Source organism: Rhodamnia argentea, chromosome 8, assembly GCF_020921035.1.
Source record: "Rhodamnia argentea isolate NSW1041297 chromosome 8, ASM2092103v1, whole genome shotgun sequence".
NCBI lineage: Eukaryota > Viridiplantae > Streptophyta > Magnoliopsida > Myrtales > Myrtaceae > Rhodamnia > Rhodamnia argentea.
The window spans coordinates 1,437,942-1,558,854 of record NC_063157.1 but is presented as its reverse complement, the minus strand read 5'-3'; the positions used below and the strand labels follow the sequence as shown (position 1 = coordinate 1,558,854).

General features: G+C 41.1%; 18 protein-coding genes and 1 long non-coding RNA gene across 37 annotated transcripts in view; 12 read left to right on the top strand and 7 right to left on the bottom strand.

Moving 5' to 3' along the window:
* Nucleotides 1–5,478: 5,478 nt before the first annotated feature.
* On the bottom strand, nucleotides 5,479–7,191 carry LOC115737907 (60S ribosomal protein L37-3). Its single transcript, XM_030670317.2, has 4 exons — nucleotides 7,061–7,191; nucleotides 6,800–6,935; nucleotides 5,831–5,932; nucleotides 5,479–5,711 (listed from the first exon to the last, which is right to left on the bottom strand). The coding sequence occupies exons 1-4, from the start codon at nucleotides 7,061–7,063 to the stop codon at nucleotides 5,665–5,667; spliced, it is 288 nt and encodes a 95-aa protein (XP_030526177.1). The 5' UTR covers nucleotides 7,064–7,191; the 3' UTR covers nucleotides 5,479–5,664.
* Nucleotides 7,192–7,375: 184 nt separating this feature from the next.
* Nucleotides 7,376–12,973, top strand: LOC115737903 (ATP-dependent DNA helicase DDX11). The gene is made up of 9 exons (XM_030670313.2): nucleotides 7,376–7,682; nucleotides 8,297–8,983; nucleotides 9,061–9,149; nucleotides 9,475–9,825; nucleotides 10,179–10,478; nucleotides 10,574–10,819; nucleotides 10,904–11,125; nucleotides 11,388–11,955; nucleotides 12,374–12,973. The coding sequence occupies exons 1-9, from the start codon at nucleotides 7,487–7,489 to the stop codon at nucleotides 12,595–12,597; spliced, it is 2,883 nt and encodes a 960-aa protein (XP_030526173.1). The 5' UTR covers nucleotides 7,376–7,486; the 3' UTR covers nucleotides 12,598–12,973.
* Nucleotides 12,974–15,236: 2,263 nt separating this feature from the next.
* Nucleotides 15,237–16,326, top strand: LOC115737906. Its single transcript, XM_030670316.2, has one exon. It carries the CDS (start codon nucleotides 15,433–15,435, stop codon nucleotides 16,099–16,101), a length of 669 nt encoding a protein of 222 aa, XP_030526176.1. The 5' UTR covers nucleotides 15,237–15,432; the 3' UTR covers nucleotides 16,102–16,326.
* Nucleotides 16,327–16,969: 643 nt separating this feature from the next.
* LOC115737905 (kinesin-like protein KIN-13B) lies at nucleotides 16,970–22,946 on the bottom strand. The gene is made up of 12 exons (XM_030670315.2): nucleotides 22,379–22,946; nucleotides 21,496–21,714; nucleotides 20,965–21,156; nucleotides 20,657–20,758; nucleotides 20,267–20,344; nucleotides 20,078–20,159; nucleotides 19,537–19,696; nucleotides 19,145–19,447; nucleotides 18,455–18,673; nucleotides 18,004–18,367; nucleotides 17,858–17,923; nucleotides 16,970–17,503 (listed from the first exon to the last, which is right to left on the bottom strand). Exons 1-12 carry the CDS (start codon nucleotides 22,541–22,543, stop codon nucleotides 17,324–17,326), a joined length of 2,130 nt encoding a protein of 709 aa, XP_030526175.1. The 5' UTR covers nucleotides 22,544–22,946; the 3' UTR covers nucleotides 16,970–17,323.
* Nucleotides 22,947–32,277: 9,331 nt separating this feature from the next.
* Nucleotides 32,278–34,119, bottom strand: LOC115737983 (mitochondrial arginine transporter BAC2-like). Its single transcript, XM_030670448.2, has 2 exons — nucleotides 33,440–34,119; nucleotides 32,278–33,194 (listed from the first exon to the last, which is right to left on the bottom strand). Exons 1-2 carry the CDS (start codon nucleotides 33,671–33,673, stop codon nucleotides 32,481–32,483), a joined length of 948 nt encoding a protein of 315 aa, XP_030526308.1. The 5' UTR covers nucleotides 33,674–34,119; the 3' UTR covers nucleotides 32,278–32,480.
* Nucleotides 34,120–35,809: 1,690 nt separating this feature from the next.
* LOC115737896 (lysine-specific demethylase 2A-like) lies at nucleotides 35,810–37,834 on the top strand. Its single transcript, XM_030670306.2, has 2 exons — nucleotides 35,810–36,247; nucleotides 37,422–37,834. Exons 1-2 carry the CDS (start codon nucleotides 35,960–35,962, stop codon nucleotides 37,605–37,607), a joined length of 474 nt encoding a protein of 157 aa, XP_030526166.1. The 5' UTR covers nucleotides 35,810–35,959; the 3' UTR covers nucleotides 37,608–37,834.
* Nucleotides 37,835–41,452: 3,618 nt separating this feature from the next.
* LOC125316418 lies at nucleotides 41,453–56,911 on the bottom strand. Its single transcript, XR_007199643.1, has 3 exons — nucleotides 56,792–56,911; nucleotides 55,998–55,999; nucleotides 41,453–41,631 (listed from the first exon to the last, which is right to left on the bottom strand). It is a non-coding gene; the product is annotated as an uncharacterized LOC125316418 (long non-coding RNA).
* On the top strand, nucleotides 45,631–50,700 carry LOC115737884 (pentatricopeptide repeat-containing protein At1g05670, mitochondrial). 4 transcript variants are annotated; one of them, XM_048284732.1, is made up of 5 exons: nucleotides 45,631–45,773; nucleotides 46,703–49,152; nucleotides 49,316–49,413; nucleotides 50,266–50,507; nucleotides 50,617–50,700. In XM_048284732.1, exon 2 carries the CDS (start codon nucleotides 46,815–46,817, stop codon nucleotides 49,062–49,064), a length of 2,250 nt encoding a protein of 749 aa, XP_048140689.1. In that variant the 5' UTR covers nucleotides 45,631–45,773; nucleotides 46,703–46,814; the 3' UTR covers nucleotides 49,065–49,152; nucleotides 49,316–49,413; nucleotides 50,266–50,507; nucleotides 50,617–50,700. The 4 variants fall into 4 exon arrangements, with proteins under 4 accessions (XP_048140689.1, XP_048140688.1, XP_030526146.1 ...); XM_048284731.1 differs by having other exon boundaries at nucleotides 50,240–50,507; nucleotides 50,624–50,700; XM_030670286.2 differs by having other exon boundaries at nucleotides 50,240–50,507.
* On the top strand, nucleotides 51,231–54,278 carry LOC115737890 (methyltransferase-like protein 22). 5 transcript variants are annotated; one of them, XM_030670295.2, is made up of 9 exons: nucleotides 51,231–51,455; nucleotides 51,538–51,609; nucleotides 51,916–51,989; nucleotides 52,071–52,173; nucleotides 52,724–52,774; nucleotides 53,036–53,189; nucleotides 53,339–53,477; nucleotides 53,674–53,779; nucleotides 53,930–54,278. In XM_030670295.2, the coding sequence occupies exons 1-9, from the start codon at nucleotides 51,299–51,301 to the stop codon at nucleotides 54,127–54,129; spliced, it is 1,056 nt and encodes a 351-aa protein (XP_030526155.1). In that variant the 5' UTR covers nucleotides 51,231–51,298; the 3' UTR covers nucleotides 54,130–54,278. The 5 variants fall into 5 exon arrangements, with proteins under 5 accessions (XP_030526155.1, XP_030526153.1, XP_030526159.1 ...); XM_030670293.2 differs by having other exon boundaries at nucleotides 53,921–54,278; XM_030670299.2 differs by lacking the exons at nucleotides 51,916–51,989; nucleotides 52,071–52,173 and adding an exon at nucleotides 52,023–52,070 and having other exon boundaries at nucleotides 51,553–51,609; nucleotides 53,921–54,278.
* LOC115737883 (heat shock 70 kDa protein 14-like) lies at nucleotides 56,002–62,059 on the top strand. 2 transcript variants are annotated; one of them, XM_030670284.2, is made up of 10 exons: nucleotides 56,002–56,117; nucleotides 56,825–58,031; nucleotides 58,569–58,796; nucleotides 58,893–58,988; nucleotides 59,072–59,287; nucleotides 59,847–60,041; nucleotides 60,132–60,278; nucleotides 60,349–60,498; nucleotides 60,587–60,717; nucleotides 61,514–62,059. In XM_030670284.2, exons 2-10 carry the CDS (start codon nucleotides 56,862–56,864, stop codon nucleotides 61,728–61,730), a joined length of 2,550 nt encoding a protein of 849 aa, XP_030526144.1. In that variant the 5' UTR covers nucleotides 56,002–56,117; nucleotides 56,825–56,861; the 3' UTR covers nucleotides 61,731–62,059. The 2 variants fall into 2 exon arrangements, with proteins under 2 accessions (XP_030526144.1, XP_030526143.1); XM_030670283.2 differs by having other exon boundaries at nucleotides 56,032–56,115; nucleotides 56,792–58,031.
* A 3,167-nt stretch (nucleotides 62,060–65,226) lies between these two features.
* Nucleotides 65,227–69,007, top strand: LOC115737885 (protein ALTERED PHOSPHATE STARVATION RESPONSE 1). The gene is made up of 4 exons (XM_030670288.2): nucleotides 65,227–66,342; nucleotides 66,568–66,743; nucleotides 67,074–67,297; nucleotides 68,043–69,007. The coding sequence occupies exons 1-4, from the start codon at nucleotides 65,394–65,396 to the stop codon at nucleotides 68,839–68,841; spliced, it is 2,148 nt and encodes a 715-aa protein (XP_030526148.1). The 5' UTR covers nucleotides 65,227–65,393; the 3' UTR covers nucleotides 68,842–69,007.
* A 741-nt stretch (nucleotides 69,008–69,748) lies between these two features.
* Nucleotides 69,749–72,757, bottom strand: LOC115737895 (ras-related protein RHN1-like). Its single transcript, XM_030670304.2, has 7 exons — nucleotides 72,474–72,757; nucleotides 71,950–72,027; nucleotides 71,697–71,864; nucleotides 71,260–71,308; nucleotides 70,637–70,710; nucleotides 70,386–70,479; nucleotides 69,749–70,042 (listed from the first exon to the last, which is right to left on the bottom strand). The coding sequence occupies exons 1-7, from the start codon at nucleotides 72,510–72,512 to the stop codon at nucleotides 69,942–69,944; spliced, it is 603 nt and encodes a 200-aa protein (XP_030526164.1). The 5' UTR covers nucleotides 72,513–72,757; the 3' UTR covers nucleotides 69,749–69,941.
* Nucleotides 72,758–76,189: 3,432 nt separating this feature from the next.
* On the top strand, nucleotides 76,190–78,042 carry LOC115737893. The gene is made up of 3 exons (XM_030670303.2): nucleotides 76,190–76,833; nucleotides 77,368–77,439; nucleotides 77,671–78,042. The coding sequence occupies exons 1-3, from the start codon at nucleotides 76,252–76,254 to the stop codon at nucleotides 77,692–77,694; spliced, it is 678 nt and encodes a 225-aa protein (XP_030526163.1). The 5' UTR covers nucleotides 76,190–76,251; the 3' UTR covers nucleotides 77,695–78,042.
* Nucleotides 78,043–80,879: 2,837 nt separating this feature from the next.
* Nucleotides 80,880–87,016, top strand: LOC115737882 (heat shock 70 kDa protein 14-like). 3 transcript variants are annotated; one of them, XM_030670281.2, is made up of 11 exons: nucleotides 80,897–81,036; nucleotides 81,727–81,729; nucleotides 81,912–83,149; nucleotides 83,716–83,943; nucleotides 84,044–84,139; nucleotides 84,223–84,444; nucleotides 84,827–85,021; nucleotides 85,108–85,254; nucleotides 85,325–85,474; nucleotides 85,562–85,692; nucleotides 86,487–87,016. In XM_030670281.2, exons 3-11 carry the CDS (start codon nucleotides 81,980–81,982, stop codon nucleotides 86,707–86,709), a joined length of 2,562 nt encoding a protein of 853 aa, XP_030526141.1. In that variant the 5' UTR covers nucleotides 80,897–81,036; nucleotides 81,727–81,729; nucleotides 81,912–81,979; the 3' UTR covers nucleotides 86,710–87,016. The 3 variants fall into 3 exon arrangements, with proteins under 3 accessions (XP_030526140.1, XP_030526139.1, XP_030526141.1); XM_030670280.2 differs by lacking the exon at nucleotides 81,727–81,729 and having other exon boundaries at nucleotides 80,880–81,009; XM_030670279.2 differs by lacking the exon at nucleotides 81,727–81,729 and having other exon boundaries at nucleotides 80,883–81,036.
* A 3,417-nt stretch (nucleotides 87,017–90,433) lies between these two features.
* On the top strand, nucleotides 90,434–94,105 carry LOC115737887 (pentatricopeptide repeat-containing protein At3g16010). 3 transcript variants are annotated; one of them, XR_004015074.2, is made up of 3 exons: nucleotides 90,434–90,697; nucleotides 91,031–92,965; nucleotides 93,081–94,105. XR_004015074.2 is itself a non-coding variant. In XM_030670290.2 (2 exons), exons 1-2 carry the CDS (start codon nucleotides 90,592–90,594, stop codon nucleotides 92,875–92,877), a joined length of 1,953 nt encoding a protein of 650 aa, XP_030526150.1. In that variant the 5' UTR covers nucleotides 90,434–90,591; the 3' UTR covers nucleotides 92,878–94,105. The 3 variants fall into 3 exon arrangements, 1 of the variants encoding a protein (XP_030526150.1); XR_004015075.2 differs by having other exon boundaries at nucleotides 93,076–94,105; XM_030670290.2 differs by having other exon boundaries at nucleotides 91,031–94,105.
* Nucleotides 94,106–95,466: 1,361 nt separating this feature from the next.
* Nucleotides 95,467–97,743, bottom strand: LOC115737889 (trihelix transcription factor ASIL2-like). 2 transcript variants are annotated; one of them, XM_030670291.2, is made up of 2 exons: nucleotides 97,525–97,743; nucleotides 95,467–97,073 (listed from the first exon to the last, which is right to left on the bottom strand). In XM_030670291.2, exon 2 carries the CDS (start codon nucleotides 96,927–96,929, stop codon nucleotides 95,715–95,717), a length of 1,215 nt encoding a protein of 404 aa, XP_030526151.1. In that variant the 5' UTR covers nucleotides 96,930–97,073; nucleotides 97,525–97,743; the 3' UTR covers nucleotides 95,467–95,714. The 2 variants fall into 2 exon arrangements, with proteins under 2 accessions (XP_030526151.1, XP_030526152.1); XM_030670292.2 differs by lacking the exon at nucleotides 97,525–97,743 and adding an exon at nucleotides 97,344–97,428.
* A 1,137-nt stretch (nucleotides 97,744–98,880) lies between these two features.
* On the top strand, nucleotides 98,881–102,097 carry LOC115737897 (protein SYS1 homolog). 2 transcript variants are annotated; one of them, XM_048284734.1, is made up of 3 exons: nucleotides 98,881–99,500; nucleotides 101,067–101,282; nucleotides 101,591–102,097. In XM_048284734.1, exons 1-3 carry the CDS (start codon nucleotides 99,277–99,279, stop codon nucleotides 101,703–101,705), a joined length of 555 nt encoding a protein of 184 aa, XP_048140691.1. In that variant the 5' UTR covers nucleotides 98,881–99,276; the 3' UTR covers nucleotides 101,706–102,097. The 2 variants fall into 2 exon arrangements, with proteins under 2 accessions (XP_048140691.1, XP_030526167.1); XM_030670307.2 differs by having other exon boundaries at nucleotides 101,067–101,293.
* An 853-nt stretch (nucleotides 102,098–102,950) lies between these two features.
* LOC115737886 (probable sulfate transporter 3.4) lies at nucleotides 102,951–107,810 on the bottom strand. The gene is made up of 13 exons (XM_030670289.2): nucleotides 107,380–107,810; nucleotides 106,754–106,802; nucleotides 106,425–106,632; nucleotides 106,070–106,241; nucleotides 105,588–105,653; nucleotides 105,370–105,483; nucleotides 105,139–105,255; nucleotides 104,906–105,032; nucleotides 104,360–104,646; nucleotides 104,002–104,192; nucleotides 103,730–103,815; nucleotides 103,262–103,338; nucleotides 102,951–103,155 (listed from the first exon to the last, which is right to left on the bottom strand). The coding sequence occupies exons 1-13, from the start codon at nucleotides 107,722–107,724 to the stop codon at nucleotides 103,012–103,014; spliced, it is 1,983 nt and encodes a 660-aa protein (XP_030526149.1). The 5' UTR covers nucleotides 107,725–107,810; the 3' UTR covers nucleotides 102,951–103,011.
* An 11,755-nt stretch (nucleotides 107,811–119,565) lies between these two features.
* The window catches only part of LOC115737892 (coatomer subunit beta'-3-like), a 14,004-nt gene continuing 12,656 nt past the window's right edge, over nucleotides 119,566–120,913 (top strand). For all 5 annotated transcript variants that reach the window (XR_007199641.1, XR_007199642.1, XM_030670302.2 and 2 more), the window contains exons 1-6: nucleotides 119,566–119,625; nucleotides 119,781–119,801; nucleotides 119,954–120,015; nucleotides 120,171–120,225; nucleotides 120,347–120,383; nucleotides 120,499–120,824. Coding sequence is in view for 3 of the 5 variants with exons in the window: in XM_030670302.2 (XP_030526162.1) it covers nucleotides 119,623–119,625; nucleotides 119,781–119,801; nucleotides 119,954–120,015; nucleotides 120,171–120,225; nucleotides 120,347–120,383; nucleotides 120,499–120,824 (504 nt within the window). In the remaining 2 variants the exon portion in view is untranslated. The remainder of the gene's footprint in view (nucleotides 119,626–119,780; nucleotides 119,802–119,953; nucleotides 120,016–120,170; nucleotides 120,226–120,346; nucleotides 120,384–120,498; nucleotides 120,825–120,913) is intronic.

Genomic DNA, 120,913 nt, shown 5'->3' with positions numbered 1-120,913 from the left:
AAAAACTTTATTCATATTCAAATCATCGGGTTGAATAAAAAGTATATTATTGTGATTTTTCTATTTTTAGTAAGTATCAAAACTTGAAAATTAGGTTAACGAAAAAAAAAAAAAATCCTCCGACCATGGTAAGCATTACAAGGAGGAATGCGCGTTCTCTGTTCCATTAAAATAAAAAATAAAACATATAAATTTCGAAGAAAGTTAAATTCACAATTTTCATCCGATATTTTTACATATATATAGAATGTTATCAATCGGGGATTCTTCACGTTCTTGCACGTTTATGTGACCTCCACGAACCTAATAATGATCGAAATTTTGGGGGCGGCACAAGGAAAATGTCGGGCCCAAAAAAAAAAGAAAAAGAAAAAGTAGAATTGACGCACCCACGGGAAAAAGGGAGAAAATATTGGGTACCCAGGGGGTGCCATCTCATTTTTACCCATATCCATTCAACGAAGGACACGTGTCTCGTGGGCCCACAATTCAATTTTGGCAAGTGAGGCAATCGCCACGTGTCACATAATGAATGGTGAGCTGGACCACGTCAGACTTACCAGGTCTGTACGCAAAATTTTCTCGGAAAGAGGTGGCCGGTCTGATGTCTAGAATGGAATGGACAGTGGATGGGACCACGTCCACGTGGAGGCACAGACTCCCGGTCTCTGACAACGCGTCCGATTTGAATCCCAATGCGCCAAAAAGTAAAAAAAAAAAAAAAAGAGCGAGTCTCATTCTTCTATCGCGTGGAAAAATTTTCTGTTTTTTTGGATATTTCATTTCAGCAACCAGACAAAAAAATCATGCCAGCTTGACTTTTTTTTTCAATCAAAAGAAAGATTTTCATTTCATATTAAGAAGAAAAACGTCACTTCAAAATAAAAATAAAATTTCTATAAAAAAAAGTGAATTTGAAAAGTGAATCAACTTGGTACCGGCCTGTACAGAAATTCGTTCATTCTTCGAGAACGGATCGGTCGTCGGATGGCCGGTGACCGATTGCTAAATTTGACATCATTATTATCAATAAGCGCACACCGAGAAATCCCTTTCCGGTAGCTATGGATTTGTCAAAAGGTGGTCCACGCCTAAGTTCGGTATCCCCAACACCATCACCGTATAAAGATAAGAATAACACAAATAAGTTGAAAAAGTATAGAAAACGCATCGTCAATCCCAAATCTATATGCAAATCGAGATAGAAGAACACTCAAATTTAGGTCTAACCCTAGAACAGGAGAGAATAATTGCAAAAGGACACCCGTTGATCACAAAATCATTTTCGGATAAGCAGATTTATCTCTTGATTTGAGGGGAAGAAAACAAAGTGGGATGTCCTAAAAGACAATATCTTTTCTTCTTTTTCTATGAAAATTTCTAGATGTCCAAAATAATGTATATTTTTTTTAAGTTTCATAAGTTGCGAAAATTAATGTACAACTTTATATGCCGATATTCATTTATTGCAAGAAATCTCGAGTATTAAACGTTAGGTTAAGAAGACTGATTTTAATCGTCGTTAAGAAAATAAAATATCAAATAAAAACAATACATGAATCATAGACACATTATTAAGTGTCCTTGTTAAATGATCTGCTTAACTTTGCATGGACTCGTCGATTGAAACTTATTGTATAGTTCCGAATTACCTCACCCGAATTTATACCTATATGGTTAAAATGAAATTATGCCAATAGTTAAAAAGTGGGATTGATTTCTATTTTGCGATTGTAATGAATGCAAGAGAGCGTTACGATTGATGCAAAAATATTTTTTGTGCAACCTAGTAGATTTATTAACATCTCAATTAAAAAAAATTCAGTGAGGTTCAATCCCTTTTCTCCGTGGCTGCAACACCACGTGTCAGCTGCTCCTCATGCATTATCTTGATTAGTAACCCCAAAAGAACTACATTAGAGCTAAAGGGTGGGAGAATCTTATCATACCTTGACGTTAAATTCGTTCACATGCACACCACAAATACTCGACAAATGTGACTTTCTATAAATTGAAGCCTTGTTCCTTCTCAACTCTGATTTAGAATAGTGAATCCAAACACAATATGTCAGTATTTGAATTTGTTGTAATGGGTAATATTTTCAGGTGCTTTTTGATTTTCGGCTTCATTTTCATTCTCAGTCGTTTTCGACTGTTGGAAAAGACAAAATGTAATCCCACACTTAGCATATCATAATATGAGTGGACCCCATAAAAAATTGTCTAAAAAGTCATAAATCTATAATACCATGGCCAATGTAGTCCTAAACATTTTTAATCTGGCTAATTTAGTTATAAACATCTTGATGATTTGTCAATTTAGGCTGAAAATTACAATTTTGTAATTTTTTATTAATTGTTTATTGATTTTTTTTAAATTGGTGTTCCTTTTTTTTCTGTTGGAAATATTTAACACTTTCTATAGGTGAGGGATTGTCTGTGAGAGCAACCTTAGCCGGCCTTGCTTGTGGCCGGCAACTAGCAAAGGGAAAATAAGAAAAAAAGAAAAGAAAAAAAAAAGTTCAGAAAAATTATAAAAAAATATCCAAGTCATGAGCAACCTGCAATCAAAATTTGCAAATTGTCAATATGTTTAAAACTAATCGGTAAAATTGAAAAGTTAGAATTGGGTTATTCGTCATACAATATATCTTAGATTTTTTGGTGGCTAGCGTCATTTCCACTCCATTATTGGCTTATGACACTCCCTTTTACATTGAATTGACTACATTATCCCTAACGGGTCTCATTCTTGATTTAAATTTTCCTTTCTTGCCATTTTTTTCTTCCTTTTCTTTTGTTTCCATTTTGCTAGAGATGAAACTATCATACTCCTCTCAAACAACATTTATCGAGGTTAAATTTAGGGTCCATTATTGATTTAAGATTAATGCTTGCCTTCTTTTTTGGTATTTTGTTTTTCTTTCTCCATTTGGACCTAATTATTGTGTTTTTGACAAAAAAAATCTAATTATTTTCTTAATGAGTTGTATATAAATTTTTTGCTTGGTAGAATGGAAGGAATTAGGAAAAGAAAGACCCGCGGGACCCCTGACACCGTAGTTCATAATCACGTGCTCTAATCCTTTGAGCTACAGGTCTCGCCCCTTGCAATTTTATAATTTTTTTTTTCTAAGTTCTTTACCAACATTAGGAGGCTCATTACTTCAATTCAATTGGTGCCTGTTGAAGAAAGAGTCGGCGACTCATAGGCAGTATGCACTTTTAAAAAAGATTAGGTTCGAAATTTTTGGAAGAATTCCATTCTTTTTTGAATTTTTTTCCTCCATCTTTTTCATTCTTGTTTTTTCTATAACCTACCACCTTCCTTGTTTAATTATATGATGACCTATCATTTGACCGCATAATGAAAACTAAGAATCTTTGAGTAAATTGTGTACAATGCATACATAAACCACAATATTCAATCTTTGACTAAATTCTAAGTACATCTGTACAAAAAGCCGAAGTCAAAAAATTCACAATCATGAGAATAATCTAAGAAAAAGAAGTAAACAATTTGTAGATAAAATTGACATTTCTTTATTATAATATAGGACTAGTGCTTGCACATATTACAATAATGAAGAATAAGTAAAAAAAAAAAAACGACAAAGAAGGAGGAAACATTGAAATGTAATGTATGTGGAAGAATCGACAAATAAAAGTTGTTTGGAAGGGTTGATGGTATTTTTTCTTTTAGTAGAAGAAAAGAAAGAAGAAAAAAGGTAAGAAATTGTTATGGCTATAACGAAATTAAAATTGAAAAGATAATGAAATATGGTAAATCGATATATTGATGAGTGTAATGGAATATTTGTATTGTGAAATTAATGCGAGTGATGACAAAAATAAATGCATTTTTATAGATTAACTAGATAATAAAACACAATAAATTAAAGGAAGAGAAGGGTATTTGGGTAAGTTAAAAAATAAAAAAGGAGTTTATTAGCCAAAATGGGGGTGGAAATAACGCCAACCTTTTCTTTTTTACCATTATAATATATTTGACTATGGGCTCTCAATGGATAAGTTTTATATAAAAGGAAAAATTTCAAATAAGAACATGAAATGTCCTCATTTTTTTCAAATAAGAGTCTGAATCATTTTTTCAAATAAGGGTACATTATTTCAAATAAAGACACAAAATGCTCTCATTGTTTTGAATAAGGACATGATAAAAATACCCTTGACAAGACCCTTTCTTTGAAATAATCAAAGTGCTTCAAGCTCTTATTTGATAAAATGAAAGAACTTGATGCTTTTTTTTTTTAATTTCCCCAATATAAAATGCTATTATTCTAGCATAGTATAGAGTAGGACCAAGTGTATTTAAACATTTGGACTCGTGGTTGAGCTAAGTGCTTACCATGTTTTCCAGTGTACTTATATCCCAATTGCACTCGGGACTAAAGCATATGTTTCATCCCGTCTCCACGATCAGGTCTCTAGAGAGATCGATCAAACATGTGCTCCCGCACCTAAGAATCTAAGATGGGTCTTAAGAACACTATCATAGTTCAAGAGGGTAATGACCAAGCAAATGTGTGCTCCAAAATGTGAACAAACCAAGCTGTTGTCCAGTCATCGAAGAACGAGTCTCGCACTAATCGAACCCGTGTTTTCGCAACGAGTTACAAGTACAGGTCAACAAAGATCGAGTCTTGCACTAATAGAACCTGTGTTTTCGCAACGAGTTACAAGTACAGGATATGCACCTGGAGAGCCCAAATGAGTACGCTGTACACAACTATAGAGTAATGGATAATTTGATAATAACGCATTGCAACAAACGCTAGCCTCTTATCAAACACAAGTATAACCACTATTAAAGTTGATTCTGCATAGGCAACCAGGGTAGACAGCTAAGGGCGTTCTGGAGCACAAAACCTGATTCTGCACAGGCCACGTCGGTAAAAAGCTAAGGTCGGGCATGACAACACTTTTGGGGCACAAAACTGTTGCGCAACTTTAATTTTCTACCAAATTCACTTTTCTACTTCAGAAGCCACTTGAAAAAGTATAAAAGATGAACTCCTAAGAGATCAAGGTCAGGAATACCTCTCAAATTTATCTTTCTTTCAGTCACACAACACGATCAACCTCCTAGCAAAACCTAATACCCTCCAAGTGCAACCTGCAGTGTATATCATACAGAGGGCAACACCCAAGCAACACATGGATCTATTGTGGTTAATGTATTATTAGTGGCACTTGCCCTAAACCCAAATCCAAAACGCCATATTTCCCAAAATTATGCACATTTACTAATGACAATCTGAACCAGAGTGCGCATTCACAAATACCGGATGGGATCTGTTAAATGAGAGGCAGCCCACTTACTGATTTAAATGTGACAAATCTTGCAAAACCCAGCCTCGGGTTAAATTGTCTCTGGCATTTTCATTTCAAAATCCTATTCATTTGGACAAGAAGACAAAAATGATAATAAGAACTTCAACTGAAGAAACACAGAACTGAGTTCTAGAACAACAGTAGGCTTAATCTATGCTCATTCAAAATTGTAAACAATGCCACAGTAGATGAAACAAAAACAAAGCAAACTAAAGGGGCAACTGTATATGCCAAAAGTTTCCTGCGTCCAGATATCAATGACCAAAAACTTCAAAATAACATGATTATGCCCCAAAACAAACATAACAATTAAGCAGAAGCAGCTGCTGCGTGCTTCCTTGGCGCAGCTTCAGTACCTGCATCATAACCATTAGCTCCATAAATCAGCAAATAAGCCGAAAATTCCATCACCAAGTACAAAAAAATAACATTATCTGCAAAGACCATCAAATAACGTAAAAGCGAAGCCCATTACCTTCTCTGAATCCACTCTTGAACCTGCGAGGAACATTGCGGAGATACCTCATTCTACCAGTTCCAGTGGTCTTCCTTCTGATTGCCTTCACACTCCAGTTATCTAAAAAGAGTAATTTAATACAACTCAATGTGAGAAAATGGCAATTACCATATGCTGTCACAAGCAAACAACAAGCGACCTCATCACTGGCACACAACGTCAATGGCGCAAAGAGAAAGCAAAAGCAGGGACACAGAGCAAACACCAGAACCTAACCTACATTAAAGAATTTCTACATGACGGCACATTTCAGTTTAGGATTTCCTTTCCAGAGAACCATCTTTAGAGCACAATCTCTCATTTATTTGTGCAAAACCCAGCTGGAAATTATCTCCTTTTGTTCTTCACTGACCCGGAAAAGAGAGAATACATTGAGGAAAAGCAAGATTTCTTCATCGTGAACTCAGAGATGAGACTAGAATCACAATGACGCAACACAATTGACTAAGATACTCTCAGTTAACCACATTGCAAAAAAAAAAAAAAAAAAACTAGTAAGTCATACTTCTAATATTTTTCCTTTCGGTACATGAACACTGATGTTTGATATCACCGACCAAATCAACTTCTCATACACACCTACAAACTCTTGACAAAGAATTCATCTTTCACTCAACCCCCACCAAATTTTCCTCCACCATTACAAGCACACTACAATAATCCTATATGCAAGAAGAATCAGACGATTTGCACAACGGATCGACTCAACCACTGAACTGATTCTGTCATTGGTACTTAACATAGAACCTCCCTCCCTCCTTGACTCACCGTACATCGATAAGCAACTAATCAAGATCAGATACAGCTCAAGCTCTACGCGAACTGATGGAGCTCAACATGAGGAACAGTAAGATGCAAACACGGATCACAAGCGCACGCCATTCGCTCTGATCAATACTAAAGAGACAGAATACAACATATACGTACACTTCCTCTTGCGGGCGGAGGGGAAGCCGCAGGCACCGCAACGGCTCTTCTGGAGGTGGAAGCTGCGTCGTCCACACCTCACGCACAGCGTGTGCGTCTTGTTCCTCCTCTTACCAAAGCTCCCCGTTCCCTTACCCTGTAACGACGAGCATTTGCAACATTTCCTTTCTCAGCGAGTCACCATTAGGCGAGATAGATCTCACTCTACGAACAAGCTAGAGAGTAAGAGAGAGGAGAAATGGAAGAACGAGAAGATCTTACCATTGCGCGGAGGAGGAGGAAGGAGAAACCCTAATCTGTCTGGTGAAAGAATGCGAGCGGCGGGTGAAGAAGGTTTTATATCTCGAGATCGTCAAGCGAAAGTGGAGGTCTTTAGGGTTTGCATCGGTCACGTTATTTTGGGCTTGAGCTTGGCCCATTGTATGCTACAAAAAATGGGCCTAAAACTGGGCCATGCTTAAGCCCATTTGTGATGTACATGAATGTTGGGCTTGAGGTTGGCCCATTGTACCGTTTGCAGGCCTTCTCTCACTGTGGCGGGAAGACGACGTCTCTCTCCAAAAACCCCTCCAAAGCGCGCGCGATTGTGTCACCGTCCCTGGGGATATCGGGTTCCAGGTCCAGCCACAGGATCGAACACAAGAAGTGCCACACCGTCGCCGTTGTGAACTGTTTTATTCAGGATCGATGAGTTCGCCGGCAGCGGAGGCTGAACAGCCGGTGGAGGTGGAGGAGATGCGAAAGGAGGGAGTGGGAGGAGGAGGAGGAGATTGGAAGTTTCCGGCATTCCCGTACGAGCCATACTCGATTCAGGTCGATTTCATGAACGCGCTCTACTCTTCCCTCGAGCGAGGCGGCATCTCCATGTTCGAAAGCCCCACGGGTATCTCTCTCTTCCTCCTCATTTTGTGATCATCAACTTCAAGTGTACGTACTTGCGGTTGTTTGGGCGAGCCATTCGAATTGGAACTGGCGCGGTATTTACTCATGTCGCCAATGTTTTGTTGCAAGCCAGGGCATAATTTGTTGTTTGGGCGAGAAATTTGTGCTGGAGTTGTGCTTACTGTGCTCATTTTCGATTTTGTGACTGCGATAGACCTCGTGATGAACTGATTATTTTGTGAAATGTTGTTTCACTTACCTCATACCTCTGGCATCAATAGGAAAGGAATGCTGATTCTTGGCCAATTCTCATGTAGTTTGCCTGGACGCATTTCCAATGTTCACGCATTTCGTGCGCACGAAATGTAATATCTGAAAGCACGTTCAAGATCTTATTTTTACCCTTTTTTATGAACTTTTTCTTTCATCTGGTTTAAATTAATCTGCAGCTTGTTTGGTTAGACCATGGACTTATGTTCTTTTGATGGGTGTGTTTCAGGAATCTACTTGCCTGTCTGTGATGGTAGTGATACTTCTGGGTCTATTACTGTCTTCTCTAACTTCATTTTGCGCTAATGGTTCTGCGTCGCTGATAAGAATTTTTGGTGCTTATAGGAACTGGTAAAACCTTAAGCATCATTTGTAGTGCCTTGCAGTGGCTAGTTGATCGGAAAGAACAGCAGAAGATCAAAGTTACAGTTGGATCTGATTCAAATGGTGCGCAGTCCGTGTCTAATCCTGGTTCAGACGATGAACCCGATTGGATGAGAAATTTTGTCAACAATAAGGAAAACCAAGGAGAGGACAAGAAGAAGGAGAAGTTTGGAGTGGGATTTGGCAAAAATAGTGGAAGACGGAACAGAGAAAGTAACAGAGACTTACTTTCCAGAGATGATAAGAGAGGGAATGGGGAAAGCTATGGAGAGTTTATCTCTAAGAGTGCCGAGAAGGAAAGATCTCTGACCATGAAGAAGTGTGAGAATATGCAGAGTAAGGAAGTTGCAGTGGAATCAGACGATGAAGAGTTTCTGTTGGAGGAATACGAAAGTGAAGAGGGAGAGAGCGTTAGTGGTGGAAGATCAAAGAGAAAGGTTGGTGGGGTTTCTATTAGTTCCTCAAGTGATGAGGGTGAAGTGGCAAAAGGTTCTGATAATGAGGAGGAAGAGGGTCTCAAGATTTACTTTTGTAGTCGGACGCATTCTCAGCTCTCACAGTTTGTTAAAGAGCTAAGAAAGACTGCTTTTGCAGATGAGATTAGCGCTGTGTGCTTAGGCTCCAGGAAGAACTTCTGCATCAATGAAGGTACTTGGTATTATATTTTCCGGAATAGACCATTTTGTGCTTTGTACTGTATGCTTATTTGACGGAGGGTCTTTCAGGGGTTTTAAAACTCACGAACTCTACTCGTATCAATGAACGGTGCCTGGAGCTTCAACAGAAAAAGAAAAATGATGTCTCCAAAATCAAGGTAGCATATGTTTGTAGCTTATTGTCCTTTTCTTTTTCTTGTATTGGCTTTTTTGGATCTAGCTCATCCGTCAAATTAGCTACATTGTTCCAATAGAAGCTAGAAAAAGTACGCGTATCTTTCTGCTAAGCTTTGAATCTCTGCATCACCTTTCCAAAAGCTACATTTGTCAAAGGCCAGAATTTGTTTGACCATAGATTCCCCTGGTTTAAGAGCCATCACCACTTATGTTGCGTGTTCTTTTCTTTTTCAGCTGTTATTTCAACGTAGTATAAACTACTCCAGTGCTCTGAGCCGCAACATTGCTTGTTTTATCAAATTTCAGAACTTAGGCGCAGGAAGAATGAGGCGGACAAAGGCAGTTTCTGGATGTCCAATGCTTAGGAAACACAAACTACAGAGGGAATTCAAGGAACAGTTGTCTCAACAAGGGGCCTTAGACATTGAAGAACTAGTTAACCTTGGAATTTCTCTGGGGACTTGTCCATACTATGGTGCCAGAAGCATGGTCCCAGCTGCTGATCTGGTGGTTCTTCCATATCAGTCTCTTCTATCAAAATCTTCTCGAGAGTCCCTTGGACTAACCTTGAAGAATAATGTCGTTATTATAGACGAGGCTCACAATTTGGCTGATTCACTCATCAGCATGTATGATGCAAAAATGACCTTGTCACAGGTGAGTGAATCAAGAACCTTGGCTGTTACTGCACAAGTTCAGTTACTCAACATGGGTTCTAGTTCCACATACAGGTCGTGACTAAAAGTTGATTGTTTCTACATAGATTTTGATTTTACTTATCAACCTTAGGGCAACAATCAACCTTGCTTTGTTAGTGATAGGTTGACGAACGTCCTTGCTCATCCGGGTGCATATGTGGAGATCAGCAACTTGCATATGCACACATAGATTAGACATCTAATACCGAAGCCAAAACTATCTTAATGGATTTCTTTTTGTGGGAAACTTTTCATGGTTATTCTTTTACCTGCTTAGCAACTTAATTTACTCAGTTTATTTGTCTTTTACAGCTGGAGGATGTGCATTGCCATCTAGAGATGTATCTAGAAAGATTCTTCAATCTCTTGGGACCTGGCAATCGAAGATATATTCAAACACTGATGGTCATAACTCGGGCTTTCTTGGGAGCTCTAAATGAGATGAATAGAGATAATTTGCATACATCTGAAAATGGAGACAATCTTTCTGCAGGAAAAATTACCATTGCTTCTTCTATGGCCATCAATGATTTTCTATTCACTTTAAATATAGACAACATAAATTTTGTTAAGTTGCAGCATTATTTGAAGGAAAGCAATATCATTCACAAGGTGAAAAGTTGTCCCTAGCTTATTGTTTTACTTTCCTGGTACCATTCTTTGTCCTTGTTCTCCAATAGATTTTTCTCGTACTTGATTGAACCTAGGTCTGTGGGTATGGGAATAAAATGGCAACTCCGCGAGCAAGCTCCACCTTCGATGATACTGAGTCTTGTGGAGAGGATATGAGCACTTTATCCAATTTCCGAGCATTTGCAGATATGTTGCTATCTCTTACCAATAAAAACACTGATGGAAGGATAATTGTCTCGAAGGCTAAAACAACACTCTCTGGGCGACAAGGGGGATATATCAAATATGTGATGCTCACTGGAGAGAAGATATTTTCTGAGGTCTGCTATAAATTGCTCGCCTCAAATTGCTAATTTTCCTGGTGAACATTTTGATGCCACAAGCTAAACTTATTACCTTTGAAGATTGCAGATCAGGCCCATGCTGTCATATTGGCTGGAGGTACTTTGCAACCTATAGAAGAAACAAGAGAACGCCTGTTTCCATGGTTATCCTTGGAGATGTTGAACTTCTTTTGTTGCAGTCATATTGTTCCTCCAGAAAGCATTTTACCAGTTGCGGTCTCTCAGGGCCCTTCTGGTCAGGTTTTGGATTTCAGCTACCGCACAAGAAGCTCCTTGGCCATGGTAAGTATACTTCATCCTTTCTATCAGTCATTCACAATGAAACTGGTTTCATGTGCTAGTGATCTAGGTATCTCCGTCCATCAGTTGAAGGAGGTACTGTTATCGTACTCCTGTTTCCCAATAAATCAGTGATATTTGAACTTTGTCCCAAGCTGGCAAAAATATCATGGTGTGTATTTGCAGTTATCTGACTGCTTAGTTCCTGGAAGGTGCTCTTAGTGGCCACTGTTTAAAAATGTGTTGATGACTTCTAAATTTTCAGATAGAGGAGCTGGGGCTATTACTCTGCAATTTGGTATCTGTAGTTCCTGAAGGAATTGTCGTGTTCTTCTCTTCATTTGAATATGAAGAGCAGGTGTATAATGCATGGAAGGGTTCTGGCATTCTTGACAGGATACGGAAGAAAAAGTGCGTGTTTAGGGAGCCTAGGAAGAACGCAGATGTAGAATTGGTTCTCAAAAAATACAAGGAGAGTATTAATAACATAGCTCAGTGCAATTCAATAGATGCAGCTTCTCAAAATGGTGCACTATTCTTAGCCGTAGTTGGTGGAAAGGTATCAGAGGGCATAAACTTCAGTGATGGGATGGGCCGATGCATTGTTATGGTTGGAATGCCTTACCCTAACCCATCCGACGTAGAATTGATGGAGAGGGTGAAACATATTGAGGGTCTAGGAGATGGCAATTCTATTTCAAATCTCAGCCTGTCCGGCGATGAGCTTTACATGGGAGATGTTCAAGCTGGATTCAACATTCTGAGAAGCTGTGGGCACAGAGGAAAGGAGTACTATGAAAATCTTTGTTTCAAAGCTGTAAATCAATCCATTGGTATGTTCTAACTCCTCTCGGTTGTTCTGAAAATTGCTCAATCGCTGAACTACACTGATGTCTAAGTGAGCTTCATGGTCCTTTTTTGTATATCTAGATTGAAGAAGTTTTATAGACTACACTCTTCATTTAACACCAAAGATATTATATTGGTAATATAGATACTTAGATAATGTTCATCTTCATTCTAATGCTTATCGGGAAGTTCTGCTTTATGTCTAAGAATCTATGTCATGGACCACATAAGATGATTCTGCTTGCATTCGCTGGTCCTCGATGAAGTTGGACTGTTTCGCATCGCCCTCTTTAGCAAATATTTTTGAGGAATCATACCAATCTCCCGGTTTTTACTTGGTGCTGGAAAAAGCAAACCATTCTATCCAGAACTGACTCTACTTCTTTGTTCACTGTCCTTTAGGTAGAGCCATCCGACATGCAGATGACTATGCAGCAATTTTGTTGGTTGACAAACGATATGTGTCGGATCCCTCAAAAAGAAGTAAACCATGCCCAACTGACAAGCTCCCAAAATGGATCGAGGACAGACTTGTCCCAAGGACAAACAACTATGGCGAAGTTCATCGGTTGCTACATCAGTTTTTCAAGTTCAACAAGAGAAGAGGTGGTCATAAAACTAAATGAGATGCTGCCGTCTCTGACTTTTTCAAATGCTGCCCGAACTTAATAGAGTGTACATAGCATATACTCCGGATATCTTGTGCCTGCTGGGTTTTGGCTGCTACAACATGATTATGCCAGCAACTTTGGGAATTCTCGTTTGATGCAATTGATGGAAAGAAAATCACAGAGACAATGCATCTCTCATGCTGATTATAGTGAGATGATAACTCATTTTGTTAAATAGAGTGGTAGAGAAGCTTTTTATTTCTCCTCTCAAAACACAATGCCATTGTAGTCAAGGAGCTACTGATCTAGTGTAAGGAACCTTACAATCCCAGTGTGATTTACTACCGAGGATTGAGATTGTCTAATATATCATTAAGGCCAGTTCATGCAATGTTTGGTCGCTCTTGAAAGGGATTTATCGGAACCGAATCAGATGATCACACGGAGAATCGAGAAAAATTGAAAGACGCACGAGATTACCCAGGTTCACCCCAAGATTAGGGCTACGTCCCGCAAAGAGATTTTCACTATATTTTTCGGTTTACAGCCAATTCGCATAATACAATAATAAAACCGAGCAAAATATATATGCCCAAAAACGGGCTAAAAAACCTAAATCTCTTAATCCCAACCATACGGGCCAGCTTAAATAAAAGCCCAAACCCGTAGAGGTTTCGGGGGCGCCGCCCCCGAACCCCCGTCCGCCGACCGGGCAATGGAACCCCCGTCGGGAGGCGCCGCTCCCGAACCCCCGCCCATCGACCGGGCAATGGGACACCCGTGTCGGGGGCGTTGCCCCCGAATCCCCGCATCCCGCGCGTAGGGGTCATATGTCGTTGGGTAACACTTCGGTTTCCCTAAGCTCACGTGGGCGTACCCGGTGTGAGAAACAAGGGTCCCCGAAGTATTCGCCAACTCCAACAGCTCTGCCTCGTTCTTAATTTGCACTTCAATTTGCGCAGAAAAATATGGCCCCACCAAATCGTTCTCTTTGGCCATCATGTCAACTTCCTCCCCAGAGCCATGTAATGCTAGAGATAATAGGCTAATGACTCTAGTGGATTGACTTCTGCGGCTACGAAGCTTGTCAGAGTTTGTGTTTTCATTATTTATCGCATATATACCTACCTTACTTCACTTATTTTGCTTATCATCTGACGTCAAAGAGATGAATGTAAACGTGATTTATTTATTTATTTATCGGGGGCACGTGCATTCTCCGAAGCTGTAGACTGGGAAGGAAAGGTAATAATAGCGGGTGAAATTGCTGCAGAATAAATAAAGGCTTGCTCTCTTTGGTTGCAGTAATCAGTTAGCTCAGTGTTTGGTCTGGGCTTTCTGGCTTCCTCATTAAAGGCTAGCATTAATGGCCATTCACCACGACACCATTGGCCTTTTTTTTTTTATTTTTGCGCAAGACCAAGATGTGCCATGTGATCCCAGAAAGCTTGATTCAAGCTTGAACTTCGTCCGGGGCCGTTGGATGATATGGCATTCGCATAAAGCTATCCCATATAACTGTAATTGATAAATTTGGTCTACACAACCCAGGTCTGGCTAGCAAAATAATTACCCAGTGGAAATGGTTTAAGGTACAAGCTTGATCACTTGACATGATTGCATGCACTTTCGTGTCTAACTTGCAAAGAAGAGGTCTCAAGAGCATTGCTTACATAATTCTGCAGCATGTCACAAGGACATACTAGCCCGTGTGAAGTTGGTAGAGAACTTTTAGCATGGCAACTGGTGGAAAAGTGACCCTTAAGGCAGGATATTAGTAATGGGTTTATACTAAAATCAACTAGGATTGGTCCCAACTAGGGTTCATGGACCTTCATTACGATAAAATGCAGTAATTTTCACATTCCTTGCCTATCGCTTGGATGGTAGCAACTAAGAAATAGTGCCAATTCTTACCACCAAAGCCCAAGAGGTTCTTGGTTTGGAACTTATCACCACCTCCTCATGATTGTCCAGCCTGAAGGAGGAAGAACATAAATTATATCCAGCAACTGAGATTTCCACATTGACCTGATGATTATCTCATGTTATGTGCTGTTTTGTAGATGAAAGATCAAAACTTTATCTTGGGGGCATTCCATTGCTCGACTGGTAAGAGTAACTCAATAACTTCAAGGCTGTCCCTCGGGCCAAGTTCCATATCAGCAAAAGATAGGCCTATTTAATTCTTGATGATGACCATTCAGTGAGTAGGTTTTTGGGTCCAAAAATGGATCCCAGCACTGAAGTGCTTGAATATATTCATGTATGTATGCATTTAAGATATAGACAATGCTTTTGCATAATTAGCTTTACCAACCCTCTTGCCTTTATCTTTGCATCTTAATCAATGCCACTGAACTTTAGACAAACCAGCAGTCAAAAACAAAAGATGCTATGATTACTGCTGGAGACCTCCCAAGCCTCTTTAACACTAAATGTATTGTATCCTTTTGCTAAAATATAGTATAATATCCATAACATTTACTAAAGCAATCTTCTGCTTTGTGGCCTGTACTGATTAGGCCTTTAAGCCTTCATAAATTTGGTACTGTGATCTCTGATCAAATTGATCAGACGGTCACCAGCAATTTAAGAAGGGGCATTTTTTAGACACAGAGAATGAGAAAGCAAACAGACAAATTCTTGTGTGGGGACAAAACAGAGAGCCCAGAAAACGAAAGATCTCTTAAAACCTCCTATTGCCTCTGTCTCCAGCCTCCAGGTAACCCTGAGAAAATTTCATCTGTCATCAGCTCTCCTCTCTGCTTTCCCCCTTATCACTATACTCATCTAGAACACTGGAAAAAAAACAGGAGCAACAAAGAAGCCCACTAGTTTTGTGTAGAAATGTTGCTAAGAGACTCCATTGAGAAAACCAAAAACTTCTTCAACAAGGCCCTCGTGAATCTCAAGTCTTTCATCTTTGGAGGCTACCAAAAGCTTCCCAAACCACCCTCTTTCCACCCATTTTCATGTGGTAGCAGCAGACAGGATGACCCCCAGATAGAAAAGTTCTATGCTGATTTCTGCAATGAGTGGGAGTGTGATCTTGACAAGGGCAGGAGCAGAACTCAGAAGGATGCCAAAGAGCAGGTGAAGGACGGTGAAGATCCATGCAGTGACACAGCTATGAAGCATGTGAACCACCAGAGTCCTGTCAAGAATAAGCAACAAGAAGTGGAAGGGGAGAGAGGGAAGACAGAGAAGAAGAAGAAGAAGAAAGTGGGTAGTTCCAAGTCTGTGAAAATAGAGGAGACAGATGGAGTGAATGCAGGAGGGTTAGTGTTGGCAAAGAGAATGAAAGAGTTGGAGATGATGGACATGAGCGACATGGATCATGTGCTGGACATAGAGGAGGCACTGCACTATTACTCGCGCCTCAAGAGCCCTGTCTATGTGGAGATAGTTGACAAGTTCTTCATGGACATGTACTCTGATTTCTCTCCCACTCCACAGCAGCACCCTCTCAGCACAACCACCAAATCCAAAAAGAGACTTAGGTCTGTCAGGTTTTAGATTGGTTCGTTATATCATGATTGGCCCTTTTCTTTCTTGTGCATGGGATTTTGATTTAGCCTTCTCTTTTCTTTCTGGGTTTTATCTTGTCATTTGGATGTGCGATTTGCGCGACCCAGGCAATTTGGATTGTCTTCTGGCACTTTTAGATCTTTACTCATTCCAAATCATATTGCTTCTGTCTGTCATCTACACTAGAAAAAGAAGTTTCTCCCTTGTGGCCTATGCGATCTTCAGGTTTCCAAGGCATCTTTGGAATTTCAGACAATCATGGTTAAAAGTGTGGTAAATACTAAATTTGGTTGGTAAATCTTGCACAAAAAGGTAGGTTTAGAAAACACATGATAGTAGAAAGTGAATTTTGCATAGAGCCTAGTCCCTTTTCGACGTGATTAGTAACTTGTAATGCAAAACGATGAACTTAATATGAAATTGAAGAGTTCGTTCTCGAGCAGAGGCTGTCAAACGGGTTCCATGCACTAAAACCATCCATTTCTCGAACTGCTGAGCACATCATTTTCAGCATTGCAAATTGGGCTACCTCGACTGCATAAATCGGGTAGGATAATCAATAGAATCAGCTATAAATCCATTGGCTCATTCCGCTTCAAGACAAGAAAACAAAGGCATCGCTTCATGAGGATCAAACAGATGAACCAGACATCTGATAACAAGCGCACTATAATTTCGTCTGATCTCATTGCACCACACATAAGCTTGTTGAGGTTTTGTTATACGCATTCCCGACGCTTGACGTTTACTGCGACAAGCCTTCACGGTTTTTAAGGAATTAAATGAATGCTAAACAAGCCATATCATTGGCATTATATTGCGAATACCCCTCGAATCAATTTGCAAATGCTACAAGAAAAAAATCATTTCATAAACAAATAAGAGAACTGATAATCTTTACAGAGCAGGCCAACCGCAAGTACATTAGGACATGCTCAAACTCCCTGTAAATCAGAGATGCAGAATTATCAAATGCTTGACCCTCAAAGATGCTCCAACATCAAATCCGGTTGAAGAACATCAGAGATACAGAAATCCAGTCCGGGCAGCAATGAGCTGCAGCAGAGACCAATAAAAGAAAAGGTCTCCCGACTTCCTACCCACGTTGTGAGTATTGACCAAACATTGGACGACGAAACCATTAGTCGAGCCAATATCCTGCCTTATATACCTTCGAAGGAACAATGGACTGGGTGGTTTCCACTGGAAACTAGTAACCAGATGAAGAAACTAAGACATTGTGATCCTTTAAGCGCTTTTGAAAATGGGCCAAGCGGGTTTGCAGTTGACGGATGCCCGCAGCCTTCTGAGCAAGGATGGCATTCAATTTGGTAATGTAATCATCTAGCTGATTACCAGGTTGGTCTGCTTCAACTAGTAAGTCCATCTCCTGAAAAAATGATAACAATCAATGGTCATTCATTTGATATATTAAATTATCCATGCATTCTCATACTTAATATAAATTGGAGGGTACATGCTCCACATATCTAGCAAGAATAAACAACAGTGAAGGCATGATAAGGAAAATCAGATGGTGGAAGTTCAGACATATTTCCAAATGACCATATGACAATATTGTGCCTTCCAATAATGAATTAAAGGCGTTAAAACATCTGGCTACATCACAAACTCCATCTTTGCACTAGCTACTCCATGCTGAAAGTGCAACAAACAAATGCGGTGAGTATCAATCTCAGCATTCACTGAGCTAGCAGAAATTGCTAAATCAATCAAATAATACCTCTCTGACAATATTCATTGTGTCTTCCACTTGTTTTCGGTGAGCGTTTACCAGATCTTCCTCTTCCTGAAAGCATGTACAGAAGCTTTTGAACCAGCCAAACTGCTGAAACGAGTAGCCAAGCAGAACTGTCACAATGCACTTACCTGTAAAAGAGTATCTAAATCATCACTGAAATGAGAGTTATTGGCATCTGATCTCTGCTGGTCCTTCCACTTTGTCTGGGAGAAATTAAATTTCTGTAATTTTTCTTCTGAAGCAGCACGATTCAAAGACTCGAGTTTCCCACTGTTCCTCTTCCACTGTGCTCTCTCTGGCTCATAAAATTCTTCCGACACATCATAATTATCTCCTCCTATTTGTTCTGGCCAAGAAGTGGTTATATCTTCCTCAAAGTTGGAAGCATTTGATGCAACGGATGACAAAGGTAAGGTAGTTGATTCTTTTAGATTTGTAGTTGAAGATAGTATATCCTTCTTAGGATTGTTTCCTTTTGAGAGGCTCTTCACCCTGAAGAACCATTTGTAGGAAGCTATAATCGATTGAAAACAACAACATAACCTTTACAAGCCACAATTCTCTGCCCAGATATTTTACCTGTCAGCATATCTTAAGGTATTGAGAGTATGCTCACAAGAACCGGAACTTGGAGAAATGCACGATATCATGACAGTGCGAGAATTGCCAACAAAGGAATCCCTGAGAACTTCGGTTAATTTGCTGCCTCTGAAAGGAATGTGACCCTGGTCATTGTCCAGAGCTCTAATGCATTCCTTGAGAGCAAGTAGGCTCTTATTGATCTCTGCACCTTCCATTCTGCTCATACATTTAAAGCCGTCAATACAACATCGAAGTGAAACTAAATTCTCTAATACAACTATCACATCAGAAAAAGTTATCCCCAGATTGGCAGATGGATAGTGTTATAAACAGGCGGGTTTTTTTTTTTTTTTTAAATCTCAAAGCAGCATGGACAAGAATATAACTTAAGCATTTTTCCATTGGTGACAGTAAATCACTTCAACGAGTACTAAAAATAACCTATATAGCTCATGAGCAGAGTCGATTCCACAGGAAACAGAAATTACAGATCAAACACATACAACATATCGACCTAAATATGTCGAAGTCAACCAGTCGCCATTCCCATTGGATTTGGTTCTTTGAATGTAACTTCAGATTGTTAGCTAGCACCTCTAACAAAAAAGTCCACGCTTAATGACTTGATAATAATCGTCTAAAGGAGAGGACATCTTAACATGTAGCTTGAAACCGAGGGTATATTACCTTGTCTGTTTGTCATTGTCGGTAGTATCGGCACCACGTTCGCTTCCTGCGAGATCAATGAAGGAGAGCTTGCCCACAACACGGGGAGGCTTTGACTCACTGCCATCAATTGACCTCTTGATGGCAAGCTGAAGTATGGCATGTGATCGGGACGACTCTTCATTGGCACCAGTTGTGCCGGTACTTCTAGTTGCACTTCCTTTCTCAATCAGTTCTTTAATTGTCTCCACATCAGATACTCTATACTCCTGTAAACCTACAATGCATACTTGCTGCTTGCCATCCTCTCTCATGCAGAGTTTCCTGCAAATGTAAAACCAGAGCTTTCAAACTCTAGCATATTTTCATCCAGAAATACTAGATAAATAATCAGAAGAACTGATGCAGCTTACTTCCGGTCGCTCAGAAGATCAAATAGTTTTCCTCCGTATATTTCAAAGAAGCTGACAAATAGTTGAAAGCCTTGGTTGCGGTAAGTGTGGTTCATCAACCTCAAGAGATCACGCGATGCTTTGAGGGGCAATGGTTTCATAGTGTAAGTTTTTCCGCTTCCTGAAGAAAATATTAAATGAACAAGATACAGTGAGAATTACACGAATAACACTCAGGTGTCATCTACAATTGAGGATTATTATTCGAAACACGTGAATTTCACAAGTATATCAAATCAGTATATCTTTTATCTACAGTTGAGTTATATCCATATTCTAGAGGCAAGCATGCTCTTAATGACAACAACTAGTGAAATGCACATTCTCTCAGCAAATAAACAAAGGATGCAACACATGACAATAATTCTGATGAACAGATAGGTGATTTAGATAACTGTACATGGTGAAATGCAGAAAGTAGTGATTTCTTGAATGGAACGTAGCATGTGATGAAATTCCGAAACATGACCAAGTCCATTAAGATGCCCAAATCACAGTTTACCTGTCTGTCCATATGCAAAGCAAGTAGCCTTCGTTCGTTGAAAAATTATAGGAACTATAGGCTCCACAGTCTCATGGTAAACCTGCATAAGCAAAATAGAAAACCCGAGAGCATAAGTGAAAGATCACAATTTAAGAAGCACTTTCATCTGTATCTCTTGGCAGTACTTCGACAATGTCCTGTACTCACTTCATCATTTGACACCTCCTCATTTAGTACAGCATCAAAAACAAATTCATGTTTTTCCACGTACTCGGTCAAGTCAACCTGAACGGACAATCCAGTAAGATCAGTTCTCAGCAATATGACAGCTGTGTTTCAGTCAAAAGCTCAAAATGAAGAAGAATATACACATGAAAAGATGAATGACAACAGAACCCCCCACCCCCCCCAAAAAAAAAAAAAAACCGGGGAAAAGAGAAGAAACAAAAAAGAAAAGGAATCACCATCACCCGCTTATATTTTCATTGAAGATGGAAACTTCAATTACAATGTGTTCATGATTTGTACATGTAAGATTACTTGTGTATCTATTTTTTTTGTGTCAAACCTGTGTATCTAATAACAAGTAACAATCACCTTGAGTTTAGTCTCATGGACGGTAAGGTCATTAGAATGTGTGTCTATTATGTCTTCTTCATTTTTAGCCAATTCCTTCTTGTTAAGTGGCCGCTTTCGCACCTGCGTGTAGGAAAGAAATCTTATAAGCACTGGAGCCAAAGAGAGTTACTGAGATTGGAAAAGGAACAGTTTTCTAGCCTAGAAAAGCAAATATAAACATTGTCAATTCAAAATAAGCCATCAGCTAGCGAATATTGACAGGTGTTACACAATGATTGGGCTCCAAATAGATGAAACATATGAAATGAAAGGAGTTGAAGACAGACCACAACTTTGATCTTTGCAACAGAACTAGTTTTATCCTTGTCTGCAGCAAAACTTTTCAACAGGTTATTCTCGGGCGGGGCACGAGCTCTACCAGCCTGTTTGTTGTTTCGCATGTATGGTTCAGAATCATCAAAGCTTCTACCACGGGCATGATATATAGAAGGGCCATCCTGGAGGCTAGAAACTGGCATCTGTTCCAATGATAAACACCCAAAATAGTTGTTGAATTGAAATGATAGTCTTCCCAGTATAATCTCCTAGTTCAAAAAATTTTACATCATTACGGCACCACATTTGAGATAAATGGATTGGTATTTCATACGGGTTGGACGTGAAAGCAACCATTCTTATTTCAATAGTGAAGGAATTTCTGACAGTACGATGTAAAAGCAGGTTACAAGCAGATATCTTAGTAAAGAGTACCTTGAACTTATTGTAATGACTAATGATGCAAGATGTAACTAAAGTTTAAACCAAACATCAAAGCGCTCAATAAATTGCAACATTTCTTCAGAAGATGAAAAGCCCACCTCAGGAAGAAGTTCGGTATCAAAAGAGTGTAGATCTAAGAGCCCAGGACTGAACTCGCTTGGGGAATCTTCCCCATTCTTTCTCTGGCTTGATGACCTTGAATTTGTGGGAGGTGTTGAAGGCTCCACGTAGAACTCATTCCCCCCATTATAGCCCCTCTGGGTATTCCGATACATTCGTGATCCCTGGCCACCACCACCACCGTAGTAACCGAAGTCCTAATCAAGTTGCAAAGTAAAAGGCATGAATAATCTAAGTCCACAGAATTTCATGCGATCCTCTAACTAAAAAGAGCTCTTCCAAGACCAGAAGCTGCAAACGCCCTTGCCTTCCCAGATAAGGCATTCGGTAAATCTCCACAAAGAACAAAAAAATGAATATTTTCTTCTTCACCATTCCACTAGCATTTTGGGGAACGCTCCCAGATTTAATTCGAAAATCAATCATTCATCAAGGACAGAAGAAAACAAAATCGTTGTGCCTCTAAATGCCTCTTGAAAGACCTTGATTTTTCGATAACTCCGCTCTTAATTTTTCCCTTTTCTTACAAGAACCTGCACCACTAGAAGCTCCCTCGTTCGTGGTAATATCACATTCCATACAATATACACACGCATAATACATACAGATATTTTAAACAGTGAAGGTAGCTCCATATTTTTAAATCCATAAGCATCCTCAAGAAACAGCTGCCAAGTCACAAACTAGAGCCAGATCTATCTAGATCCAAAGACTTGAGGTCATTGCAATCGTCCTGTATCCTCTACCACGATAAATTCATTTCGGACTTCCCTCTCTCATTTTCTTCATTTTCAACAGGAGCATTCGATCCGGCAAGCCAAACGGAGACGAAATCGATAAGGAACTCCAACAGGGGAGTACCTGAAGAGGAGGACCCAACGGATTCGACGACTGCAGGTGCTGGAGACCCGCAGATTGAAGCCACCTCCCATTGGACGAGCCCTCGAAGAAGTTGTCGGAGTACTGCCGCTGATGGTGCACCGCCGTCGCACCAGATCTCTGCACCTGCCTCCCCATTGTACTCATCTCCCTCTCCCTCTGCGACAAAATCTATAAAAAATTACCTCAGCTCAACACCCTCAATCCCCACCACGAAATGCACTCGCCAGCAACAGGAATCACCAGCTCGCTGTCCCTCAAATCCGATCGGAACAGCTCACTCGCCGTCTCCCTCCCTTACTACGAGCAATCAAAAATGGGAAAAAAATGCAGGTCTAGACGGAGAAAATGAGAGCGAGGGAGAGAGAGTCAAATGCAGTGAAAGATCTCTTTCCCATGAAAGGAGTCGTTATCGCAGCTCTCTCCTTTTCCTTTTACGAGGACCGACGAGTCCACCATTGAAGTGAACAGTATGAGAAAGAGGTAGATAGAGAGAGACCGACGAGAGAATGAGTAAAAACGACGACTTGGTAAGATGCCTTCGCTTCAGTTTTTCGAATTTTGAAGTTAGTGAGAGACAGAGAGTGGGGGACAAGGCTGGCACGTGTGGCTCGGGGCACGTGCGACGACTGTTGTTGTTGTTTGATCGGTTGGGAAGAGAGCGTGAGTCTGATGGAGAGGTGGTGCGACGGCGTTTTTGCGGTGGTCCCTCGCATTTCGCGTGGCGTCTTTTGAAATCTTTTGAATGGGGGGGGGGCTAAAGACGGAATAAGACATACGGCCACCCTCCCACGTGGTGGGGACGAGTACGACGCGTCGTTTTGATGTGCATGTGTTTTTTCGGTTTGAATTGTTCTTTATTTTTAAATTGTTCCGACGATAAATTGGGCAGTGCGCGTTTTTCGTGGGCCGGGCGTTCGTTTTATGTTGTTAATGGGTTTTTGGGCCCATAGTTGCGGATTCAAATGGCGTGGTTTGGAGGGAGCGGGGCCAGGCTGACACGTGTCGCTATTAACAAGAGCCTCTAATGACTTGATCTCAGCCGTTAGATAAAACAGAATTCGTAAATCGGTGGTTGAGGTTCGCTCTAGATCGCGTCTAGACATGAATTTGATCTCTAAATACGGCAACCGGCAAGATCGATGATGCTAATGCTCAATCAATACATGACAAGTAGGGTATAGGGACATGTCTTTGAATAATTACTTCACTCTAATTATGCATGGTCAATCTATCTCGGAGGTACAAAGAATTGAAGCAAACGTTATGGTCTTCGAAGTATAAATTTAGTTCAACCAAAAAAAAAAAAGGAAGTACAATTTCAGATTCGACCGAAAAAGAGCAAAATAGTTTCAAATGTATTGGAGATAGACACATGCATGTACGTGAATATGGGTATGTGTATATGTGCAATGGCAATGGACTGTTCGTTCTTAATAATGTAAAATGCTTTAGCTGTTGGAGTTGGCGAATACTTCGGGGACCATTGTTTCTCACACCAGGCACGTTCACGTGAGCTTAGGGAAACCAAAGTATGATCCAACAACATGTAACCCCTGCGCATGGGATGCGAGGGTTCGGGGGCAGCGCGCCCGACACGGGTGTCCCGCTGCCCGGTCCGCAGGCCGGGGTTCCGCTCCTCGGTGAGCAGACAGTTGCCCCGCTCGCGGGTGTGCGGGCGAGGGTTGAGGGGCGGCGCGCCCGAAACTTCAACGAGTTTGGGCTTTTGTCTAAGTTAGCCCATTTGTTGAGAGATTAAAGGGGTTTCGGATAGATTAGGTTTTTGGCCCGTTTAGGGCATATTAATATTTGCTCGTTTTTGCCGATCATGTAACGAGTTGTGCGGCCGTAAACCTAAAACTATAGTGAAATCTCTTTGCAAGATGTAGCTCTATTCAGGGTGAACCCGGGTAGAACCGTGCGTCGTCTATTTTTCTTCTATTATCTGTGCGATCATTCCCAATCGCTTTGCGATACATCCCTTCATTAACCAGATTCGATATGCAAATCTTCACAGAATACTATGATATGCCGATTGCTTAAGCTTGATTTGTCGGCTACTAGCCTTTGCTGCAAATATGAGATTCAAGATTATGTGATACACATTAGAGCTTTCTTGACAAAGAAGTGTTCCAATTCATTGAGAACACTATTTTTTGGAGTGATCTTTAGGTTTCTCTATGTGTAGGGTTTTGGGAAAAATTACTAAAAAAAAGTCTTAAATCTATTGTAATTGTGCAAATTCAGTCCTAAACCTTTTTTTTTTTTTGTCAATTCAGTTCTAAACCTTTTGCATTTGTGCTAATTCAGTCTATTTAGCCAACCAGCGCGGACGTGTGCGCTCTCGCCTAGAGCCTGCAAGGGCTGCGATGCCTTCGCCCCATGTTGGTGAGGGCATCTCGGCCCTCGCCTATGGTCGGTGAGGTTTGGCCGGTGACACTCGCCAGCCCCAAGCGCCCGGGGAAGGAAAAACAAAAAAAAATGAAAATATATAATTTTAAAAAAAATATTAAAATAGTAGTGTAAAAATGTCTACATCGGTGCCGACAACACTACGTCAATGCCGACCAGCTAAATGGATCGAATTGGCACAAATGAAAAAAATTTAGGTCTGAATTAAAATAAATACAAAAGGTTTATGACTGAATTGATATAGTTATGATATGTTTAGGATTTTTTTGGTAATTATCTTAGTTATAATAGTTTTTGGAGTTATGAAGCAAGATTACGATTTTGATCAAGAAGATGAGGGATAGAAATCCAGAAGCCAGATGAATCAGACAGTTGCTCGAGGATTGGTTTCTACAAAGGCGTAGGATTGTTTGCATTTTATAGGATCTGGATAAGAGTTTCAAATTGGTGAAAAGATACGACGTTCCACGACTTGGGCCCCTTTCTATTTAATTTTAAATTTAAAAATGCATCTATGTTCTGGTTAAGCACCATAGATTTATATCCCGTAACTAGGGACCATCGAATGAGTGGGTCGGATCGAAAATAGTCCGAATCCAAATCGATTAATATAACCATTTTTCCCCATATATATATACAATAAGAATTTAGTGACCCATACTCAACCCAACCTACATTACTACATGAATGTTAAAAAAGCAAAAACTTTTCTGTTATGGCAATAGGTGTGAAAGATAAAACATTTAATACTTTTCCCAAATAAGATTTTCGATTTGTTTGCAACTTTTTCTTTATTGCAAAATTTTCGAGTTTCACAATGAAATACCCTCCATCTCTTAAAATCAATAGGTCAACCGATAATGACATGTACAACTATATACCAATTTTCGCAGTTTTCTAAAACTTGAGATGTCATAAATTTCTTGCTATTATTCTATTTCAGAAAGGGAAGAGTAGAAGATAAAATTTGAACATAAGTGGCCTAACCGAAGATGAACTGAACGTGGGTTGGGCTTTAGATCCATTAAATATTCACATTTCATTGGACTTTATTACTAAAATCCATACCAAACCATTTAGCAAAGCTTAGCTAACTCATACATGATCAAAGTCTAGAAGTCGCCACTAACCTATTAATAGCTGGTCGGGAGCCTGAGAACGAAGTGAGAGTACATTCGCCGAAAAATGTAATCAGAAATCGGAATATAAGGATTAATAAATGGACTTTCGATCCTTTTTGACAACACTACACGTGAGACAAGCAACATAGGCGACAGAAAACAACGCCCACGCCAAAACAACCAAGGTGGATTCCCCTTAGTTCGTAGTAGCGGGACAAGCAATCAGTTATGTCGATCTTCCGACAGTGAAAGGATGGACTAGGGAAGCAAGTTGAACAAGTTGAAGAAGACAACCGGTTTCCATCATAATTCTCGTTCTCGAATTGAAGAAATTTCTCAACTGCTCGCACGATCTTCTCCGCCTTCCGAAAGGCATGCTCCTGGTTGAAGATCTCCGACCTCACAAATACGCCGTAGCAGCCCATTCTTGTTGAACTTTATTTGTAAAACAAAAACTGTCTTTTCAATCCCACATAGGATAGAAAGAAGAATGCAAGTCTCTTTATTAGTTATAAGGCCACAATAGTCTTTTAGAATAAAGAAATTGGCAAGTGGACTATACCCCACTATACCCGCGTACGGGTGAGCGTGTGACTGTGCTATTTTGACGCGATTATTAAACCTTAATTTTTTTTATTATTTCGAAATCAATTATTTTATAATTATATTCTATATTTTTAATTATGACTATTCGGATATGAACAGTTGCATCCGATCGGCGGTTGTCACTTTTGAACGGTTGTGTCCGAATGACCGTTATCACACATGAACGGTCATGTCCAAATTGCAATGTTTTGGACATGAATAGGTGCATTCGTACATGGGCAGTTTGGACATCAAGAGGTGTGTTCTATTAGTATTATTTAAAGGATAATTCTGTACAATTTTAGTTGTTAACTTTTATTCTTTCGTTTTCCTTCAAAAAAGAGACAACCAATTTTAATTGTTTCGTGGAGATTTACTGGAATTGCTATCCAAGATTCTCATCGTGACTTTGTTGTATCTTGAAAGGAATTTGCCAAAAACCTATAACAACTTTATTAGACAAATTGATCTTAAAAGAGAGTGATTACACGCCTCAAAGTTTGACTACATTTTTACTTCATTCCATTATATTTTCCAACAATTCTCACTTATACATCTCTAAGTATCTGATATAACTACTGAGGCAAGGGTTCTAAACTTTTCATATAACTAAACAACACTATCGTTTTGATAATTATATCGTGTAGCTATTTCGTGATAATTTTTCTAGTATTATTTTAATTCTAAAAAAATCGACGTAACTTTCTAATGGGCATGGGTAACTTTTCACTTTGAGCAGTAGCAACTGCTTATAGGTAATTTTTTTTTTACAAGTGAGAAGACCGATAATAGACGTCCAACACTAAGGGCATGCCTAAAAAGCCTTCGAGCTCGAGCGCTCTCAAAGTGTTGCTCACTTTGCTTGGGTTGTTCTTCAACTATGTGGAACTTACATCTTCTTTGTAATGAAATTCACTGTGAATTTCATTACTAGGATATTGGCAATTACTTATTACTTTAAGTAACTTCGTTTGCCACTTATCTCACGATGAGAATAGCTCAAGTTGTAATTCTCCAGGCATTCTTTGTAACTGCTAAGTCGAGGGTTCTAAATTTTTCGTACTAGTAAATGACAATTCTGTGTTAATACTCGTATTAGGCAACTACTTCGTCATGAATAAAAACTTCTCTCATATTATTTTCATTCTAAAAACCCGACGAAACTTTCTCACGGACGTAGCAACTTTTCATTTTGGATAGTAACCACTAAAATTATACGAATTTTCTTTTCGATAAGTGAGAAGACTGAAGACGGACGTCCTACACTAACTATCCCTAAAAGGTCTCGAGTTATCGCCAGTACTTGCATATGATCAATTGAGCACATGATGGCATCTATAAGAAATCTCAGCAAATTTATGTGATAGATAAACAATGTTCCTTATAGAAGACAAAGTGCATTACGCTCTCCGTATATCCAGTGTATCCTACAAGAGTGAGTCTAAAACTGCATTTGTAAAGCAAAATTGAGTATTAAGACTACGTTCTATGCATGTAAATTTCGTATTGTTCATGCCCGAGGATTTTAAGCGTATCACTCGTGTACAAAGATTTTAAGTTGGTGACTAAAATCAGAGTTGGGTGAAACAGCAAGTAACATTAACTAGCCAAGCTTTTAATGCGAACCACAGCTCAGTTCAAAAGTTTACAATCAACAGCAAATCATCCAAATCATCTAAATTGTCAATCCTAGCAGAAACAACAAAATAAAATTGAAAACATAGAGTTAAGTTTATTTAGATGATGGTTGGGATTAGGATTGGATGGTCGAGCGGGATCATCAGACTGGGAAGGATCGAAGGGAATACGAATCGGCTGATAGCACTCCAACCTGAGGACGTGTGACATTCGGAAATTTTCATATTTGATAACAATATTTAGGTTATAGAATTAAACATTATTTAGCTTATAATTCGGCTTGACATGTGGAAATAGTTGTTGGATTGTTAGTCTTACGAGGTACGAAAAACATGTGTGCTTTCTGTCGATCTAGACCTGACTCTATCAACCACTTATTTTTTGGATGCTCTATTACGGGCTCTCTCGCATTATATTGGGCTACGAAATGCGACATAGCTTGGCAGAACCTTCATTGGGATGACTTCATTCGTTGGGCTATGCAAGCTTTTGGAGACCGTTCTTTTCACCATCGCATTACTAGGTTTTCTCTCGGTGCCCTATGTCATATCATTTGGACCGAAAGGAACAATATCCTCTTTCGAGACAAGCCTCTTTTTGTGCCGGCTATTATCAAACACCTTGTCAAAGTTGTGAGAGACAAGAGTATCTCTCTTGGGCATGTTCAAGACCACCCTCGTAATAGGCGACTCCAAAGAAATTGGGGGCTCCCATCCTCTATCTTTGAAGACCGCCCCGATGCTGTTTAGTGTATTTTCCTTATGTTTTTTGGCTGCTGTCTTGGCTGGTATCTATGACCCGTTAGATAGTCTTTGTCTTGGTTGGCCGCTGTTTTGGCCGTTCCCTCTTACATAGCCATCTCTTTGGCTTCTTTGGTATATGCGCTTTCAGTTTGTGTATCTTGATAGACCGCTACACCTTTGCACCCATTAAGACACGCCCTTGTGTACTAATGGGTACGAGGTTTTTGTGTTCGGTCTCTTCCTTGTAAATGGCGCTTTGAAAAGTTATATACATTCTTACCTTACCAAAAAAAAAAAAAAAATCGCGGTCGTCTTTGATTTGATTAAATTAATAAATGGTAACGTGTCTGTGGATGGTGTAGGTTAACGGTCAATAATTTGGCGTCATCTTAGTTGTTGATGAGGAAAATTTGATCGTAGTACTCCCCCTTCTCCACCAAAACCACCATGCAACCTTATCGTGACTCTCCCGAATGGGCGTCAAGAAAAGACGAAGCTTAGAGATAATGCCAAAGATGGACCGGCGATCTTCAATGCCCGAGTTCTCTCAAATCTTTACCCTGCAAGACATGGGAGATTTCACTTTAGTTCGATTAATTATATGAGAATTTTACGTGAGGAGTTGCCACTTGCTTATTAGAGTCGCCTAGAAAAAACCAAATGAGGTATGGGAGCACACTTCACTTCTCACACGGTGGACGATTACTTTCTGGGAAGCTTCTTCGGCTGATCACAATGTTCCCCCGACGAGCCCATGCAAAAGGTTTGGTTAAGATATGCCGGACGCTTTCCTATTCTGACTTTCTCGGAGCCTCCGATAGCCTCTAGTTTGATCAGGGAAACCACAGAAAATGAATCTTTGTGATGATAAATGACCTACTTAACTCAGTGGTGCTATTTCCGGCATCATGTCCATAGTTAGCGCATTCATCCTAGTTAGAAGCTCCAGCATTTGGACTCATTTCCATAATTCTTTTAGTTGCTTTGATAGGTGCAATTGCTGTTGCTCCCACCTACCCACTCATCAATCACGGTGTTCAGCTGACTTGCGTTGATAGAGCCGAGACCAAATACGCCGTCGGTCTGCTTTCGTTAATGTTGAAGGTTTGTGTAGGCTACCTCGCCGAAGCAAAAGAGAAACAAGAGATAAGAAAAGTGGATTTCCTCGATGAGACCGACTTTTTAGGCGTGGTCAATGAGGAAACTTTCATCAACAAGTGTGCGCTCTCGATTCTATTCACTTGTGGCTATAGAAATCTTGCTGAGGACGTAGAGGAGGGTGAGTGAAGCGCTCGTTGCCCCGGATGCGGGGGGGATTGTGCACACACTGAAGATCGTCAAATCGTTGTTCGGAAAGAGTAGGGCTCTAGTCGACATGGACGAGGCCGAGCTCTTCTTACACACGTAGGCCGCTCCACTAGATCTCGTGGTGGAGACCAAGCGACATGGGAGGCTTCTCTTCGTGCCCTTCGTGATCGGAGGAGGGATTGTGACCATGGCCGATGCGGTGCTCATGATGCGCTCGGATTACAATGATGTCCTCATTAGCATGGAGATCTTCAAGGGGGAGAGCATGCTGCAGACAAAATTATCCAAACTCTTAAACAAGCGGGGCCTTAGACAGTTAAACCGATGAGGTCTTATGTTCAACTCTCAACGACCACGCTTCGGGGACTTACCCGGTAGCATTGTCATACCCTCACCATTCCTATCCGATAGTATTGGCATACCATCATCATTCCGAGAAATAGTCCATTACACATGAGAAACTTTGGTTATAAAAAAAAAAATAATCGGATTCTAATCGGACAAAATATGGTGACCGTCCAATCGTTTGGATATGGAAATTTGCAATCCCGACTCTTTTTCTTTTAAATCGGACCGTATTTTTAAGCAATTGGGTCACGAGCTTTCCCTAAGCGTGAAAATGAGGTCGATGGGATGTTGGATGGAAAGTTACGACCGGGTCAATTGGGTCACGAGCTTTTCGTCACCCAACACTATTTCTATTACATTGACCAGCATATTTGGAACAATCCGGGCTTTCCTTAGGGTCAAAAATCAAATTAATAGGACGTGGACCGAAATGCCATGTCCAATCAAAGTTTGATCATTTTTTTTCGTTTAGGCCACTCCATGGAAGCTGAGGAGATGTTAACGCTATGAGCAGTCGATTTCATCAACAAGATCAAGCTTTTCAGTGTTGCCAATGAAGATAGTTTCATTGACAAGCGTGAGTTTGAGATTCCGGTCGTCTGCGATGTAGAGACTGCGGCGAGTGAAGGAAGGTGCTACCATGGTCCGGATTCAGGAGGATTCGGTTGAGATCCGGTAACATCACTATTTGGAGAGATTGAGGCTTTGAGAGACATGGACGAGGAGGAGCTCCTCCCCGTACGGGGAGAAGATAGCCATTCCGCCTGATCTCGTGGTGGAGAGCGAACATGAGGGGAGACTTCCGATCGTGCACGTCGCGGAGCTGATGATGTGAGTAGGCTACTTCCCCTCAGCTGTCCTCGTCAAGTTTTTTCTTCTTTGCCACGAAGAGGAAATGAAAGTACTTTTGTGGAGTATCTCTTCTAGTTCAATGAGTTTCTGAGAAAGAGTGCCATCCTGAAGTATTCAAATGGGACCGAAGAATGGGTTGGGATGTGCCCCAAAACAAGGAAGTTTAAGCATCGGTCTGGGCCCGTCAAGAGTTTTTGTTCGGCCCGAATTCAATAAATTCGCGAGCCATTACATTTTTAAAATAATCGCATTGTCTGAAGTTTAGATCGCGAGCTTTTCGTTAACGAAAAAATCGAGTCAATCGAAGATCGGATCAAAAGTTACACCCAATCAAAGTTGCGCCCGAGCCTTTTTGTAGAGGGCACATTTCCCTGGGTGTCGCACATGGGTTGCCTCTAGTCCCTCAGCGTTGAATGCAGGCCTGGTGTGGCCGTTTTATCTTGATCTCTCCTATGGGTTAACCCATGAATGTGTTAAAATCCAACACAGTTGCCCAGAAATTTGATGAGGAAGATGTGCGCGAAAGCCTCGGCATAAGCTGCTAGGAGTGAGTCTTGTTCACGCTTACTATCAAATCATCAATTGACGATTAATTTTGTGATTCTCGCAAACTGTTTAAAGCATGCATAGTCCATTTTGCGTATGCCTAGCGTATGAAATCGAACCCGCATTTCGACGTCTCTAGTTAACATATATACTTGTACTATATCAGTCCGTTGGAGGTTGCAAATTGACTGCAAAAATTCTCGAAAGCTGCATATGATTTGAAAGTAACTGCATTGGCTCATGGTGATGAGCATGTTCCTATTGCTGGGCTGACATAGAAGTGCACCAGAAAATGCTTGTCACTGTGTTAGTGATGCTTGCTGCTTCTGTGCTCTTCTGATACTTTTTAAATGTGGAAAAGGTATTATAGCGATAATTCTGAGAAGTTCATCCACTAAGAGAGTGATCTACAGCATTCCTATGAAAGTAATCCTGTACAATCATGTTGGATTCATCCCTTTATACATGTGTAAGTAACACTTGCTAGCAGCTAGATAGCCTCTAGTGATGGCCAACGATGCAAAGCATCCACTAGTTTTCCCAGATTGCACTCTCTCTTTGAATGCTGATGCTACTCTCGTTGTTGAAGAAGCACCTGAGAGCGAGTTCGTAAGCAGTGAAAATTGCGCCATTCACGAAGAAAGCTCTGGCGACAGCAGTTCCTAGCCCTCGCCAGAGCACGCTGTATCCTTCCTCTTTCACACTTCTACACAGACAATCGACTATCCCGCTGTATTGCACAGGCGAGAGGTGGGATTGAGCTTGCAGCCTCGTCTTCACGACGTCTAAGGGATAGCAACAGATCCAACTCGCAACTCCTGCTAGGCCTCCCGCTGTAATCATCGTCCTAAAGCTCTCTCCACCCTCTTTTCTGCAGCCAGGGTGGAGCTTCTCTCTCGTATACTCGTACGTCCAGAAGTAGACACCATGGGATGGGGCATCTCGAAGCACGGTGATGGTCAAGCCTCGGTACATGCCTCTTAATCCTTCTCTTTGAAATATGCTTTTCGCAACACTCATCGGCCCATTATGGCGGTTATATAGCTTATGGGAATTAGCATAGGTTCTGTCCTGCAACTGAAGTCGGATCTTAACCAGTTCAATGGGGGTTAGCATCAGACTTTGCAGGGCACCGGTGCCGACGCCTCCTAAAGCAACTCCTCTGTAGGAAGGAGGGTCTTGGGAAGACCCAGATGCATCGAAAGCTCGGGACAGGATAGCGTAGGATTGAAAAGCCATGGCATTCTGCAGAATTCATGGATAAGTCAAGTTTCAGTCGTCTTAATATCAGTAAAAACCGCAAGTCTTTATCAGGCAAAAAACGGCACCTATGTCATCACAAGGAATTGAGGATTCGCTTCGCGTACATCTCAAGAAATGTTAAATCAAGGGACCGAAGTCTATATAGGTTTGATTCGCTGGAAGAAGGAACTTTGACATATTTGTCTATGAGATAAGAAGTGAGAGAGAGATTTCAGACAAGAGATGACCTGAAAAGTGACAGTAGCCAAGGGTGCACCCATGCCTCTATAGAGAGCACCCGGTCCCTCATTGCCGACGATGCTGCGGAGGATGCTGAAGGCAGAGCCGGACCTCGACTGCTGCTGCCGAATCCGGAGTGTATCGAGCGGATAACCGGATAAAATACCCGCAGCCCCGCCGAATCCACCCGCCACAAATTCTCTACCCCAATTGCTCGCAAGGAACTCCGGCCAGAAATCCATTATCTTCTGCTTATTTCCAGCGCCAACACTCCTCGGATAGATCCCAAAGGAACAAGAAGAATCCCTCGTGCCAAAACCTTACCAGCTTATATTATTTTCCTTCTCCAAGCCAAAACTCGCAACCTTGTTCCTGTTTTCACCAACTAGAATTACTTCTCTGGTTGCAATGCCGGAAAAACAAAGGAAGATCGACTCGGGGATCGATCGAAGAGCACTCTGATAAAAACAACTGATTCTCAGGCTGTTTCCTGAATCAAGCGATTCTCATAATCCTCATCAAGATAGCCAATCGACGATGGAAAAGCACCCCTTTCTCTCTCTCTCTCTCTCTCTCTCTAGTATTAAATGGGTGGTGGTTCTTCTTCTCTGTTTCTCCCTCTTTCCTTTGTTTGCGAGCGGTGCGGTGGTGATTGCAGAGGGAAAAGAGAACGAAACTCAAGGCCTGCGGGAAGATGGTCCGAAACCAAAGCAGACCCTTTTATACGGGGAAACGACCAACGTCCACACCAGTCAATGAGGTAACCACGTGGACCACAAGGGTGCACTACACGTGGCGGGCCGGTAGATAGGTCGCAAGCCGGAATATCCATGTCCCCGGTACATGTAAGCCTGCTCTAACTCCACCGTCGGATGACTTGTGTCCCACTAAAACCCATACGAATCCGCGGTCGAGATGGAAAGATCTCACGTAGCCGGGCGCGTATGATAATATATCGATTGCGTGGTGCTTGAGGCCTAGTGGTTTTTAAAACCTGCTTTTCACTTCAACCAATCCGAGTTCTTTTCGGTGTGCAGCTGAGTCGGTATCGCAAGAACGGATTTTTGGGAAAAGAAAATTGAAAAGAAAAGGACTCCCAGAAAGTCAAGGTAGATAGCAAAAATTAAAAAAAAAAATCAACTTATATTATATGATAATCAGCCAAATTTTTTTATAATTTAAAATTTTATTTTTTTGGTTCCTTTTTTTTTTTTAATCTTGAAGACCCTCATTTAGACCCTCGCCTATTTTGGGTGAGGGCTGCCTCACTCGCTGAGGACAAGGGCTTGCGAGCCCTCGCCAGCCAAAATGAAAAGAAACGACAAAATATATAAAAAAAAGTAAAAGTAAATAACAAAGAAGTAATAAAAATGTAAAAGATTAATAAAAAATGTCCACATGGGCGTCGTATGTGTCATGTAGGATGTTTAATGTCCACGCCACCGATTTCCGACCAAAATTGGTCGAATATACTAAATTTTCATAAATGCAAAATTTTTAATAATAAATTGATCAAATTAAAAAGTTTATGACTAAATCAGTATTTATATAATAGGTTTAAGAATTTTTTATAATTTTCCCGTTTGGACAGACGTGATTCTGATCAGGTGGAGTATGGTTTTCCTTTTTCTTTTGCTCTTCATTATATAACAAATGCTATGAAATTTGGATGTTTATACTTGGTGGAGGAATCACATCCCGTCCTAATCTCCTCAGGCTGAGGAGGGAGGAGCTTTTTGCCTCTTCGATTGTGGACGACACTCCATCATCCACTGATGACGTCAGGTGGACCGACGTGAATATTCATTGTCGCTCATGTTTGCCTCTCAATTATTTCCAACTGCGTTTCGATTGTGAAATTGAACCATTGGATTAGTCCGAACACTCGCATCACTTTCGAAAATTCAGTGCGAGCACATCATAACATCCATCAGAATGCGAACCTTCACTCGTGAAGCCCGAACGAGCGGTCACTCGAAATAGTAACGATTTAAGCCAACAAAAACCCCCCTCGGGTGACGGTTGGTCACAGGTAATGACTCGCTCGAATGTATACGAAGAATGACCGTAGCGCTCCCGTCTTAAACTTTCTAAACGATGCCGAGATGATAAATATTACCAGATCTCTCGTTTTTCATCGTACAAATTTATTATTTACAATATCATACCATTAAACTCGCGGAAACTGAGGAGTGATGGAAAAACATGCAAATTAAAATTGGAGCACGTGAACCCAAAATGCCAATTTCTTTATTGGGCCTGCTTTATTGGGATTTGGCTTTTAAGGCCCAAAAGATTCGGCCCGTTTTCTTTATCGTCTCTTCAAAATTCACCCAAAGGGCCAAGCGAGAAACGAAGAAGGTTGTTGAAGTAGAGAGGACTCATCGTTTAAGAAGAGGCGGTTGGTGGTGGATAATCGCTGCCCCGAGCCACGACGAAGAGGAAACCTCGGGACTCGACTCGCCTCGCCTGTAGCCGAATCCCGCAGCGACACCGGGGGGGATTTCGCGATTCGCGAGCTGGCTCTGATGGCGTCGCCGTCGCCGTCGCTGAATCTGTTTCTAGCGTCGCGTCTGACGATTCCTTCTCTAGCTCCGTCTCCCCCGCCGCCGTCGCTGGAAAGAGCTCAACCTTCCAGCTCGGCTAGTTGTAGGCGGAGTTGTGCCGTTCGGAGCTCTCTCCCCATGGCCGCCCTGAGATTTCCGGGTGGAGCGACGGTCTCGGTCCTCGGTAATCGGAGGTCGCAGAGTCAGATTGTGAGGATGGCTCCGGAGGAAGAGAAGATGACTCGCCGCTCTCCTCTCGATTTTCCGATTGTGAGTCCGCCTTCTCGTTCTTCGTTCTTTGATTTGAGTGTGAATTGATGTGAACCTAGGTAATTTCGGTGCTTGCTCTGGAGATTTCAAAGTTGCTGGTATTTCGTTTTGCGATTGGTAATTAGCTTTGTGGCTAATTTTCTCTAGATGCAGTGTGAATGAATCGCTTTAGGAAAACCACAAATTCCCCTGACTGAATTTGGTGATGTCGAATTCATCCTCGACTTTGCCCACCATACACTACTCAATCCATAGATTTTGGCTATGAGTAGGTGAATAAAACCACAAATTCACCTGACTGAATAGCGTAGTGTGGAATTCATCTATCACTTTGCCCTCCATACACTAATCATCCTTGAAGCTTATGGATACCACTTCTCTTTGAGTTTGGACGAATTTAATGTTTAATTTGGTGAGTGAACGAGTGATTTCAAAGGTTTTAGAATAGAAGTACAGGATCTATTCAAAGGTGGACCTATGTAATCTCGCCCAAAGTCTTTTACCACTCGGTTTCTGTTTAACATTGTCCAAGTGCTTGAGGAAATGTACCGGTACAATGCAGCAGATTGAGCTAGAGCTTAATCTGAAATTTTGGATCGGGCTATGAATAAAACAGTGGAGATATTTCTGTATGGCAATTTTTGTTTCCTCTACGAGAGACTCAGCTTACCATGTTAATGGCATAATTCGTTGAAATTAGCCTCTGCTTACACTTCTCGCTTTTGCTCTCTGTATTCTTAGCTCAATGTTCCAGCATATTGGCTTATGTTTGATTGTTGTCTGCACACACATCGGATCTTAATGGATAGCCCAAGTTCAAGCTCTAACCTCTGGGGTATGGTCTGAACATACATTTTCATCGCCTTGCAAGGTTATTGACCACTGGGCACCAATAGACTAGTTAATGTTTGATTGAATTGCGAGTATGTAGATAGTTGTACCACCACTCAGACAGTGTAGCTAGAAATAACGTGATGTGGGAATCGGGAGAGCACAACACTAACAGATACAGCATCATTACCCTTTTGTTCTTGAGCATAATCATTGAACTTGTAATCCGTCGGTTCCTTCCTCGTTTGACAAATGATGTCACGGCTAACTCTTGACTGCAATGACAGCATGAATCCGAACTTCAGCTCATCTCTTGCACATGTATATGTTTTTGTCACGATAGGAATGGGAGAGACCAAAGCCAGGACGGAGACCAGACATATTCCCGCAGTTCAGCCCAATGAAAACACCGTTGCCACCTCCGTTGCCAGCAGATCCCCCTGAAGAAGATGAGGAGGAGGAAGAGAAGAAAGAGGAGGAAGAAGAAGACCCTGAAAAGGAGGAAACAGAGAAACCAGAAAGTCAATGAGGAGGGTAAGGAGGCTCATGCGCATCTTTTGCAACTACTTTGGAGGTTTCGAGTTTGCTACTAGGTGTCGCTGATCCTGCTGATTTTGTGGTGGATGTTGGAATAGTTGGTAGGGTGAGCGAAAGCTCGAGCTTTCTTTTTTGCCAGAGGCATAAATCATTTGGTCAAGTATGCGAAATCACTGCTCGTGTTGTGACTCGGATATGGAAACTTATGTGACTAAACTTCACATGGTTTTAGTTATTCATACTTCGTAGTTTTGTATAAACGGAAATAATCCGGCTGAGGATTTAGGGTGGGAGCGTGCACCATTTTCCTTTGCGTCTTTGTTAACTCGAGAAGATCTAGGGATGGAGGGAACTGCCCCAAGAGTCGGTGTTCACATGGTATACTGTTCGCAATGAAGAAAGAGTTTCCTATTTGTCTGCTGCGCAAAATGAAATTCCATATTTGGAAAGACACGTTAAATGAATAATAACCAAACCCATGCGCCTCAAAGAACTTACATTACTTACACATCTTGATTCGGTGCAGCCTATTATGAACCGATGGACAATTTGTTTGAGAAAGTAAGATCATCGCTCCGTACAATTTCATATTGAAAAGGGAAGTAATACACAATGTACCCTCTTTCCCCTATCAACAGCCAGGAGTCCATCGAAAAATTCTTGAGCCCACGAGAGCTGGTACGAGAGCTGGTACCTCTATCATTGAAAAAGACGAACGTTTCGCCTCATAATCCAAGTTTCTTGATGATCCTTCCAAGGAATGGCGAGTTTAGTGCTTGTAACTTGTAATTTAGCTAAAAAGGAGCAAGGCAATAATAATCCTAAATTGGGGTACCATCATCTAAATTCCTGGGCCAGCTAATAATCTGTGAAATCTGTTGCTTTTCATTTGCCATATCTCAGAGCAATTATCGGAGACCGGCATTTCATTGGGGACAGCAACCACAACTGATGATGACGACAATTAATCGCCATGCTAAGAACGGAAAGTAGTTCGACTCAATAATCAGCAGTTGCCCGCTAAAACATGATCAGAAATCAACACCAGGCCGATAATTAAGGAAAAACAGTGGAACTGACACAGAGCTTCAAGCGACTTGATTAGTCTCCATTAAAACACAAGCACAAAGACAAGTAGAACGACATGGGACGCTCAAACTTGACCTAAACAAGTTTCCATACAGATGTAATCACAGTGCCAAATCTAATGGCCTGTATTCCAATCAGTGTTTGGAGACAACCCCTCACTTCTTGCCACTCTTCTTGAGTCCAGATCCTCCAAAGGATCCCTTCTGCGTAGCCTTAGCTTTAAGCTCCTTCAACGCCTACATTAGAGTCAAGATCGCCACAAGTTCAATTTGCATCATCGCAAGAGTACCAATGACTCAGCTTTCTATCTTAATTTACCAGAATCATATCTTACCTTCTCTTCATCCTTCTTCTTTTGAAGATAGGCCAAATCACTCTGCAGACAGACAACTTTGTCTCATTTTATATGGCACGTAAAACAAGCAACGAGATGAAACGGGGCACTAGGATAATCAACAGTCATGAGGCGAATACCGAACATTTACGAGTAACCGAGAAGTAGAACGTAACAAACATTCTAGCTCGTGGGACGGAATCAGGCTTATCCTCAGGCACAAACTGAACAGAAATGCTCATGCTTGGAGCTCACCAAATATGTGTTATACCAGAATACTTCGACATTCCATGATGTGAAATTCAAAATACTAACACTGCAAAGTGAAAAGCACCCAGCAGACATGCAAAAACTAAAAATTTTGTTTCTGCAATAGAATTGAAAATAGACTCATAAGGGGTGAAAGTAATCCAGCTAATGCATCATCTTATGATTAGAGAAAGAAAACCCTCGCTTAAATAAGCATGTACATAATATTTTTGACGATCACCAAACACATCAACAGAGCTTCTTCCAGCGTGATTATGCTAATTAATATTCCAGTTTCGCCCAATCTCCAAACACATCCATATTTTCTTCCAATCATATCTAAAGCTACTGATCATAACTCTCACCACAGAAAACAACAACCGATCAAAACCTAGCCATCCCAAACCAACATGAGTGGATCTCGGCATTCCAATCGACACAAAGCATGAACAACTCATACCTCGTCGTACTCCTTCTTGTCTGCCTTCGGTTGCTTCAAAGGCTTCGCCTTGCCACCTAACAACGGAACGACATCAATTAATTTCGTCGGCGAAAACACACAACAGAGACACGACGATGCGTGAGGATTTCGATCGATTCCGATCGAGCCTAATTGGATCACGGACGATAGGGAAGGAGACATACCTTGCTTGGAAGACATGGTTGTGAATCTAGGGTTAGGGTTCGATGTCCGATTCAGAGGACCCGACGAATCGAAGGAGCACCCGGAAGTAGACCAGACCCCAACACAATTATTGCACGACTCCCTGGGGGCGAGACGCGAGGCGTATATATAGGAGAAACGCTTCCACACGCGGGAAGCGTGCCATCGATCCTGGCCATCAGTTTGTTTATTTATTGGGCCTTAATTTTGTTGGGCCCTTTGACCAGAAGTTTGTAGGGCCCATATAACATGGGCCGTCTACTCTCAAGGCCCAATTATGGACGAAAGCGCTGCGCCGGCCGCATCGAGCCTCGAGACATGCTTGGCGCACACGTGATTAAAAAGATGTCGTATGCGTTTCTAAGAGCGGTCGGGCCCGACCGATCCTCGCCGGAAGGGTCCGGCTGGAGAACAACATGCTCAATGTTGCACCGTTTGCGCTGCGCTCGTCGATAGGCGCTTATGTAGGATGCCACAGAAATTAGGATTTCTACACCCCGTTTGATTTGTCACATATACGATCCTTCTCCTCACTTTATATTTTTCACTACATCTCCTGTCACATAACATGGTAATACTCGATATTGCCGGCCCTTGTTGGAGTGTTATACTTCCAATTCTTAAAATATATACCGTAAACTACTTACAAGCATTTAGAATGGTGGAGTTAATTCCCTAAAAAAAACCCTCAACTTTAGATCCGGTTTCAATTCACTTTGAAACTTGCTTTCATCTCATAAAAATATCCCTAACTTTCGTTCTAATTCAAATCAACCCGCGGATCCAAAAGCCGGTGCTGATTATTTTTTAATACTATTGACATCGGGAGGTTGCTATTGTTTCTTGTAAAGCGAGGGTGTTGATAAAAATGTAGGTTCTGATAATGAATTTCTAACCGGTTCTCTTGTCGATAATTTTGAGTAAATTAGTTGCAATTCTTTGACATGTGAGCAAATTTGGAACCGGAGTGAAAGATGAGGACTTTTTTATGAGATAAAAAAAAAAGTTAGGGATACTATTGAGATTGGATCTAAATATTGGTTTTTGTTTCAAGAACTAGGCCTAGAATGGTAGTCACAGATGCCTTTGACCATGGAAATGAGGAAATATTGTCAACAAGTTCCTAAATCTATTGCATTTTTGTCAACTCGGTTTTAAACTTTTCAATTTTGCGCAAAAAAAAAAAAAATACAAAAAGTTTAGGACCGAATTGGCAAAAGTGCAATAGAAGTGAGATTTTTTCTAACAATTTTCCCTGAAAATGATGCCCGCCACTCTTCTCGCTCCATCTCAATTTTAATACGAATTGCCAAAGAGAAAGAGGATTCTTTACTCCAGCGCTTTTATCATCTTCAGTAAGTAAAGTAGGGGAGATGTCCATTGACCTTTCATAGCGCAAGTAAGTCTCTAGCTAATTCGTCGCATTAGTGACGTCATTAATACGACTAACTATAGAGAAAATTTAGCTCGACCGTCCACGGAAGCTGAAGGAGGAGGAGAGGGAAGGGTAGGTTTGAAAATCAGGTGAGGATCGACAGTTACCTCCGTCGTTTCCCGGTCTTGTGGGCATCTGCAACTACCTCGCTCTTCCTCTTCCTCTTCCTCTTCTTCAACTCTCTCTGTTGGCAAGTTCGCAGACCGCCTCAGACATGATCCCTCCTCCCTCCTCCCTCCTCCCTCCTCCCTTCTTCCCCGCCGCAGCAATCATGGTAACTCGGCATTCTCTCCTTCCTCCGTTATCTCCCCGCTCCGATCTTCAGAAGCCGACCCCGTGGGCTGCTGGTCGGTTTTTGCTTAGTTCCGTTTTGATTCGTGTTTTTTTTTCTTTTCAGTCGCTGGTGCCGTTGATGATGCGGTCGCTGCTGAGGCTGGTGACGTCGCTGGCGGCGCAGCCGGCAACCACCGTGACGACGCTGCTGTACTACAGCGACCTCCTGCCTCGCCACCTCAACCTGGAGCGCCTGGTCCGGCGCGACCTCCTCGACCGAGACAACTACCTCTTCCATTTCCTCGTTAATCTCCTCCGCTGCTTCTGGTACTCCCCAATCAACTCCGTCCTCCCTATTGTCCTCATTTTCCATTATTTTTCTGCCTTCTCCTGTCTTCCCTCCTTTGGATCACGTATTACTGTTCGTTTCCCAATTCGGTTTGATTTTCAAGTTCATCGCGCACGATCGCTGACCCGAGAAACATAAGAATCAGCAACTCGATCCGGGTCCTAATTCCATAGAATTTGCACCGAAGCACCAGGTGCGAACTCGCCGCCTAGGATAGGCCGTGTCGAAGAGCAGTTTACCTGTTAATCCTAACTAGGAGTCTCGTTATGTACGTTGGATTTGCGGGGTGGATGCGAAATTTTGTGCAGCTCGACTCTAGAAATCCGGTTCCTTTTCGAGGATATCGATTTTGCATTGGATTGCCGGCGACATTTCTTTTGTTTGCTTCATGAGTTATGCAATGTCCAGAGGAAAATGACTGGTGTTCTTGATCTTGCGTTGCAGAATTTTCCTAGATCCTTCCCCTGGCAGTTTAACCAGCTCGGAGAGTTCACACGGTGCATCGCCTGATTAACTTTGGTACCGGAGAACGGCTTTGCATGACGACGGCGAGAGGCCATGCTAGACGCGCTAGTAGAAGAAGTCCAGGACAGAAACCACACAATCATCAGCTGACGATTTGTACCAGGAGAGATCACATCTTTGTTTCTAATTTTGACCTCCATTTTTGTTAGGATTGCCATCTTCGATTTGAATGCTCGCGAGAGCTCGAATGTCGACATCCTCGAGTAGAATCGATGGTCATTTTCCCCCTTTTGGCATACGTCCACGCTTTTCTTTCATGGGGCCGTGTGACCATATCGCAATTTCATACATAGAAATCGCTTGTAGCGCATGAAGATTTCATTAGATGAAGAACGTCTAAATGCAAATTTTCGGCAAAGGCAAGTGGTTCGGCTTTTCGGAAAGCCTTTGCCAGCACTATATGTCACGATCCATGAATACATTGCACAAGGCTAGGGTCCACTAGGGAAGCATTGTGCCTTTAAATGTGAGGTTGAACATGATGTTGAGCTCTTTCTCGAACGTCCCAGCAACAGGTCAAGCAAAAAATAAAAATTGTGAAAGGAAATACGTTAGAATTTGATGAATTGAAAACATCGGATATCAGCTTTAGTAAATGCAAAAAATCAAGTCAATCAAATATTGGCCAAGAAATTTATTTCGAGTCAAAGTTTTGACTGGCTTTGCGTAAAAAAAATCACATGACTATAATTTTTTCAAAATTTTTCCCAATGTGACCAATTGAAAACATCGGTCATGGGCTTTTCGTAGGTGCAAAAATCGAGTTAATAAGATGTCGGGCGAAAAAGTTATATTCATAGATGCAAAAATATATAATCATCTTTCTCCTCCACCGCAACCACGATGCCACCTTCATTGTGATCCTCCCGAGTGGGCATTGGAAAATATCGAGCAAAAACTTAAACTAGTGGAATGTTATTTGCAATTTGCATAAGTCGTGGCATGTTAATATGGTTTTCTTTGTTTTATTTGGGCGGCAATCATATTTTACATAGGTTCATTTAGGCTCTCTTTGTTTCGTGAAAAATAATTTTTTTTTAAAAATATTTTTCAATATTAGTCAAGAAAACGTTTTCTATCAATGAAAAACACATTTAAAAAATAGAAAAAATGGTTTATTTTTTTCGAAAAGAAGAAATTATTTTCTCTCCTTTTTTTTTTTGGCCCAGACCAAGCATATTCTTTTTTGTGCAATCCTTTTAATTATTTTTACTTTTTTTATGTTTCTTTTATCTTTTTCTTATAAATCAATTTTTTTATTTTTTATTTTCTTCTCTTTTTTTTTTCCTTATTCTTCGACTGGCCACAGGTGAGCTGAAGGCCGGCGACCGACCGAAGAAGAATGGAAAAGAAAAAAAAAGAAAAAGAGTTAAAAAGAAATTTTTGAAAAGAATAGTAAAAATGTAAAATAAAAATAAAAAGGAGTGTACGGAGGATACGAAACGGTAGAAAACATTTTTTGATTTATTTTCAAATTTCAGACGAAGACGAAAAAATATTGTCATTTTTCTGAAAAATGTTTTTCAGAAATGACTTATTTTTGTTGAAACAAATGGAGTCTAGGAAACAAAATTGAAAGATAATTATTTTTTTGTCGAATAATCAATTTAAATTGAACTTTTATTTAACTCATATTTTCATTTTGATTTTTTTTTAAGAGATATCAAAACAAATCTTTTGAAGGGCTGAAAAGTGAAAACCATTTTTCCTTTTTCTCTTTTTTGATCGAAATGAAAAGGGAAAAAGCCACAAAAAATCCTAAATTATGCCCGTTATGACCTATGAAGCACCGACACGCCAAACCTCTCGGCGTGTCGGTGTCGGATACGTGTCGGACACGGACACGCGTCCGATACGGTCCGACACGCGTTCGACACGCGGTCAACGCGGGTCGGAGGTCCGACACGTAGTCAACGTCGGCGACACGCCGGGGACACGCGAGTCCGTGAGGAAAGATGGCGGGGAAAAGCAGATCCGAAGGGCAGAGAACGGTGGGGGAAGGGGGAGTAGCGTTTCGGGCCATGAGAGAGATGAGGGAGGGAGCCGGTGACGCGAGCGCCTAAGCAGAGAACGGCCTTCGTGTGCGCCGGAGCAGAGAGAGCGAACGAGCCGGAGGACAGAACCAGTAGCACAAATCATGGTGGTCGATGCCGTAGTTGGCTTCGCGAGACAGAGAGGACTGATAGAGAGAAAGGGGGGTAGATTTTTTCAGGAAGTAAAGAGGCAGAGGGGGTGCAGTAGAGAGGAGAGAGAGGCTTTCGGTGAACGTGAAAGTTTGAAAACAGAAAAGAAGGGGAAAGGTGTCAGAGATTTTTTAAAAAGTAAAGAGAGAAGGGGAGGAGACGTGAGAGAGGAGGGGAAGTGTGCAGATAACAGGATTTTTATTTATTTATTTATTTATTTTCTAGGCTGGTTAGGATCAAATTACTGGAGTATTCATGGTGTGAGCTTTCTTTGATTATAAGAACTCTTTTGATAAATTTTCTATTTTATAAAAAATTATAAAAATAATAATATATCATACATATATAAAAATATATTTAATATACAACGTGTCCCCAACGTGTCGAAAATCTCTATATTTTAGAAATGACGTGTCGGAGTGTCGTGTCGTGTCGTGTCCCGTGTCCCGTGTCGGTGTCGGTGCTACTTAGGTTATGACACATTTATCTCAAACTTTTTTTTATGACACAAAAAATCCTAAACTTGTATCCATGTGACACATTTACCTCAAACTTATACCCATGCGACACCTTTACTCCAAACTTTTTGTCGTGACACTAAAAATCTCAAATTTATAGGCATATGACACATTTATCCCAAATTTTGAGGTAAATGAGTCACATGAATACAAATTTAGGATTTTTGATGTCATAAAAAAATAGTTTATGGATAAATATGTCACATGGATATAAGTTTAAGGTTTTCGGTGTCATAAGAAAAAGTTTGAGGTAAATGTGTCACACGAGTAAAATTTTGAGGTTTTTGGTGCCATAAAAATAAGTTTAAGATAAATGTGTCACAATTGGCATAATTTATGATTTTTCGTGGTTTTTTCCCAAATGAAAACCATTTAAAAACCGCAATGAAAAATAGTTTTTATAGGCGAACCAACCCAGACCTCCTCCTCTTTTGTTTCCGAACCGGCGACAGCCGCGAAGACAAAGCACTGTTGAGCGGCATGCTTGGAGACGTCGAACTCTGGTTCCCGTTTCTGCAGTCGGCGAGACGAGATACACGGTAAGCTCGCTGTCTTCCTCATGGGTTTCGATCTTCTTCATTTGCTCTTTCTCATTTTGTTTTTAGCTTTTTGTCCGCTTCATCTATGGCAACGCCTCGCCGATGGCTTGGCCTTGTTCGACTGAAAGTTCTCACTTTGTTGTGAGCAGGAGTAGGAGGGATCTCTCCCAATGAATACTTTGAAAATGTGGATATTGGGTTATATCGTGTTTCTCTGATGGGCCTGGGAATTTGCTGTTCTTGTGCTTGACAATGCAATGCCCTTTTTTTTTTTTTTGGTAAGGAGCAATGCCCTTTTTTTTTTTTGGTTTAATCTGATAATTCTATGGATGTGTATGCCTTGTTGTTTGACTTGAGCTGCAAGATAATTATCCTTGATACTATGCCTCACAGAGCTTTTGAGCATCCGAATATAAGTGTAAGGTGAAGCTTTAGAAAGGCTGCATTTTGTGCTCAACGTGTTTGTTATAATGACCATGCCAAATGGACGGGACCCGCTCCTTCACCGGATCTTTCTATGTATCCGTGGATGGAAGTTTGCTCTGTGATAGGGATGACTAGTTTGATTGAACAATGTGCATCACAGTTTGTTCATTATTTATCTTTGTTGGTTTTGATTTCAGCATGTCTTATAAAGGTGGCTTTGCATCTAATAGTACATGCTAGACTGATATTTTAGTTGTTTGGCTCTCAAGCACACGATTGACTTGATTGTATTCATGGCTATATCTGTTTGTGACCTCTGTCTCAATACATGATAGCATCAGATGTGTTTGCTGTCAAGATGTTGATAGGCAGCTCCTTATAATGTAAACTTTGACATCATTTTCATCAAGGAGATAAACGGGTGATAGAATACTGATAATTCTTCTGTTTCTGATAATTTTGGCTTTTCAAAGGCATTTGCTCATATGGCTTTCCTTCTACAGATGATGGAGAGATGATGAGGCCTTGTCATTATGATGCTTCCATATGGAGGAGAACATCCTCTCCTCCAAGAGAGGTTCTCCATGTTTGTCTTGATTGATATTTATTGGAGGCATGAAGAGGGTTGTCACTAATGTCTCAGGCCATTTGTTTAACACCTGTTGCCATCAGCTTCACCGGGAATATTCAAGTATCTTATTGTTGTTCTTCCCTTGTAGATGTTTGAGCTTAAGACATTTCTCCTCAGGATCAACTGCTGCCAGACCTTTTCCTGATTATTCGTCAAAAAAGCCTACCATCAAAGACTCCGAGCTTGTTTATCATATTTCCACCACAATAAAATTACGCCGCACTGAGCCCCTTCACCTTATACTTAAGCCTTATGAGTCCAAGTTTAGGCCTGACCATCTGATTTGGGTTCTCATGAACATTAAGAATGACTACAAGCTGGTTTTGGACTTCTTTGATTGGGCATGCCTTCGAAGAGAACCAACACTACAAGCTCGTTGCATAGTTGTTCAAGTAGCTATGGCTTCTGGGGATCTAAAAACAGCTCATGATCTTATTGGCGATGTTTTTTTAAAGCCCAATCCAGAGACCAGTATATGGTTTATTCGTTTTGGTGAGCAGTTAATATATACATACAAAGACTGGGGATCTAATCCCCGTGTGTTCGACATATCCTTCCAAGTTCTTGTTGAAGCCGGTTTTTTTGCCGAAGCAAGAAAATTCTTCCACAAGTTGTTGAATTTCGGGGTAGTCATCTCTGTTGATTCTTGTAATTTATACCTCACTCGGCTTTCTCATAACGTGGACAGCCCTCAAATTTTGATGAAGGCATTCAACGAGCTTGGTGATCTTGGTATTAGTTGGAATACCGAATCATTTAATATCTTAATACATTCACTTTGTCGATTTCAAAAAATAAAAGAAGCTCACAGTCTACTCTGGCAAATGGAGTTGAGAGGCCGGTCGCCGGATGTTGTAAGCTACAGCTCTATAATTAATGGTTATTGCCATGTTGGCGAACTTCAGATTGTGTTGAAGCTCATAGAGGAAATGCAAATAAGAGGCTTGAAGCCGAACCATTTTACCTACAGCAGTATAATTGTTCTTCTATGTAAGTCCGCAAAAATAGCAGAAGCTGAACTGGTCTGTCAGGATATGATAAACAATGGAATGTATCCTGATAGTGTTGTTTATACAACTCTTATAGACGGATTCTGCAAGTTAGGAAATTTTGTTGCTGCTTTTAGTCTGTTTGGTGAAATGCAAAGTCGGGGAGTTGCCCCTGATTTTGTGACATATACTGCTCTTATTTGTGGGTTTTGCCAAAGTGGAAAATTGATGGAAGCAGATAAACTATTTGATGAGATGATTGAGGGTGGCTTTAAACCAGATGAAGTTACCTACACCGCACTTATTGATGGTTATGGCAAGGCTGGTGAGGTTGCAAAGGCATTTTCTCTTCACAACCAGATGGTAAAGATAGGGCTTACCCCAAACATAGTTACGTATACTGCCCTGGCTGACGGCCTTTGTAAACGTGGAGACATGGATTCAGCAAATGAGCTTCTTCATGAGATGCAGAGGAAAGGCCTTCAACTGAATCTTTGCACTTACAATGCCATTCTTAATGGTCACTGTAAAGCAGGAAATATTGATCTAGCTGTGAGACTCATGGAAGATATGGAGTGTGCTGGGATTCATCCAGATACCATTACCTACACAACTTTAATGGATACCTATTGTAAACTCGGGGAGATGGCGAAAGCTCATGAACTCCTTCGGCAAATGTTAGCTAAGGGTCTTCAACCAACTGTTGTTACATTCAGTGTGCTGATGAATGGATTCTGTAATTCAGGTATGCTTGTGGATGGCGAACAACTACTAAAATGGATGCTGGAAAAGGGTCTTAATCCAAATGCTGCCGTTTACAATTCTCTGATGAAACAGTATTGCATTAGAAATAACATACGTGCCACCACCGAGATCTATCGGGACATGTGTGCGAGAGGAGTCATGCCTGATGGTAACACTTATAACATATTGGTACGGGGCCATTCTAAAGTGAGGAATATGAAAGAAGCATGGTTTTTGCATCGTGAAATGATTGGGAAGGGATTTATACCAAGTGCTCCTTCATACAATGCACTTATTAAGGGACTTTTAAAAAAGAAGAAATTTTCTGAGGCCAGGCAACTATTTGAAGAGATGAGAGCACAGGGGCTGGTTATAGACAGAGAGATCTACAATGCCTTTGTGGACATGATGTATGATGAAGGAAAAATAGGAAATATGCTTAATCTTTGTGACGAGGTGATAGAGAAATCTCTTTTGGATGTGGAAAAGAGTGGGAACTAATAATGTTGAGTACTTGCTGTTTCCATGTCATTCGGCAAATTCCAATTTGGTTTTGATTGAGTTGCAGGGTTGATTCCAACCTAAGCAGGTAAAATCCTTGTCAGTCAATGTTGTGCGACGAATGGGAACTTGGATGTAATTCATAAGAGATTTAAATGATAGGAGATGCATATATAGGTTTCCTCCTTAATTTGTTTTCAGTTGTGATGATTGAATGTTTTTGTCTTTGCCTTTTTTGTGAAACTCTAAAGTTTTGGAGAGAAGTCCTTCAAGAGGGGCTATTTAAAGCTGGCACTTGAATCCTTGATGTCTTGGCAATTCAGCAAGTATGATTTGCAGATCATAAAAGGTGAGCCATTTGTCTTCATAGTTATATGGCTGATTAATTCAACAGGAACATGATGCAGAGCAACTAGATAGATTATTCCATTGTTTCGCTTAGTAAGACGTGGTAGTTGCTTATATTGATCTTATGCGTTGGTTGGCTCATAGTTAGGCAAGTTAAAAACATTTTATAGATAACTACATTTCAACTTGTTCAATTCTCAGAGATCGTGGTCTTGATAGTACCTGGGTAGAGCCACAAATATGAGTACTTGGTCTAGTATTGTTCGCGCAGTCTGAGTGAGAGCTTCCTATGGCATAGTTTGGCATTTTTAACTTTCAATCTGCCTTCCCTGAGACAGATGCCTCCAAAGATCAAGGGAGGAATTTTTTCACATCACTTCTTCCTGCAGTACCTACACATTATCAATTGTCCCCGCCTTAGATTTGGTACAAGAATCGTAGTCCTGATTTCTTTCACAGTGACAGAAAATGTCATCCCCTTTGAGTGACCTGTAGTTGTTGATGTATGTCAATTCCTTTTTTCCCCAACAACAATGAAAAAGCAATTCCACAGTTTCCTTCAAATGCTAGGTAACTCCGTTTTTGTTTGTCCATCTTTCAGTTGTGCATTTAATGTTCTTGCACAAGTTTTTCTGTGCATATGGATACTGTTAAGTAACTTCAGCAATACATTGCTTCATCGTGTGTTTTTCATTTCCCCCCCTTGATTATTTGCACAATGCCCCATCTTGGGGATCTATTGCAATGTCAATCTCCTCTGTGTATAGTATGAGAGTTCTCCAAATATACTTCCATCTTGTGACACGATACTTCTCTATGGATTGTAGTTGGATAAATTTATTCCCATGATCAGCTGTGGAGACCTATTGCTCTCACTACCTCTGAGGCGGCTTCCAAACTCCCGTTACTACCTCTTGAGGCAGCTTCAAATACCAAGATTGAATCAACGGGTATCTGCCTCAAGAGCGAGCTGCCATCTCCTGTGGACCCACCAGCAATAATGCTTGCTGTCACAAACTCAAATGCTTTAATATTCTTGGCAGCCTGAGGAGAGAATCATCATACAGGCCTGAAAGCTTTGCCTGTCGAGTGGCGGTATGTTGTCTCCCAAATATGGGTTTTTCGCTGTTGATACCTGTACTGATATTACTGCATGAATAATTTTACCGATCGCTTTCTCTTTTCTCGTGATATTTTCATCTAGATCTTAGGGAGGAGGCCACTTGCCAGCTCTTCCTGGTTTGGGACTGCCATTGTCACGGCAGGAAGGTCGATCATCTAGTTTACCCTGCAACTGCGAATTTTTTCACGAAACGCTGTCGTGCCGATGATGTGTTTTACAACTCGATGAAAGAAAGTATTAAGTCGCATTACCATGCTTTTCAAATGCTTTCTTTGCCCGACTTTCAGTGCTGATGGATTGTTCCACAAATTGTTGATGACGGAGGCTCGGCGCGCATGGTGATCTTCAAGGGGTAAAAGGATTTCTGGCTGTTTTAGGTGGCCGTAAATGTGTTGATCTTGACAAGATGAGAGTTCTGTTGCTTGTACTTTGCATGATGGGGAAAAAATATGTATAAAGCAACGAAGTATATATTTCCATTTCCAAAACGTAGAAATAAATCTTGGCTGTTTCCCGTTAGCTTAAAATAGACACGAAACCCGAATTGTGCGAACATGGGAATTTGAATGCTGAAGCGGCCCGGCCCGACGAAGGCCTGGTAATGTGGTAGAGCCCGCCCGGCCCGAGCTCGTTGGTGGTCTGACTCCTTACAAATAGTGGAAGAGACAACGAAGCTGGCGGTTCGGATCCGACAACTTTCGTCGTCTTCGTCTCGCGAATCATACGTTTGATTCTTTGTCGCTGTTGGTTTGGTAAGCAGCTCATGGAGCATGCGACCGATTCTTCAGCTTCGGCCGCTGTCGAAGGAGAGGAGGAAGAAGAGGAGGTGGAGGAGGAAGTGATGAGTGAAGTGCACATCGGTTGCCCTCCTCGCTCCTCTGGGCCCCACCTCTCGAGTTTCACCATCTCCGTTCCGCCTGGTAATGTTCCTGAATCCCACACCCTCCTTTCGTTCCCAACAAGCTGATTCGCAGAAAATCGTGTTGTGAGTTTTGAGCAGAGTGGATGAATTTGCAGAACACCGAGGAGCCGTAGTCGACCAGGACGGTGATCTCGTTGTAGCAAGGCGAGACAGTGAGTGTTTTTTTTTTTGTTGTCTCCTTCTACACCAATTTCTAAACTATTCATGCATTGTAGCTTGCTTGGAATTCGCAAGCAATCCTAACTAGTCAGTCATGAGAATTCCTCTGGGCTATTAAACCAATTCTGGCCTGGGCTTGCTGATTTCTTACGCATGATGCAAAGCTTCTCCCCGGGGGGGAAGGATGTCAAAACAACTCGTGTAGGGTTGTATAATCACATCAGTATCACCAGCATGGTGTGCATTTGAATCCTCTTTTCCAACGAAATGGTGATAACCAGACATTTCCCAACATGCAGAACCATCTTCACATTGTTTTAGTGTGATCATACAGCATAATATCACATCTTCTATACCGAATGTCGGGTTGCAGGTATTAGTTGTTTTCATAAATCTTCTCTTTCAGTATCCTGTGAACTGCTTAACAATAGAAGACTTTGGTCCTTTTGTTCAGGTGTGGAAAGCTGAGCTAGCATTATCTGATTTTGTGTTGCATGCCATGTCCACTTCTTCTGAGTTTGATAGAGTCGTTGTGTTGGAGCTTGGTGCCGGAACAGGTATGTTGGTTATCTGCTGCTTGCTTGAATATGTCAAGTGATACCGTTCCAAAAAAAACTGAACTTACTTCACAGATTGCTTAGTTTCCTCAAGTGGTGAAGTACCATGAGGAAGTGTCCTAATATTTTAGAGCATATGAGGAGATTGACTGTCATGGGTGTCTTCTTCTTGTGAGCTTAATTTCTTAGGTGTAATACGAATTGCCACATATCGAATGGTCAGGATTACCTTTACCTATCACTGTCATTGCATATACATACATCCACACATCCACTATTTGAACAAAAAGGGATAGATAATCAATTCAATGTAGCATTTCTGTCTTTTCGAAACTTTGGCTTAGTCCTTTAAAAGTGCTTCCAGTTAAATTCCCAGGTGAGCAGTCTAGAGGTGTAAGGATTACTGTTGAAACTTGTCTTCCAGAGAATCTATCCGTTTTCCATGGGTGTTCACATCTAGTACTGCTTTAATTCTTCATGGACGTCATTTCATGTGCTAAAGTTTCTTGGCATTACTTTTATGACAGTCTTTTTCTCAACTTTGTGCCAGGGTTGGTTGGCATACTGCTCTCTCGTGTAGCTAAGACAGTATTTCTCACAGGTTGGAATATTGGACTCGAATCTAACCATATTTATTTTCATTCGGCACATACAACCATGGGTTGCTGGCAGCTTTTCTCTTTGAAATATATATAGGTTAAGCGTGCAGCTCCTTGGCTGATTCCTTTGAGGGCGGTCTTGAGATATTAATATAGTCCCTTTTGACTCCCCATGTCATACGTCAATATCATAAGGCGATCTGGTGTATTGGCAAGTCATTCTCTCTTTTTACTCTAAGAATCATTTCTTTGAGTGTTACCAGATCATGGAGATGAAATCCTTAACAATTGTGCGAAGAATGCCGAGCTCAACGATGGAGTTCTAAACTACAAGGCTACAGTTCATGTACGTGAGCTAAATTGGGTGAATTATTGGCCTCCTAATGTATGCACAGAAGTTTCTGAATCACAAGCGAGGTAAGCATGATCTTTAGTTGATAACTAAAAGCTTTCAGTAATTGACACCAGCATATACAGACATGCACGGACTTGTTTGTACTTTTAATTGATGCTGTGCAACAATTGTAGACTTAACTCACTGGTTGAGTAATGCGGTAACCTTTTAGGTACTCTTGGACATCCTCTGAAGTGGAAGAAGCTGAAAGCTCTTCTTTGATTTTAGCTGCTGATGTCATCTACAGTGATGATCTAACCGATGCATTGTTCTGTACCTTACAAAGACTAATGTCACGAGGATCAGAAAAGGTATTTACATTTATGTGACTTAACTTAATGACGACATTGATCTGGAGGGGAAGTGGTAATCTCTTTTCTCCTCAAGTTGTTGGTAGGCAGGGTTTGATGTGGAACTTCTCTTGGTCTTAAGTCAAATCAAATGGTTATTAAATTTTTTGCTTGCAAAATGGTTAGGAAATTTAAGACGCTACTTCCTCCTTTTCAGGTACTATACTTGGCTTTGGAAAAGCGTTATAACTTCAGCCTCGATGATCTAGATGTGGTTGCGAATGGTTACTCCCACTTCTTAAGTTATGTCAGAATTGAAGGTGGTAAGCATCTCATACATGTGGATGGGCTGACTGATATGTCGAAAGTAACTGGAAACTGTCTCAGCATTGTTTCTTTGCTCTGACTTTTGCGTTGTTCGACGTTCTTTTTGGTGAGAAATGGACTGTTTCCTGTTTTGCTAGATGTTGCAGGCTGCGAGGTCAATGAACGCAAGTCATTGCCCAGTTTTGTTGGCAAATGCGTTGATCTCACTAAAGTTCCACAGTACGTTTCGCACTATGACCGAGGAAGTGACGTCGAGATATGGAAGATCAGGTACAACAGAGGAGGAAACCATCAAGCCCGAACCTTCCATCGAGCCAGCGATGCCATTTCTATAAGAAACCAGTAGCTATTCAACTTCTGATCTTACCAGTTTTGCCATAGAGAAAAGGTCCAGAGAGCTTCAGTCATCCAAATTCACAATGTCGGGTTCATCTTCTTTTTCTCTGATTCGCTCCAAATTTCCGGCTGTGTCGTCCTTAGCTTCCTGATCCGCACCTACGTTGGCAGATCGTTCCGGAAGAAATGCCGTCATAGGCATTCCCCTTGAACATGGAGCAACAATTTTTTGGAGAATCTAGGGGTCACCTTCATCAGCCAAAGTCCAAGAAAACTAAGACACAAATCAGAAAGTAAATACACTTGCACGAGTCATATACTTTTGATTTGAACAGCATATACGAGGAAGATGTTTAACTTTGGCCCCGTTTGATTGAAGAAAGAAAGCTCCGTGCGAGCTCTCTTTTGATTTCAACTTGCACTTTTGAGCTCACCATCATCAAGAAAAGGTAGTGTGATCATGCATGTTAGCCATGAGATTATCCAAGGGAGAGACCATCTCGGACGTGATGATCATGCGCACTCGTCGGTGGGTGACCTGTCTGCGGCGGCGACTGTAGTGGTGATTGCTGGGTCTATAGTGGTTGGTCACATGAGACCATCTTAATAGAGAAAGAGTACTAGTAGACTGGGATTTGATCTCCTGTGAGGCAGTTGGGTCCATCAAAAATGACTATAGGCAACAAATCACGATTGTGATCGCAACGCCAACAACACGAGCGCAACAAAATAGATAAAATAGGCGCATCGCTCGCCGACACCGTGATGGCGGTTGGGGGAGGAGTGCGACAATTACGCGCTGTGGTCGCAAGTGATGACAATAGCAGCATTCTGTTGGGCACATTTAGGGCATGCAAGGTTGGAGCTTGATTTATAAATCATTTTCTCTTGTTCAAAGAGAGAGAAAAAATGTTAATATCGTGAAAAATTCTAAATTGATATATCTGTGATAAATTTATTCAAAATTATTTTTTTACCATAAAAAATCTTAAATTGGTACACATGTGATAAATTATCCGAAATTATATTTTATCATAAAAAACTTCAAACTGGTATATCTATGATAAATTTATTCAAAATTATTTATTCTTATCACAAAAAAATCTAAATTGTGACACTTGTGACAAATTTGCCCTCCATTATTTCGGTTAAATTGGATTAATATCACGAAAAAACTCTAAATTAATACACTTATAACAAATAGAGAATAAAAATCCTAAATTGATACACCAGTCAATTGTCATGTATTATCTAACTCGGTAATTTGATATTAAAATCTAACGAAAACTAGATGAGAGTAAATTTGTCACAAATATACCGGTTTGGAGTAAATTTATCATAGATGTATCGGTTTGGGGTTTTTGGTGATAAAAAAATAGTTTGGTGTAAACTTGTCATAGGTTTACCGGTTTGAGATTTTACATGATAAAAAAAATGGCTCGGGATAAATTTGTCGCAGGTACATCGATTTGAGATTTTTTGTGATCAAAAAAATAATTTAGAATAAATTTGTCACATATATACCAATTTGGGGGATTTTTGTGGTATTAATTTTTTTTTTTAAAAAGGAGAAGTCCGTGCCGGTAATTTTTTATGGTGTCGATGTCAAGTTTATGTTTGCAAAATCTATTATCGTAAGTGAACATCTCAAAATATGGAAAAAAAAAAGATGAAGAAGAAGAAGAAGAAGAAGAGCAGGAATGGTTTTGAATTTCGAATAAAAGTAGAGGGATTGCTTGTGCATTTCCACCAAAAATAGAGTTGATATTTAGCAAATGAAATAAATAGGAAAAATTACAGAATAAGAAACTAGAAGAGGCGAGCTAGCTAGTTCGAGCAGCACGGGAAATTCCACGCAAGCCCCTCCCCCGTCGTCACGTCTCCGTGTTCCCTCGACATAAAAAGCCCACCACCTGCTTTGGAGAATTCCAGACCCTCCTCACCACCGTCGCGACCCTTCTCCGCTCTTCCGATCGCTCCCCCCCTCCTCCGTCGTCAAGGTGAGATTGCTAATGCCGCTCTTCTATCTCGACGCGACGTCGTTTCTCGGAGCTCGGGGTTTGCGCTCTCCGCTCCCGTCTTGCTTTTCGGCAGATCTGTAATCTTTCATCCTTCTGCGCGCGCGTTCTCCTCATGATTCTCTTTGTTGTTGCTTAGTTTGGGCTCGGATTCTCTCCGCTCCCTTCTACACGTTGCCTTGTTTCTGCATTGAGTGCTTGTGGTTGTGGATTCAGTGAATGTTTGGGGGAATTCATTCCTGATTCGTGGGGGCCTTGCGTGGGTTGTGGGAAAAGAACTGGTTGTGTTTGGCGTTTCGGTAGCTCCGCGTTATTTGGATTTACTTTGTGACTCTGATTTGGTAAGGCGGCTCGGTGGGTTTATCTAAGTGTTGCAGATTTGTGCTGATTGAGATTCTTGAGGCCATGGGAAGTTTATGCCAGTTACTTGTCCTGCGTGGTTGACTTTTAGATGTTTTGAATTTTTTTTTAAATGTGTAATTCGACCAGGTGGGTTGTTTCTCGACTCTTGGCTTGTCTATGTGAAGTTGTTTGACTTTGTCCGATAATTTGTGCTTGAGTTTTGCATATCGGATACTGCACTATCCGTCTTGATGGTCTGCTGTTCAATTTTATACTTGTTTAACAGATCAATTCGCTTCTGTTAACATTTACCAGGCAATCAACACTTTTTACTGCACCCATTCGGCCTATTTATCGCCTGAATTAGTCTGCCAAGCTAAAGATGAGTGTGGTTGGTTTTGACTTTGGGAACGAGAGTTGCCTTGTCGCTGTTGCAAGGCAAAGGGGGATCGATGTTGTGCTCAATGACGAGTCCAAACGTGAGACTCCTGCAATTGTTTGCTTTGGTGAGAAGCAGCGGTTTATTGGGACTGCAGGAGCTGCTTCTACTATGATGAACCCCAAAAATTCTATTTCTCAGATAAAGCGATTGATTGGACAGAAATTCTCAGATCCCCAATTGCAGAGGGATCTGCAGTCATTGCCTTTCCAAGTCACTGAGGGGCCTGATGGGTATCCTTTGATACATGCGAGGTATCTCGGAGAAGCAAGGACATTCACACCTACCCAAGTACTGGGAATGTTGTTCTTGAATCTCAAGGGTATTGCAGAGAAGAATTTAAATGCAGCAGTAGTGGATTGCTGCATTGGAATTCCTGTTTACTTTACAGACCTCCAGAGAAGAGCAGTCCTAGATGCTGCTACTATTGCAGGCTTACACCCTCTTCGGTTAATCCATGAGACCACTGCAACTGCCCTGGCTTATGGTATCTACAAGACTGATTTGCCTGAAGGTGACCCGCTTAATGTTGCGTTTGTTGATATCGGTCATGCAAGCATGCAAGTCTGCATTGCAGGCTTCAAGAAAGGACAGTTGAAAGTCCTTGCTCACTCTTATGATCGGTCACTGGGTGGCAGAGATTTTGATGAGGTTTTGTTCCACCATTTTGCTGCAAAATTTAAGGAGCAGTACAAGATCGATGTCTTCCAGAATGCTAGAGCTTGTCTTCGGCTTAGGGCTGCCTGTGAAAAGCTCAAGAAAATGCTCAGTGCAAATCCAGAGGCACCTCTAAATATTGAGTGCTTAATGGATGAAAAGGATGTCAGGGGATTTATCAAGAGGGATGAGTTTGAACAAATCAGTGCTCCTATTTTGGAGCGAGTGAAAGGACCTTTGCAGAAGGCTCTTGCAGAAGCTGGTCTGGCAGTCGAGAATGTACATATGGTTGAGGTCGTTGGTTCTGGATCTCGCGTTCCTGCTATCATTAGGATTTTGACGGAATTTTTCGGGAAGGAGCCTAGGCGAACAATGAATGCAAGTGAGTGTGTTGCCAGAGGTTGTGCTTTGGAGTGTGCAATCCTTAGCCCAACATTCAAAGTGCGAGAATTTCAGGTAAGCATCGTCTGTCTTCTGCATGCCTTCTAATTTTGGGCTGCTATATATTTATGCAAGTTTATTTTGCTATATTAGATGAAGAAAGTGTCATCCATATTTTTCTTTCACTTATATTTATGTATTCCATACATGGGATAGCATTGTCTATAGTTGCAAATGCATGGGTCACTCAATTTCCCTCTGACTGTACCCATCCGGTAGAATTGAAGGACTCTGCTTATCCTATTTTTTCGCTTCATACCTATACGAGTATTCAGTGGCATTAGCCTTTCTTTCTGTTATATTTCTAGATTTTGCTCTATCGTCCTGGCGGCAGAGTTGTCATAACCTTAAGTTGGTATAGCAAGAGTCTTGTGTTGCTCTAGTTTGGCTGTTAGAAGTTTCTACTTGGATGGTTGAAGTGCCATTTGCAAGCATCTGGGAGTGATAAATAATCTGGAAAATTGCATATTCGTGAGGATTAGCTGTTTCTTCTTCTATTGCAGAACTTGTTTTAATCACTTGTTCTTCTGTTCTTATGTTCTCATTTATAAGGTCCACGAAAGCTTTCCATTTTCTGTCGGCTTGTCATGGAAAAGTTCTGTACCAGAAAGTCAGGATGGGGCTGCAGATAATCAGCAAACAACCATTGTCTTCCCCAAAGGAAATGCAATGCCTAGCATCAAGGCTTTGACATTCTGCAGATCGGGAACATTTGCTGTTGATGTCCACTACACTGATGGCAGTGAACTACAAGCTTCTTCTAAGATCAGCTCATACATGGTAATTTAGAGAGCTGAGAAAATATCTTTTCTTGGTTTCTCTAGGCATAGAATTTCCGTTGCTAATTTGTTAGCTTTTCCTATTTGTAATGTGCAGATTGGCCCTTTCCAATGCGCGAAAAGTGAACGAGCAAAACTGAAGGCCAAAGTCCGATTAAATCTCCATGGAATCGTGTCTATAGAGTCTGCAACAGTAAGTATTGCGAAGAATTTGAATTTGATGTGGAAGTGGGTCCAGAATAATTCAAATTTTAATCAATATATTTGATGCTGCAGCTCTTGGAAGAAGAGGAAGTTGAAGTTACAGTCACAAAGGACGCAGCATCACAAGAAACAAACAAGATGGATGCTGATGAAACCTCAAATGATGCTGCTCCCCCTACTTCTGGTGAGGCTGATGTTAACATGCAAGATGCAAAGGGAGCTACTGCTGTAGAAAATGGTGTCCCCGAGACAGGAGAGAAGCCTGTGCAGATGGAAACTGATAGCAAGGTCAGTTGTCCCTGCTTGTGTGAGTTATTGGTATCTGTGGTATTTGCACATGTGTGGGCCATCTCTTTTTGAACCGTGATTTGGTTAAAATATATTCTTTGTTGTTGGTGCTTTTATGTCCTTTTATTCACAATATCTCTGTAACCTCGTGTGGATGTGTTTCAAAATTAGGGATGCAATCAGAATCAGAGGTCTGGTGAGGGTTTCTGTCAGTTGTCAAGGCTTTTAGTTTGTGTCTTTGTGATTTGGGATGGTGATTGACAAACCGTTTGGTCTGGCTATTTTTTTTTTTCAAATATCTAATGCAAATTGCATAATAGGAGCTGGCCCCACTTAGTGGGATGAGCCTGTCATTTCCTGTTGTTGTAATGTCTTGCATAATAGTCTTGAAAGTGGACTTAATGGGTTTTTCATTATATAATCTGGGCTTTCTAATAATGGCTTTTAGAGCTTTCAGACATTGAATTTTGACTTTTGTCCTTCTGGGTCATATTGGGATTCGTGGGCTACTGCGACCTTCCTTTTCTTGTTTTTTATTCCTTTGGTTGTCTATTCCCAGACGGAAGCTCCAAAGAAGAAGGTCAAGAAAACCAATGTTACTGTGGCCGAGCTGGTATATGGTGCATTGTCATCGGCAGACTTGCAGAAGGCAGTCGAGAAGGAATTTGAGATGGCCTTGCAAGATCGTGTCATGGAAGAGACGAAAGACAAGAAAAATGCCGTGGAAGCTTATGTGTATGATATGAGGAACAAGGTACAGAGCTACTGATTCTCCGATGTAGATTGCTTTTGCTGAACTCAAAACATTACTTGTGCTTCATTTTTTTTTTTCTTGGGGTGTCAGCTGAATGACAAGTACCATGACTTTGTCATGGATCCAGAAAGAGAGCAGTTCATTTCTACACTTCAGGAGGTGGAGGACTGGTTATACGAGGATGGTGAAGATGAAACAAAAGGTGTCTATGTTGCCAAGCTTGAGGAACTTAAGAAGGTAATGAATTTTTTCTGTTCTTTGTTATAGGCAATAGCTCTGCTTGCTTACCACGTTGTGTAACTTGCAGCAAGGTGATCCGGTAGAAGAGCGTTACAGGGAACACACAGAAAGAGGATCAGTGATAGATCAACTTGTTTATTGTATAAATAGTTATAGAGAAGCAGCTGTTTCGAATGATTCCAAATTTGATCACATCGATGTCTCTGAGAAGCAGAAGGTAGAGAAAATATATTTACTGAAGCAGCTGTCTGCCGAGAGGTATCTTATTCAAGATTCTTAATATAATCTTATTTTTTTTATTTCAGGTCTTGAACGAATGTGTAGAGGCAGAAGCTTGGCTAAGAGACAAACGGCAGCAACAGGATTCTCTTCCCAAATATGCTCCTCCAGTTCTCTTGTCAGCTGAAATAAGGAAGAAAGCAGAGTCACTGGACAGGTACCCTGTTATCTCCTTTCACAATGGTGTGATGTTCCTTTTCTTAGATGTGGTAGTTTGTGTGGATTCCCTGTATTGTTCGCAAGGGAAGATGTTCAACTGGGTGGTTCTCAGAGCAAAGCCAGAAACATGTTTCTGGAAGGAAGTTTAACATCTTTTCTAAGCCATCCTGAATTTCTAATCGAAACATTGTTGCAGATATAAAATAGCATAATAGGAGAAAAAGAGACATTAATGTGAACACTCATGGTTCAGTTTGACAGAAACTGTACAATAAGATCCTGAGATGGAATAACATTGGAAATAGGAAACAATCCGCAATATTTGAATGCTTTTCCTTTTATTCAAAGCAATATTAGAAGGCTTTTGTTACATTGGTTTTGGAGATGGGTTGTTATGTTATTGTCATGAGTTGCCTCGTTATTCTTTAGGGCAGAGAAAACTTGTTCCTTAAAATGTTGAAAAGGAAGTTCCAGGGATCTACTGCCCAAGTTATTCCACTCGCGAATTGAGTTTCAGGAATTTATATCTATCTTTAACTTTTGTGTTGATGATAGTGTTTGTTTCTTTTGTTCTTAATTTCTCTAGCATGAAAGTGACAGAAAATCGTTGATATTCAACTAGATCAGGCAACAAATCTTGAAATGGTAAATGTAAAGACAATCTAAGTCATTAATAAGATAAACTTCATGGAATTTGCATGTTATGGCCAACTGGTCATTGCAGTGATGTCCTGTCTCCATTTTTTATTTCCCTAATTCTAGATCAAACTAGAGACTAAAATTTGCTTCAATAGGTTTTGCCGGCCAATAATGATGAAACCGAAGCCTGCCAAACCTGTTGCTCCTGAGACTCCTCCTCAGCCTGCTCAAGGCGAGCAGCAACCTCGAGGTGATGCCAATGCCGATGCCAATGCAAATGCTGATACCGATGCTGGAACTGGTGATGTTCCGCCTGCTTCAGGGGAGCCGATGGACACGGACAAGTCTGAGGCACCTCCATCTGCTTCTTAGAGTTGCTTGATATAGCAGCACAACAGGTGTTCATGGAATGTGTAAGAATTCTCACGTTTGAACCTCAGAACCTTCAGCTGGTTTAGGGTGGAGAGGTTGTGAAGCCTCATTTATGATTATTTGTACCTCTAAAGCCTTTTCTGAGAATTTTGTCAGAAGGGTGGTCTCCAAAATCCTATTTTTTTTGCAGGGTTTCTTATAGACGAAGTTATGGATTCTCTCCCAACTGATTTTTCACTTTCCTTTCTCGGTATGGCTGATATGTCATGGCATCTGTATTATTACTCGTTACTGGATTTTGTTAATGGTAAGATCCAATTTTGCACTCAGTTTGAATGATTGCTTCCGCTGCGGATGAGTTCTTGGACCAGTAAGTTTAACAGTGCGTGCTTGTCGAAAATGCAGATGGTTGATGCTGTCTATTTCGGTTCCTTTGCTAGGTTTTGTAGCATTGTGCAACTCTGCGTTCTATTTAAACCCAGCTTTCTTAGAACTTCCACTTTTCCATCTGCCGTGTCCTGTGGCAGCTGGCTGGTTTAAAGAAGCTACAGCCTTGTTGTATTGTTACATGCGTGCGGTGGTAGTTGATTTTCAGAATCAATTGGGCCAAATGTGGGATTCGTGAAATGCAAGTGCTCAGAGAGACTACAAGATGATAGTGCCAACAGTGACAATATTCGTGCTTTGATGATGCTCTCTCCGTGCTCACGTGATCGATCTTTAATCTGCATCGAGATTTTTTATTCAGGCTGCGGCGATTCCCATGTCCCGGTAGACAAAAATGCCAATAGGAAAAAGGAGAGAGAAGTCAAGCTAATCATCGATGCGTGCTAGCTACACATTATGGCTTGGCTTTGTCGGCAACGCCCTGATCTTACTTGACTTCCATACTAGCTTCTTCTCCGTGATGACCGACAAAACAGGGTTGAGCTAAGGAAGATCAGGTACAGCAGAGGACGAAACCATCTTAAGCCTGAACCTGGGAGAGCCAGAGTTTCCCATTTGCCACAAGAACCCAGTGCCCCTTCAACTGCTCATCTCACCAGGCTTGCCATGGAGAAGTTCAGAGTGCTTCAGTTATCCGAACTTCGCAATCTCGGGTTTGCCTTATTTATTTTCCTCTGGTTCACTCAAAGACTAAGTTGCGAGGACAGCGAGGGATCGTATCAGGAGAAAAGGCGTTCCCAGGCATTCACGTGAACGTGAAGCTACATTTTTTTTTCGGGGAATCTACTGCTCGCTTTTGTCAACCAAAGAAACAAGAATAATCTTTCTGCTTTTTTGCCTTTCTTTTGCCATCTCAAGCCTGTAGATTCACTGGAGGTGGATACGTGGGCTTCATGGTTACATCTCTCGTCTGTCTCGGACAAACCCAAGATGACGATGAGCAGATGCCTTCCAGCCATTTATGTTCAAACCCAAGAATCTTTTCGTGGTCGGCCCCAAAGCCACTTTAAAGCCAGCCACAGCACAAAAGAGAAGAGAAAAGAGAGAGAGAGAGAAGCAGATGCGGAGTGGCTCGAAAAAGATAATTTAAACTGACAATGGGAATCTGTTAGATTCTGTAGTTCATTCATTCAATTTGCCATGTTCCATTTTGGTTGGTGGGTGTGTAAATTGAGCTCATGCAAAGAAAGGGGAACAAAAAAAAGAATCCTGATTAGAACGACACAAAGTGAGGCTGAACGTGCTCCATAGATACATATTCTAGTCGAGCTCCCTCTGTCGAAACTTTCCGCCAAAGACCACTTCGGTCCATTTCTACTGTCCTCGCAAACAGCGGCCATGCGAGCACACAGGCTCGGATCAAGGAGAAAACGAACCCGGGAAAATTCGAATCTCCTTAATTCGTCGTCCGAGCTCTACCAAGGTGAGTAAAATTGAGAAGAACGGTTTGATATGAAGTGGGTTCCAGGCTTAGACTTTGTACAAGCATCATTATTCGCAGTTGACCCCCTCAGAAAAGAAGACACAAGCCAATGTTTGGTGAGGCGATCGATGATGGTCTTCAAAGAATCTGGGCATCGTCAACCTTGAAGAAAGTATGAACAACGTTTGAGGGCCTGCAATGATGATGCCTTTTGTGAAAGCAATGTCCCCACGACTTAAAGTAAACTTTTTTTTTTCCAATTTGTAAATGGTGGTTTTTATTTTATTTTATTTTTTTGGTCAAAGTAAATGGTGGTTGAGACTGTGAAGCATTTTTTGCCTAAGTTTTATCAAATCTTTTTAGCACCTTCCGAGGAATTACACTGACTAGGAAGTCTTTGTCTTGGTTGGCCAGAAAGTAATTTAAGCTTCCGTTTGGCACGTAAGAAGGAATGAGACGGTTCAAAAAAAAGGAACCGACAATGAATTATAGACACGTCGAAATCGGCACTATCTAAAAAGTTGTAATTTTTGGTGAAGCGTCGGAATTGATTATGTGTGCATTCTTTTTAGCGGCTCGTGTTTCGTTGTTTTCCAATTGTCGTGTAGAGAAAATTCACCAACCGTCCCGAAAGTTTCGATATGCAATCAAGTCGTAAACGTTTGAAGAAGTGCGATCAGATCCTGCGCATTTCAAAATCAATGCGATCGAGTGCTTTTGGACAATTTGCTTAACGAATCTTATTGACGTTGGCATGCATAATTCCACTGTGAGATTGTGTGAGATCAATGCTAATTATTTTAAAAGTTTAAACTTTTTAAATGAATGCATAGTTTACTATTTAATCATTCTATTAATCCCTCTCACGTTTAGTCCGGTCTTCTCGCCTAGTACTAAGTGTGAAATATATAATAGATGAGGCAAATGTGGCTCGAAAAGATTTGAATTTCTAGGATTTATTGGAAGGAAAGGAGGCTCTGATACAAATTTAAAGTGAAAACAAAAAAGAGAAATTCTTGTATATTTCGATATATCATCATGAATATTACATCAGCCTGAGCATATCACTGGAGAAGGGAATAATATCAATCAAGATATGCGTAATCAAAGGGAGATATACGCGCAATCTTAAGATATATATATAACATCAATAGAATTATCAAGTATCCATAACTTAGGAATTTATCCTAGATAAATCCTAATTATCTCTAGAGAATGCTTTAGAAGATGCAATTAGTGGTGGTTAGGATAATCAAAACCAATCATTAAGGAAATCCCCCTAGCTTTGATCATTCGCGAAATCAAACATTAAAGTAAATAAGATTTTGAGGGAAGGGTAAATTGGGAATTGCACTGTAGAACTGCCAGCGTGGCCCTTTTAGTTACAGTAATATAGATTAGCTTGTTTAATAAAGCCATCATTTAAAAAGCTAAATCTAATTAATTAATGGATATTACGTCATAAAATGATAATAAATGTGGGATCTGTCTAGTCCTGACTCCAGATTTTTCTTATTCTTTCTATTTTCTCCTGCTTTTTTGTCACTTTCCCTGTCCCGGTTTCACCTCGAAATGAAGCGAACGCAGAGCTCCGTACGACGACGCGTCGTTTTAATTTAACTCCCAAGATCCCACACAAGCTACGCCGTTCGCTTTCGTCACAACGAACTCTCCTCTTCCCCACCTCTCTCTCTCTCTCTCTCTCTCTCTCCGAGCTTCGAAAGCAGAATCGTGATCGAACTTACGGATTCAATCCTGTGGATGCTCGATCGATCGAGCTCGGTCAACCAAGCATGGGCTGCACGCAATCGAAGATCGAGAACGAGGAGGCCGTCAATCGCTGCAAGGAGCGCAAGCAGTTCGTCAAGGAAGCCGTCTCGGCTCGCAACGCCTTCGCGGCGGCTCACTCGGCCTACGCCGTCGCCCTCAAGAACACCGGCGCCGCCCTCAGCGACTACGCCCACGGCGAGGTCCAGGACCCCCAGTACTACCCCGGCCAGGAGAACCCCGCCGCGTCGGCGCACGTCCCGATCGAGAACCTCCCTCCGCCTCCTCCGCTGCCGGATTTCCCGGCCTCACCGCTCCAGCGCGCCGCGACCATGCCTCAGATCAAGATCGCCAAGGCCGAGTCCAGGCCGATGGGGCCCACGATCGTGGAGGAGGAAGAGAATGAATTGGAGAACGACGAGAGCAGTAATTTGAGGCAGAGGAGCAGAAGAGGAGCTAGAGATAGAAGAAGTGGTGGCAGTGGCAGTGGCGGTGGCGGTAGAAGTGGGAGTCGCAAGGAGGCGGTGGCGGAGAACGACGTTCCACTGCCGAGAGCTGTGTCGCCACCGCGCGCTCCTCCGCATGAGTATTATGATTTCTTCTTCTCTCCGGTGGAGAACGTTTCGGGGCCGACGTTTGGCGATGTGGCCGCTGAGGAGGTGAGAGCTGACAAAAAGCATGTTGAGAGTGAAGTGTTTGGTGACAAACCTAAGAGAATGAAAGATGATGGTGAAGTTACTGCTCCGGTGGTGCCGGAGAAGGCAGTGGAAACACCAACCCCACCTGCAGTGGAGGCGGCACTGGCAGCGAACAGTGTGAAGAAAGGGAAAGGGGGGATGGCGAATATAAGTTTGGCACAGATATTTTTGGAGCTGGATGACCAATTTCTAAAGGCTTCCGAGAGTGCCCATGAGGTTTCGAAGATGTTGGAGGCGAATAGGTTGCATTATCACTCAAATTTTGCGGATAATCGCGGTGAGAACTTTATCAAGATCATATGTTTTTTTTTCCCCGGATGTTTAGTCGTTATTCTTCTTAGCTAAAGTATCAGTACATCATGAAGCGGTTGCCTTAAGTGATAGGGTAATGCCAGAAACTGGAAGGATAATGAATGATATACTATGGATCGTAAGGATTAACTAATATCTGTTAGTTGAATTTGGGTTGTTGTTTTGTTGGTTTGTTCTTTTCGCTTTGCAGGTCATATGAATCATTCCGACAGAGTGATGCGCGTTATCACGTGGAATCGGTCTTTCCGAGGATTACCAAATGCTGATGATGTGAAGGATGACTTTGACTCCGAAGAACATGAAACTCATGCCACGGTGTTGGACAAATTGCTAGCATGGGAGAAGAAGCTATATGATGAAGTGAAGGTGAGCAGTAACTGCATATTTGCAGATGGTCCAGTGGGCATGATGATCCCATTGTCATGTCGCGCTGACTGCTGAGTGGATAAACTTGGTTATTATGTTCCAGAGACATTTGAATCTGTTCATAGCGCTTCAACTTGTCAATTCTGTTCCATCGCTGATGTAAATTGTTTGTCTCAGTTTTTAATCCTTATCCATGCATCTTTTGGACGGCTTTTCCCTAATGAGCATGCAGTATAATTTTCTGAGCTGTTCTTAACCAAGTTCTGAAGCCTCTCTCGTTTCTTTCTATTATAGAGTTTAACAGATCTGAGGTGTCTTTTTGCTTGATAGGCGGGTGAGCTTTTGAAGTATGCGTATCAAAAGAAGATTGCTGCACTCAACAAGCAAAAGGATCGAGGGACCCATTCTGAGTCTCTAGAAAAAACAAAAGCAGCAGTGAGTCATCTTCACACAAGATATATTGTTGATATGCAATCCATGGATTCAACTGTTTCGGAGATAAAGCGTCTACGAGACGAACAGTTGTACCCAAAGCTAGTTCAACTTGTCGATGGGTAAGTCAAGTCAAGGCTGTCCATCTGCATGTGTTGAGCCTTTGATAGTCAATGCATTCATGAGGATGTGCATCTCATGAAACCAGATATGAACTGCTTGTGATTCTCTGTGCTCCTGCTCCCCCTTCTTTCCCTATCCTCCTCCTTTTCCTTGGGAAAAATTTGTCATGGTGGAAATCAGAGGACATCATACTTCATGTTTCATGTTTTACTTTAATTTCGACCATTTCTATCCCTGACCATCAATATGATCATTCAAAACTGGAAAGATTGCTCCTTGTGGCACTTGTTAAGCCTATCGACGTTTACTTTAGTAATGTAAATTTTGTATTTGAATTAAATAGATTCTCTAAAATCGGAAAATGTTAAACAGTGTTGTGCCGTTAAGACACTTGTTAAGCCTTATTAATAAGTTTAAGAGATGTAAAATTTTCTATTTGAACTAAATAGCTTCCTTAAATGTGTACCCTTTATATTTATAAAATTTAGAGAAAAATCTCTAATTTTAGTCAGACTTAACCAGTGCTTTAGGGGCACTTGTTAACAACATTCTTTAAAATTTGTTATGGCACTTGAGTGTTGGGTTTTGATTCGATAACTTGCTCGAGTTTATTTGAATCATTGCTTGATTCTCTTGTAGAGTGTCATCTTCCTTATTTGTCATGCTTCTCCTCATAATTTTTTATCACCTTGCAACTGCTCCGGTTACATTGTACGATTATCATCGACTGCTGTAAGAATGCAGGATGGCAAAAATGTGGGACGCCATGAGAATGTACCATGAGAGTCAGTTCAAGATCGTGAAGAATTTGGCATATGTTGAAGTTGACCAAGCCACCAAAGAGACGAGTGAACACCATCATGAGCGTACCGTCCAGCTGTTCAAAGTTGTGGAAGACTGGCATGTGCAGTTCGTGAGTCTTATGGAGAATCAGAAAAAATACATTAAGGCACTCAAGAACTGGTTAAAGTTGAATGTCATTCCCATAGAAAGCAGCTTTAGGGAGAAAGTTTCTTCCCCTCCTCGGAACGAAAATCCTCCCATCCAGAAACTTGTTCATGCTTGGGATGAAAATCTGGATAAACTTCCTGACGAGCTTGCAAGAAGTGCCATACATAATTTCCGTGCTGTCTTAGAGGCCATTGTGCATCATCAAGTTGATGAGATGAAATTGAAAGAGAAATGTGAGGAAACCAAGAGGGAGCTTAATCGCAAAACCCGCTCATTGGAAGAATGGCGTCAAAAAAGTATGCAGCACAGGACCCCACCAGATGAGATGGATCCAGATAGGGCACTGGATGATCGGCACATAAATGTCATTGCCGAGAAAGAAGTGACAGTGGAGGTGCTAAAAAAGAGGTTGGAAGAGGAAGAGGATGCTTATCGGAGGCAGTGCCGTCAGGTGAGGGAAAAGACATTGGTAAGTTTCAAGAATCGTCTCCCGGAGCTCTTTGGAGCCTTGTCACGTTTTGCCGTTTCTTCCTCGGGTTTGTATGGTCACTTGAGGTCATTATCGCAGCCACAAGATGTAAAATCTCAGTGAATAGCCAAAGTTTTCCATGTGGGTCTGGCGGTAAGTTATGTATAGTTTGACATACATATATGATAGGTTTGTTCATAATGATTTCTGTTGTTTTATCACGGGACAAATACAATAACATGTGTGCCATAATTTGTGAGCATCAATCAATGTTACAGATTTCGGTTGACCCCGGCCTTGGTTTCCATGCACGTTATTGTTGATATGTCTTCTGCCATGCTATGGTCTTGGTTGTTCCGATAGCAAGGGACTTTTGGAAATAGAATAGAAACGTGTGAAGAGTTGTGTGCACTCAACAAGAAAATCAGAGGTGCAACCAAGTAAAAAATAACGTCTTCTTCGTCCTGTAGTTTCTGTTTTCAATTTATTAATCAATCTTTTGCATATTTGCGTATTAGCCCTTTTCAACCCTTTTATGTTTTCCACGGCATTTGGTCAGATCGAATTCACTTTTAGGCTCTAACGAGCCTAATTGCTTGATGACTTCATATGAAGGTCTGGAAATGTTATTTTGAGGAACGTCAATCATTGTCACATACCATCACAGCGTAGCAGTCAATGTCGTAGGCATTTTGAGCATCCATTACTTATACATAACTTAAGTGGAATATCTCATTATCATTTGTAGTCGAATTTTACTACTTAATGTTTCATCAATTTTACCCTAAGAAGTGCCCTCTTAATTTCCAAGGGGGGGAAGTTTCTTTATATCATTGCTATCGTTTGGGTAATCGAACTATATTTGATCAATGTGCATAGGAAGTAATTCACTTCAATGCAGTACAGCTAAAATTGGTTTTGACGGGGAGTCTGTGGGTTGGATCCATCCATTGAGGCGATGTGCTCTGGGTACGTGTAACAATTGCTCGAGTAATCTAGCCTGTGCCTATGGCACATTCACTGCTCAAAGTTGGCGATTATCATGGACATTTTGATTGCTGCTGGAATTTGTTCACGGCACCATCCATCTCAAGTAGAAGTTTTGGGGATTAACAATCGAACAGAATACAAATTAAGGTTTGGCGGATACATATACATGGCATGGACATAGTGAGATTGGTAGTTGTTTTTCGTCACCTTAGGACCTTCAAGTAATTGGGACGTCAACCTAAACAGCAAAGAAGTTTTCTTCTCCCATCTTGTGGTTCACTGTTCAGAGTCATCCCTCTTGGTCTTGAAGGTGAAGCTTTTGCCAGTTTATTCGCTGCAAATGTTAGCAAGAAGAAGAACGTTATGAGAATTAGCCCTTTTTCAAACTTTATCTTCTTCTTAAGTGAAACAGGCCTCAAAACAGAGTGGGACGTGACACGTGCAAATGTTTAGGAACGACACTGAGTGTCTTCATGTTGCAGATTGATAAGGTGATTGTTCTAATGCTCATTTGTTTAAACATTTGATGCATGAGAGGAAGTTGCATATAGGCAGAAGTGCTGCTTGGAAAAAAGAAAATGATGGCCGGCTATTATGATCCTCTATATGTAAGATTTGACAGTACCATAATCGGCGGCAATATCGAGCACCCCCTCCGAGTGGTCGAAAAGTTTTACCTATCTCGTGGAAAAGCTCGTTCACGTTTTCTGCAGTTTTTGCAGACGTTTCCATGAAGAACATCCCATTTTCCTGAGCATATTGCTCCCCATCCTGCAAGTAATCCAGATAGGCAGACATTACATTAGGAACGGAATGAAATAGATTGCCGCCAAAGAGGCACGATGAGCAGAGACGGGTTGACTAGAAGCATCGAGCATGATGACTATGCAGTTTCTGAAGGTCACAAGTAAAAGTTAACTGCTCGTACCTCGATCTGTACTTCTCTCCTTGGGTCTAGGTCACACTTGTTCGCGACTAATGCCATCACGACATTTGGATTTCCTAAAATCAAATGAAAGTGAAAAGCAAATCAGTGAGCTGACGATTTGGTGAGCAATTGCATTGCACCCTCCAAGGATGGAAGCTCCAGTAGGTTAATTCACGGCATGTCGGAAAGATACTGCCATGCAAAAAGTTGCCCTCTAAAACGGGAGTTAGACTATCAATTTTGTTGAAGATGACGAGTGCTTTACTAGATCCCATCAAAGTAATTTATGGTTGGCTAACAATTTCAGCAAGCAACAGAGGCTGCCAGTGCAACTGCAAACCGAAGTTCTCTTCATTTTCATGACTTGCTGAGGAATTCCATTATCAATGAGGACTACACAGTTCTTGCGGATACGAACCAGTCATTTACCATAGCATAGTTTCTAACAGGAAAGGCAGGAATAATTGATTTCCTTATAACAAGTACAGAAAGGAACTACGGATTCTGCGACGAAACAGAGATAAAGACCAGTTATGAAGTGAAGGGGAGATGAGTCAAGATATGTGCAAAAAGAGTAAAAAATAGAAGAAGTTGCCATTGAAATTGCATTCTGAAGGTCTCACCTTGTCTTTGTACCTCCTGAACCCATTTTTTAGCTCGCATGAAAGTATCCTGAAGCAAAGGACGTGTGCATCAGTTGCATCGAAGAGTCAGATATTGTGATCCACAAAGTGAGATATATGAGGTTAATATCGGCCATAGTAACAGTAAGATGGCCTTTTATCTTCGATTTAGTGTATCAAATCTCTCATCCATGGACAAACACAGGAGAGTATCATTTACATTTTGCTCGGTCACTGGAAGTAGCAACGCGATTACAGAATATAAGGGGTTGCCCCGACAACTAGGTGCCCTCTGAAGTTCGCATACTTGGATCACTAGCAATCACTATGGAGACAACTCCACGGTTCTTCAGAAATTAGTCTGGACATTAGAGATTTTGCCAGCATTACAGACTCGTCAGCACGAGGAAACGAGATATAGTTCAAGAGTCAGTTACCCTGCTTGAGATGTCATAAACGACTATAGCTGCAGCCGCGCCACGGTAGTACATAGGAGCCAAGCTGTGATATCGCTCTTGCCCCGCCGTGTCCCATATGTCGAACTTTACAGTTGCTTCGTTCAAGGACAAAATTTGGGTGAAAAATGCAGCTCCTATAGTTGGTTCCTGCATATGGACCGATACAAGGTAAAAACCATGCGATAAGAACAGTAAAGCACAACGACAGATAGGATTATACTGAAGAATAGACCTGGTGATCGACGAATTGGCCTTTCACGAATCTGAGAACCAAACTTGTCTTCCCGGTTCCCATGTCCCCCAGAAGCACCTGTGAGAGCAAACTCAGGATTACTTTTCGAATACGCTTCTTCGTCGAAACTGTTAATCTGATGATCATTCCACGCCGATCAAGTATCGGCGATGCGTAACTGTTTGATATGAACTATCATCGACAGAATATGGATTCTAATGCAGAATGAGCGCAGTCCCTCGAGACTGATTCTTGAATATACTTCGGCATTTTGACCAATTCAATTCAACAAGCTGGGATCATCTAAATCGCACTTAAAAATCGATTTTTTTGCATTCTTGATTATACCACATCGTCCAAGACGATTGTGTCGATCCTGTTCTACAAAATGTGGAACCAATTCTTCACCCACCCTGTCGTGCATGGTTGCCTATTACATCCAACACACCACGACATGAACCAAATGAAATTGGCACGAAAGAACGATCCTAACTCTCTGTTTCTGAAGGGAGAGACATACCCACCAGCTTGGCTTGTACAATCTTGTTCCCGGGCCTCGCCATTGAACTCAAAAATTTGATCTTGATTCAGCAGAAACACAGAAGAAGAAGAAGGAACCTCCCGAGAAAGCGAAAAGGAGAGAGCTTTATGAGCTGACAAAGAAACCTGGCTAGCTTGTATTGGGATAAGAAAGAAACGACCTGCTTCTTTTCTAACCAAGCGAAGAACGAGCTGGAATGCAATAATCAATCATGCGCGAGGATGAGAGATCTCTGGTGCAAGAACAGAGACTGGTAGTTCTTCTTCTGACTGGTAGGTTTCTCCTTTCTGTTTCCATTTGGGTTTTGTCTGGTTCGGATATTTTAATAGTCATCTAACATGGTGGTGACACCAAATTAGAAAAATACGATTCAAATAACAGCTCCACAAACCATGTGCAAATGTAAAGGTGTTAAAAAAGCTGCTTCTGGACTTCCTTTGTTTCGTAAAAAATAAATAATTTATAAGAAAATATATTTTTTTGAATTAATTTCAATTTTTATTTATAAAATTTAATAAACAAAAAATATTTTTATCATTTACGAAAATGTTCAAGACATTGTTATTATCGATATTTTTAATATTTTTTGTTGATTAATTATTTTAATTGATATTGACGATCCCTTTTGAGATTATTTTTTTATAAATTATTTTTTTTTATAGCCAGAGCGTAGAAAATTAAAATAAAGCAGAAAAAATGGACTTTTGCAGTTTGGTAATGTTTGATTTTCCTAAAGTCTCGCTCACGTTAATAATTTTTTAAACAATTCAGATTTTTTTTTCTTTATTTTTCACCTATACCGGTGGAAATGATTTCTTGGCTGGCAATTTTTTGGAACATAGTTTTGACTTTGAGCCACCCTTAGTTTTGGCCTTCCATTATTGATGAAAGTACTTGTTCTCCAGAAGAACTTAGCACATGATGGACCCCACCACGGGAGCACTACACTACACGGGTTTGCACTAATCTCGTCTTTTGGAGTCGTCTTCCTCTAACGTCGACATCCAAAGTGGAACCATATTTGTCCGATTGATAAGTTTCTTCCATTTGTATGAAGGACCCCCCGATGGCTCGCATTTGACTAATCGGTTTTAAGTCGATATAAATGGATTAGGACGTGGAAGATCCTAGATTATCTCCCACCGAAGTAATTTCGACAGATCACGTCTCTCATATAGAGACTTGCTCGAAGCGATGTGCAAATTCAATGGGTTCGTCAATATCGGTGAAGCCCAGGCATATGCAATCGGTCCTGTTCAACTCGAGAACCCGATCGAAATAGCCTTGGTGGGCTGATTCTAGAGTCAATTTCAAGAGCTATCCATCTTGAAAGCGAACATCCTAATTATTTGTCTCGATCGTAAGAAAATAAGAAAATGTTTTACTTCCGCCATTCGAACGAAGAAAAAAAACAAGAAATTCATTGGTTTCTAAATAGACTTTGGAATCGGATCTGACCATTTCGTTCGATTCCCGCGCACGTTTCAAGTTTCAAATATTGAAAATCAGCTCTAATGCGCGATGAGTAATTTATTCACCCAAAAAGTGATCATCCCAACGAAGTCAAAAAGTCAAAGGAAATGATTTGGACCCTGCTTTTATTATATACTTTATTGGTTTGGCAATGTCGTCCAAATGGAGGGCCAAAATCAAAAGGTGACGTGTGCTCCGTCTTTGGGCCCACAACGATGGACTGGGACCCGGCTTTTTCAATAAAAACAACCTCCCCGTGATTGGCTAAAGGGGAGCCCTGCGACGGTGAGGCCTTTTCTCAATCTGTTCTCGGCCTTATCATTCATTGATTACTATTGCACTAATCATCATTAAGATGCACTCTTCTTACCATTAGGCGCGCGTCTAGGTTTTCCTTAGTTTCTACTTCTATCCTCAGTTTTAAGTAGAGGAATTTATCAACAAAAAAAAAAAAAAATTTACATCTATTGTATTTATGTCAATTCGTCATTGTTAGCGGCCGAGTTGGCGCTTGCCGGTGAGGGGGCGAGGCACGACCTAGCTCGGCGATGGTGAGGTCGAGCCTTGTCGGCCATAATAAAGGAATGGAAATTAAAAAGGAAAAAAAAGAGAGAAAATGATGAAAATCAAAATATTCATGAAATTATAAAAAGGTTTCCATGTCGGTGCAAGTGATGTAACATATGATGGCCGATCTCTACGTTAGTGATTTCTAGCCAAGATATAGAAGTACCAAAACCTTGATAGCCAATACAATTGTTCATAAAACAATGTACGAAAAGTGTTTTAATTTGAAAAGGAAAAAATATTGAGATATCACGTTTGTGACATGATTGGAGAATATTACCAAAAAAGTCTAAAATCTATTACAATTGTGCTAATTTAATCCTCAATTTTCTTTCTTTCTAATTTGGTCTTAAATCTTTTTTGTATTTGTGCCAATTTAGTCTCGGCCAGCTAACGTTGACTAACGCTCGAGTGGAAATTTTTTAATAATATTTTGATATTTTTATAATTTTTGTTTTCTTTTTTTTTTTCCCTTAAACTTTAGAGTTTAGCGCTGGTGAGGGTCGCCGGCACTAGGCAGGGACGTCGCGGCTCTCTCCGGGAGCAACCACGTCGGCGATGGCTAGTCAAAATTTGTCGAATGGACTGAATTAATACAAATACAAAAGATTTATGACTCAACCGACAAAAAAAAAAGGCTTATGATTAAATTGAAATAATTACGATAGATTTATGCCTTTTTTTTTTTTTTTTAATTCTCCTTGGCCGATTGATCATTCGAGTGATTTTGACTATTCTAAGGGTCGCGCTCTCTCCACTCGTTCTTTAGCTAATGCACTCCATATAATGATGTTTTGATCATATTATCCTCCATGGGTCCCATTTTTTTAGCATCCTCCGATTATTTAGTCTCTTTCTTTTTCTCTTTCTTTTTCTTTTTTTTGTGGGTCCCACCTCCCTCCTCCTCCTCCTCCTCCTCCTCCTCCTTAATTCTCTCCGTTCTCTTTCGCCCGAAGGTAATTCTGGCCTCTCTTATTTCTCTTAATTAAGTTGGATCACGGTTCAAGTCTCAGTGGTAATTCATCAATTATCCGCAATTGAAGATAACCCACTCTCATCTCAATTTCGCTCCAAAAAAGATTTTACATTTCCTAGCTTAGCCAAGAAGATAGAAAAGAAAGGGAAAAAAGCAGAAGAGGCTTCAAGTTCAAAATTTTGTTTTTATCGCTCTCATTGGAAGCAATTGAAGACATCCCCGTTGCCTTGTTTTTATCTGTTTTTTTCACTTTCTTTGTTTTCTTCATCAACTGCCGAATTATGACCATGGAGAACATGACTCTCTCACCACCTCCTTCTATAGATCCGAGACCTCGCCCTCGACGTCGTCTCCCCCTTCCTCGAACGCCACTTCGAGCCCGTGCCTTCTACCCCTACCGCCGCCGCCGCTCCCTTGGCGTCCAACCACGTGGCAATAACTAAAAAAGAGTGAAACCCGCGGAGGATAATATGTTGAAGATGCTAAAATATGGAGTGTATTAGTCGAGGAAGAAGTCGAAATAGCATGGCCCTATTCTAATTATGTATATTGAACACTTGGGTCTGTATCGGGAGCAATCCTAAATTTGATTTCTACCGGCGGAACTTTATGTCAACATCCCGAACGACCATGGTTAAACCTGAAGTCTATGGCAATACTCTTCATCATTCCTCGCACCAGACAAAAGCAATCAATCGCAACCAAACAAAACCAAACACTTCCACTCTCTCTCTCTACACGATCCATGGATCAGTCCAAACCCGACCCGAATCCTCCGCTACCGCCACAGGGCTTCTACTACACTCCCTTGCCACCCCAGCCCCACGACCCACACGACGTCGCTTTGCCGCTTTACTATCCCCGCCGGCGACGCTGTACGAACACCTGCGTGCTCCTGTCCATCTCGTCCCTCGTTTTGTCAGCCGCGCTCGCGTACGTCCTCTGGCCGTCGGACCCGGACCTCAAGATCACGCGGCTTTGGCCGACCCGGGTCCGGATCCGGACCCTGCCCGTCCTGGTCGTGGACATATCCATGGTGGCCACGATCCGGGTGAGGAACGCCGACGCGTACTGGATGGACATCGGGAGGCTCGACGTGGCGGTCGGGTACAGGGGGAGGATGCTGGGCCGCGTGAGGTCGGGCGGGGGTCACGTGACGGCGTTCGGGTCGTCCTACGTGGACGCTGAGCTGGAGCTGGACGGGGTCGAGGTCCTGGCGGAGGCGGCGCCCTTGATCGAGGACCTGGCGAAGGGGAGGGTGCCGTTTGTTACCCTGACGGAGGTGGAGGGACAGCTTGGGCTTTGGTTCTTCAGGTTCCCTTTGAAGGTAAAGTAAAGTTGAATTCTTTTAACTTTCGTGTTAGAGGTTCCTGAACAGGAATTGTTTCGACTGTACTAGGAAAAATGAAACATTGCTAAGCGTCTTATGTTGGGGTTTCTGCATTTTTTTTTTTGGTCCAAGGGGTTTCTGCATTTGAATATGCTGCTGTTGTACTGCTTTGTGGGCATTTCACTTATCAGAGACGGATGCAGAGTCACTAACTTCAGCTCAAATAAGTTACAGTTTGTTGTATTTGCTTTAGGATTATGTTGACAAGTGACGAGTGTTAAGTAGCTAATTAAAGAAAGATCACAGTTTTGGATACATTGATCGTTCTTCATAAACTGCGAAACCGATGCTTTGAAAATCGAAACTTTCTTTACCAAGTAAATATAACAAGAATTCGTGGGGCACGCGTCAACCAGACCTTCCTTTTTATGCGCTTACAAAAAATTCCATCCAATCTGCCACTTTGAATTGCTTCATTCGGACTTCTTTTTTTTGGTAATGTGATGTTCAAATTTTGTAATTTCTCTGCAGGCGCAAGTATCATGTGAGGTACTGGTCAATACAAAGAACCGAACGATTGTTCGTCAAAGCTGCTATCCTGAGGTGAGTAGAATTCAAGCTTTTTCATCTTTTATTCGTGGACTTGCTGCTAAGTTAAGAATCTCTTTCCATAACTTTAGGCATTGGCCTTTCAAGTTGCCAACAAAGTGTCATAAGACTCTCCGGATTTAGGACATGTCAAACATGTCTAACAACCAGAACCGGGGACAGTTTCTAGCAGTCTTAATAGATAAAATACATGTGAACGTTAACAATTCTTCTTTGTATCCACAGCGACTAGGACGTTCGATGACATAACATTGCAAAGCTAATTCAGTGGCTATTGACTGCGATACTTGCACGAGAAATGATCTGGTTAGTAGATCAAGAGGACAACATGGGACATCGTCAATCCTGGTAAAAGCTACTTCCCCTAAGGCAAAAAAAAAAAAGGAGTGGCGGCGAAAGTTTATTGGCTTGGGTTCTGGTATGATGATCAATATATGAAGATCCAGTAGTAGTTCAAAGAAGAAGTGTGGATGTTAATACTATTTGAGTGCAATCTGTGTTAAAAGAGCTTGTACCCATGTACAAAGTAACAAAGATCAACAGAAATCTTATTTGATGCATAATTAAGACGAGATGTGTGTAGAGGTGGGTTCTTTACATCACAGTGCTTACTTCTGCGCACCTTACTCATCAGACTAGACTCATTTATGAGTGTTCAACTCTGCACCCGACTGACCCATGTGTAATGAGACCGGTGATATCTACACCTGAACGATCTGGGATGAAACGTTGGAGAGCACAGGCACCAGTTAGCCGTGCCTCTGCCATTCCCTCTTGCTTCCTCATTCGATGCACGGTTGCTATCACCTTCACGTGCCACCGTCTCCGGCAGGTTAACCCATCTTTGGCGACTCCTGGTGCTTCGGGATACGCCAACCACCGGATAACCAGGGTGACACATCAGTCTTCTTTGTTCCCTTTCTTTTTTGCCCCTTAATTTCCTGGAGGTAATAGACTGAGATTGTGTGAGGGAGAACTTGGTATTTGTTATGGAGCAAGAAACGTGAGGATGCTAAGGAAAGATATAGAGTCAGGACCCAAAAAAAAGGGTTTGGATTTGTCTGAATGGCAACTAGAGGCTGCTGTTTTTATTCTTCTTAGGCTTTTCTATTGGGTTGTGGAAGGGTGGCCTTGTGTGCTTGAAGTAGGGGCTGTGTCGCTGTGTGGATGGTGTCAAAAGGAGGTGAGACTTATCTCTGCTGTTTGTAGGGGGTTCAATCTTTTGAGTTCCTCATACTTGGCTCAGCATAAACGATTGCCAATCTCTTGTGCGCGACTCGTTGTTTGTCAGCTTCTGTTTTCTTTCTTTCGTTCTTTTTAAATTGTTTAGATTGAAAGAAAGAGAACACCTTCTTTAGTATCATTGTGAAAAGTGAATGATGCCATAAGACTATCAGTTCCATGGGGACTCTAGATGGAGAACAAAATGATCGTCCATGTCTTTCCTACTATTAAACCATGTGAGAGAATGGTTGGTTGAACCGGTTAAAACTCAACATCAAATTGCATCTCAAGAAGCCTGACTGTTGATTCAAGTCTCGACCAAAAAAAAAAAAAAAAACTTCTCGAGCCTATAACACGAAGCCTTGTGCCCTTGGTAGATTACCCGGTGCAGCGAGACATGGGAACGAGCGCGATCGAATGCGATTAATTGGGTTTTATTCATCTTTGACAAGGGGATGCCTCAGCTTTCATTGTTACTAGACTGGACATTAGGCCTTGTCTTGGCTCAATGTTACTTGGGTTTGTTGGTCGGGTGAGAACTCAGCCATATATCTCAGTCCTAACGATGTAGAAGAGTCTGAGATTTGTGATTAACAGCAGTACTTGGTTGTCAATGGTCATTGGATGTCTTGTGGTTTTCCTCTCATGCTGTGTGTTTTTTCTTTGGCAATCTGGATCGGTGAATGTATCATCATCCTTCGACTTGCTTCATGCACGCGACGGTCCAATGACCCTTGACTGAGCTCGAGGGAGCGTAGGGGCCCGAAACTAGCGAGGGACTCGATCAGAGTCTAATGGAGAGCCTGACCATGATGTAACGAGAGTTTCTGTCGATTACTCAAGCCTTCTTCTTAATTTCCCGTCAGCAATTAATCTAATCAACATCGATAAAGTACCGACGGCCGCATCAATATTCCCCGCGCAACCATTTGATCGAAGGACCAACTCCAACAAGAGCACGAAATTTCCGCGGCTAAATTCGCCGAAACAAAGTACAGATACAACGTCCAACGAATTTTAAAAAAAAAAAAAAATTCAGGGGGCTGATGACCCCTTTAGACTTTATGCTCCGATGGTGTTCTTTTGTTCTTCGAGGAAAATGATGCTCCCATCACACAAAAGCGACCCAGGTTTTGGATTGGATAATCGAACCATGAGTGGGCTTTTGGCACAGCCGTTCGGGCCGCACAAACTAGGTAGTGTGGTTGGACACGGCGACAAGCTGACTTGTTTCCAACGTGGAATTTTGTTTTTTTTTTTTTGGGGGTCTAATGTGGAGGTCGGTGTCAATATTTTCGCTTATTTGTTTAACGGAATGATTAACTTGAACGGAAGAATATAAAGTTCAATGGTCAAATTACTAGAAGAAGAATAAGTTCAGAGATTTAATTGCACGTTTTGCAAGAGTTTATGAATTATTGTTGTGCTCGTCCCTCGATATATTTATTCAGGAAAATTTCAACCTTTTTATCGTTTAATAAATGCATCACAAGACAAGTCGCCATAAAGTTATTATACGTAATTAACTCGTAACAAAATCCCTTTGCAATTAGGGTTGCCATAAAAAGCAAACTTGGAATAAACTATCACAACATCCTCTCCTATTTTCGTAACCTTCATCTTGCAAAGAGAACCATCCAACCGGTAACGGAATGCATCAATGAAAACATTGCAAGTGATATCGGATGCAATTTAATATAAAATCAACACAAAATTTTCATAAATCACAATCTAAGTAAGTTTTTAAACTGTTTTGTTTGGTCCCTCATCCGAACTTCGGGCTTCTTCAGATATAAAGCAAAGAGAGGGTGTTCCTTCACGTCAATGAAGAAAAATATATCATTGATAACTGAGGATGCATGACGTGCGTGTACAGATACATTAAAATAAGTAAGATATGAAGGTAACTCGTCAGGTTATTGGACAAGCTTCGAATCCTTATAAGAGAGAGAGAGCATATAAGTGGCATTGGGTTCAGATAAATATTGAATCAAAACAAATTTTCAGAAGGCACAAATAATTTTCCATGGAGGGGACCTTCTAAAAAGATATATATTTTATCTTTTTTTCTTTTTACAAAAAAGAAGCGAGAGAACGAGGGAGAAAAGAGCGAGAAAGTCATTCAACATTCAAAGAACTTTCTAGAAGAGCCAACAACGTTTGCCTAAAGAAATTAAAAAATAAATAAAATTGCAGAACAAGGAACGAGAGAGCAAGTTCGAACGGTAAAGAAATTTCCACACACACACCTTCCCTTTCGTCCCCTTCCGTCTGTTCCCTCGTATAAAAGACCACTTCTTTAGAGAATTCCAGACCCTATACACCGTCGCGACCGCTCGGGCACTTCGATCTCTTCTTCCTCTTCAGGTGAGATTGCCAGCGCGCACTCCTATCTCGACGAAGCGTCGATGGAGCTTGGGCTCACGTTCCGTTCTCTGCTTTTGTCCCTCTTTTTCTGTAGATCTGCAACTTCACATACTTTTTGTGCCCGCATGCTTTCGTGATTCTCTCCGTTTTTGCTCAGTTCGGCCTCCGATTGCCGCTTCATTGGCATTCGTAGTTCCTTTGTTCTGCCTGCTTCGAATCAAGTGTTGTGAAAGCATGATGCTTTTATGTGTTCGTGTTTGTGGATTCTGCGAGTGTTTGGGCGTATCACTCGTGATTCATGTGTGTCCTTTACGGGTCGCGACAAAGAATTGATTTTGTTCGGTGTTTTGGTAGTTCCGCGTATGTAGGCATTTACTTTATGGCTCTAATTTGGGAAGGCGGCTTGGTGGACTTATCAAAGGAAGGCAAAATTTGTGCTGATTGAGATTTGTGCAGTTAATTTTCCCGCGTGGTCGAGTTGAGATGTTTTGCGCTCGCGTCATTTTTTTGTTATTCAATTGTACGTGTAGTTCCCGAACTCTTGGCTTGTCTATGCGGAGTATAACAACGATATGTCAGTTTAACTTAGTTGCGTCATCGCTGACTTGATGTTGCGCCATTTGCTTTGATAATTGGCTTCCCAATTTGGTGGTTAATTGAACAGGTTCCTTTGCTTCTGTGAATATTTAGCAGGTAATCAACACTTTTTACTCCCGCCGGTCAGCCTATTTATTGCCTGGATCTATGTGGAGTTAAACGACTATGTATCTGTTTAATTAGTTGTCTTATTGATTATTGGATATTGCACTATTTGTTTTGATGGTCAGCTTTGCAATTTGGTGGTTAATTAAACAGATTGCGTTGCTTCTGCAAAGGAAATCAGCACTTTTTACTCTTGCCAATCCGATTATTTTGTTGCCTGAATTGGTCTGCCTAGCTAAAGATGAGCGTGGTGGGCTTTGACTTTGGGAACGAGAGTTGCATTGTCGCTGTTGCAAGGCAAAGGGGGATTGATGTCGTGCTCAATGATGAGTCCAAACGCGAAACTCCTGCCATCGTCTGCTTTGGTGAGAAGCAGCGGTTTATTGGGACTGCAGGAGCTGCTTCTACCATGATGAACCCCAAAAATTCTATCTCCCAGATAAAGCGGTTAATTGGACGGAAATTCTCAGATCCCGAGCTGCAGAGGGATCTGCAGTCATGGCCTTTCCAAGTTACTGAGGGCCCTGAGGGTTATCCTCTGATACATGCAAGATATCTCGGAGAAGCAAGGACATATACCCCAACCCAAGTACTTGGCATGATGTTCTCTAATCTCAAGGGTATTGCTGAGAAGAATCTAAATACGGCAGTGGTGGATTGTTGCATTGGGATTCCAGTTTACTTTACGGACCTCCAGAGAAGAGCAGTCTTAGATGCGGCTACCATTGCAGGCTTACACCCTCTTCGGTTAATGCATGAAACCACTGCGACTGCCCTGGCTTATGGCATTTACAAGACTGATTTGCCAGAAAGCGACCCGCTTAATGTTGCTTTTGTAGACATTGGTCACGCAAGCATGCAAGTCTGCATTGCAGGATTTAAAAAAGGGCAGTTAAAAATCCTGGCTCACTCTTATGATCGATCTCTGGGTGGCAGAGATTTTGATGAGGTTTTGTTCCACCATTTCGCTGCGAAGTTTAAGGAGCAGTACAAGATCGATGTTTACCAGAATCCTAGAGCTTGTCTTCGACTTAGGGCTGCCTGTGAGAAGCTCAAGAAAATGCTCAGTGCAAATCCAGAGGCGCCTTTGAATATTGAGTGCTTAATGGATGAGAAGGATGTCAGAGGGTTTATCAAGAGGGATGAGTTTGAACAGATCAGCGCCCCAATTTTGGAGCGAGTTAAAGGGCCTTTGCAGAAGGCTCTTGCAGATGCTGGTCTTGCAGTCGAGAATGTACATATGGTTGAGGTTGTCGGTTCTGGATCTCGCGTTCCTGCTGTCATTAAGATTTTGACGGAATTTTTCGGGAAGGAGCCTAGGCGAACAATGAATGCAAGTGAGTGTGTTTCCAGGGGGTGTGCTTTGGAGTGTGCAATCCTTAGCCCGACCTTCAAAGTGCGAGAATTCCAGGTAAACATCATCCAACTTCTGCAATGCCTTCTAACGTTGGGCTGATATATGTCTGTGCAGCTTGATATTTCTATATTAGACGAATAAAATATCGTTCATCACTTGCTTCCATTTAATTGCACATTCTATATATGGCGTATAACTGTCTATTCCGTGGGTTCACAATATCCCCCTCCTTGTGTGTGTCTGTCTTGCATGTGTAGGGGTGCACTTATTATCTTACATGTCTTTGTTGATCCCCAATGGGTATTCAGTTTTATTAACGTATCTTTCTGATCCATTTCTATCTCTATACGCTTTTTCATAATCCTGGCACCAGAACCTTAGTTGCATCTTGAAAGCCTTTTGTTGTTCTTGCTTGGCTGTTAGCCAGTTGTTCTTGTTTGGTTGTTGTGACATTTGCAAGCATCTTGGAATGATAAATAATCTAGAAAATACCAGCTAATTTGAATTGGCGTGTCTTCAATTGGAATGGTATATATGTGTAAGCATCGCCTCTTTCTTTCTACTATCACGGAACTTATATCACCTGTTCTTCTTTCTTAACTTGTGTTTTCATTCGTAAGGTACACGAAAGCTTTCCATTCTCCGTTGGCTTGTCATGGAAAAATTCCGCGGCAGAAACTCAGGATGGGGCTGCCGATAATCAGCAAACGACTATTGTATTTCCTAAAGGAAATCCAATACCCAGTATCAAGGCTTTAACTTTCTATAGATCCGGAACATTCACTGTTGATGTCCACTACGTTGATGGCAGCGAACTGCAAGCTTCTTCGAAGATAAGCTCATACACGGTAAAGAAGAGAGCTGAGGATGTCTTCTATTTGGCTTGTTTGGGCTTGAAATTTCCTCCATTGATGCAGCAGGCTTCTCCTAATTTTTATACATATGCAGATTGGCCCCTTTCAATGTTCAAAAAGTGAACGCGCCAAGCTGAAGGTGAAGGTCCGACTAAATCTCCATGGAATCGTGTCTGTTGAGTCTGCAACAGTAAGTATTACAAGAATTTTCATTTCATATTGAAGTTGGGTCCGTGATAATCTGACTTTTGATTAATTCGTTCGACGCCGCAGCTCTTGGAAGAAGAGGAAGTGGAAGTTCCAGTTACAAAGGATGGAGCTCAAGAGGTGAATAAGATGGACACCGATGCAACCCCTAGCGACGCTGCTCCCCCTGCTTCTGCTGAAGCTGATGTAAACACGCAAGATGAAAAAGGTGCTGCTGATGCTCCTGGGGGAGAAAATGGTGTTCCTGAGACAGGAGAGAAGGCTGTACAGATGGAAACTGATAACAAGGTGTTACTGCTTGTGTGAGCTATTCATCGTCTTTTATATCTCTGGATTTTCCTCTGCCTGGACGACTCCTTTTCAATTATAATTCGATCAATATGTATATTTTGTAGTGGCCCTAGTCGGTAAGTGTTTGACCTTTTACGCAAAATTATACAAGATCATCGTGTTGATGTGCTCTGAAATTAGGGTTATGACAAGAATTAGAGGTATGGTGAGGGTTTCTGTCATTGTCAGGCTTTTGGTTGATGTTTTCTATTCAAGATGGTGATTGACTGAAAATTTTTGGTCTCATCTATTGATGCTAGTAGAGCTGTAACATTGACGTTTGAGATGTTTTTGACTGCCTTGCCTTTGTATCTTTATTATTTTGGCTGTGGACACGCAGAATGAGGCTCCAAAGAAGAAGGTGAAGAAAACAAATGTCCCTGTGGTAGAGGTGGTATACGGTGCATTGTCATCAGGAGACTTGCAGAAGGCAGTCGAGAAGGAATTTGAGATGGCTTTGCAAGATCGGGTCATGGAAGAGACAAAAGACAAGAAAAATGCTGTGGAAGCTTATGTCTACGATATGAGGAACAAGGTAAGGAGCTGCTAGTTCTCCCTTGTAGGTTGCTTTTGCAGAAATGGACATATAGTTGTTGCTCATTCTTTGATTTTGGTTGTCAGCTGAACGATAAGTACCATGATTTTGTCACGGATTCAGAAAGAGAAGAGTTAATTGCTAAACTTCAGGAGGTGGAAGATTGGTTATACGAGGAAGGTGAAGATGAAACGAAAGGTGTCTATGTTGCAAAGCTTGAGGAACTTAAAAAGGTAATAGAATCATTTCATTTGCATTTTATGTTAAGTGCTCCACTTTCTTACCATGTAATCTGACATACAGCAAGGTGATCCTATAGAAGAGCGTTACAAGGATCACATGCAAAGAGGATCGGTGATAGATCAACTTGTTTATTGTATAAATAGCTACAGAGAAGCAGCCATGTCGAATGATCCCAAATTTGATCACATTGATCTCTCTGAGAAGCAGAAGGTAGAGATCTTTTTCTGCTCCTTTATCTGGAAGTGGCAGCTGTCTATGCTGAAGATGTATATTTGATATATTTATGTTGTTAAACAGGTCTTGAATGAATGTGTGGAAGCAGAAGCCTGGCTAAGAGACAAGCGGCAGCAGCAGGATTCTCTTCCTAAACATGCTCCTCCAGTTCTCTTGTCAGCTGAAATAAGGAAGAAAGCAGAGTCGTTGGACAGGTACCATACCCTCTCCTCTCTTGATTGTGAGATGCTCTTTCTCTTGGATGTGGTGGTTTGGTAATTCCCATTCTTCTTCGCAAAGGGAAGACATCTACTGGGTGGTTTGCGGAGCTAGCTAGATATTAGCCATAGAGAAGAAGGTTTAAGAACGGCGTAATAACTACTACTTGTTTTGACACATCTGATATTGTTTATCTAAACATTGTTGCAGAAATTAACTGACATACCGAGAGAAAATCTATGAACTTATCATTAATTTTACACAAACTGCAGACAAGATCCTTGAGGAAATAACATTGGAAAGAGGGACACTGAGTAAAACTAGACGGCTTTAGTTGGACGGGTGTTTGAGGTTGGATCTCATCAGTTGCCTTTTTTTTTCCCTCTTTATGCCAGGAAAAAACTTTTTCGATAACTTATTGATATGAAAGTTGCGGTCATCTCCTTCCCTAGTTATTCACTTAACAGTAACAAATTGAGGTTCAGGAGATTTTATCTTTTTCTCTCTCTTGCATTAAATGTCAATTTTTACTTGGTTTTTCTCTGTAACTTCTATGTGGAAGTTACATAAAATCATTGATAATAATTAGACTGGGCTGGAAATCTTGAAACAGTTCATTTTAGGAAGATCTTGCCATAAGGTATGGAGAGTTCCGTGGAACCTCAATGTACCTGTTGAAAAGATGGCCCGCTGGTCGGATGCATTTGATTTCCTGTCCCTTTTTATTTTTTATTTTTTTTGTCTCTCCTAATTCTAGGAGGTGCTTAAGAACTAAGATTTGCTTCTACAGGTTCTGCCGGCCAATAATGATGAAACCAAAGCCTGCCAAGCCTGTTACTCCGGAGGCCCCCCCTCAGCCTGCTCAGGGTGCGGAGCAGCAACCTCAAGGTGATGTCAATGCCGATGCCAATGCAAGTGCTAACCCTGATGAGGCTTCTGGGACTGGGGATGTACCACCTGCTTCCGGGGACCCAATGGATACCGATAAGTCTGAGGCACCTCCCTCTTCTTAGAGTTTGCTTGGTATTAGCTGCACATCATGTGGTTATTGATCTTGTAAGGATTTGCTGGTTCAAACCTCAAAAACTTTCAGCTGGCAAAGGGTTGAGAGGTTATAGGAAAGCCTGATTTATAATTATCGCAGAGGCTTTAGGGTGGTCTCCAAAGATTTGCTTTTTGCAAGGTTTTCTTAAAAGACGAAGTTATGAATGCTCCCCCAACTGAGTTTTCACTTCCCTTTCTTGGTGCGGTTGCTGCATTGTAGCATCTGTATTGTTGTGTGTCGATGGATTTTGTTAAATGGTAAGGTCCAATTTTTCACTCGGCTGAAGCCAGTGCTCCCGCGGGACAAATACTTGGAAGGGCATATGTTTGAAGGGTGCATGCTCATCGCTAAATTCGAATCTGGCTGTGCCGTCGTCGTCCATTTCTGGGCTTTGTGGCATGAATGGATGACTCGACTGGATCGTCTGTTCAGGGACTGCCGATAATCATTATACTTACCCTGGCAGGCGATTCAGTCGGTCTTGTGACATCTGAGAAACAAAGAACTGGTACGAATTGCGGAAGTGAATTAGTTTTGTGAGGCTGTCGAGTGAATCAGATGTTTACTCACTTTGCGGCGCTGGGTGCTGAAATTTGCTATTTCCTGAGTACTACTGTGACAAGATGAGAGTTGGATGAAGCTGAGAGATTTCAAAAGTCTGTGTGATTCGGACGCTTTTCGGGCTGCATAATAGCCATGTCGGGTTTGGAAGGCATCAAAGAGTCGTTCACCATGGTCGGATATTGCCACGTACTTAAGATTCAGAGACGAAGATCCGAGATAGAGGGGTCCGTTCAAGGTCGAATGATTTGGAAAGCGAGATTTTCTTCGGTAAGGTTTAGGCTTTACCAAAAGGTAAATGTGAGGAGATTGATCATCGTCTTCGCACTTTGTTGGCGGCATAATGAGGGCAAAGCAGAGATTAGACTCCAATGAGCTGGGACAACATTTGCAGACCCAAGAGACACGGTGGTCTAAGCTCCAGGTGAAGAGCCGATTTGATTCTGCTCTGTCCGCTAAGGGTGCGCATGAAATCACTTCTACATCTGGATTTCTCTGCGAGAAGTCAATCCGGCAGGAAAATCCGTTTGGTAAAAACCTTGCCGAAGTAGAAATCCGTTTGATAAAAAAATTGACTTATGGTAGGATTTTCAACTTCTGATAGAATTTTTAACTTCCGACAAGATTTTTTGCCAACTTTGAGAAGTAATTTTTTTTTACTTCTCCACCTTAGAATCACTTCTTCGATCACATTGACCTCCAACGACCGCCCATCGCCGCCCGCCGCCGGGCTAGAAGTAGAAATTTTCAACCATAATTAAACGAATTTTTCTGTTCAGAAGTTAATCCGAAGTAAAAGTAGAAAAATCATCTTACGCTTTGAAGGAGAAGTTGAGAAATCAATTTCTGGTCGGAAGTTGAGAAGTTAATATGAAGTGTTACCATGCGCACCCTAAGTCGCCACAGGCGAGCCGTGGGCTCAAGAAAGGCGAGGATCGAGCTTGCTTGCGGCTGGTTGCCGATCGTCACCATTGCTGGTGACCGACGTAAAACGTGAATAGAAAAAAAAAAACCCGTAACAAACAATTAAAAATTTGATTTTTAAAAAATGAAAAAGATAAAATAAAAAAAATTGTTAAAATGATTGCACAAAGGAAAATCGAATCGGATTTTTCAAACCAAATGATCGGAGCATATTTTTTAGTTTGTTTTCGTGTTTCAATTAAATGCCGAAAAATGTCGTTATTTTTCTAGAAAACGTCTTCTTGAAAAAACATTATCCCCAAAAGTTATATTTTTCGTAAAACAACTGGAGCTAGCAAATGGCTAATTTCCATCGTCGATTCGTACTCATCGCTTATTTTGAGCATTATACATCGGGAAAATTTCGAAAAAGGGCCCCAAGTCCTCTCTATTTCTCAAAAAAGGGCTTGAAGTGAAATCTGTTTCAAATAAGGGCCCGAAGTGCCCTATTTGTTTCAAAAAAGGGCCTAATCAGGGATATTTTGGTCTTTTGACATTTTCTAATTTTTTCCCATTTTCCTGTCCTTTTTCTCCTCTCTCTCTCTCTCTACGCTCGCCCCTCCTCCTTCTTCGCCTTCCTCCTCCACCACCAACCTCGCCTCCTCCTCTCTCAGCAAATCTACGTCAACAAGCAGCTCGCCTGCAACGACACCACCAACGACAACTTCACCGAGGATTTCGCCTGCAATGGCCTCCGCAACTCCTACCGCTCTTATGTCACCTTTCGATCCACCCCTTCTACGCCTCCTTCGTCTCCATCTCCTACCTCCTCAACTCCCAGCCGATTACAACCTCCATGACAAGAATAAGATGGCCTCCAGTTCATCGAGGACATCACAGCTGTCGACGAGGTCCAGAGGCGGGTCCTCATCGAGATCCTCTGCCACAATGCTCACGTCTTGTACGTGCATCGCCATGGCCTCGACGGCCAGACTGATTGGGAGTCCTTCAAGAAGACCATGCCTGTAATCACCTATGAGGACCTCTAGCCGACCGTCGCTTGTATCGCCCGGGCGATAAGTCTCTGATCCTCTACTCTCACCCCATTTCGGAGTTCCTCACCAAGTACAGAACATGGCAGTTTTCCCGGTTCTTGATTTTTCCGGCGAGTATGGGCCGCTTTTTCGGGTGAAATGGGCAAAAATGGGTGATTCTTGCTTCTTGTCAAGCGTTTGCCGGGTCTTTGGTAAGTTGGGTGGATTCTTGATTTGGTGCGGTTCAGGGACGTCCAGAGGAGAGAGCAGGCTGATGCCCACCATTGAAGAGAAGCTGAGGCCGGCGATGAGTGAGAGAGGGGAGAGGAAAAAGTAAAGGAATAGGAAAACAAAAAAACAAAAAAAATAAATTTTAAAAAGCAAAAGACCAAAATATCCCCGATTAGTCCCTTATTAGAAATAGATTCCACTTCAGGCCCTTTTTTGAGAAATAGAGAGGACTTGGGGCCTTTTTTTGACATTTTCCCTTATACATTTGTGTTTTCTGTCTTTTCCAGTCACATGGGCGTGAATGATAACCATTCTGTTTCGGAAATAGATTTACGGCTAGAAATAGTTTTTTCTATTTCTGTTTCTGAATGAGTTTTTGAGCAAAAAAAAGTGTTTGATAACGATATAAAATTTCTACTTCTGAAAAATGTGTCGGCCGGCTAACGGCGGCGGCCGGCGGCGGCGATCGGCTGCAGCGGGCGGCGACCGGTTGGCGGCGACGAGTATTTGAGAAAAAATGAGATTTCTATTTCTGTTTCTCGAAAAAGTAGAAAATTTTTGTTTCTCATTTTTTCTTCAAATCTATTTACGAAACAATTTTTTGTTTCAGAAATAGAAAAATAGAATTGCGTTACCAAACGGATTTCTGTTCCAGAAATAGGTTTGAAACAGAAATTCTGTTTACGGATGGATTTCATGCACCCCCATACTACGATAGAATCGAGAAATTTTGTTTTTAAAATCGTACGCTTTTATTTTCTTAGTTAAATCAACACTTTCCCAAAATCATATGCTTATAATTCTTGTGACAGATAAAATTTTTTTATATCAATGCTTTTTTTTTCTTTTTTCAATGTTTGATTAATTGCCAGCACTAATGGGCCAAGATAATTAAGATATAAAAGGGCCTCATAGTCCATCCAGCAAAACAGTGGAGGACCCATGCTTTCTTGATGTCCTCCCGGCTCAGTCCCATTTTGTGGTGGTCAACAGTTTTTCAGTTCCTCTTCCCTCTTCTTCCTCTCCGACGACTTGGCGTCTTGGGCGGTCGAACATACCTTAAGAAGCTCTTCTTCGTCGTTTTTCACAAGTTATTTTCTCTCCTCGTAATTCACTGTGACATGATCTCGAAAGCACTCGGCGTATCGAGGGCCTATGCCAAAGCGGCCTCCTCGAGGCGTTCGATCACGTCCCTGCCTCACCTCTCTGAGAGAATTAAGCAAACAGGTTAGCTTCACTATGCAAAACTCCTACATTCTTGTTTTTCTTTTTTTTTTGGGGGGTGGGGCACAATTTCTGCGCTTGTTTGTCTCTGTTTGCGGTGAATAGAAGTCTTATGAAGCACTGGCTTGTGATGAAATGTTAGGTCATTGGGGCTGTTCTTGCAGCAGCAGTATGATATACCTGATAATAACTGCTCTAGTATGGTAGTGTCGTGAATAGTTATGTAATTTAGTGCAACGTCATTGGCTCTCTTGTAATTTGTGTGAAGTGAGAGCTGTTGGAGCGAGGGTTGTTTTTCTTTTTCAAAGAGTTCTTTTTTCGGCTGTTGGTTTGCAGAAAAGGAGATTGTCCAAATGTTCCTGCCACATGATCTCAGAGACGATGCACGAGACTTGCCGAAAGATCCGAGGATATCGAGGTTTTCAAGGAGAGACCTTTCAGTTCGGACGTTGGACGAAAGGTTCATCAGAATTTTGAAGATTTTCAAGTGGGGCCCTGATGCAGAGAAGGCTTTGGAGGTGCTAAAGTTGAGAGTGGACCATCAGCTTGTTCGCGAAATACTGAAGGTCGATGTTGAGATCGGTGTTAAGATTCAGTTCTTCAAGTGGGCTGGAAAGAGGAGGAACTTTGCACACGACGCGAGCACCTATATGGCCTTGATTCGCTGCTTGGACGAAGCTGGGCTGGTTGGTGAGCTATGGAAGATGGTTCAAGAAATGGCTCGGAGTGCAAGCGTGATCAACCCGGTTGAATTATCTGAAATCATCCAAATCTTGGGTAGGGCTAAGATGGTAAACAAGGCTCTTTCGATATTTTACCAAGTCAAAGGACGCAAGTGCAAGGCTACAACAAGCACTTACAATTCTATGATTCTGATGCTAATGCAAGAGGGTCATCATGAAAAGGTTCATGAGCTGTACACAGAGATGTGTACTGATAACAATTGTCTTCCCGATACTGTGACCTACAACACAGTTATATCAGCATCTGCTAAATTGGGTCATGCAGAATCTGCACTTAGGTTATTTGATGAGATGAAGGTGAACGGTTTGCATCCCACTCCAAAGATCTATACGACTTTGTTGGGAATCTATTTTAAATGTGGGGAAGTTGAAAAGGCGTTGAGTCTAGTCCAAGAGATGAGAGACAAGGGTTATGCACTTACTGTTTTTACATACACTGAATTGATTAAGGGGCTTGGCAAGGCTGGGAGGATTGATGATGCCTACAGTGTGTTTATGAGTATGCGAAAAGAAGGCTGTGAAGCTGATGTTGTCTCCATAAACAACACGATTAACATTCTGGGAAGAGCCGGTCGTCTAGATGATGCTATAAAAATCTTTAATGAGATGGAATCCATGCGATGTGCGCCAAATGTCGTGACTTACAACACCATAATTAAGGCTTTGTTTGAATCTAAGGCTCCGGCTTCTGAAGCGGCATCATGGTTTGAGAATATGAAGGCAAATGGTATTGTTCCCAGCTCATTCACTTATTCGATTCTCATTCATGGGTTTTGCAAGGCAAACAGGGTTGAAAAGGCTTTACTACTCTTGGAAGAGATGGATGAGAAAGGTTTTCCTCCTTGTCCGGCTGCCTATTGCAGCCTGATCAACAGTCTTGGAAAGGCGAACCGGCATGAAGCTGCTAACGAGTTATTTCAAGAATTGAGAGAGAATTATGGACGTTTGAGCTCAAGAGTATATGCGGTCATGATTAAACACTACGGAAAAAGTGGACGTCTCAGTGAAGCTGTTGATCTTTTCAATGAGATGAAGATGACAGGTTGCAATCCTGATGTTTATGCTTATAATGCACTCATGTCAGGGATGATTAGGGCTGGGATGATGGACGAAGCCCATTCATTACTTCAGAACATGGAAAAAAATGGCTGCAGCCCAGATATAAATTCACATAACATCATTCTTAATGGCCTGGCAAGGTCTGGTGGGCCAGATCGGGCAATGGAAACGTTTACGAAGATGAAACGTTCGAGGATTAAGCCAGATTCTGTATCTTATAACACTGTACTTGGATGTCTCAGCCGCGCTGGTATGTTTGAGGAAGCTGCAAAGCTTATGAAGGAGATGAAGGCTCAAGGATTTGAATATGACCTCATCACCTACTCATCAATACTTGAAGCAGTTGGTAAAGTCGATGAAGTTCGGGAAGCAGTCTTATGAGAAACATAATTGATCAGACTTTATCTGCATGGTCTATTCTATTGCGAAATCGCCTATCGGACAAGAGACATATTTCCTTGGTCGTCATGTAAGTTTTCTTTGCTGTAGAGCTGCCGTTATTCAAGTAAAACTCCCCTGTTAGGCACTAGTATTGACTACTGACTTTTTTATGTTACTATAATTTGGCTTGGTTTTAAATTAAGGTAAAGCTCGAAAACCAAAAAAGATGGTGAAGAGGACAACTGTTCCTTTGGAAGGCCGCTCTATCCTGGCATGTTTAGAGAGACTTGCAGATAGGCTGTGAATCATGTCTTTGATATGGGCGTCCAAGATCGTGGCATGGATCATTCTGTCTTGAGGATGAGAAAGGTAGAGAAGTACCTGTCCTCATTCATCAGTGGCTTCTCTCATTTTGATGAGTATGAGATGCATGTTCTTGAATTTGGAGAGGGCATTTTGATGCTAGAGATCAGTATCTGGAGACTGATGGTATTAAGAAGATGGAGATGAAGAAGACATATATGCGTTGATGGTTCAAAGAAACAGAAGTTTGACATTGGTGATCTCTTAACAGCGAGCCTTTTTCTTTTCTAGGAAAGTTCTATCAAAATCGCAGTTGGTTGTGAACTTCTGGCTGTTTGGGATTAGCATGTTAATGCAAGATGCCTGGCATGGAGAGAAGGCTGCAGCACATCGCCTACATGGGCTACTTCATCTGTACTTGGTTGGCATGAGATCCAAGCCAGAAGCCATCATATTCTCGAAGTGCCTCGACTCCCTTGTTGCGGGGCTGGTTGGAGATTCATAATTTCAAAGGAGATGGCAATAGAGATTCTTGGGCAACCCACTAACAGGGACAAGTTGGAGGCAGGTCCAAAAGTTGCATTGCATCGCTAGATAGCCTGTCGATGGAAAGTGTGAGGGTGTACTCATTGATGGGGAGGCACTTTGGGAGTAATTCAAGACTCTTGAAGCTCTTTGCATTGTTAAAAGGCAGGTCTGAAATATTCAGGTCCAGGAAATTCTGGATCTCCTGGATTCGTCTATGCATGATTAGTCCACCATACAAAGTGTGATGGCTACAAACCAAGTGGGAAATTTACTTCGTAGACATTGTAATCTGCTTTTCAATATGAAAAGTTACTAAGAAAGTTCATGGTCATTAAGTAACGGGCGTTATCATCTTGGATGAAGTTGCTAATGAATGTGAAAAATCCTTTTGTTCTTACAATGATTATGACTTACTTTATGCATAAAAAGACACTAACGATGGAAAACAGTTACTAAAGCATATGGTTCTTGAAAGTTAACTTTTGACAGTGAAAAAGCACAATAAAAGTGTAAATACTACAAATAACCTAGGAGTTGTACTTACTAAATAACATGAAAAGCTTACTTATAATAATTAGAAAAAATAACTTTTAAATGCAATTTATTTAACTTTGGAAATTGCCACGAAACTTGGAAAAACTGCTAATAAATTATACGGGATGAACTACTTCCACTGTAGAGAAATTTACAAATACTTGAGGAAACCTACTTCTGACACGACAATATCAGGATCTTTTAAGATAACCTCGGAACTCTCTTAGTAACTCTTCATTCGCCAGAGTTTTAAATTGCGATGTAGTAAAGAGAAAGTTGCAGAACATGTGGGAAACATCCCAAGTACTTGATTTGGATAAGGTGGATCATTTGTCCAAACACAGTTCCCATCTATCATAAATTTGAATTTTATGACGTGGGAAGCACGATTTTCACGCGTCTATAAAAGATTAATAAAGCTGAAGTTACGTTTTATCAGTAACACAAACAAATTCGTTGCATTTTTTTGACTGACAATCATGTACCAACAACTAGTATACCTTTTCATAGGTGAGTAAATTCAATCAGGAAAAGCCTATCGTCCTGTTGATGGATCAATGTTGATACTAACTTTTCATATAACAAAGTAAGATTGCGCCCTCTTGATCCGTTTTTAAAAAAGGGTCTATAAAAAGCAACTAACAAAACTTGGTCAACTTAAGAGATTATTTGGAACAGATTTCGTACGGCAATTTCAGTTGTGAAGAAGGGTGTTGTAGCTTTTATAAGGTGTTTGGCAAACATCTCATGGCGGCCTCACCGAGCTTCGAGGAGCTGCATCTTAAAAATATGCAAAACCAAACATCAAAATTACAGCACTTCAAGGCACGGCACCGTGCACAGGACAGTTACAGTCACACGGGGGTCTTATTCCTCACCAATGGCGGAGACATACCTGCCTCTATGAAAGCCAAGGAAGGAGCAAGTTTCTTTTTGTTTTCCCGTATAACTCCCCCAGAGAAACCATATGTAATTGGCAATGGTCTTTTGGGTTCCTAGCAAGTCAAGTTCAGTTCACCGTCAAGCACTTACAAGTGGCCTCTAAAGTGACTAATGTAGATCTGACCCAAACAAAAAAAAAAAAACTAATGTAGTTCAACTTCTCATATTTCCCTTTGAAACAGATGATTTTCAGAGACAACAATGGCACAAGCGCCTCGAGTGATTGAATACCCATCTGCAGTTAATTCAAACGCATCCAAGAAACTAAGAATGAGCACAAGACCTGCAGAACTTATAGATGATGTCTCCATAGAGGAAGGAGCAAAAGTGAGCCGAAAGATTGACCATACCACAATGCGAGGGCTCATCGAAGTCACTGATTTCCAATACAGCAATGAGCACAAGTACCTTCAATCATATTATTGGTTCAGAAACTAGACGTTCAGGGGCCTAACTCAACCAATATTATACACCGGAAGAGGAAGAGTCAACATACTAATCTAATCATAATCCTTATTCAGGTAAAGATGTCACCCGCTGGCATTCTCAGCAGAGAGATCATTCTCGCCATCGTCGCCTTGCCTTATTCTTGCAATCTCGGCTTGAGCTCTCTCCATTATCTGCTTCCTTTGAACTTCCAGATCCCGCTGAAAATCCATCCTCATCTTCTCCAGTTCCACCATCTGCTGCCTCTTACTATTCTCAATCTTCTCGTAGATCTTACTAAATTTCGTCACTGACTCCGCAAGCAATTTGATCGAAGCCCCATCACTGGACTCTCTTCCAGATTTTCTCTTCTTTGGTGGAAGGCCATCTGAATCATCTCCCCCTTTGTCAGAAGACTCCGAGTTCCCAGGACTGTCCCTCATCTCATCCATTCCATTAGCACGGTTCAGGTAAACCCTAGGGTTCATGAAGACGTACTCCCCAGAGTCGACCCCACAAGACAAAGCAGTTTGTTGCGAGGGTGATGAGCACATTAACATGTCCATCTTCTTGAAATAGACCCATTTGCTGGAGACACCACAGGTCTCCACAAATTTAGCTTTCTCCTTCTTGTACTTTTTCTTCAATGTATCTAATCGGTTTCTGCATTGACTCTCTGTCCTGTCAACTTTGGATACCTCAGCCACCTTTTCTGCGACTTCTTGCCACTCATCAGACCGAAGACTCTTCCTCCCACGTTGAAGAAACCGCTCGCCCCAAGCTTCAAGTAAAACAACTGTCTCATGTTCAGTCCAATCCGTGAGAGAATTCCGGCCACCAGTAGGTGGCAGTGGTTTCGGGACTGGTGGAGGCACATCTTGAGGTGGTGGTACACGAGGAGCAAACTCATAACTAGAAACCAAACTCTTCAGCTTCCGCCTTTTGGGGCGCCTTTCTGGGTCATTCGCTCTTCTAGCTTGGTTCTTCTGCAGGTCATCGTCGTCGTCGTCATCGTCATCTGAGAAATCATCTTCGTCGTTGTCATCGTCTTCGTCATCTTCATCTTCCACATTCTTGACAGTTTGCCTGTTGCCATTCATGTGATCTTTATCATCTTCTTCTTCTCCCAACTCTTCCTCTTCATCCTCTTCATCACCATCATCCTCATCCTCATCATCTACGTATTGGTTATTGACTGGCTTAGAATATGGAGGAGTTCCAACAGGAAGCTTTTGGGAATTTGAGGAACCATATGCCTGTGGCTGATCTGCACCATGCGAATGAGGGGGGTACCCAGCATCATCCTCAGCGTGGTCCATCTAATCACCGTCCAATCTCGTGAAGGACAATATTTCACTGCAAGGCAACCCAAAAAACTCCAACCTCTCTTTCTTCACCACATAAAAGCCAAAGTCTCTGCTCACGTGAGTACTTCAGTTCTTACTTTAAGACCACAGAATCCCCTATAACAGCAGCAAACAATAGGAATAATTTAAGGGGAAAGGAACCGAAAAATGATACCCAAATGGGAAACGAGAAATTTTTTCACTTTCCATTAGATATAAAATCTATACCTTAGTATAATTCAATTGAAAACTGCACAAGATACAGCAAGCTAATTACGCTTATTCTAACAACATTCAACACTTGCAGTATAACATTAGCTAATTAACTTCTCTAAACTAGCTCTAAATCCACTTAGCCGCTAATCAGCCATATTCAGATTCACTGACCAGTGACCTCACAGAGCCCATCTTTCTTTAAGTGGCAAATGACAAGCTCACTTTTTTTTCCCCTTTCTGACGATTCAACCCCCCGACAAAACCAAACAGCACATACCCAAATTAGCTACCCATCAGCTCATACGAACGGAAAGTCGAGGCCAAAAACCAAAGTGGAGCTCAAAGATCTTACCTCGGCCGAGAACAAATCCGCAGCCTTGGAAGAAGTCCGAAGTATCCAGCACCCACAGCTTCTTTCGTAACAGTTCCACTCATTTTGCGAGGAGATTCATGTTGGAGACGAAGAATATGTCGTGGAGAATACGGAGCGAAAGAAGAAATCGTGGACGGAGCAAGAACTGGAAACGAATTAGGTGAAAGCAAATCGAGAGTGAGAAGCGAGAGGAAAATGATGATTCCGGAGATAAAAGAGGGTCGTGCTATCTTGCGCCGAGGCGTTTCCTGTACTCTTTGGGCCTCAAGGTCCAACTCTAGCAGGCTTCACTAGGCCCATTCTTTTTCCAAATTAGCCATTTTTACTTTTGAATAATTTTATCCTTAGTGAAATATATATATACATACATATATATTATGAATTGGAAAGATATATTATAAAAATAAAAAAAGATTCTATCACTTCGGAGTAACTTAAGAAACTACATTCAAACTAAACTATATCATTTAGAAATATATTTAACGGTATTTTCGGTTGTAAGTTTATTTAATTTTGGCTAAGCTAATTCCCAAGATCACATCGTCTTATCCTTCATGGAAGAATTATTTTGTCGTGATACAAAATGCAACGAATATTTTTGTGAAAAATATCATTGAAAGAAACTGCCTCAAATATCACAGAGAAATATCCATGGAAGGTTTTGGTAATTATTGTTCCATCTCTTAAGAGGGATACAAATTTTCCATCTCATGAGTTGATAATACAATGGGCGCTATGTTGATTTTCATTTCGAGATATAGCAAATGCGCGCACGCATGGCGTGCGGAAAACAAATCGTAATATGAAAAATTAAGCAAAATTATGGTGTGCCGAGATATTTGAATCTTCTAAAAGTATTATTGGCAAAATTATGAATATAAAGATATTTTAAGATTTGAAAAATTTCAGAGAGATTGTTATAGGATAAAATTTATCCAAATTTTGATATCGAGACACGGGAGAGTTAACATCCAATAATGAATGCCCGCATTTACGTATGGACATAAAGTTTCGGGAGATAATTGGGAAAAAGACAAGAAATAGGATTAAAGATCCATTAAAAATAGGAGATGCTCGGTCTTATATAGTATGCACATTTTCCTAAATATATAGTTAGACAAATGACATTATTCTATTTTTTTTTTTTGGTTGGGCTCACAATAAATAAAAAGAAAACATCATGCCTAAATTGGACCAACCAGCAAATAATAAAAAATGCAAAAAAAAAATGAAAAAAAAAGGTTTCGACAAAAAAAAAGGGGAAAAAAGGAGAAGAAAAAAAGACGTACGAGGAAGAAAGGAGGAGGAGAAGTGTGATCTCGGCTTTTGCGGCTTCTCAATCCTTTTCTCTCTCTTTTGTGTGTGCTTCTCTGACTACGCGCTCTTTCTGCTGTAGCATCAAATCGTAATCGTTCATAAATTTCGTCTTTTTATCGAATCACAACCACTGCAATTCGGTTTCATATCGATGCCCCGAGTGATCTCGGGTTTCGGATCCAGGTCGGCGCGGTGGGCATCGGCTCACTGTTGTAGAAGCGATGCGGTTCGTGTCGGATTCCATGGATGAGATTCGGTTTACTGCGGATTTCGGCTTCGATGAGCGTTTCTAGGAGTGCAGGCTTGGGAATGCTCGGATTTGACTTCGAGGGCTCTGAGTTTTGATCGAATTGGGGTTCGATTAGAGTTTCTGGTGGAGTTTTGGTTGATTTGGGAGAGGCAGGGGAAGCAGTCATGTTCTATGGTGCAGTAGCGTGGGACCCTTGGCTCATTGTTGCCCAAATTGTCTGTCTTCAATGCTTGTATTACCTCACGCTAGGGTTGTTCCTGTCGCTCCTCGTCGGGACTCGAGTCTCGCGCATGAGCCTCGTCTACTTCTTTGACTTTGCGGCTGTGTCCACGTCCACGGTGACTGGGTGGTCCGTCATCGCTTGTTTCGTGCTCACTGCAGTTGCAGGGTGAGATTGAAATTATCTTTTTTTAGCATATTTTGATTTTATGTTGTTGCAATTATGTCTTGTAGCTCTTTCGTTTTCATGTGAATTTTTGATTGTTATGGAGTGTGGATGAGTGCTCTAACTTAAAAGAATGTGTGCATGTATGACCTCAATAACAATGCTAACTCAGGTTAAACTTTATGCTGCTCTCACTCTCTATGTTGCTTTTTCATGTCTTTGGTTCCATCCGGTTGGTTTTTATTATCTAGTCGATAAAATTAGCTGCCACACTTGTTCCACTGCTTTGGGACTGTTGGAATAACGTCTTTTCTGGTTGAGCAATCATCCATGATTCCGAATTTATTCTCTTCTAGTAAGGAGAAATGGATTGGCATGGTTTATTATTGCCCCGCTCTTACTTTGACCTGATACATTGGTAACCATATATCGAACTGATTTTTCCCCCCTCTTCCATAGTTCAATACTTAGCTTTGCTATCCTATCAAGTTGTTTTATACAACATTTTTCAGGTCATTTTCTGCTAGACAGTTAGCATATGACTGTCCTTTGGAATGTAAGTTGAGTTAAATTGCGAAAATGATATAATTCACTATATGAAGCTTAGCTGTGGGGGAAAACGTTGATTTTGTTCACCAAAAGAAGAACAGGAATTGCATTGAAGAGTTATTAAACGAGACAATTGGGTTGATAAGGTTTATGTTCCTTGACTGAATAATTGAAAGATCATCTTGTGACATTCATTCTTGGTTTGTCATGGTGTCAAGGGAAAGTTTGTTACGTCCATGTTAGAATCCCTTTTGTAAACTGCACTCAGGAACAATTAATTGTTTGTGCAGTAAATTTATTTGGTTTCACTTTGGATCTGATCGTGTATGCAGTGGTTTAGTTAATAGTAGATTTCCTAGTTTTTTCCCCCAAATGACCCCCTCTAGTTTTGTTTTCTCTCAATCGTCATGAAGACACTCCGTATCTTGGCCTCTTCACTAGTCCATTTTGTGACTCTAAGAATCACTAAAAAAGCGTTGTCATATGTCCAAATGTATTAGACACAGTTGCCTAGACTGCTCAGTAGCTATGTGACAAAAAGAAAAAGAAGAATCTGCGACTTGGTACCTGAAGACATGATTTGTCTGTAAAGTTCAAATCCAGATGCAGTGATGGGACCACCTTTTAATTTTCGTTTGAAGAAAAGACACCCATGACTTGTTCACCCTTTGAGTCTGCTGTTATCAGTCATTCAAGCTAATGATCAGATGTCTTTGAATGTATGTGCTTGAGATAACCGGATGTGACAGTGTAACTCTGAGGTCTTTAACCGGACCTTTTACCATGTCATTCCATCTATAGTTCTCTTATTTGCTGTAACATTGGGCTCGCTCCATATGCTGCTAATATATTAAACATAGATATGAAAACAGAATCCTTAGGGTATAACAGGTGCTTTGTGAATTGTAAATCTTAAACTTGTTTTATGGAGGGAGAACGTATCTTATCTACTGTCTACGTGCTTATGAAGGCAGAAAGTTACTACAGTTTCTTATATTGAATTTGGTTATCTTGATGCAGAGCTGGATATATGCTTTATCTAATTGAGAGGGCTAAGAAATGCCCGGACTTTTCTGCCACTTTATTTATCATTCATCTCTTGATATGCATCATATATGGAGGTTGGCCTTCCTCAATAACGTGGTGGGTAGTTAATGGCACTGGACTTGCAGTGATGGCTCTACTAGGTGAATATTTGTGCATCAAGCGTGAACTGCGGGAAATTCCCATTGCACGGTATCGTCCACGTAAGGCATTTTTCTACTCTTTGAACTAACTCAATGGAAGAGTTTCTGATAATGTCTTTGTTAAGTTCCCCATTATTCGAGACTTGTTTGTTAGGATTTGACCTATTTGTACGTCTCTCATTTGCTTCCCTCTGCAATGGCGCATCAAAGCAATGCTTAAGAGTCGTCTTTAGCTTTTCTATCTTGTGCTTTCTCAATGATAGTTGGAAAAGATATTGCTTTCTGTCTATTTATTTTTTGTTAAAGTTTTACTAGCTTTCTTTAGTTCACTGTTTTGAGCTGGGATCGTTGGTGCAGCTGTTTGACCAACTGGAGAAGCGCTACCAACAAAAACAAGTTTCATTGGAGTATATGGGCTATTCCTCTGGATGATGCTCTGGATGCTATCCTATACCAAATTAGGATAGGTTAGATTGTGCACGATGGTTGTAGACCAAATCGACAACAACAATGAGCATGCTGGGGTCAGAATTGTGCTCGTGGGATAAGGTCAAGCTGATGAAAATGATTGTTTTGGATATTTTTTAATATGCAATTAGTTGTCTTTGAGAAATCGATGCCAATTGTGCTTCTTGCAATTATTGGTAAGGATGAAATGTCCAGTCTTAGAGTCCATACCTTTCAAATGAAATTTTCATTATTTTCTGCAACTTAAGCATGTCAACTTTTGGTTTGAAGGGTGCTGTCTGAGTAATCGTGGATTGACTGACGTAGACTATCGAGAACACGCTTGTGTCAATAAAAGGTTGAGCCTCTTTAACCAGCTGAACTTATTAATGAGAGGGACTTCCATGCCTGCTTCTACTGGGCAGCTTAACCTTTTCCACATCTCTCTCTCTCTCTTGCTGTTGTATGCAGTGTGACTCATGCTGGATCTTACTGTTAAATCCTCCAAAAATTTACGAACAAGGATGCCATGAGCTCTTGAAATGATTTTGACACAGTGGAGGTACAAGCTTCTTGATTGATTGGCAAGTTTGTATGTAATTGGCAGCCAATGCATACGAACCTAGTCCCAATAGTTCCGTCTTGTCTTTGCTTTTGTGTCATCATACATGTGAGAGCGGGGAGGTTTATTTAGGCCAGACGCAATCAATGGTTTGGACTATCAAAATTGGAACCACAGCGTTTTCAAGCTGAGATTTTTTCTTCTGGTTGCAGTTTGCAAGCATGGACAAGAGAAAGATGCATAATTTTTCTTTTGTGGCAGGTGAGAAGATGCGTGAACTGGTATGAATTGTTTTTTGCATGGATTTTGCAGTGCCAAGAACAACCAAGTAATAGTCCTGTCTAGCGAATGTCTAAATTTAGCAAGAGCAAAGCTGTCAGGATCGCTCACCAAGTTAAACCTTGAAGACTAGAATTCGAAGCTTTTTAGTCGACAACTATAGCCTAAAAGGTTGATTTTTGAGGAACCAAAGTGCTTAGAAAATAATGGCAACAGAACCAAGTTAAACCTTGAAGACTAGAAATCGAAGCTTTCGGCTGTTTTAAGTCTTGGAGGAAAGAAATATGAAAATCTCTTTAAGGAAGAGCATGGCTTTCTTCTTCCTCTCGGGGTAGCAAACTGTAACCGCGATTACGAAAATTTCCGGCGAAAAAAGGAAAGGGAAATGAACAAAGACTTTAAGTCCTCTCTTCACTAGTGCAACAAAGACTTTTTAAGTCCTCTCTTCACTTGTGCCCTTCCCCGACATAGGCGCCAAGCTGTCCAGTACTCACGGTTGGCACTTCCACAGTGAAGAAATGTCGGCAACAGCTTCTCCGATGGTCATGTACAATCCGTTCAACCCAAAACTGTCGAGCGTCTGTGATTTGTGTAGCTTCTCCATCACATTCCCCACAGGACTTGCCAAAACAAGCTACAAGAAAGACAAGAAGACAGCACATCGGAGAATTAAGAACTTGTTCTTTGCCTTTGTGTCATCCAAAGCCTGACAAAGTTCACAACTTCAACATGAGTTGTACCTTGAGAGATCTCTTCTCCACCATCTTCCTGATTTCCACTAATGCTTCGATGCCACTCGTGTCTATGGAAGTGACAGCTGCGGAAAAATTATGAGACCCGTCATTTTTCTCAATCGACAAGGGAGGACTAAACAAGCAGAATGTAAGCTGAAGGGTTAAAAAATTTTATGTGCTTTGCATAAAGGAATTCAAAACTAATATATTGAGCAAGCATGCTCTTACAGAAAGAATCCACATGAACTAGAAGAAAGTTGTTAAAAGAAGTAAAAACTCTTCATGGATCACATGAATTCTCATGAAAAAAAGTCCAACTTAATGCATTTCTTTGATTCTGTCACTAGAAGAAACTTATTTGCTAAAATATCACTGTTGGCTTCAAAATCTCAGCATTATTTTGTTGGAGTGTGACAAGATGTTGCAGGAAGTATATGCAAAATGTTTTAGTCGGTGGAAGTGCGAAGGTAGTACCCGCCATGTCGAGAATAAGGCATTTCAGCGCACTCCAATTGTTCTCTTTTATCCATTCTTCCTCCTCTCGCACCCATCTCATGATCCTGCATTCGAGATTTTCGATTACAACCACAAAGAAAATGCTTTTAACCAGGAGAAAGCTACTCCTTTGGGAATGTGCATGATGTTTGAAACCTATAAAGGACAGGAAGCTTCAAATATTTTGACCAATATAAGTTTTTTCCATCTAGATCTGCTGATGACTCTGAAGAGGTGTCAAGAAGCCTGACCTCTCCTGCAGGTAGGTGGAATTGGCGAAGTAGATCGGAGATTCAACAGCAAGTATTAGAAAAGAGGGAACTCTTGATGCTTCTCTGTATCTGCTGAGGCTTTGGTATGTATGAGTTCCCGGAATATTTCCCAATACCAGGGTGTTTGGCCTAGTGACATGCAAGAGAATCTTGAAGACAGATACTCCAACCTGAATTTCCAAAAAATGTCAAGTCAACCAAACTAGGTTGCTTAAAGAAGCTACTGTATTATTAAAGTCTCCTCCTTAAAGTTTAAGATAAGTTAAAAAATTGTAACGCCTTCTAAGATGAACGTAGCTCAGAAAGTTGGAACAAGTTTCAAGTGCGAGAGACTCACAGCAGTGGCTAGACCCAAGGGCACAGAGATGAAAAGGACACCCACAAAGGAGCATAAACATGCCAGAAAGTCAAGCTTGTCAACTTTCCACAACCGAAAGGCAGCCTGATAATCAATCAGACCGATCACGGCTGAAATGATGATAGCAGCTAAGATGACATTGGGAGTGTAGTGAAAGAGTGGCATAAGGAAAAGCAGAGTAACTAGCACTGCTGTAGCCATAACTATGTTCGAATTTGCCGTTTGCGCCCCCGCATTATAGTTTACTGCAGACCGGGAAAACGACCCTGAAAATGATAGAAGAGGTACAGTCGTTAGAACTGCTAAAACGGAACTCCATTTTTCTCGAGGAGGAGACATAATCAGGTGCTTTCAACATATTCACCAATCATCCTCTCACAATTTTATGTGGACTGCTCTCTCGTGGGACCCGCTATCATGCGAAAAGAGGAGTATATTCTAAAACTAAGGTGACAGTTGGTCATACAAAATCCTGTGCATGCAAAACAAAGAAAACCTAGTTATGCAAAGAAGTAAAACAAGAACCTGTGGTGACAAAACATGAGGAACAGGAGCCGGCAATGTTCATCAAGCCAATAGCCATCATTTCTTTGTTTCCATCAACTTGGTAATTTTTCATAGTGGCAAATGTTCTTCCGACTGCAATTCCTTCCTGTTCAGATGTCATGAAGAATAGGATAAGTATATGCAACGGTAAAAAAATCTGTGTCTGATGAGTCAATCAATCGCAATACGCATATGTGATGCAAAATTCTTACAGCTAGAGATAAAATTCCAGTTATAATGCCAGTTTTGATAGCAAGAGCTAGATAAGGGCCACTCAGGTATAGCATGTTTGATGAAGGCGGATTCAGACCCTTTGGCAAGAGGCCAATCTGTGCATAACAGTAAGTTTAGTCAATAAATTCCCGAACATGAAAATAGCAAACATTAATTAGGTATTCTGCTATGAATACGTCAAAAAACTGTGAGTAAACCTCAGTTCATACAATTGAGATTCCACGAGCTTTTGATCTGAGGAGGAAAACTAGAATAGTTGACAAAACCACTGATGTTAAAGGGGCGGCTGCTGAAATCCAGAAGAGCTTTGGTCTTTTAATGCTCTGTGACCATTTGATGGAAACTCAATGGTTAGACTATACGAATGAGTCGATCATTCGACATAATTATGGCTAGCAAAATGAATGTTTGGCCGAGATAAACTTACAATATTCCTCGCTGTCAACAAAAACATTAAGAAACCGACTCCCATGACGACACTTTGCCAGGACCACTGCAAGTCACGAGAGTAACTTATGTAAAGGATCTTTTGCCAAAGAAGGCGGGAATAAGTTGGAATTGACCCCATAAGCGAATTTGATAAAGGATTATACAAGTCGAAATTACCAAATGAACAGATTTCATAAGATCCATACTTCAAATCGTATTCCCCTCAGTTCCAAGATCATATTGCACAAGAATTGCCAGAATTTTCCTTTGAAAAAATTAAAATGCTGTCTGTCTGTTGCGGTGTTATTACACATTCTGGTCTCTTTTCTTTCTTGAGATACAGATATGATGCTAAAGAGAATAATATCACTCATTCGAATTCCAATAAGAAATATGTGAAGTAGCTCTATATCATGTATGAAGATTCCCGTTAGGCTTGCCAAAAGAAATCAAGAAGGAAAAGAAAGTGAGATGGATTACCTCGTCTTTTTGTTTGAAGACAGAGGCCATAACAGGAACAAATTGCATCTTGGTGGTGAAGTGGACAATCCCAAGCAAGCCTTTCAACTGCTGCAATGACACTATAACTGCAGCCCCGGCCATAAAACCAACCAGTGTCGCTTTGGACAGAAAATCAATGACAAATCCTAACCTGTAAATTATGTAATCAAACTCAGTCAATTCTGTATTATTGTCTCTTCCTTCATTGATACTTCCTACAGTTTAACTCAACTCCTCTGGGGAACTCTTACTGTGGAATTACAGTTCTCTGTCAAAATTTACTTCCAAACAATTTTGGACAAGAAAAGAAAAAAATTGGTTGGATAAGTGATACCTCAAGAGACCCAAAGAAGCCTGAAATAGACCGGCGAAGAAGGTGGCTGTGAAGGCCAATTTGAGATACAGAATTGGCTCTTGACTATAAGACACTGTCTCACTGAGCATGGAGCCCATGACTAGAGAAGCAATTGACACAGGTCCAACAGCGAGGTGCCTGGAGCTTCCAAGGATTGAATATATCAACGGCGGAACAAAGCTTGAATCTGCATGAACGAAACACAGTTAAATTAAGTATGAAACTGCAGATCCAAAAAAGCTCATCTAGTTTCATGTACTTGTGACAGCAAGACAGAAAAAGAAAAGAATGATTCAATCGACACTCACATAATCCTACAATAGGCGGCAAATTCGCAAGTTTTGCATAGCTGATTCCCTGCAATGCAAGACACAGGTATTGAGATGACCCCAAATCCAAATTCTAATCAGGATTGCCAGAAAAAAGAAAAGAAAAGATAAAGACTAGAGAAAGAAGAAAAGGAAGAAATGGACTATGCATTAGTATTTCTTTCACAAAAGGGAAAAAAAAGAAAACAGCCAGAAAATTCAAGAACCTCAACTAAGTCATTTTACAGGATAATTGTATCTAGCAGACAATTTAACTCCTCGTTTAATTCATCACCGTCATAACATCGAGCCCTCTTCCAGGAAATCAATAATGACAAAAGGGAATTCAAAAGTTAACCAAGGCATACCTGCACCATGTCAGAACCAGACAAAAGCATTTAACTGAAAAGACCCAGAAAACTGACTGAACCGACTGAATCACGAAACCGTATAATCAACAAACCAAATCAACCAACTTTGAATTCCTATGAAAGCTAATTGACACACACTAAACGGAAACTTGAACCACTAAATTCTCTGAGAAACACCGAAACCTCAAATCTCCATGCACACACAAAAACAAAACAGAGTCTCTTTCTCACTCACTCACTCACTCACTCACTCACCTGTGGGATCGCAAGGCTAGCAATGGTGAGGCCGGAGATGACGTCAGACCGAAACAGCCTTCGATCATACTCAGGCGCCCACTGAAAAATGGGGAACAAGTACTGAAGACCCAGGACGAGTTTCCTCAGTGATGTCTGGTTCTTGAACCTGTGGAGCGGGTCGTCAGGGAAGAAGATCTCAGAGAGCCTGTGCTTGAGTTTCTGGAATGTGGTGGCTTTGGGTGGCAAGCAAACTCTGTGCACTTCCAAGGGTGGTGATGACGGTGTCGTCTCTGGGGTGGAGACTCCGATGATGGTGGCCTCATTGCCTGAGAAGTTCTCTACTCTGTTTGAATTCAGACCCATTTCAGAAAACAAATTTCTGCTGATGGTATGTGTAAGAGAGACTCAGGAAGCGCTTGTTGAAGGACCAAGGCATTGCATGGCGTGCTTTTATAGCGTAAAAAGGAGGGACTTTGAAGAGAGAGAGAGAGAGGGAAGAGGGTATGTGTCAGGGATGTAGTTAATGAGAAGCTGCAGTTAGTAAGTGTAAGTTACTTCATCCCCAGGGGTAGTTCGGTCATTTTGTTCCGGATTTTCCTGGAACCGTCGTAAATTTCTTTGATAGTGGAGATTTTGACCGTGTTGCAATTTCTCACGAAAATGAAATTTGTTCAACATGACAAATTTTGGCAAGGAATTGAAAGAATTGGATTAGAGGTGGCATCATTTAATAAAATCCTTTTCTAATTCAAACCAACTTTCTTATTATGTAACGGTCTCAATATCAAGAAGTCGTGTTCATGTTTACAACAGATAGTCCTTCCATCCGTTAACTTTCGATAGTAAACGGGAACAAAAGTATTAATCACCACGTTGTGCATATCCGCAGTCATGCCACTTAGATTAGGCTTTGGCATACGAATAGGCTCATTCACTTATAGGACTTTCCCGATTTCAACGAAAGATTAATGTGTAGAAAACCTCTATTTTGCAGAAAAGTAACAGCCATTCGTGGGATCAAAGGTGATGCACATCCAAAACTAAATCTAAATAATCCTTCATACTCTAGACCGTTTCATCACCTGCAATGACCACATTTTCAAGTACATTTTATATTCCTAACACAAAGAAAAAGGCAGAGAGAGAGAGATGGCGGATGGTAAAATACCACTAGATTAGACTTGGCATATTTATGGGTTCATTCAACTTTAGAACTTCTCTAATTTCAGCAAAAGGTTAACGTATAAAGGACCTCTCTTTTGCATGTAAGAAGTTGTCATTCGCAGGATAGAATGGTAGAAAAATGTTCAAAACTAAGGCAAAAAGCCTATAATTATACTGTGCATCGTTTCATCGCCTACTTAGATTAGACTTGGCAGATGCATAGGTCCATCCCCTAATAAAACTTCTCTAATTTCAGCAAAAGATTAACGTGCAAAACACCTCTCTCTTGCATGTAAGAAATAGTCATTTTTAGGATCAAAACCAAGGCTACATAGGACCAACCAAATCAAGTTTCCGACGTTTTCAACCTAAAAAAAAGTTCATGGCGTATCCTTTTCCACTTAGGTCAACAAGAAGGCTCACGTAAACTAACTCACGATGCATTAGGTGGACAATTTGAACCACATGGTTCGTGTTTTTTAACATGAGATTAGAAGGCCGCAATCCCGCATTTTCTATCATCTTCGTACCGATTATGCATGTTGCAGCAGACTCAACCGATATAACCATCTATTCGTTCCAAGATACAATTAGGGAAGATCGTAGTTTCGAGCAGATCCTCAATGCCATTATGGGACTTTGATCGAGTGTTAGAATAAGGACCGTCCACTTTGTGTTGCTTTGCACAAGTAGAGACGTTCTAGCCTCTGATACCTGTCAACTTTTCCTTCCCTTTTCCCATCTCACCTCTTGCTCCAAGTGCAATTTTTAATCCCTTCTTTTTCCTTAGGCAGCTGAGAATGATCATCTTTTGTTTTGGATTCAAGCTTTTGTTCACTTAGATGATGATTTTTATGATGATGATGCTGCTGCTGCTCTTAAAGCTAGCTAGAATCGACATCTTTAGCCGCTCCCGGACTTCAATATGAATTGAAAAATATGTGCCATTAATGGGTACGTATCATGTAGTACGAAGTTCGAACCCAGCTTTGGCATGTCCATTGCGGTAGCACAAGGCAAAACCCTCGATGCCAACCCAAAAGGGCCATCAAATTGCTGAATACAATACAAAATTAGTGTATAACTAAAATGTCGGAAATTTAAGATATTAGGTGAAAGGAAATATATGACAGGATAATAGTGATAGAAATATCATCTAAGTCAAGTGGTCCTGGATAATTTTCTCACTACAGTGCAAACCAAATTGAAGTCATATTACACCTAATGTTGAGATAATATTTACTCAAAGAATTCAATTTCATAGATTGAGGAAGATGCATGAATACAGAACCGAGATAAGCCCGGGTAATTAAGTAGCACGGGACGACTTATAACATGGTTTATCACGGAAAAATTTGTATGAAGCAGAATCATTCAGGAACATCAATGGCCACCTAGAAACGTAGGTAATGTCGAAGGTGACATTCTTCGACTGTACCATGATAATAAGCAGAATTTTCCGCGAACACCACGTGCTAATGACATAAGATCCGTTCTAGCTTGGCAAGTTGATACACGCTGTTCAATTATTTCAAATTGCGTTGGGTGTTAACCAAGTTATGCTTTTGCATTTAACTGATGTTAATGGAGTGGTCTTCTTTTTGCCGTTGGCATTAGTCAATCTCTTGATTTCAACCTCAACCTCAAATTGAAGTCATATTACACCTAATGTTGAGATAATATTTACTCAAAGAATTCAATTTCATAGATTGAGGAAGATGCATGAATACAGAACCGAGATAAGCCCGGGTAATTAAGTAGCACTGGACGACTTATAACATGGTTTATCACGGAAAAATTTGTATGAAGCAGAATCATTCAGGAACATCAATGGCCACCTAGAAACGTAGGTAATGTCGAAGGTGACATTCTTCGACTGTACCATGATAATAAGCAGAATTTTCCGCGAACACCACGTGCTAATGACATAAGATCCGTTCTAGCTTGGCAAGTTGATACACGCTGTTCAATTATTTCAAATTGCGTTGGGTGTTAACCAAGTTATGCTTTTGCATTTAACTGATGTTAATGGAGTGGTCTTCTTTTTGCCGTTGGCATTAGTCAATCTCTTGATTTCAACCTCAAACTTTCTCCCCCCAAACCCCCCCCCCAAAAAAAAAAAAAGGAAAAGCTATGGTTCTGTGTCCTGATTCTCTTCAAATCCCTCGCAATAAAGTAGGCGGAGTCAGCTCAAGATATGCTAAGTCTATCGAAAGTTTACTAACCTTCAGCATGCTCAGCAGGTGCTTAGTGATCCCTCTTTAGTTTAGCACGAAATTCAAAATCAATCTTTTATTCAAAATTGTCCCGGTACTTATTAAGAATTTACATCTTTTGTCCGGCGATTAATCTCTTGCTTCTTTGATTGATTATTGTTGACATGGACTGTTTGAAAGCTGAGTTGGCAATCGGGAAAGATGAGATGGCGATGAAAAAGCTGACGTAGATTAACTGAGTACAAATTTTTTAGAAAAATCGAAAGGGGTTTACAAGAAATTCATAATATCATTGGAAAAATAGAGAAATTAAAAAAAACAAACAAATTCCAAGCTCCGCCGACACAAATGACCCCGCTTGCTGCCATGCCACAATGACGCTTCGAGCTCGAGCAGCCATGGCAGCGATCTCAAAGGTTGAGCAGGCCATGGTTGCCGCAAGCTCAAAATCAAAACCGGTGCTAAGAAATGAAAATAAATAGTTGCAAATAATAAAAGAGTTGGCAAGCAGACATGAACTAATAAAACGTCGATAAATAACTCGACTAAGATTTGTTAAATCGACACCATCTAGTAACATAATTGGAGAAAAGCCGGTAAGTCACCCTAGTTTATGTTGGTGGTTTCTAAACAAAGAGCTAGTAAAGTTCAAATGTGGCTAACCAAGGTAAATAAAAGCCAGTGACCAATAGAAAACTTGGCATGTAGTTTTGACAATCTAAACATTGATAAGTACCTCAACACAGAGTGAGTGATTTACAAGCTATAAAAAAATTGAACTATCTTGGAATTGTTGGTAAGCTACCAAAAAGTTACACAACAAAATATGGTCCTTACCGAATTTCTCTCAAATCATTCCATTCTCTAAGTTTCACAAATTACAAGCTAATAAACTGCAAAATCAGGCCAAACACTTGGGATTCTCTTAGCTCATGTATGCTCCACTAAAGTCATGACAATTTCAGATGGGAATACTACTAATCTCTAGTCAAAAAGTTCCCATCAATTTGAAGGGAAGGGTGTCGAAGGCTCGCGAGTCACAGCGAAGGCCAACCGAATCATCTTTGGCCTCCAAACAAGCGGACGCAATTGACGACGACGAGTAATCACACAATTGAACTTTGTCCGAATCGGGAAGCGACAAGACAAGGGCTTTCGAAAAATTCTTAGAGTTGTCTATGCGGCGACAAGCAACTGCACTCGAGGGCCTTCTTTACCTATCAGTCCTAGGACCTCAAAAGGCTCCACAAATCCTCCACTTTACAAAGTTCCCACCATTGATGGACCAGGCTCGAACAGAGATTGATCTCTTCTCCAATGGTCAAAATTTTCCTCTCCCCCAGTCTAAAATAGATAGAGAATATTCTCTCTCTGCTTGTAAAATATCTGATTGGTCGATGCAGCTCGCTGTCAACTGGGGACATGGAGAAACAAATATGGTGGATCCTGGTTGGGACACCCCAGTCATCTTTAGTGTTGTTTGGAAGACGAGAACTTATTCCCTTCTTTATAAAAAAACCACATTTTGTGCTCACGTTTTGTGGAGTGGCTGTTCTGGAAAAGCAGAGATGGAGGCATATATCCATGGGGAATCCAATTGGCCTGGACTGGCCTCTTGAGGGTCCTTTCTGGAAAATACCTAGAGAAATTTGATGGACCACCTTCCTACAGTTTCACTTGGGTCATTCTATGAGATTTCTTGTTTCTACTGAGATGGAGTTGGGAGTCTTTCACATTTTCCAAGCACTTGGACACAATGAGGATTGAGGATGAGAACTTCTTCTGTGAGTCCCTAGAGAGAAAGCTTATTCAAAGTGGTTCTTTGGTTGACTATGGTATGCTTGAGTGAGATGAGGCTCGGTCTGTGGAAGATGAATCCTCGAGAACCTTTAAGAGGGCTGAGTTCACTGAGCACATCAAGCAATGGCTGAACCAGAAAGAGATCGATCCCTCATAGCCATTAGGATGCTTTCCTCGAATGCCCACTTTTGGATCAAGTGGTGCCAATAATGCAAAAGGCTTATGAACATGATGTTCTGGTGTTTTGCCTGTAAGACCACACTTGTACTGGCTGTTATATGAGCACCCAAAAGCATAAAACATGATGCACACACAAAAGACCCAATGTGAAGCAACTAGGAACCAACCAGAGTGATGAGCATTTTGGGGGTTGTAATGCTTGGCTAGGGTCCAGACCTATTTCCTTTTTTATTTCTTTCTTTCTTTCTTTCTTTTCATTATTTATATTAGCAGTATTGATAAGTTTTCTGAGATGAAGAGGATTGCTGAGTGCTCCAAGTTTATTCCTGGAATATACCCTTTATGTGTTCCTCCTTTCATCACAGCTTCAATTGCTTTTATCATTGTTAGCTTGACCAAAGTGTTTGATTTTCTTTCTACTTTAGTGTTCCACTTTGAGTCAACTTTATGGTGACGTCGAGTCTAGCCCGCCTTGATAACTCTGAACCACTGATCTTGCGGTCGTCATTCTTGTGAAGGCACTGAAGTCCCGAGCTTTCGCACTATCATCTGACATATTGTTTTGCTGCATGAGTTTTTCAACGTACAGTTATTGGAGGGCTCCAACCAAGTGCAGTTGACGGAATTCCACATTCCAGGACAGTTCCATATGCTGGTGCATGGGGAACACCTTTTCATTTTGCAAGGTATGATCGATTCATATGATGTGTATCTCTTGGCATTTGAAAATCTAATATTACAACAGAATACATTCTGCAGAAATTGGCTTGGGAAGTTTCTGATAATGTATCATGTAGCCTTCTCTTTTCCTTGGTTTTGTGAGCAATGGGATGGATGAATAGAGACGTGGGGAGATTAGGATTAGAAGACGTGATCATGTGGCTCATGTACAATGAGCAGAAAGTGCAGATCTACTTTCGCTTTGCGCTTTCTTTTAACTAATCTACATCTTTTTACATGATGTTCTTCGTTAGGCCGACACTATTGGCCCCTTATGATCTTCATTTTTTTTTTTTCGCTTTTCTCTCACTTTTAATAAAGAATCTCCAAACTCTCAATAAACTAGTGTGATAATGAGCCGAATTCGGTGAGGTTATGATGATTTCGCACATACTTTCTTGTCGAGCTGAGAGACAAATGGTGCTTTCATGGTCGATTATAAGAAAATTGGCAAATCCATTTGCCCTATGTCTGTATGCGAGGTGAAGCGAAAGCACTAGTTTTTTTCTACGGATATCGCTCAAACTGCGAACCTCCATTCCTGACCCCTCATTAACCATTTTATTTTTTCAGATCCCACTTCTGTAATGCAATTCACCACTGTCATACTTATCCAGAATAGCGAATGGATTGAAGTGTGATGGTTTTAATCTCCAACTATCTTCTTGCGCTATCCATTTTCAACAGTGTTGTGAGTATACATGCCATAATGGACGAAGCATCGACGCTGTGATTTTAAGAATACATATCGGAACGGCATGAATCTTTCACCGATAGCCAGATGATGATGGGTATTCCTTCACAAGCAACCTGTGATCAATCTCCTGAAAGACATGTTAGAAGGTTTCAAGTCCAGGCAAGAGCTCCCCTTTCATGGGTGTCATGCTAAATTAAAATTTTCACTTTTGCCAGCAGGAGATGATGCGGAAGTCGAGATTGGGCTAAGAGTTCGATCAGTGCAGCAGAGTCCCATATGCAGGTTTGGGCTCAAGGGGGCCTATGAACTCGTGAAGAACCAAAATGTGGAACTTGATGCTGATCTTTGATAGGGCCGAGCCCCCCGTGGCATCTCTTGAACCCGAGATCTCTTGGATCTGTTGTCACGATGCACCATCCTTAGGCCATTCCTTTCCTCCTAACCCAGCATCCTATTGGGAAATTATTGGACTAATCATCCTTTTTTTGCAATTTCTATGAGGGCATTCACACGATTTTGTTTTTTTTTTTTGGCATTTTCAATTTGTTCCATGGGAGTTTGATTTTTAGAGTTCTTTGGATGCTCAATTTAACATAACTTTGTCGTTGATATTGCAATTGTGCCAATTTAGTTATAAACTTTTTTTTTTGGGCCAATTGAGTCTTAAATTTTTTGTATTTATACTAATTTAGTCCATTTGACCGGCGGACGCTGACATGACTAGTTTTTACTAATATATCAATAAGATTTTAATTAATATTTATTTTTATGTTCTTTAGTTTTTTTTCTTCCTTCCTTTTGTTTTTGTTTGTGGCCGACGAGGATTGCCGGAACTCCTTGGCCACTTGGCGAGGAACGCAAGGCCGCGAGCGAAGGCGGCCTCGCCCGTGGCTGGCGAGGCCATGGCCGCCTTTGTTCATGGCTGTCGAGTGCGAGAGTGGCGGCCTCGCTGATTTCCGCTCCTTACGACCCATCGAGAGGCGCAATTGCCTCGCTCACGACTCGACGGCTGTGGACAAAGGCGGCCATGGCCTCGCCGGCTGCGGGCGAGGCCGCCTTCGCCCTCCGTCGGCAAGGTTATAACGAGGCAGCCCTTGCGCGCCTCTCCTAGATTTGGGAGAGGCCGGGCAAGGGCCGTAACCCTTGCTAGCCACAAACAAAAACTAAAGAAAGGAACGAAAAGAAAAGAAAAATAAAAAAAATTAGTTACTAGCTTCAAAAAAATTAGTTATTATTAAAAATTGGCCACGTCGGCGTCGGTAGCGTCACATCAACGTCGATCGGCCAAATGAACCGAATTGACACAAATACAAAAGGTTTATGACTCGATTGGAAAAATTTTTTTAAGATTAAATTGACACAATTACAATAGATTGAGGATTGTTTTGATAATTATCCCATCGTTCATATATGCATTGTCTATTCATAGATGATTGGCCCGTAAAATAGTTACAAAGGGTGACTCGATCTCGATCTATTCTCGCTTGGCCCATGTATGGGAAACGTATGCGGCCTAATTTGAATCTTACAGTTACAAAATGTTAGCTTTAATCTCCTCGTTTGAATGCGTGATGATATGGCAAAGGAGAACTCTTGCTTGATGGTCACATGATACTAACTATGTTATGGTTGTCATTAATTTTTTTCAGAGTTTTTTTTTTTTTTTTGTTATTTGCCAGCCACAAGTTTGTGGCTGGCATTTGACCGTTCAAATGATAGTGGATAGGCTAGCAAGGGCATAGAAAGACAATTTGTTTATAGATTACGTAGATCAAATCCATCCGGGCCGTTAATCGAGAAGATATCACCGTCAGATTCATGTAATCAACGGTGCTGATGATATTGATCCACAATTGTCGCGACCTAAAATTAGGGTGACGGATTATCATGTTAATTAAATCAACTAACCTAACTCGAACCCTCCCAAGTCCTACCGAATCGCAACTTTGGTTTATTCATAAGAAAATATTTAATTGGAGCCGCCACTAATCATTTACGGTAGGTTAATTAGAAACCTATATAAAATAGCGAGAGAACTATTTTATCTCTACGAACCAGAGAGAATGAGTCCGGGGACTTGGTTACGCTAATTGAAAAATCAACGCCCTTTCGGTACCAATTTCATGAAAATGCCTTTCCGATTGATCGATGTGAATTGAGCGATTTTGATTTTAAAAAAAATGTGGTATGAAGACCATATATTAAGTGCCCATAGGATGATTTTTTTGGTATTTTAAGCAATAAAAGAAACATTCAAAAGCAATAAAAAATTTGAACAAAAATAAACAAAAATGCCCATAATATACCTTTAATTTCTGATTTTTCCGAAAAATCCTCTCATTCCCAAAGATCCGGGCTAGAGCGAGATTTTATTCGCTACATTCCCGAGGATTCGAGCCAGTATGCGAATATACGTATTGAAAAACAACATCCCTTTTGTCAAAGGGCGTAATACGAATTTCTATACTAAATCACCATCCCATTCCACAAGATCGTGGCTAAGGCGTGTGATTTATTTTTCCGACGGGTCTAGGCACGTAGGGGAGCATATATTATGGGCATGTTTGTTTAAAGATGTGCAAAATTTATAACAATAAAAAAAAACAAACAACACGACAAAAATAAAAATAAGTCCATTGAGCTTGAATTTTTTGAAAATTCAAAGAGGGGTGGCTGAAATTGTGAAGTGAGAGCCCACCTTTCCTCATCAAAAATTTTAGTCAATTTTAATTTGAGAAAATTATCTTTGAGATTGGAAAACTTAATTTTTTTTTATAATTCTAGCAAAATAGATAATTATCAAATCTCACATCAAGTCGAATATATTCAGATAAAATTGCAAGAGATAAGATAAGACGCATATCAGATAAATATCCCGACCAATTTAACTATTAATGATAATTATATGAATTAAAAGAGCTATCCGTCGAGATTCGATACTACTCAATTAAATTTGAATTCCCATACATAACATAGAGATCAAATGAGTAATGGATCAATGCAACTCAGGGCAATAGCAAATTACCACAACAAGACTCACCCGTATGTATAGTTCGGCCAAAAGGGGGCATATGTACCAAGAATTAATCCAAAATTCTGATTCTTCCCAATCTATCCAACTTGATAAAAAAACATTCTTGACTTTCAAGCTCACGAACGTCCAGTTAACTTTTAGAACATGTAAGCTAATTCACAAGTTAATTAAGATTGACAATTTCATGAGAATTCAATCATCAATTTGAGACAAGTAAAGTTCCATTATCAAACTTCAAAATTTGCTAGAATATGAGGGAACGTGCCGAGGTTCTTGAACCAAAACTCAAATTAATCTCCTATAAGCAATTAAGCAAGATTGAATCTAAAACAAAAGTTTTTCCTTTTATCCCCAGAATAAACGATCCAGTATAGGCAATCATCCCATGATATATCAAGATACGCAAGAACACTCAGTGAAGTGTGCAAGTTAACCCATTGAGCAAGCAAATATTCAACATAGAAAATTTTTACCTTGAAACAAATATCGGCTTTGTTGATCAAACTTTGCACGAAACTCGAATATCAAGCTCGAACTTTCGCATGGATCCGCTAAGGAACGTTGCGCACCTAAGGGGACTTGATGGAATGAATTCGCAGCAGCCAATTCACTCCTTCGTCGGCACCGAACAGCAGCAGATCGGTTGAACAGCGAGCAAATCGAGCTCGTGTTGCTCCGAAAATCAACACACGTCCAAGCTGTGAAATCGCCCAAAAAACTGCACCTTTTGACTGATTTTGCAACGAAAGCAAGCCCCAAACTACCAGGGAAGTCTAGCACAAAGTAGCAGATGGGTTAGATGTCGATTTCAAAATAAAACGAGGCTGAAATAGACTGCAACAGCGGCTAAACAGAGGGCTGGTCGCGTGCTGCTCCGAGCTGGACAGCGGACGGATTGGTGGCGCTTCGACGGTTGACCAGGTAGCGTCGGTTTACTGAGCAGCGGTGGGCAAATTGCCAGCGAGCACTAGCACAAACGAGGGCTGTTGTGCGTCCAGGAGAGCTACGGGTATACTGCAATTTCCAATTGGGTTCGTTGAACGAAGGTGAAGCAAAGTGGCGTGGCTTGAAATTTTTCAGAACACTTCCTTCTCTTTCCCTTTATTTCTCACGAGTATTTCTGTGTATGAGCAGAATTTTTTTTTGCCGACCCCCCTCCAAAACCCTTGTGTGAACATTATCTTATATAGGTTGGCTCACTAACTCCCTTTCGAAGGCTTCAAATATTTTCTTTCCTTTCTCACGTGATTGTGCAAATATTCTAACATATCTCCTCATCCTCTTGGTTTCCTGTTTTGCCTCCTCTAGCCATTAATTCACGTGTATAGGCCTCAATTTTTCTGCATGAATTGCTCAAAACATAGTCAATTCCTTGCCCTCACAAAAAAGTCAGCGAAGGTATAAATCTTTTGTTGCTTTATGCGCCAATAACCCAATATTTATTCAGCCCATATTTCCTTTTTGTCTCATCTAAGAATATATTTGTCTCGTCTTACCTTTTCTTGGCCGAATATATGTTATTTGTGTACGATTCAATGGAGATTTGACAAATCATGCAATATAACCTTCGGCCTTGAGAGAAAAGCAATGGGTTAAACGACATTTCCAATTCATGCGGGCTACGTCCACTTAATTAAATTAAGAACATATAATCAAATTCAATCGATCGCCGCTGATCCAATAAAGCCAGGATTAATGCAAATGCTCCCTATATCTGGTGAAAATCTCATGATGGATTTGGTCCCCTACTTGTCAAATCAAGTCAATCTCGCACCGCCGATGCGGATAAATGCTAATATAAATGCGTGAATATAAAATTGAGAAACATTAAATATGTTATGCATGAAAATTATTTTTGACGAGAACTAAAGTTAATTCTCATTTTTATGAAATATGATTGATTTAAGAAAAACGAAAATTTAGGTGTCAACAACAATGAGTATTTCACTGTCCAAAATTTGACTTTGACCAGTTAGAGACCGCCCTCTGAATCTTCTCTATGATAGACTAAGTTGACGTAATTCATTTTGACCGAACAACCTTTGGACTTTCAATCTCCACCGTTTATTGTAACACGAGAGTGGAGATCAACGGTTGAGCAGTCGCGGATGACAGCATAGGAGAGAGGAGCTTTTCTTGGCTAGGGAGAGAGTTGAATGGAGTAAAACGCGTTCACGGAATTCCCTTGATTAACAATCATTGGACTATGATCACAGCGTCTATTTCGACACGTCAGCTGAATGGACGGCTGTGGAGGCATGGGATGACAACAGCATGCAGAAGAATTTTCTTGGCTAGAGAGAGAGAGGGAGTAAAGTTGCAGGAACATCCTTCATCTACAACCAACTCTCGGATATAAATATGTCCCAACACACATTAGTTTACATCCAAGATTGCAGCAACACACTTCTAACAATATATCCATTTTGATCATTACACAAGAAAAGAAAATGGTGAGTTATCTATGACCATCGTTTTTTTTTTTTTCTCAATTTACTAAAAAAAGAAACTTACATCAAAACACGCTTAATAATCTCGGGTTGTGTTTATATTTGCGCCCGGATTTTTCATTGTACTGATTTGGCTTCTGTTGTTTGGCATGTATCAGTCTACCGCGTTCAAGTTTGAGGTACACAATTCCTGATCCTCAGTTCTTCTACTTTTCATTTCCCTTTCTGCACTTGCCGGTTTGTTTAGCTTTATTACATTACGTGACCGTAGTAATTGATATCATGGGCACTTCACTGTCCAAGAAACTAACTAATGTCACTTCTGCACCAGAATGAGATCGTTCAACGGTCGGAGCGAGCTAAATCTGTCGAGTTCCATCCGACAGAACCATGGTAATGAGAATTCGGTTGTGCTTCTTTTGTGGATATCTTTCATTGCTCTAGTATGGTTACAAAGGAAGCTTTAGCCATCTGTCTATGTTCACAAAACCAAGCTTAAGGATGTTAATTATGAGTGCCTTACCAGAATGTTACTTGTTGCCACGCAGGATTCTTGTAAGCTTGCATTCAGGAACTGTCTACATTTGGAACTACCAATCCCAGGTATATAACAGCCTTCTCTGTTTTCGCAATCTCCAACATTATTTGATGTTTTGTTGACAAGAATTAATTATCTTCATCTTGTGTTCCTCATTGACATCAACATTGTCTGGTGGTATTTCAGACTACTGAGAAAACATTCAAGGTGGCAGAGTCACCAGGTAAATATCAGAACACGCCAGATTAAATTGAGACGTGCTCCAATTTCTTTGACAATTCATGATGCCAGACCAGATAATTTTCCATCCTAATCTGTAATACCAATCATATTTGCAGTGAGGTCAGCCAAATTTATCCCGAGCAAGCGCTGGGTAATTGTTGGATCGGACGACGCGTTTATTCGTGTGTACGACTATGGCACGATGGAGAAGATCAAAGAATTCCAAGCGCATAAAGATTACATCAGATGCGTGGGTGTCCACCCTACACTTCCCTATGTGCTATCAGCGTCGGACGATGCGGTTATAAAGCTCTGGGACTGGGAAAAGGACTGGGAGTGTACTCAGACATTTGAAGGGCATTCACATTATGTGATGCGAGTTGCGTTTGATCCTCAAGATCCTAATGCTTTTGCGAGTGCATCACTCGATGGAGCTATAAAGGTACTCTCTTTGTCGGTCTCGCTCTTCATAGAAAACATATTTCAATTTCCCAGCATGCTGTTTATACTCTTGATACGATTCCCATTTGC

Coding starts and splice junctions, on each gene's coding strand:
- LOC115737887 (XM_030670290.2), top strand. CDS start 90,592: ATGATCTCGAAAGCACTCGGCGTATCGAGGGCCTATGCCAAAGCGGCC. Junction 90,698..91,030: donor TGAGAGAATTAAGCAAACAG/GTTAGCTTCACT, acceptor GTTGGTTTGCAG/AAAAGGAGATTGTCCAAATG.
- LOC115737895 (XM_030670304.2), bottom strand. CDS start 72,512: ATGGCGAGGCCCGGGAACAAGATTGTACAAGCCAAGCTG. Junction 71,865..71,949: donor GCCAATTCGTCGATCACCAG/GTCTATTCTTCA, acceptor GTCCATATGCAG/GAACCAACTATAGGAGCTGC. Junction 70,043..70,385: donor CGAGCTTTTCCACGAGATAG/GTAAAACTTTTC, acceptor TAACATTTGCAG/CGAATAAACTGGCAAAAGCT.
- LOC115737886 (XM_030670289.2), bottom strand. CDS start 107,724: ATGGGTCTGAATTCAAACAGAGTAGAGAACTTCTCAGGCAATGAGGCC. Junction 105,484..105,587: donor TGTTGACAGCGAGGAATATT/GTAAGTTTATCT, acceptor AAATGGTCACAG/AGCATTAAAAGACCAAAGCT. Junction 103,156..103,261: donor TGGAGAAGAGATCTCTCAAG/GTACAACTCATG, acceptor TCTTTCTTGTAG/CTTGTTTTGGCAAGTCCTGT.
- LOC115737889 (XM_030670291.2), bottom strand. CDS start 96,929: ATGGACCACGCTGAGGATGATGCTGGGTACCCCCCTCATTCGCATGGT.
- LOC115737884 (XM_048284732.1), top strand. CDS start 46,815: ATGAAGAGGGTTGTCACTAATGTCTCAGGCCATTTGTTTAACACCTGT.
- LOC115737882 (XM_030670280.2), top strand. CDS start 81,980: ATGAGCGTGGTGGGCTTTGACTTTGGGAACGAGAGTTGCATTGTCGCT. Junction 83,150..83,715: donor TCAAAGTGCGAGAATTCCAG/GTAAACATCATC, acceptor TTCATTCGTAAG/GTACACGAAAGCTTTCCATT. Junction 84,140..84,222: donor TGTCTGTTGAGTCTGCAACA/GTAAGTATTACA, acceptor TCGACGCCGCAG/CTCTTGGAAGAAGAGGAAGT.
- LOC115737983 (XM_030670448.2), bottom strand. CDS start 33,673: ATGGATTTCTGGCCGGAGTTCCTTGCGAGCAATTGGGGTAGAGAATTT. Junction 33,195..33,439: donor TGGCTACTGTCACTTTTCAG/GTCATCTCTTGT, acceptor TGAATTCTGCAG/AATGCCATGGCTTTTCAATC.
- LOC115737906 (XM_030670316.2), top strand. CDS start 15,433: ATGTTGCTAAGAGACTCCATTGAGAAAACCAAAAACTTCTTCAACAAG.
- LOC115737885 (XM_030670288.2), top strand. CDS start 65,394: ATGGGCTGCACGCAATCGAAGATCGAGAACGAGGAGGCCGTCAATCGC. Junction 66,343..66,567: donor AAATTTTGCGGATAATCGCG/GTGAGAACTTTA, acceptor TTCGCTTTGCAG/GTCATATGAATCATTCCGAC. Junction 67,298..68,042: donor CTAGTTCAACTTGTCGATGG/GTAAGTCAAGTC, acceptor GTAAGAATGCAG/GATGGCAAAAATGTGGGACG.
- LOC115737896 (XM_030670306.2), top strand. CDS start 35,960: ATGGCGTCGCCGTCGCCGTCGCTGAATCTGTTTCTAGCGTCGCGTCTG. Junction 36,248..37,421: donor CTCCTCTCGATTTTCCGATT/GTGAGTCCGCCT, acceptor TTGTCACGATAG/GAATGGGAGAGACCAAAGCC.
- LOC115737905 (XM_030670315.2), bottom strand. CDS start 22,543: ATGAGTACAATGGGGAGGCAGGTGCAGAGATCTGGTGCGACGGCGGTG. Junction 20,345..20,656: donor TCCATGAGACTAAACTCAAG/GTGATTGTTACT, acceptor TTGTCCGTTCAG/GTTGACTTGACCGAGTACGT. Junction 18,674..19,144: donor GACAATGACAAACAGACAAG/GTAATATACCCT, acceptor ATGTATGAGCAG/AATGGAAGGTGCAGAGATCA.
- LOC115737893 (XM_030670303.2), top strand. CDS start 76,252: ATGGATCAGTCCAAACCCGACCCGAATCCTCCGCTACCGCCACAGGGC. Junction 76,834..77,367: donor TCTTCAGGTTCCCTTTGAAG/GTAAAGTAAAGT, acceptor ATTTCTCTGCAG/GCGCAAGTATCATGTGAGGT. Junction 77,440..77,670: donor GTCAAAGCTGCTATCCTGAG/GTGAGTAGAATT, acceptor TTGTATCCACAG/CGACTAGGACGTTCGATGAC.
- LOC115737890 (XM_030670293.2), top strand. CDS start 51,299: ATGGAGCATGCGACCGATTCTTCAGCTTCGGCCGCTGTCGAAGGAGAG. Junction 51,990..52,070: donor TACCGAATGTCGGGTTGCAG/GTATTAGTTGTT, acceptor CCTTTTGTTCAG/GTGTGGAAAGCTGAGCTAGC. Junction 52,174..52,723: donor GGAGCTTGGTGCCGGAACAG/GTATGTTGGTTA, acceptor ACTTTGTGCCAG/GGTTGGTTGGCATACTGCTC.
- LOC115737907 (XM_030670317.2), bottom strand. Junction 5,933..6,799: donor CTCCGCCCGCAAGAGGAAGT/GTACGTATATGT, acceptor TACTCTTTTTAG/ATAACTGGAGTGTGAAGGCA. Junction 5,712..5,830: donor CAAGAGTGGATTCAGAGAAG/GTAATGGGCTTC, acceptor GTTATGATGCAG/GTACTGAAGCTGCGCCAAGG.
- LOC115737903 (XM_030670313.2), top strand. CDS start 7,487: ATGAGTTCGCCGGCAGCGGAGGCTGAACAGCCGGTGGAGGTGGAGGAG. Junction 10,479..10,573: donor AAAGCAATATCATTCACAAG/GTGAAAAGTTGT, acceptor GATTGAACCTAG/GTCTGTGGGTATGGGAATAA. Junction 11,126..11,387: donor CAAGAAGCTCCTTGGCCATG/GTAAGTATACTT, acceptor CTAAATTTTCAG/ATAGAGGAGCTGGGGCTATT.
- LOC115737897 (XM_048284734.1), top strand. CDS start 99,277: ATGTTCTATGGTGCAGTAGCGTGGGACCCTTGGCTCATTGTTGCCCAA. Junction 99,501..101,066: donor GTGCTCACTGCAGTTGCAGG/GTGAGATTGAAA, acceptor ATCTTGATGCAG/AGCTGGATATATGCTTTATC. Junction 101,283..101,590: donor CGGGAAATTCCCATTGCACG/GTATCGTCCACG, acceptor TCGTTGGTGCAG/CTGTTTGACCAACTGGAGAA.
- LOC115737883 (XM_030670284.2), top strand. CDS start 56,862: ATGAGTGTGGTTGGTTTTGACTTTGGGAACGAGAGTTGCCTTGTCGCT. Junction 58,032..58,568: donor TCAAAGTGCGAGAATTTCAG/GTAAGCATCGTC, acceptor CTCATTTATAAG/GTCCACGAAAGCTTTCCATT. Junction 60,718..61,513: donor AAAGCAGAGTCACTGGACAG/GTACCCTGTTAT, acceptor TTGCTTCAATAG/GTTTTGCCGGCCAATAATGA.